The following is a 144,179-nucleotide window of genomic DNA, read 5'->3' on the forward strand; positions in this document are numbered from 1 at the left end:
TTTCTATTTTCCCCTGGATGAGTGTTCATATACACCAGCATAGTTTATATTACAACTTTGGAGCTGACAAATTTTAAATACTGCAACCTCAGTCTTTGTTCTTTTCTGAAGGGGTTATTCAGTGACTAACTGAACAGGTTCACTGTGATATTCAAGAAGCACCACAACTAAGTACGATAAAAATTGAACTCTGGAGGGACACCTGAGTGGCTCATTTGGTTAAGTATGCCTGCCTTCAGCTCAGGTCATGATCCCAGGGCCCTGGAATCGAGCCCCACATCAGGCTCCTTGCTCAATGGGGAGCCCGTTTCTCTCTCTGCCTGCTGCTACCACTGCTTATGCTCTCTTTCTCTCTTTCAATCTGGCAAATACATAAATAAAATCTTAAAACAACAATAACAAAAACACTTAACTCTGGATACCCCTTGTTACTGTTTGATTCTATGAATTTCTTAAGACAGAGATTTCTATGTTGCTAGACAATGCTGTTGAAATTATTCAGACTCTCTCTCTAATCCTCTTAAAGCCTTATACCGGTTTATTTGGGCTGTGTGGTAGATGTGGGAATGGTATGGCTTCTGGAGAATGGATTAATACGAGATCATACAGAGCCAGTAAAGACAAATATAAACCAGGGAAAGAGTAAGCACAAACCAGTTAGACAACTGATTTTACATGTTCTTACTTTCACTTCCTCTGCTTTCTTTACTAGATGCAGGGTAAATATATATATTTACCAAGGATGTTTCAGGAAGAATAAGAGGGAAGAGGCTTAGGGCCAGTGTTTTCAGCTCTGTACTATGACTGATAAAATGATATAATTTATCTAGTAGTAAATTCATTTTTTAAATTCAAAGTTGCTAAATATGTTTGTGCTAAAAGCAAATTAAGTTAATTGGACCCATCCTCTTATGAAAAAAAAAAGTGGATATAATTTTAATAAAATACCTTGATGAATTGTAGACTAATAAGAAATTTAAAAAGTATAGGTCAAAGTTCAGGAAAATATAAAAACATATAGTGGCTTTATGCCAGCTTTGACATAGATATCTCTATTTTAGATTACACTCCAGAGAGGAATAAGTGAGTAGAAGTTTTGGAAGATTTATGAGTCGAAAAAGGGATAAAAATTAGAGTTCAATAACCAAAAGAAAGGCATCTGATAAGTTCCAGTATTTTGGATGCAAAGACCTTTGGTACAGGATTAATGGTAAGCCAGAAATGACTGTCCTTCAGAGGAAGTGAAATCAAGCATCAAATCATTCCCTACACTATTTAAAATATGGCTAAGAAAATAATTGCTTCTTTTCTTCACCATCTAGAAACACACATAAAACATCTATGGAATAATGAGTACACATGAAGTCACAAATTTTCTCCAGTATTTTTCACAATTATCATTATGTAACACACCATTGTATAAGGGAAAAAAAACCTTACTAATGGGACTTTAGTTCTTTGAATTGTAAGACGTAAACTATAAAATACTTATGTTTGTTGTTGAACTAAATAAAATTTGAAAAATTCAGCCAATATTTAGAAACTACAAGGCAGAATCAGAGAATAAATTTTAAACTTAGAACAAAAAGATAATATAATTACAAAATAAATGAAATTAAGAGTAGCAGTCTTAACAAACCTGGATTAACAGCAGATGATATATAACTGAAAAGATAATGAATTAGTTCTAGTTTTTCACCAGTGGAGCTCTAAAAGGATAAAAGGAAGAAAATAACCCACAATCAAAAATGATTGCTGAGGGGAGGGGGACAAGATGGCGGGGTACTAGGAAGAGGCGTCTTTTCAGCTGGTACCCCAAAGTGAGCTGATTACCTACCAAAGAACTCTGATCACCCATGAAATCAGCCTGAGATCAGAATTATACACGTCTGGATCTCTACAGGGGCAGAAGACGCCAGTGAGCAGGTAAAGCGGAATGGGAACAGCGGACTGATATCGGAAGATAAACAAAAGGGGGAGGGAGCCACCAGAGGCGACCGGTGGGAAAGTAATACCCCGATACGAGCGAGAGCGCCCTGCGTCTGGGGACCAGCATTAACTCGGAGACTGGTTGAAAGCACTCCAAAAGAGCAAAGGATCGCGGGGGCGGCTAGGGACAGGGGCTTGAGTCCCCGGTCCCAGACGGCCTCCCCGGCGCGGAGACAGAGAGAGTGCGGCGGAGAAACCGGCTCCTGGTCCCTAAGCCGCCAGCGTGCCCCAGAGCGCGGGGTTCCGGCTCCTGTGAGGGGATGGGAGCCGGTCTGCAGAACGCGCGCTAGCCCTACCACAAAGCTTGAGATGCGCGTGCACGTCGCTCCAGCTCTCCTGGGTTTCTAAGGCCCTGGGGCGCTTCTTGACCCGGGCCATTGTTTCAAAGTCTAAGCCTCGCGCCCGCGAAACTCTTCCCCGGACAGAGGCGCGCAAAAGCCCAGCCTGCGGCTTACGGACCAGCGCCCAGTTCTCAGTGCCCCAGACGCGCGCCCGACCCACAGCCGCCTCTGAAAAGAGGTGCGCGCAAGCCGGGCACTCCCAGCCCCGGCCAGCGGCAAAATTTCAGTGTGCGATCGCTGCTTGGAACCTCTCTGGCGGTCAGGAGCTCCCAGACAGCCGCCACTGCCTTGGCTTTGGGGACGAGCAAAAGATCCTGCGCCCCCAGGGTCTTTAACTTGGAACCTGCACTGCCAGCGTCCAAGGGGGAATTTATTCAGCTTCTGCACCCAGACTGAGGCTTCTGAGACGGAGATCAGGAAGTGCTCCAGGGTGCACCTTGACTGCACCAGAGTTGATACATCCAGCTACATCTGTTCAGTCTTCTCCCACCAAAATGACTAGGAGGAGGAATGCCCAACAGAAGAAAAATACAGAGGATGGACCTTCCGCAACAGAGCTAACGGCTATCAACATAGACAATATGTCGGAAAGAGAATTCAGGCTAACAATTATCCAGGCAATAGCTAGGTTGGAGAAAGCCATGGATGACCAAACAGAATTGATTAGAGCCGAACTGAAAGCGACCAGACAGGATGTTCACAATGTTAGGGCGGAGCTTAAAGCTACCAGGGAGGAGGTCCACAATGCTCTCAATGAGTTCCAATCCAATCTAAACTCTCTCAAAGCTAGGGTAACTGAGACAGAAGATAGAATTAGTGATCTGGAAGACAAACAGATAGAGAGAAAGGATCAGGAGGAAGCCTGGAACAAACAGCTTAGATCCCACGAAAGCAGAATTAGGGAAATAAGTGATGCCATGAAGCGTTCCAACGTCAGAATTATTGGAATTCCCGAAGGGGAGGAGAAAGAAAGAAGTCTAGAAGATGTCGTGGAACAAGTCCTTCATGAAAACTTTCCGAATCTCGCGAATGAAACCAGCGTTCATGTACTAGAGGCTGAACGGTCTCCACCCAAGATTATACACTCCAAAAAAACATCACGACACCTGATAGTCAAATTGAGAAATTATAATTGTAGGTATAATCTCTTGAAAGCTGCCAGGGCAAAGAGGCTCCTTACTTACAGAGGGAAGCCCATCAGAATAACGTCAGACCTGTCCACAGAGACCTGGCAAGCCAGAAGAGGCTGGCAAGATATATTCAGGGCACTAAATGAGAAGAACATGCAGCCAAGAATACTTTATCCAGCAAGACTGACATTCAAAATGGATGGAGAGATAAAGAGTTTCCAAGACCGGCAAGACTTAAAAGACTATGCAACCACCAAGCCGATACTGCAGGAAATATTAAGGGGGGTTCTATAAAAGAGGAAAAATCCCAAGAATAGCATTGAACAGAAATATAGAGACAGTCTACAGGAAGAAAGACTTCAAAGGTAACTCGATGTCAATAAAAACGTATCTATCAATAATCACTCTCAATGTGAATGGCCTAAATGCACCCATAAAACGGCACAGGCTTGCAGATTGGATAAAACGACAGGACCCATCCATATGCTGTCTACAAGAGACCCATTTTGAACCTAAAGATACACGCAGACTGAAAGTGAAGGGGTGGAGAAGCATCTTTCATGCCAATGGGACTCAAAAGAAGGCTGGGGTAGCGATTCTCATATCAGATAAATTAGACTTCAAACTAAAGACTGTAGTCAGAGATACAGAAGGACACTACATAATCCTTAAAGGGACTATCCACCAAGATGATCTAACAATTGTAAATATCTATGCTCCCAATATGGGAGCAGCCAATTACTTAAGAAAACTGTTAATCAAGATAAAGAGTCATATTGATATGAATACACTAATCGTAGGTGATCTTAACACGCCTCTTTCAGAATTAGACAGATCATCGAAGCAGAAAATCAATAAAGAAACAAGAGCATTGAATGACACATTGGACCAGATGGACCTCATAGATATATACAGAACATTCCACCCTAAAACAGCAGAATACTCATTCTTCTCAAGTGCACACGGAACCTTCTCCAGAATAGACCACATACTGGGTCACAAATCAGGACTCAGCCGATACCAAAAAACTGAGATTATTCCCTGCATATTCTCAGATCACAATGCTTTGAAACTGGAGCTCAATCACAAGGAAAAGTTCCAAAGGAACTCAAACACCTGGAAGCTAAAGACCACCTTGCTTAAGAATGCTTGGATCAACCAGGAGATCAAAGAAGAACTGAAACAATTCATGGAAACCAATGAGAATGAAGACACTTCGGTCCAAAACCTATGGGATACAGCAAAGGCGGTCCTAAGGGGAAAATATATAGCCATCCAAGCCTTGCTCAAAAAAATTGAAAAATCCAGAACACACCAGCTGTCTCTACACCTTAAAGAACTGGAGGATCAACAACAAATCAAACCAACTCCACACATAAGAAGGGAAATCATCAAGATTAGAGCTGAGATCAATGAGGGAGAAACCAGAGATACAGTAGAACGTATCAATGAAACTAGAAGCTGGTTTTTTGAAAGAATCAATAAGATCGATAAGCCACTGGCTACACTAATCCAAAAGAAAAGAGAGAAATCCCAAATTCATAAAATTATGAATGAAAGGGGAGAGATCACAACGAACACCAAGGAAGTAGAAACAATCATCAGAAGTTACTACGAACAGTTATATGCCAATAAGCTTAGCAACCTAGATGAAATGGATGCATTCCTGGAAAAATATAAACTACCAAAATTGAACCAGGAAGAAATCGACAACCTGAATAGACCGATATCTAATAACGAGATTGAAGCAGTGATCAAAAATCTCCCAAAAAACAAGAGCCCAGGACCTGACGGATTCCCTGGGGAATTCTACCAAACCTTCCAAGAAGAAATAACACCTATTCTCCTAAAGCTCTTTCAAAAAATTGAAGCAGAAGGAAAACTTCCAGACTCTTTCTATGAAGCCAGCATTACCCTGATCCCCAAACCAGGCAAGGACCATACCAAAAAGGAGAATTTCAGACCAATATCACTGATGAATATGGATGCTAAGATTCTCAACAAGATCCTAGCCAACAGGATCCAACAACACATTAAAAAGATTATCCACCATGATCAGGTGGGATTCATCCCTGGGCTACAAGGATGGTTCAACATTCGTAAATCAATCAATGTGATACAACAAATTAATATGAGAAGAGAGAAGAACCACATGGTCCTCTCAATTGATGCAGAAAAAGCATTTGACAAAATCCAACATCCGTTCCTGATTAAAACGCTTCAAAGTATAGGGATAGAGGGAACATTCCTGAACCTCATCAAATCTATCTATGAAAGACCCACAGCAAATATCATCCTCAATGGGAAAAAGCTTGCAGCCTTCCCGTTGAGATCAGGAACAAGACAAGGATGCCCACTTTCACCACTCTTGTTCAACATAGTATTAGAAGTCCTAGCAACAGCAATCAGACAACAGAGAGAAATAAAAGGTATCCAAATTGGTAATGAAGAAGTCAAACTCTCTCTCTTCGCAGATGACATGATTCTTTATATGGAAAACCCAAAAGACTCCACCCCCAAACTACTAGAACTCATACAGCAATTCAGCAGCGTGGCAGGATACAAAGTCAATGTGCAGAAATCAGTGGCTTTCTTATACACTAACAAGGAAAATACAGAAAGGGAAATTAGAGAATCGATTCCATTTACTATAGCACCAAGAACCATAAGATACCTGGGAATAAACCTAACTAAAGAGGTAAAGGATCTATACTTGAGGAACTATAGAACACTCATGAAAGAAATTGAAGAAGACACAAAAAGATGGAAGACCATTCCATGCTCTTGGATCGGAAGAATAAACATTGTTAAAATGTCTATACTGCCTAGAGCAATCTATACTTTTAATGCCATTCCGATCAAAATTCCACCGGCATTCTTCAAAGAGCTGGAGCAAATAATCCAAAAATTTGTATGGAATCAGAAGAGACCCCGAATCGCTAAGGAAACGTTGAAAAACAAAAATAAAGCTGGCGGCATCACCTTACCTGATTTCAAGCTTTATTACAAAGCTGTGATCACCAAGACAGCATGGTACTGGCATAAAAACAGACACATAGACCAGTGGAACAGAGTAGAGAGCCCTGATATGGACCCTCAACTCTATGGTCAATTAATCTTCGACAAAACAGGAAAAAATATACAGTGGAAAAAAGACAGTCTCTTCAATAAATGGTGCTGGGAAAGCTGGACAGCTATATGTAGAAGAATGAAACTCGACCATTCTCTTACACCGTACACAAAGATCAACTCAAAATGGATAAAAGACCTCAACGTGAGACAGGAATCTATCAGAATCTTAGAGGAGAACATAGGCAGTAATCTCTTCGATATCAGCCACAGCAACTTCTTTCAAGATACGTCTCCAAAGGCAAAGGAAACAAAAGCGAAAATAGACTTCTGGGACTTCATCAAAATCAAAAGCTTCTGCACAGCAAAGGAAACAGTCAAAAAAACAAAGAGGCAACCCACGGAATGGGAGAAGATATTTGCAAATGACAGTACAGACAAAAGGTTGATATCCAGGATCTATAATGAACTCCTCAAACTCAACCCACACGAAACAGACAAACACATCAAAAAATGGGCAGAAGATATGAACAGACACTTCTCCAATCAAGAAATACAAATGGCTATCAGACACATGAAAAAATGCTCATCATCATTAGCCCTCAGGGAGATTCAAATTAAAACCACATTGAGATATCACCTTACACCAGTTAGAATGGCCAAAATTAACAAAACAGGAAACAACATGTGTTGGAGAGGATGTGGAGAAAGGGGAACCCTCTTACACTGTTGGTGGGAATGCAAGTTGGTGCAGCCTCTTTGGAGAACAGTGTGGAGATTCCTCAAGAAATTAAAAATAGAGCTTCCCTACGACCCTGCAATTGCACTCCTGGGTATTTACCCCAAAGATACAGATGTCGTGAAAAGAAGGGCCATCTGTACCCCAATGTTTATAGCAGCAATGGCCACAGTCGCCAAACTATGGAAAGAACCAAGATGCCCTTCAACGGATGAATGGATAAGGAAGATGTGGTCCATATACACTATGGAGTATTATGCCTCCATCAGAAAGGACGAATATCCAACTTTTGTAGCAACATGGACGGGACTGGAAGAGATTATGCTGAGTGAAATCAGTCAAGCAGAGAGAGTCAATTATCATATGGTTTCACTCATTTGTGGAGCATAACCAATAGCATGGAGGACAAGGGGCGTTAGAGAGTAGTAGGGAATTTGGGTAAATTGGAAGGGGAGGTGAACCATGAGAGACTATGGACTCTGAAAAACAGTCTGAGGGGTTTGAAGTGGCGGGGGGGTGGGAGGTTGGGGTACCAGGTGGTGGGTATAATAGAGGGTACAGCTTGCATGGAGCACTGGGTGTGGTGAAAAAATAATGAATACTGTTTTTCTGAAAATAAATAAATTGGGGAAAAAAAAAAAAAAGAAACTTGGAAAAATGTACAGAAAGAAGAGTGTTGAGGAAGGAATAAATGAAAACAAAATAAAAAAAAAAAAAAAATAAAAAAAAAAAAAAAAAAAAAAATGATTGCTGAGGGGCGCCTGGGTGGCTCAGTGGGTTAAAGCCTCTGCCTTTGGCTCGGGTCGTGATCCCAGGGTCTTGGGATCAAGCCCCATGTCGGGCTCTCTTCTCAGCGGGGAGGCTGCTTCCCCCCAACTCTCTCTGCCTGTCTCTCTGCCTAGTTGTGGTCTCTGTCTGTCAAATAAATAAATTAAAAAAATTTAAAAAAATGATTGCTGAGAATTTTAAAAGATAAAGTCTTTCTGCTGTCATTTTTTAGGCACTATGAATTTACAGAAAGAATACTAGAAAGATAATAACTCAGAATCTTATGACAAGACTGTTGACATACATAGTCTAATAACGAAATCTCAAAACAGTGAGAATAACAGATTACTTCCATGTAGATACGTCTAACATGTGACTTTTCAATAGAAACAGTGAGAGCCAAATGACCATGGGATACTTTTTAAAATGCTAAAAGAAAGACTGTCAATCTAGAATTCTGTATCTAGGGAATAAACATGAAATAGAGTTTCAAACACACACTGAGATAACATGACTGAATTGAGAAAGCATTGGAAGGCTTTCTTTAGGCAGAGAGAAAATGATCACAGATGGAAACTCAGAGATACAGACTGAGGAGTAAAACTTTAAATCTGTAAGTAAATATAAATGAATATTTACTACTCAATACATTAATAATGTGAGAAAGAGTATTATACATAGATAAAATTTAATATGCAAAATTATGAAAGACAGTTATACTAGCAGATAACAGCTGCAGAATCTGATCAGGTTATGTAAATTTTTGACAAATTAGATTTTAAGAGAAAAAAATATGATTTGTCTGAATATATGTATTCAGTAGTGTGAATATATGCACATACAGGAGTAATTGGCTATTTTAACACATCTTTCTCAAAATGAATAGAACAAACAATAAAAAAATCTATAAGGATATACTTGATTTGAAAAGCAATATTAACAAAATCATCATAATTGAGACTTAGGGAATACTATATCCAAAACCTGCAGATTACACTTTATCTTCAACCACACAAGAAACATTTATACAGATTAACCCTATGCTGAGACATAAAACAAGTTTCAAAAAAAAAAGAAAGAAAGAAATCCAAAGGACTGGGGTACCTGTACCCCAATGGTGGATCCATTGGTTAAATGTCTGACTCTTGTTTTTGGCTCAGGTCATGATCTCAGTGTTGTGAGATCCAGTCCTGCATCGGGCTCCATGCTGTTCATGGAGCCTACTTAAGATTCTCTTTTTCTAGGGCACTCTTCTAACACTTTTGGAATGCAAGCTGGTACAGCCACTCTGGAAAACAGCTGAAGGTTCCTCAAAAGGTTGAAAATAGAGCTACCCTATGATCCAACAATCACACTATTGGGCATTTACCCTAAAGATACAAATGTAGTGATCCATAGGGGCACGTGCACCTGAATGTTTATAGCAGCAATATCCACAATAACCAAACTATGGAAAGAACCTAGATGTCCATCAACAGATGAATGGATAAAGAAGAACCTAGATGTCCATCAACAGATGAATGGATAAAGAATGGATAAAGAAGATGAAGTATATATATACAATGGAATACTACACTGCCATCAAAAGAAATGAAATCATGTCATTTGTAATGACGTGGATGGAACTAGAGGGTATTATGCTGAGAGAAATAAGTCAATCAGAGAAAAACAATTATCATATGATCTCCCTGATATGAGGAAGTTGAGGGACAAGGTGGGAGGTTTGGGGGGTAGGGAAGGAAAAAATGAAACAAGATGGGATAGGGAAGGAGACAAACCATAAGAGACTCTTAATCTCACAAAACAAACAGGATTACTGGAGGGTCAGAGGGTAGGGATAGGGTAGCTGGGTTATGGACATTGGGGAGGGTATATACTATGGTGAGTGCTATGATATGTGTAAGCTTGATGATTCATAGACCTGTACCCCTGGGGCATATAATACTTTATAAGTTAATTATTAAAAAAAAAAAAAAAGATTCTCTCTTTCCCTCTGCCCATCTTCCCCAGCTTGACTCTCAATCCCTCTCTTATACACACACACACGCACACACACACACACACACACACAAGGAAATAGAAAGAAAAAAAAATCCAATGACTGAAGTCATGTAAAGAACATTTTCTGACCACAATAGAATTAAGATAGAAAGAATTAACTAAAAAGAAAAATAGAAGTTTCCAATACCTTTAAAAAATAACAAGAATACACATAAATATCACAAAGATAAAAGAAGAAATCACAGTGGAAATTTAAAAATACAGTGAACTGAATGAGAAGGAAAATAGTTCACATTTGTGGAATTTAAAGACTGTTTCAGATGGGAATTCTTGGGCTTAATCGAATATATTAGAAAAGTGTAAGATGAAAATCAATGAGAAGATCATCCCTTTAAAGAAGTTTTTAAGTTGAAAGAAACAAATTCAGAAGAAAAAGAAAACATGTAAAAATGTATGAATTGCAAGAACAAACAAGTAAAAATATGAAAAATATTGAAATAAAAATTCAGTGATTAAAGTACTTAAAATAGCTGGTAAAAAGCTGGCAAACTCATCAAGTAAAAACTTAATGCAAGTACACAACCTACATTAAATATTTTTTTAAAAAAGTGATATTATCAGCAATCTTAAGGCCAACAAAAGTGCATATTATAATATTTTTTAAAATTACCTTGAAGCCTTAAATGAAGTGAAAAATTCTTAGTGGAATAAACTACCCAAAGCTAACACAAGAAAACACTGAATTATCCTATAAAGTGAATCAATCAATTAGTTGTAAAATACTTTCCCACAGGAAAAAACAGCAGTTCCTTATGGCTTTGTTGTTGAAGTTGCATTTAAGAAGAAACATTTAAGAATAAAAAGAGAGTTAAGAGAGATGTCTCCCTTTCTCTTTGCCTTAAACATCAACTTTCTGTTGACTTCAGATGAACTAAAACATGTATTCTCCCTGAGTCTACTTCCTGAAATCTACTCTTGATGAAGATGTTGGGAAGATTGTTGAAATGACAATAAAGGATTTAGAATATTACATGAACTTAGTTGATAGAGTAGCAACAGGGTTTGAAAGGATTGACTCCCAATTCTGAAAGAAGTTCTGTGGACGGGACTGGAAGAGATTATGCTGAGTGAAATAAGTCAAGCAGAGAGAGTCAATTATCATATGGTTTCACTTATTTGTGGAGCATAACAAATAGCATGGAGGACAAGGGGTGTTAGAGAGGAGAAGGGAGTTGGGGTAAATTGGGGGGGAGGTGAATCACGAGAGACTATGGACTCTGAAAAACAATCTGAGGGGTTTGAAGTGGCGGGGGTGTGGGAGGTTGGGGTACCAGGTGGTGGGTATTATAGAGGGCACGGATTGCATGGAGCACTGGGTGTGGTGAAAAAATAATGAATACTGTTTTTCTGAAAATAAATTGAAAAAAATTTAAAAAAAAGAAGTTCTGTGGAATAAAACACTATCAAATGGCATCGAATGCTATAGAGAAATAATTTATGAAAGGAAGGGTAAATAGATGTAGCAGACTTCATTGTTGCCTTTAGGAAATTGCCACAGCAATTTCAACCTTCAGCAAGCACCATCCTGAACACCCAGCAACATAGAGACAAGACCATCCACCAGCAAAAAGATTACAATTTATGACAGTTCAGATAATAATCAGCATTTTTAACCAGAAAGCATTTTTTAATTAAGTACACACATTTTTTTTTTTAGACATAATGCTACTGCACACTTAATAGACTGGAGCATAGTATAAACAACATTTATAGGCACTGGGAAACCAAAAAATTTCTTTGACTTGCTTTGCTATGATATTTGCTTTACATCAGTGATCCAGAGCCAAACTCAAAATATCTCTGAAGTATGCGTATGTTTTTTATATTAGCTGTTGTTTTAGCTCCATATCCTAATGTAGAACTCTCTTTCATGCTACTATTCCCTTTGGAGATAAATGTCATTTTTTTTTATAAATGTCATTTTTTAAAAGATTTATTTATTTATTTTAGAGAAAGAGCATATGCATGTTGTGGGAGGGGCAGAGGGAGAGGGAAAGAAGCACACTCCCCATTGAGCTCTTTAGTCCCACGAGCCAATTTACAAAAACACCTGCAATTACATTCTGATTGTTAATGGCCCATAGTTACAGCTCGTATAATGTTTCTTTAAAAAAAAAATTATTCCCCCCAAAACTGATTTATAAGTCTATACTTGTACAATCCTTGAAGTTACACTGCATGTTTCATTCTTATCTGAGTGAATGCATAGAAAATTTTTGGCTAGCACTCTGTTTATTCTCTTACTTGCTGTTTGGTGTCAACTTTTCTTTTTATGAGTAGAATTGAGCTTCCCTGTGCTGAACATTCCTTTTCTAATATTTGTTTGACCAAGGGACCAGGTTTTCATTAGAAATTGGCTTACAATTACAAGATCACATATAACTTAGGATATTTAATTTCTAAGGCCTACTTTAGTCGCCCTAATTAGCAATGAATTCTGATGTGATGACAAGAAAATATTGGTTAAAAACTGTTTTATTTAGATGTCTATGCAAATATTATTGATTTTGGCAGTGCAAAATTATCCCTAAGAATGTTAAGGAATACAATATTTTCTAAATCCTACACTGCAAAAGCAAACAACAAAAATAGAAAAAGATAATGAACAGGAGGGCTCTTTAATGGATGTCTAAACTCAGTCATAATACATGAGAATTAAATAAAAGAATATACAGTTTCACACCTTAATTCAGTCTTTCTGACTGTGTTTGTACAACATGACTGCAAACAATACTAACCATGGTGGTGGTGTACAAATGTGCACATGCATATGTGAGTGAGTGTGTGTGTATTTATAACCTATTAATAATGAACAAATTGTTGATTTTGTTTATGCTCCTTGAGGTCAGTGTGCATGATTTTTCTATTTTTGTGTAGAAGAATTGCTCTTCAACTCTGTATAGTGCTTCCTTTTCTATTTTTACTCTTAAAAAATTGTTTCGTAAGATTGTTTTTGTAGTCCTTGAAGTTATTATGCACAGTTCATTGCTAACTGAGTGAGTACATGAGGAAATTTCTGACTACATTTAAAAAGCATATGTGTCGGGGTGCCTGGGTGGTTCAGTGGGTTGAGGCTCTGCCTTCAGCTCAGGTCATGGTCTCAGGTTCCTGGGATTGGGTCCCCCATTGGGCTCTTTACTCAGCAAGGAGCCTGCTTCCCCCTCTCTCTATGCCTGCCTCCCTGCCTACTTGTGATCTCTCTCTCTGTGTCAAATAAATAAATAAAATCTTAAAAAAAAAGTGTATGTGTCATAATAGAGCTTGGTCAAGAATAATTACTAAAGAAATTATTTATGGATAGTGTAAATTTTATATTTAAAACTTGTATTTAACTGTTATGTATAATTTGGGAGACTTGAAATATGGGATTTTTTTCTCCACTTGTTCCAAAGAGTGTGTGGCATTTTACCAAGTGATGGTCCCTGTACTTCCTACTGTGTTTACTAGTAAAAATATGAGCAGACTCTTTTTTTTTTTAAAGATTTTATTTGTTTATTTGACAGAGATCACAAGTAGGCAGAGGCAGGCAGAGAGAGAGGAGGAAGCAGGCTCTCTGCTGAGTAGAGAGCCTGATGTGGGGCTCGATCGCAGGACCCTGGAATTATGACCTGAGCCGAAGGCAGAGGCTTTAACCTGCTGAGCCACCCAGGTGCCCCATACCAACAGAATATTGAAATATGTTCTGGAGATATGGCAATATTGAAGTTGTCAAGGAAGATCTGTCACAAAGTGTTTTTGTATAATTTTCCTTTATTACTATAATTATTTTTCTTTAAAAGGCAATTTGAGAAGATTTCCCTAATTGATACTACTAAATACTGATAGTGAACATACTTAATAAGTGGTTACTTAGTGTTTGTTATTTAGATTACATAAACAACTATTTCATTATCTTTTAGAATCCCTTATTAAAAAATGTTCTAGGAGGGGTGCCTGGGGGGCTAAATTGGTTAATTTGTTAATTTTTTTTTTAACAAAATATGGAAACATAATTCTTGTTTCAAGAAACAATTTATTTACTGACTAGCCCAAAAGTTTGTCTCAATTATTTTCTATTTAAGTATAAAAGAAAGGACTAAACATAGCAAGCAATTTTTTCAGTTAAGAAGTAATGTATGTTAACTATTTAATTGATAACTTTTTTCTCTTGAAATGATAAATTGCTTTCTGTATTATCTTATAAATTAAAAATGTTATAGAAATTTTATTTTTGAATTTTGTCACTGATCTGTTAGAACTTAAATAATACACTATAACTTGTTTCCTTATAGCGTGGCTTCTCACTTTATTCACTTTTTCCAAATTAAATAATAAATTCTTCAAAACACATTCAAATACATTAGAATGCTATTATGCTATTTAAGCTATTTAGCATGCATTTATTCTTTTGCATAATGAAGATAAATGTGTGTTTGACTTGGATTTCAACTTCAAATTGTGTGTCTGTATTAGAATTGATCCCAAGATATGAATTTTTCTTTTTTTCAACTAAGAATTCTGTTAGATTTAATAGACATTTGCTGGGTATTAAGATGAAATTATTACTTAAACCATTTGATCTGCCAGGTGTTAACAGGCAAATACTAAACATACTTGTGTGCCTTCCAATTCCCCTTTGTTTATTTTCTTCATCTCTATCAGCTGTAGATATAATTAAGGGAAAGTTTTGCAAAATTATTTTTTCACACAATTATAGTGAGTTTTAGCAAATTGTTCTCTAAATAGATATATATGGACACACATATTTATATAAATATTTATACATATATGTATACACTTATATACATACATATTGTCTGAATTTGGATAATTATATTTTGCTGTCAGTTTTCAATATAAATGAGTGTTTTTTAATTGCTTAAATGCTACTGAAACTAGCCATTCATATATTTGTTTAATATATTACATCTTCAATTGCAATGAGGAATTATTTCTTATGAGAAATGAGAAACTGCTGGAAAACAACACTGTTCTTTCCTGTTAATACATATCATGCCATAAAATTTTAATAAAGTCTAGCTAGTTTTTTAGTCATTAATAATGTTTTGATATAAACAAGCTAAATACTAACTCTAACAACATGTTACTTAGGCCAACAACCAAACCACAGCTCTCTTTTAACATGGATTGGTTTTGTACACATGCATATACCATGATGAAATAAAGAGGAATTTTTCCCACAATGTTAAAGAAGAGATTCTTTTATTTATTTAATTTAATTTTTAAAGATTGAGGTATAACTGACATATAACATTATATAGTTTTAGGCATACAACATAAGGATTTGACATATGTACATACTGCAAAATGATAACCACAAAAAGTTTAGTTAACATCCATCACCTTACATAGTTAAAATTGTTTTTCTTGTGATGAATAATTTTATGATCTACTCTCTTAGCAACTTTTAATATGCAGTATGGTATTGTTAACTATGGTCAGTATTCTATGCATTACATCCCCATGAGTATTTTATAACGAAGTTTGTACCTTTTGATTCCCTTTACTCATTTCTTCTATCTCCTTACCTCTGCCTCTGTTTTCTATATTTGAGATTAGTTCTGATTTTCATTTATGTTTTTGGTTTTTAGATTCCACATATGAATGAGATCATGTGGTATTTGTCTTTCTACCACATAACTTTCTCTACACCTCTGGGATTCCAATTACACATATGTCAGTCCATTGGAAATTGCACCACAGTCCTTGACTGCTATGCTTTGTTTAGGTCTTATTTTTTTCTCCCCTCAAATTCTTTATTTTTTTATCTTTTATTTTTTTTCAGTTATTCTCAGTTTGGAAAATTTCTGTTGACTATCTTCAAGTTTACTGATTATTTCTTCACTTACGTCCTATCTACCGATGAAACTAACAAAGGCATTCATCTTGTTACCACATTTTTCATTTTTTATAGACTTGAAAAGTTATATATAAGAAGACTATATGGAATTCACATTTAGCTATAATATGCTTTCTTTATTTAACAAAATATGAAAACACAATTCTTGTTTCAAGAAACAGAATTATCCTTAAGAAAAATAGTAGCTTATCAAGAATTCCAGGTAGAATAAAAACTTGGCTGAAAGCTTGAAAATGAAGAGCAAAATATTTTCAGGTTTAGTAGTGTTAAGGAAAGAAATACCTTCATGGCCTGGGACCTTAAGCAAGAAGTTGTTACTCTTCTTATGAATACATTCAACAAAAGCTGAAGCTGAGTAGAGTTGTAGGTTGAAAGTCAAGGCAGCATTGGAAACAATGCTTGTTATTCTCATAGTCTTTTAGAACTGAAGAGAGAACTGTTTCCTAGAACTCTTTCAAAAATTCACAAGCCAAAAAGAAAAAGATAAACACTGTGTGGTCTCTCTTACACATAGAGTAAAAAAAAAAAAAAAAAAAAAAAAAAAAAGCAATCATAATCAAAGTCACAGAAACAGAGATGAAGAATGCGATTGCCAGGGACTGGAGGTTGGGGGAAATAAAGAGAAATTGGTAAAAGGGTACAAACTCTTAGCTATAGGAAAAATAAAACATAGTTGAAATTTGCAGAGTAGAACTTTAACACTCTGATACATACAGAAAATTGGATCAGCACAATATACTGTACTTTTTGAATATTTTACAATTTTATATTGATTATACCTCAGCCGAGCAGAATTTAAAAAAAATAAATTAAAGCAAACAAAACAAGAAGCAAAGCTCATTAAGGCCAGACACAAGAACAAGGGAGGGCTAGAGATAGTTTGAATCTTACTGAAACTGAAACATTGCCTTGACCTGGCACAGTATGTGACTGTTAGAGCTAATCAGATCTTCACTGATCTAATTGAGATTTTCCTGTGATACTTCTTAAGGAAACAGATACTAACAAGCCTATAAGAACTTTATCTGAAAAGGGGAAATGTGAATGCTTCTTAATTGTTTTATGAATTTAGCATTTAAAACCTGAGAACATTGTATGAAAGTAAAATTACAAGTCTGTTTTTCATGAAAATGGTATGCACAATCCTTTAAAAATACAAATAAAATTTAGTAATACATGATAAAAGTAACAAAATGTGATTTATTCCATAAATAAAAGATTGATTTAATATTTGAAGGTAAAAGAAAATCCAATGCACACACAAACAGAAGAGGGAAAAAAATTATTTCAAATAGGTGGAAAGAAATTATTTAAAAAATTAATAGTGAATATGGGAACTCAATAAATTATAAATAGCTGGCAATTGTCTCCAATCTAATAATGGATAGAAAAAAGAATTTAAACCTATTATACTTCATACTGAAATACTATCTGGGGTTAAAAAATGTTAATATGTCCATAAATACTGGTTATATTCAACATTGACCAAAAGGATTCAAAGGGAAGAAGAAATAAAATTTTCATCACTCATAGATAACATAATCCTCCAAGAGATATAGAAAACTACTACATTTAACAAGTAAATTTGATAAGGCTATAAAGTCAAAATACCTCTCTATATGCTGGCTAGTGGGAAAATAGTTTAAATACTAGGTTTATTAAATATGAAAAGAAAACGCTAAAAGAAGGTGTGAAAAGCTTCTACTTTGGAAGACATAAGATACTGTTGAAAAAATTGTAGATCTGAATAAATGGAGGAATGTACCATATATATGGATTTGAATACTCTGTATTGTGAAAATGTTAGTCAACCTCAATAGACATGAATTTCATGAAAGTATAGTTAAAAATCCTAACTTTTTTTTGAGAAGTTGAGAACCTGATTTTGAATCATGCAAAAATGAAAAGAACTCAGGATAATGAAGACAATTTTGAAAGGCAAAGCTGAAAAAGTAATATTAACACATTTTTAATATTTTGCAAGTATAGCAGTTAAGGAAATGTATTGGGACAAAAATGACAAAAAGAACAAATTATAGAGTTCAGAATTAATCTCTAAGATTTGTACATTTACCAGATATATGACTTTTTTTAAAAGATTTTATTTATTTTTTAAAGATTTTTTTAAAGATTTTATTTTTTTTAAAGATTTTTAAAGATTTTTTTTTAAAGATTTTTATTTATTTATTTGACACAGAGAGGAAGAGAGATCACAAGTAGGCGGGGGAGCAGGCAGAGAGAGATGGAGAAGCAGGCTCCCCGCTGAGCAGTCCCGATGCAGGGCTAAATCCCAGGACCCTGAGATCATGACCTAGGCAGAAGACAGAGGCTTAACCAACTGAGCCACCCAGGCACCCAGGTATATGGTCTTTTCAATAAATAGTGCTGGATGTATCAGCTATCTATGAAAAAATAATAATTTTGAGAATTACTTCACATCATACATACATAGTTATACTGAAAATAAAAGAAAAAAGAAAAACAATTTCAGGTACTTAATTAGGATGGAAAAAACAAAACTTTAGTAGAAAACAATATCTTTATCACTTAGAACTGACAAAAGTTTCTTATATAAAACAAACAATAAAATAATAAATCAAACTGCACTTGCTTATATGTTTCATATAATTTAATTTACACATAAAATATATATTTAAATATATAAATATTAATTTTAATAAAATAAATTTAAAAAATTAAATATATTTAAATGTATTATTCAAAATCAACATCTAGAGACTACAAAGGAGAAGTTTCAGAATTGAAGAATATATTTGCTCTAGGTATCTAGCAAAGAACTCAGGTCCAGTACGTGTATTTAAAAATCCCAAAAATCAATAAGAAAAAGATTTAAGAAATAGAACATTGGAGTAAAAAGACTTGAGCCATGAAACAAGATGGGATAGGGAGGGAGACAAACCATAAGTGACTCTTAATCTCACGAAACAAACTGTGGGTTGCTGGGGGGAGGGGGGTTGGGAGAAGGGGGGTGGGGTTATGGACATTGGGGAGGGTATGGGCTTTTGGGTAAATTGGAAGGGGAGGTGAACCATGAGTGACTATGGACTCTGAAAAACAATCTGAGGGGTTTGAAGTGGCGGGGGGGTGGGAGGTTGGGGTACCAGGTGGTAGGTATTATAGAGGGCCCAGCTTGCATGGAGCACTGGGTGTGGTGAAAAAATAATGAATACTGTTTTTCTGAAAATAAATAAATTGGGAAAAAAAAAAAAGACTTGAGCAATCACTTCACAAAAAATAATATCCAAATGGCCAATAAAAAGACATGAATTATACTCCAAAAAGTCCAATATAAATGCATAGATAGATTAACCAAAAGACATTTACTAAAATGCTTTTAGTGGGGTGCCTGGATGGCTCAGTTGGTTAAGAGTCTGGCTCAGATCATGATCTCAGGGTCCTGGGACAGAGCTAGGCTTCAGGCTCCCTGCTCAGTGAAGAGTTTGCTTCTCCCTTGGTTCTCCCCACAGCATGTGCCTTTTCTTTCTCTCTCTTCCAATTAAATAAGTGAATATATTTAAAAATAAAATAAAATAAATAAAATGTTTTTAGAGAAATTAAAAATATAAATCATAAATATCCTAAATGTCCATCAGGAGTACAATGGATGATAAAATGGTCTTGTAATCACACATGATATATACTACAATGACATTGATAATGAACAGCAAACAACCATACAGAATAATATAGATAATTAGAGACAAACCTGGATGCCCACAGAGCCTCATTCCCATTCTTTTGTTGTTGTCATTGCTTAGTGTAGAAATGCCAGCTGAACAAATGTCAGCATTTTTGTCTGGTGTAGCTCTTTCTTGGACCTTGGTATGGAGTCCTTGATACTCCGTATACACACTCCCTAATGCTTCTGAGCAAGAGATCCAGTGATACATTTCTTGTTACGTAGAAAACTAGGTGCTACCCAAAGTCTTTTTTGGCCACTAATTCACAAATGTACTCCAATGTTTGTGTGGGGCTCGCTCTCCTTCTTGGAATATTTCCCACCTCAAAACTCTCTTAGTTGGAATCTGGACTGCTGTGCATATGGACCATCTTTACCCAACTAGTTTTGTGGAATAATTAGAGTTGGGGAATTATGGGCATTCTGCTTCTTGTCTGCTTTTTAATCTACCCTCTCCTGCCCCACTAAATCCGTTAGATCTTCAATGTGTGGTACTAGCAATGTGCACCCATGACCTCATTGTGTGTCAAAGCTCACAAACATAATACTGAGCACAAGAAGCTAGGTACATAAGAGTATGCCTCCTTTTATATAAAATCAGGTAAAACATCTATATTTTTGTGGTGCCTGGATGGCTCAGTCAGTTAAACAACCAATCCTTGGCTTCGGCTCAGGTCATGATCTCAGGGATCCACACTCAGTGCAGAGTCTGCTTGTCCCTCTCCCTCTCCCTATTCCCCCCTGCCTCATGCTCTGTGTGTATCTCTCTTTCTCTCTCTCTCTCTCAAATAAATAAATAACATCTTTAAAAAACAATCTATGCTTTTATAAGCATCACAGTGTTTTTTTTTTTTTTTAAAGATGTTATTTATTTATTTGACAGAGAGAGATCACAAGTAGGCAGAGAGGCAGGAAGAGAGAGAGAGGAGGAAGCAGGCTCCCTGCTGAGCAGAGAGCCGATGCGGGACTCGATCCCAGGACCCTGAGATCATGACCCGAGCCTAAGGCAGCAGCTTAACCCACTGAGCCACCCAGGCATCATAGTGTTTTGCTGAGGCCTAATGATAGAATTAGATGAAATAGGGCCCTTGTGGTACTGATAGTGGCCTATTTTTATCAGGATTTTATTTACTTGGATTTATTCAGTTTATGAAAATTCATTGAACTTCAAATTAATGATGCTTATGTGCATTTTATGAAAGTGTATGCCAATATTTTTAAAAAGAAATACAAATGCATCATAATCAGAAACACTCAGTTCATTGATTTATTCATAATATATAGCATTTTTACTTTTCACACTAAGTGTAGTTATGACAAAGTTAAGAAACTTCAGATAAAAGTAATTAATTTCTAGATAATGTTTACACAAGCAATATGCCTTTTTAATTAGTTACTTTAAAATGTGTTATATTTTCAGTAATAATTTTTCAAGACAAATGTGTTATTTTGTCTTGAGACTGAACATCTTTTAAGATAAGGAGAGCTGTGTTCATGCCTAGTAAAGCTTCAGGAGGAGGAGATGACTAGCTATTAGAAGGGTAGTCCAAGTTAACAGGAATTTGAAACTGCTCTGAAGATTTATAAACTTAATTCTTACTAAATATTTTAGTATCTGTCAGTTGGGAAAGTGGGTAGAGTTCATAAGTTATGTATAGAAGAATCAAGACTCTTTCAAATAGAGACCTCTAATAGAGAATTGCACAGTTGGGTAACATTTGCATATTATTTTGGAGTGTCTCTAAGATGCATACTGAGGTTGAAAGCACCAGCTTTGTCATCACATAAAGGAAAATTTGTGATTTGTTGGTTGCTTATTGTGCCACCATATGCTATTCCCCCCCCCTTTTTTTTGCCATTAGTTTATCTCATTTCAGAAGTAATAGTTTTTGCTTCATAATACTGTTGGGGACTAAATGAACTATTATTTATAAAACATGAGTTATTTCAAGTGCTTCAAAATGATAATTGTTTATCAAAGGAATCAGAAAACTTGAGAGTTTTGGACATCATATGCTGAAACTATTATAGCATGATATTAAAATATTTATTATTAAATAATCTTTATGATAGTTTGAGATGCTGTCTGTATCAGCAACTGGAAATGACTCCACTAATTATAATAGCAATATATATGTGAAAGAGAACTATGTATTAACTATAATAGACAATGATTTAAATGTAAAAATGAATTGTGGTTTTATAGAAATATACTACTCATAACTTTTTGAGGGGAATAGAAATATTTAGTTATAATTTATTCATTTAAAAATGATTCAGTTTGGACACTAAGTAGACATCTGATTCTTTTCTACATTAAAAGTATTGACAAATGGGTGCACCTGGGTGGCTCAGTCAGTTACGTGACTGCCTTTGAGTCAGGCCATGATCCCAGGCTCCTGGGATCAAGCCGCACATTGAGCTCCCTGCTCAGCAGAGAACCTGCTTCTCCCTCTCCCTCTGCCTGCTGCTCTGCCCACTTTGTGCTCTCTTATCTCTTTCAAACAAATAAAATCTTTAAAAAAAATTGACAAATAGATTGGATTAGTTGGTTGTAATATAATTTTCTTTCCTTAGGCATACCTCATTTGCCTTGGACAAATTCAGAACATATTTTAAAACAAAAGTTTGAGATTATATTCTTACTAAGCATTGGAAGATTAAAACAATGAAAATAGTGGATTAACCTAAAAAACCTAAGCATTTAACTGAAATTAAGTATACAAATTAACTAATTTATGAAGAGTTTATTCTATCTCAGCTTCTATCTGAAATCTGAAGTTATCTGATATAAGAAGTAAGAGTTATTACCATGTTTGCAAAAGTTCATTCAAGCATGGCCAAGATGAAAAAGAAATAAGCAAGATTTAGGAAACCAAAGAAAGATATTTAACTATTTACAAAAATAAGTGCTTCCTAGTTATAAGTTTTTCACTTATAAAATTGATTTATAAACTTTAGGACAGTTAACATTTTTATAATTCCTGTTAATATTACATTTAGAGAGTATAACTCAACATATTGTGTTTAATTTATTTTAACAATAAATGCATAGCAGCAAGATTATAAATTTGATTATTAGGAATTAATCATTGAAGTGATATAAGATGAAGGGTTTTTTTTTTTAGATGAAGTTTTAATATGACTGAAGAATCAGTTATTTGGGCATATAAATTGTCCAGAGTGTCTTGTTTACTTTGCAGTGACCACTAAGATAATATTTATGTATATTTAAGAATTGAATTCTTAATTACCAAGAAGCTTTGTTTAGTAACTACAGCCCTAATTTATTCATTGAAATCTACACATTGGTTTACTAGCAAATATTGTGAAAATTATAGGTTTTAAAATATACAGATAATCACTAATATATTTGTTTATATGGATTTTATCTCAAGATATTACTCCCCTCTTTTATTTTTTGGTCTGCCAAATTTCAATAACATAATTAATTTTAAAAAGATTTTATTATAAATGGAAAATAAAATTTCTGGAGGAATAGAGGAAGGACAACCATTGAAGGGGATTCTTAGTTTTAGAAAATTGTCTCTCCTCTGGAGTTTTAAATGTTTGACCTTCATGGCATGATACAATTCCCATCTGTTTATCCAAATGTTTACTTGAAAGTGGGGATTTGAAGTGAATGCTTTTCTGTAGGTATTTAGATCAGCTAGGAGATTTTATCATGTAATTTGATATTCTAAGGAAGATTCCTGTCAGAATTAAAGGGCATTTTTAGTTATATGAAAAATTTTAATGTTAAAAATAGTTTGACCTTAGTATTTAGAGGGAGAATATTAAACTAAGGAACCTAAGTGTTATTTTATGAATTATTGCAATATTTGGATTACATTAAAATAAATATTTGAATTATGATTTCCTTAGTTATAAATTTTCAGAAAATAAGGGAAATTCTATGATGTTTCATTTTAGTTGATAAATCTGAAATTGTTTATATATGGCTAATTTGTATCATTTTGACTTTTAATAAAGATATTAAATATATATAATGAAAAATACATATTTTTTCAAACATAATTATCTATTTTTTAAACACTAACACCAGTCTTTAATAAGGATAGCTGTATACAAAAGTGTTCAGAAAATATGCCTGACAGTAATCTGTCTTCTTTTTATTCAAATATTGGATTGATTTAGCTTCACAAATTATCTTAGAAAATATCTACTTCAACCATATGAGTTTAAAGGTAAGGGAATTATATAATAAAAAAAGATAAATATAATAACTGATTGTTAACTTGTATTTGGAATCTAAACTTTTTACTGGAGATTTCTGAAATTTCAGCTTAGAGCAAATTGAAACAAACTCAAATTGGCAAATGCCTCTTGATAATGGAAAAAGTAAAAACAAAAATTAGGGAAGGAAATAGATTACTCATCTATGCATTTATGTCATGAATTATTAAGTAATATGGGGCACAAGTATGAATATACCTTATTTCAGAGAGTCAAGGACTTAAAATTCTGGTAAAATTGTCCAAATATGTGCAAAAGTAATTCTAATATAAATAATCTTTCAATTAAAAACATTTATTGAGTCATAATTTTGTGCCCAAAACTATGCTAGGCATGGAACAATGTGTATTATTAAAAAGTTATTGTGTTATTATTACTATATTATGTTGTTATATAATTATATTATTTATTATAATTATGTTATATTAATTCTATTTTTATAAGTGTATTTGTTAAAATTTATTAAGTGATAAAAATAGTAAGTATTGATTCATAGTAAATATTATGATCCTAATAGCATTTTCACAGAAAAGTTAGAATTTGAGCTGGACTTAAACAAATGTGAAACATGTGAAGAAGGTAATAAATGAAATGTGAACTAAACCTTAGAAAAACAACAAACATATATAGTAGTATGGAAAAAGTCCAATCTTGTTTGAGAAATAAGTAGAAGGTAGGGTATGTGTATAGGATAGGAGTTGAAGAGAAGGCAAAATACATGTGGTGATGAGATCACAGAAATGTTGACTGTGAAGCTAAGAGGCCTGGAATATTGTCTACATTTGATAAAAATTCAATAAACAGTTTTGACTGAGTGGCGCATCTGTATAACTCATGTCACAGTAGAGAGCAGGGATAAGTAAAATTGAGGATTATTATAAGATCATTTAGAAATGCAAAGAAATAGTTAGCAGGTTCCTAATCTCTGTTGACAGTAATGAAAATGAAAGTTATATTTTGGGCTAAACAGATACTGTGGAGGAACAGTAAACAATTCAGTGACTAAATATAAGAGAGTGGACAGAGGTTAAGGTCGTATTCCAATAGCTATCCTAATGGTAGTATTACCAATAACAGTTAAAAAAAATGAAGAGCCTAGGAGAGGAAAACACTTGTCTGGAGGAATAAATAGAGAATGCTTAGAAATAGATAAACATATCAAAAGTAAAATGGCAGATAGTTATATATAACTGAAACTCTCAGTGTTCTTTATAAGGAAATGGAATACTCTATATTTAAGTATTTCTATTATTTTGCTTTGGCTGCTGCAACAAAATAATGCAGATGGGGGTGGCTTGAACAAATGAAATTCATTTTCTTATGGTTCTAGATGCTAGAAGTCCCACATCAGAGTCCTAGTGATTCTGTTTCTTGTGAAAGCTCTCTTCCTAACTTGTAAATTGCTGCTTTCTTGTTAGGTCAACATATGGCCTTTATGATGTGTGTGCCAGGAGAGAGGAGAGGGATCTGGTGTCTCTTCTTTACCTTATAATGAAATCAGTGCTTTCAGATTAGGTCTCCACTATTATGACTTCAATTAACCTTACTTATCTCCTGAAAGCCCTAACTCCAAACATAGTTATGTTGAGAGTTAAGGCTTCAACATCTCTGTTTAGAGATGGTGCAAAATTTAGTCCATAATAGTATGAAACAATCGAAATAGAATCATTTATAGAATTTTTATTAGTGGAGAAGAAGAAAAATCCATAGGAAGGTGTGTTTGGAGAGTATGAGGTTGAAATACCTCATTAGAAGAGTCTAGGAAAAGAGAGGAGATAAATAAAATTTTAGAATAACATAAAAATCAAGAAATAAGATTCCTAAGGAAGCAGGGAGTGATTCATGATGTAAAATGCCAAAAGTGATAAAACATGCTGAAGATTGTGCAGAAGTAATTAAATGTGGCAATTATTTGACTGGGTGGTGGTCGATCATTTCAAAGGAAGAGGGGGACCTAGATTAGAAAGTGAAACTTTTTAAGAGGTCTTTAAAAATAATTTTTGCCTAATTAGGACAAGGAACACATAAAGTAAGCTTTTAAGAAAGGAGTGAATGAGAATATATTGAGGTCTAAGAAATGTGAGATGTCTAGCCATATATTAATGAGTAAAATGGAAAAGCCTATGGAAGAAGAATGACTCAGGCAAATGTATTTACAAAGTAATTAATTGTTTTTTTAAGTATAGAAACACTACAGAGGGGCACCTGGGTGGCTTAGTGGGTTAAAGCCTCTGCCTTTGGCTCAGGTCATGATCCCAGGCTCCTGGGATCCAGCCCCACATCAGGCTCTCTGCTCAGCAGGAAGCCTGCTTCTCCCTCTCACTCTGCCTACCTCTCTGCCTACTTGTGATCTCTGTCTGTCAAATAAATAAAATCTTAAAAAAAAAAAAGAAAGAAAGAAACATTACAGAAATGTCAAGTGGAAATAGAATACTTAAAATGCAAGGAGAGAACTTCAGTTTTGAGCATGTTACAACATTAAAAAAAACAAACAAACAAACAAAACCTTTCCGTTTCTTCCAGATATTATACAAAAAGCAAAAATTTCACTGGAAAATGAAATCTTAAAATTAGGAAAGAAGTTTTATTTGGACAATACAAAAAATTTTAAAAAACTACTGAATACATGTAAAATTAGAATTGAATCCATTTGGTCAAGTATGGTGACATAGGAGTATGACAAGGAAATGAGAAAGCCTCATTTCCAAGAATTTCTAATCCTCTCTGGACCAAGAGAACTGAACGAATCCTCTCTGGACTAAGAGAACTGAAAATGCCCTCCCCACCACAAATCTGTGCTCCGGTGGTAAGCATTATCAGTCTATAATTGGTAGAAGTACAGCATGGAGAGAAATCCCCTGTGACATAGGCATGTGGGCCTTCTGAAAGCCGAGGGTAGAAAAGCAACATTGAATAAAAATCTGTTAGCACCACAAGTTTTACACTAAGTATGAGAGAGGAGAAACCTTTTTTGTCTGTGGACTGAAGTGACCTGAAGACAATGACAGGAACAATAAAAGAGAAACTCTTTCTAGTCTAGTTATCTAGACTAGATTGATTTAACCTCCCACATGAATTCTTGCAAACTTGCCCATTTCTGGTAATAAATGCAGTTTATCTTTGTCTCCACTGTTCTTCTAAAAACATTGCCCAACATTCAATCAAATCCCATTATTTACATGAAGAGACAAGGAGAAAAAACACTTTTTTAAGAGATAAAGTAGTCGACAGAATCAGATGCAGTGATGGCATCTATATGCATGACAAAAAAATCAATTGCATTATCACACTCCAATTTAAAATATTCTTAATAAAAATGAGATGGAAATAAATCTAACAGTATACATCTAATGTTGAAAACTATAGAATATTGATGATAGAAATTAAGACAGATACAAATAAATGGAGATCTCTACCATACAACAATTAAGGAATAGTCCAATATTTTTATAAATATCAATAATCTCTAAATGGATCTCTAAATTCAATGCTATCTGAATAAATGTTTCAGCACTCTTGTTAAAAAAATTTTGCCTATTCTAAATTTCATATAGAAATATAAAGGACCTAGAATAGGTAGAGATTCTAAATGCAATACAAAGTTGAACTCAGTTACAAGATGAATATGTCCTGAGGACCTAAGGTACAAAGTGATGACTATAGTTAATAATACTGTATTGTGAGCTTGAATTTGTTGGGAGAGTAGATCTTAAGTGTTCTCAAGGAAAAAGAAAGGTAACTGATGTGATGAATGAATGTGTAATTTACTTAATTATGGTACTCATTTCACAGTGCATGCATATATCAAAAATCATGTACATTTTAAATGTGTTATAATTGTATTTATCAACTATACATCAGTAATCTGGAGGGCAAGATAAGTTTATAGATTAATAGAATGGTATAGAGAGTACAGAAATATACCGACCTCATATGACAATGGATTTTCAACAAGGGTACTATTGTACTTCATTGGATGAAGGATAGTCTTTTCAACAAATGATGCATGGAAAATGAGCATCCATATGCAAAAGAAAAAGGTGAAGGAGAAAGAGGAGGAGGAAAAAGGGGAGGCGGTAGAAGAGGAGGAAGGGAAGCAGGGGGAGGAAGAGGAGAGGGAGGAATCGTTAATCTCTTTTAAAGTATCACATAAAAATTTAGCTCAAATGGTAATAAACAAAAGATAATAACTAAAGTTATAAAATTTTTAAGGAAAGAGAGAGAAAAAATCTTGTGACCTTGGGTTAAGTAAAGCAATTTCAGTTGAACACACAAAGAAACATTAAAGGAAAATAAGAAAGGTTTTTTTTTTTTAAGATTTTATTTATTTATTTGACAGAAGGAGATCACAGAGAAGCAGGCAGAGAGAGAGGAGGAAACAGGCTCCCTGCTGAGTAGAGAGCCCAACACGGGGCTTGATCCCAGGACCCTGAGATCATGACTTAAGCCTAAGGCAGAGGCTTTAATCCACTTAGCCACCCAGGTGCCCGGAAAATAAGAAAGATTAATTGGACTTTATAAAAATTAAGAATGTGTGCTCTGTGAAAGACATTTTTAAGGAATGAACAGACAAGCTGAAGACTAACCATATATATGTATATATGCTTAGTATTAATGGCATTCAGAATAATGCAAATTAAAATAAGCACAATAAAATACCATTTACTCTAATTGGAATAAAAATTAAAATAAAATAAAGAAACTTTTCAAAAATTAAGAAGACTGAGCATATCAAGTGTTGACCAGAGTGTGTAGCAACTGGAACATTCATATACTGCTGCTGGGAATATAAAATTGTACAACCCCTTTGGAAAATAGTTGGTCAATTTCATAAAAGTTTAAATGTACAATTTTTTCCACAACTGTGTACTTACCCTAGAGAAATTAAACTTTGTGATTATATAAACTCACATAGAAAAAGTGTTCATTAACTTGTATATGCATTAACAAAAAGCAGAAATAGTCTAAATGTACATCAAGATGTGAGTGGACAAGAAATACTTTATACTCTTAGGTAGAATATTACCCTGCAGTAGAAAGGAATGAAGTATTGGTATACGCAATAACATGGATGAATATTACAAGATTTATGGTTGGTAAAGGAAACTACAGAAAAAGAGCACAAACTGGACCATTTCATTTCCATGTCATCATAGAAAATGCAAATGCATCAGTTCTGATAGAAAACAAATCAGTTTTTGCCTGGGGATGAGGAAATGAGAATACAGAGAGGCAGAGGAAAAGGGTTACAAAGGACGTGAAGAGAAGTTTTTTAAGAGATGTAATATTCTTTATCTTGATTACAGTGCTGGTTTCATGAGTGTAAACATAGGTCAAAATCGATCATATTATACACTTCATGTATTTCCAGTCAATTGTCATTTAAAAAACCACATAAAATTGTTTTAAAAAGAGTTATAATTAATAAAATCTGTCCTGAGATATATTAAATGTTCAATTTACATATTACCCTGGCACAAAGTATTTCAGGAGATATTTTCCAGAATAATTCATTGAATCACACCTAGTAAGTTTATGTGAAGAAAAGAAGGAATCCTTAAGTTAACGGTGTCACTCAAAGGGAAGATATTAGCAGCAGTCTATGTGAGACAAACATGGAGCAGTGCATATAAATTTCTAAGTGAAAGAACAATTTTCTATCTTTTTTAATAACCAGTATATTTTTATATTTTACATGTAACTATAAGGTCACTCAAATTTCGAAATTATAGGCAAAGATTTTTTTATTTAAGAACTCAGGGATTATTTCCTTGAAATTATTTCCAATTTCTCTTAAGAATACTAGAATGAATTCATTTATCTAAGAGATGATTTATTAAACCATTGCAAAAGCCTTATTATAAGCATTCATATATTTAAGTGTACAAGTAAAAATCAGATGGTGGGATTTAGGTGACAGACCAAAATATAAATATATGCCTTATCTATATAACTAACAAGAAATGCAAATATTATGTGAAAAATGTGAAAAGAAGTTAGGAAATCAGGTAAGTTTGCTGATTGCCACTTCTGTTCCAAGTTAAGTCATTGATTATATACAAAGTTATTTGGGGATAAGTGTATTTTTAGTACAAACTAAATACTAAGAAATATATATGTATGTGCATATTTGTATAAGTACTATATAAATATAATATTAATATTATTGGCTTTCAGGATAATGCATATTAAAGGCACAATAAAATATTATTTCACTCTTTTTAGAATGAAAACTAAAATTAAGAAAATTTTCTAAAATTAAAAAGGCTGACCATATCAAGTATTGGCTGGAAGTGCTGCACCCAAATGTTTATATATTGCTGTTGATATAAAATTATGCAATGCCTTTGGAAATAGGGGTCTCATATATATATATATATATATATATATATAGAGAGAGAGAGAGAGAGAGAACATATTTCATATTTATATATACTTTTAAATATTGAGTTTTTTATATTTTGTATTTTTATATACATTACATGTATATATATATTCATATTATTCACATGTAAACAGGTATGGAAATGGGGGGGAAGAATGAGGGGAAGAAGAGGTAATCCACTAATTTAATCATAGCTCATAGCTTAATAACAGAAAATACTATCAAAAGAAATATCAGACTAAGGATATTACAAGAGTTATAATCTAAAAAAATGACCGGGATGCCTGGGTGGCTCAGTTGGTTGGGCAGCTGCCTTCGGCTCAGGTCATGATCCCAGCGTCCTGGGATAGAGTCCCACATCGGGCTCCTTGCTCTGCAGGGAACCTGCTTCTCCCTCTGACTCTGCCTGCCACTCTGTCTGCCTGTGCTTGCTCTCGCTCGCTCGCTCTCTGACAAATAAAAAAAAAAAAATCTTTAAAAAAATGACCACTACATCAATAATGCAACTATTCCTAAATATCAGAAAATTCACATATACACACAAACAAGAGAAAATTGATCTCATAGTGAAATACCATTTAAAATTTCATAAATAAATAGAAAATAATGTTAATTCCTACTGAAAAGTAAATAGATGTCACAGAAAATCCAAAATTTATTCTGCATTCCAGAGACAGACCTTAAAATAAGAGATTTTTAAAGATCGACAATTAAAGTGAAGGACAAACATATGGCAAGTAAATGCTAATTAAAAGAAAGCAGGTGTTGTTAACATGACATCAGACATTTTAGAATTCTCATCTTAAAAATATTAAATACAACAGAGAATCTTTATAATGCTAAAAGTTACATTTTATAATGAAGATGAATTGGGAATATCTAATAAAATATACATAAAAGTACAGATGCAAATTATTTTTAAGAAGTTATAAACAAGGAGGATAAGGGAGACAGAATACTCAGCAAGAAAAGAATTAGTTATAAGATAAAATAAAATGAAGTAAACTAAACTAAACTAAACTAAACTAAAATAAAGAATATACAATACTATACCATTTGGCCAAATCAAGTAAAAGGAGTGAAAGATAATTGTTAATTCTTCTATAGTAGCCTCCTGTAAAGTTTCACAGAAACCTGCAATGTGCCTGTGCTTAGGTGTTCAGTCCTAGTCTTCTAATAGGCTAATACTTCAACCACTTGAGATTGCAAGGACAGTGACAAGTCTTTTTCTCAAACATAAATATTGTCATGGTTAACCCTTCCAATTGTCACCATTTCATATAGTGGTAAGGCATGGATTCCCAGATAATCTTGCCAAGAGTGAGTTCAGTATCTCCACAGCCATGAAATCTGAACACCAACACACACACACACACACACATCAAACAAACAAAACAAAACAAAAGCTTATGCTATATCATATTGCTATTGAGTGGCGACCCTTATTCATGCAAGACAAAAACTGATGTGTCCCAAGTACAATTTCAAAATTTCACAGTCGAGAGTCAGGTTCTGTTTCTGGAGTCTGAAAGCTAGTCCTCTTAGATCCTTGTGTGATGTCTTACAATGAATGGTGGATCTGCAAACTTTTTGTTTTCTTCTGTGACCACTGTTTCAGTGTTCCATGTATATGCTATTTGTTGTTCCTTTGTTTCCATTACAGAGTGAATGTTCAATAATAATTTTTAAAGTGATATGGTACAAATAATCTTATAATCTTAAAACAAACTGATCCATTTTATGCAAACTAGTATGAAATCCCACTTAAATTTATTGAATATGTTTCTAAAAAATTTCTGAAAAATGATATGAAGAGAGATTAAAATTTTAGAGAATTTTCGTTGTTGTTGTTGTTGGGATTAAGAAGGGTGTCAAAGAGTTTCTAAACCTTCCTGCAAAAGAGAAATAGTATCATATGTTGTTATAAGGTAATTCCACCCAAGTTTTTTAAAGGAAATGGTGCCAGTGATCTTTAAATACTTGCAAAAGTATTGAAGACATTAATATAGAACTTGACAATATATAAATCAAGCTGAGAATTCTTCACTCAAATCTTTCATAAATACTGTAGTAAACATCCTAAATATAATATTAATGAACATAAATTAGGAGTGTATTTAAACAGTTAGACATTAGAGATGGTTAGGTTTTATTTAAGGAATATAAGGATGTTTCTGTATTAGGAAAGCTGCCAATACAGGCTGTCCTTAAAAAATTATAGGAAAAGCGAAAATGAAGTTTTGGGAATTCATCAAGATCAAAAGTTTCTGCACAGCAAAGGAAACAGTCAACAAAACAAAGAGGCAGCCCACGGGATGGGAGAAGATATTTGTATATGACCTACAGACAAGGGGCTGGTATCCAAGATCTATACAGAACTCAAATCCAACACACACAAAGCAGATAATCACGTCAAAAAATGGGCAGAAGACATGAATAGATACTTCTCCAAAGAAGACGTACAGAGACTAACAGACACATGAAAAAATGGTCATCATCATTAGCCATCAGGGAGATTCAAATCAAAACCACATTGGGATACCACCTTACACCAATTAGAATGGCCAAAATTAACAAGACAGGAAACAACTTGTGTTGGAGAGGATGTGGAGAAAGGGGAACCCTTTTATACTGTTGGTGGGAATGCAAGTTGGTGTAGCCACTTTGGAAAACAGTGTGGAGATTCTTTAAAAAATTAAAAATAGAGCTACCCTATGTCCCTGCAATTGCACTACTGGGTATTTACCCCAAAGATACAGATGTAGTGAAAAGAAGGGTCATCCGTACCTCAATGTTCATAACAGCAATGGCCACAGTCGCAAAAGATGCCCTTCAACAAATGAATGGGTAAAGAAGATATGATTCATATAGGCAATGGAATATTACACCTCCATCAAAAAGGATGGATAACCAACTTTTTTATCAACATGGACAAGACTGGAGGAGATTATGCTGAGTGAAATAAGTCAAACAGAGGGAGTCAATTGTCATATGATTTCACTTACTTGTGGAGCATAGAGAATAACATGAAGAACATTGGGAGATGGGGAGGAGAAGTGAGTTGGGGAAAGTCAGATGGGGAGACAAACCATGAAAGACTCTGGACTCTGAGAAACAAACAGGGTTTTGGAGGGGAGGGGAGTGGGAGGATGGGTAAGCCTGGTGGTGGGTATTAAAGAGGGCATGTGTTGCATGGAGCACTGGGTGAGGTGCATAAACAATGAATTTTGGAACACAGACACACACAAATAATTTTAAAAATTACAGGAAAAAAGTAGTATGATTATTCCTATATGTACTTTAAAACATTTGGAAAAAATAGGTCTTGTTGATTTTTAAATATAAGTATTAACAAAATAGATGGTTACATCTTTTAAATGATCAGATATATCCATCTCAGACCAAAAGACAGCCTCCTGCTTAATATGTAGAAGTCTCTATTATATAGAGAGAACTCCCAAAAGCATAAAGAAAATAAAGGAACAGGAGCTAAAGAATAAATAACTCACAGTATGGGATGAATAGACAGTAATAATCAATGCAAGGTATAGATAATTTGAAATCACAAATAGATACGTTAAATGGAGTGAACGAGAGTGAAATGAGATAAAAAGATGGATACATGATACTTAAAATTGTATCCATTCATCATCACCCTTTTCAAAACTTCATTCCCCCCCAAACGTAGTGTACTTTTTCCCTAGCCTTTATCACCTTTTGGTATATTACATAATATAAATTTTATAATATTCTCAGTCTGCTTTTTCAATTAGCATGTAAGACCCATGATGACAGAGCTTTTTGACTGCGTGGTTCACTAATGCAGTCCAGTTGCTCAGTAAATATTTGTAGATGACTGAATAGTAATTAGGATGTAAGAAAAAATCTCCTGATAGTAAGGGAGGCCATTTTTATGAAGGCAAATGAACTTCTAGTGTGTTGCATCTATGAGGATTTTTTTATGATTATTTTTAAAGAGTCTATGTTTATTTCTTTAAAAAATTAGGATTCATTCTATAATGCAAATGTATGACCTAACAACAACTTTACCTTCAGATTTTCTTATATGAGTCTCTGAAAAGCATTTTGAAAATGTATTAATTTTTTAATATTGTTAAATAGAAAAAATATTTGTTATATATTCTGTCTTGTGCAAGTTGAATTGTCTCATACAGAGAAAAAACTAAAGCATCATTCTTGCTGGTTCAAAACCTTCACATTATATCTATTCTGTATTTCTTCACTTCTCTCTCTTTTTTTGTAAAGATTTTATTTATTTGAGAGAGAGAGAAGAGCATGAGGAGTAGAGGGAGAGAGAATCTGAATCAGACTTTGCACTTAGCTAAAAGCCCCATGCAGGGCTCCATCCCACTACTGTGAGATCATGACCTGAGCTGAAACCAAGAATAGGTCAGACACTTGACTGACTGAGCTACCCAGGCACCCTTCCTCTACTTAAAATGAATTTAAAATGTTACAATATTCATCTTCAAATAGATCTTTTGTTTCTCCTTTTTTGTCTCTATTACTGGAATAATTAATACATTTTAGTATTTCACATTTTGGTTCATGTAAATAATTTTCTGTCCATTTCCTTTGCATGGCTTACTTTTTCTAAAACAGCACTGCATTTTTGCTAACAAAAATAATACTTTGTTCTGCTATCAATTAAGGTATTCAAAAAAAATTTTAAATATCCCTCTTCTAGATGAGATTCACAGAGAAGTGCCCATATTTTATCCTTTATGCTAATGCTTACAGTAAAAGTTATGTTTTCTTCAGTTGGAATAGTATATTCTATTCATTTATTTACAAGGTGATGATTTTTCTTTTTCTGCATCCTCCAAGCAATTTATAAAAAAGAGATTTCTCTTTGTGATAATTTCAGTATTCCCCAAAATACTGCATACCACCAGTCTCTATGTCATATATCAGCTTCAAAGTAGAGTATTTTCATTTAAAAATTATTTATTCAAAATTAAATGTATTGAATAAAAATTTAAAAAATAATTATTTCATGATGAATAAGAAATATGTTAATTTTTTTCTTGGAGTGAAAAAAAAGGCACACATATATTAGATCTTTCTTTATTAGCTTACCAGAAAGTGGTCATTCCCTAAAAACCATTAAGTTTACATTTTATTTTGATTTTGCATAGAGAATGATGAAATTAAGGAGGTAATAAGATGAGGTTCATTTTTTAAAATTTTTTAAAGGTTTTGGGGACCCCTAGGTGGCTCATTGGGTTAAGCTTCTGCCTTCAGCTCAGGTCATGATCCCAGGATCCTGGGATTGAGCTCTGCATTGGGCTCTCTGCTCAGCAGGGAGCCTGCTTCTCCCTCTCTCTCTGCCTGCTCTCTGCCTACTTGTGATCTCTCTCTCTGTCAAATAAATGAAATCTTTAAAAATTTTTTAAAAAGATTTTATTTATTTATTTGTGTGAGAGTGCAAGAGAGAGTACAAGTGGAGGGTAGAGGCAGAGGGAGAAGGAGAAGCAATATCCCCAATGAGTAGGGAGCCCCATATGGGGCTCTATTCCAGGACCCTGAGATCATGACCTGAGCCAAAAGCAGATGCTTAACAGACTGAGCCACCCAGGTATCCTGGGGTTAATTTTTTAAATGACTCTTTTAGATAAGTCAAAAGCCTGTAACACTAATAACATTCAAGAATCAATGAACTAAAATGCAGTTTTGATACAGTTGTAGAGAATGGATCCGCTTGAGTTTCTTCATTCTGTATTTCCTTATAAATCTCAACATAAGACCTTGATATCATTTTACAAAATGGGAAGCACCCACACATTAGATAACATATGAAACTCAGTATTTTAAAATTACAATATGGAATGAACACTCTTTAACCAAACCCTCATTTGACACAAAACTTAGGAAATACAGTTTTTTGTTTTGAATGGCAAATATAAATCAAATGTTAGTCGTTTGAGCCTGTACCCTGGTCCAAGATTTAATCTTGATTTTATAATTTAAATAAAATCAGTTGGGGGACATTTTTAAAATCAGTATGTCAGTTCATCCTCTGTGTCTTTAAATTTAAGTTTACATATCAAATATTATTGGAATATACAGTTTACATTGAGGAATAAGTACATTTGGTACTACTCATTGCCTTCTTTGTTTCTACTAAATACTTAATTCATTGTTTTCCAGGATGTATTCACTTTCTAAGAAATACTAGCATAAACATAGTGAGGATAACCAAAACAAATCTGAAGCTAAATGAATAATAACCAAAGATTACATCACACTTGAGATCACTTTGTTTCCATCCTGATTTGTAACCAGTCCAGGCATAGCTTATGAATAGATGGTTCACCATACTCTCACCTATGGCATTTTGCATTTATTCTTCAGCACACAGATAACCTTAGCTTTGTAAAATATATCATCATCATCTTCATCATTACCATCCTGTAAACGTGTTAACATCAATGGGAACCTGGAAAATAAAACAGAACCTGAATGGAACACTGTCTTTATAATGAAAGATTGCTTTCACTGCTATCTTGACTCTTGAAATTATTAAAAACAAAATAAAACAGAAAAAACCTCTATTTGACTATTAGAGTTATACTAAGAAATCCAGAATGTGGGCGCCTGGGTGGCTCAGTGGATTAAGCCGCTGCCTTCGGCTCAGGTCATGATCTCAGGGTCCTGGGATCGAGTCCCACATCGGGCTCTCTGCTCAGCAGGGAGCCTGCTTCCTCCTCCTCTCTCTCTCTCTCTGCCTGCCTCTCTGCCTACTTGTGATCTCTCTCTGTCAAATAAATAAATAAAATCTTTAAAAAAAAAAAAAAGAAATCCAGAATGTAATGTAACACTAGCCTACAAGCTTTAAAGTTAATAAATTTGAGTATAGGCTATGAGATCCCAAGAAAAATTAGCATAAATAAGATACAAACTTGTCTCTTTTAATTATGGTTTAGATTGGTCATGTTTAAGTCCCTTAGATCTTTCTTTTTTTTTTAAGATTTTATTTATTTATTTGACAGATAGAGATCACAAGTAGGCAGAGAGGGAGGCTAAGAGAGAGAGATGAGGGGAAGCAGGCTCCCCATGGAGCAGAGAGCCCAATGTGGGCTTGATCCCAGGACCCTGGGATCACGACCTGAGCCAAAGGCAGAGGCTTTAACCCACTGAGCCACCCAGGTCTCCCCCTTAGATCTTTCAACATTTCTGATTCTTTCTTCCTTCATTTTTCTGTTATTCCTTCCTTCCTTCCTTTCCTCCCTTTCTCTTCCTCCCTTCTTTCCTCTTCTTTCTTTCCCTCCTTATTTCTTCCTTCTCCTAAACCTAAAATAAAAGAGGTAGGACTCTAAATATCATAACCTATATAATTTAATATATAACAAAGTTTTCAAAGAGGTAAAGCAAAATGTTATAGAAGTCTGAAGAGAGATTATCCATGGAAGAGATAACTAGGTAGGGATAGGAGGGAATATTCTGGTATGCTGGAAGTATCTCCTGTCCTACTTCTACGCATAATGTGAAGATAGATATGAAAAAAGTACAAAATTAAACAGAAGTGTGTTGAAATGAGCAAAAAATGGAAGAATTTGTCAATAGCAAACCTACTAATTAGTAAAGACTGTTCTTCAGTTAGAGGAAGAGTAATACCAAATTTAAGTACAGAGATGTGGAAAGTAATGAGAGTGTAATAAAAATGATAAATGAATATTGATTTAATAAAGAGATGTCAATAATTTCTTGTGACATAACAATTATTACATAGTGCAGAAGATCATAGGGAAAGGGAGGGAAAACTGAATGGGAAGAAATCAGAGAGGAAGACAAACCTGGAGAGACCGTCGACTCTGGGAAACAAACTCAGAGTTCCTGCGGGGGAGGTGGGTGGTGATATTGGGGTTACAGGGGGATGAGCATTGAAGAGGACATGTGATGTGATGAGCCCTGGATGGTATATACAACTGATGAGTTGTTGAGCTACATCTGAAACTAATGATGTACTAAATGTTGGCTAATTGATTTCAAATTTTAAAAATAATAATAAATAAAAACAAGACCTAAGCTAAAAAAGGTATTATAAAATTCATGGATACTATAAATTTAGAAATATGTTCAAGTGTATTGTGCAAATATTGGTAAAAATATCAATATATATCAAGCATTATGGTCAAGGGTACAAATAGAAATTTTCAGGATTTCCAGTAAGAAAATAGTAAAAATATGTATAACTATTATGGTTATAAATAAGGAAATGGAATAATAATATATATCATGTACATAGCAAATGGTAAACAAATAGTAAGATATTAGATTTTAAGTCCAAATATATCAGCAATCACATTAAATATGAATGATATAAATACTCCAATTAAAAATAGAAGGTCAAATTGCATTGAAAAACTAATGTTGTTTGCAAGGAAAAAAATGCCTTATATATAAGGATGTAGAAAGTACAGGTAAATCAGTCATAGAGATCTTGGTTTTTAACCTAGAAATGTTAGTGCATTTCTTTCTTTTTTTTTTTTTTTTTTTTTTTGCTGAGAAATAGTTTCAGTTTCCGTATCATATTAAGTCTATCTCAAAACCAGAAGATGAAAATTTCAATTTCAGTGATAGCAGTAATAGATTCTTAATCCATCCTTTGGTGGAATTTAACTTTTGAAAAGTATTTCTTTACACAGAATTGCAGCAATTGGATTTCTTTTTTTTTTTAATAAGCTCCATGATATCCCATTGAGTGTTTTCTCTCATGAATGAAGAAAATCATCCAGCATTATGTTATCTGCACTATAGTTTGACTTCCTAAGATATCCTCATATTTTATTTTCACATTTAAAAAATAACAAGTCAAACTGTGGAAAGAACCAAGATGCCCTTCAATGGACGAATGGATAAGGAAGATGTGGTCCATATACATTATGGAGTATTATGCCTCCATCAGAAAGGATGAATACCCTTTGTAGCAACATGGACAGGACTAGAAGATATTATGCTGAGTGAAATAAGTCAAGCAGAGAGAGTCAATTATCATATGGTTTCACTTATTTGTGGAGTATAACAAATAGCATGGAGGACATAGGGAGTTAGAGAGGAGAAAGGAGTTGGGGGAAGTTGGAAGGGGAGGTGAACCATGAGAGACTATGGACTCTAAAAAACAATCTTAGGGGTTTGAAGTGGCGGGGGGGGTGGGAAGTTGGGGTACCAGGTGGTGGGTATTATAGAGGGCACGGATTGCATGGAGCACTGGGTGTGGTGAAAAATAATGAATACTGTTATGCCGAAAATAAATAAAGAATAAAAAAAATAACAAGTCACTTCTGGCTCAAAGTGATAGGATTAGGCTTTTTGAGGCAAGATTTAATTCTTAAATTCAAGCCAATTTAATTCTGAGTAATATATCTTAACAAGTCAGTTCAAATCAGAAAATGATATCTACAGGTTTTGTCACACTTTGGAGGAAATAAGAATTATTTCTAAACTAGATGCTATTTGGGAAACTGCTCAGTGTATTAAAAAACAAAAACAAAACTTTGATGTTATGATTACTTTCCAAGTACACCCCCCCAACACACACACCTTAAAGTGACAAAAGCTAGGACAAAACGTCCTGCTTTTCTGAATTAGATTAAAACTCTTAATGTCCAATCAATATAATTCAACAGACTGGAGAAAATAAAAGGAGATTATGGTTACTTATGGCCACATTTTCCTCCCCCCAAATACCATACATGATCACAAAACCAGTACATTTTATAATAGCTGAAATATATTGAGTTTTTTTGGAAGGATATTCAACTATGAATGTCTAATTCCAAAATGTGTGCTTGTTCCCACCTACTGCCATTCCCCCTTCACTTCCCCTAATACAGATTTTTTGCAGAAGGGCAAAAGAAGTAAATTTGATTCATCAGAAAAAGTGTCTCTCATTCTTTTTTTTTTTTTTTAAGATTTATTTATTTATTTGACAGACAGAAATCACAAGGAGGCAGAGAGGCAGACAGAGAGAGAGGTGGAAGCAGGCTCCCTGCTGAGCCGAGAGCCCGATGTGGGGCTCCATCCCAGGACCCTGGGATCATGACCCAAGCCGAAGGCAGAGGCTTTGACTCACTGAGCCACCCAGGCACCCCATTGTGTCTCTCATTCTTAATAGAGTATTTTTAGATACATTATAAGTCTTGTTGCGTAAAAAGTAAAAAGTGAAAAGTAAAAGATTTAGGCAGGTATATATTTAAATCTCAGAGATGCCATTTATACATTCTGAAAGTTAGGAAATTTTCAAGACTCTGATTTCCTCATCTGAATTATGGTTATGTTAATTTATTCCCCACATGGCATTTGTGAAAATTAAACTATAGGGCATCTATGAAGAATCCTGAATGGGAAGTTCCATAGTGAACATTACTTCCCTTACCTGCTTCTCTTACAGTTTTTTTCTCCTTTTACCCAAACACGGGTCTCTCACAGAAGTTCTTTACATTTAAAAAAAAGAAAAACAAAAATATTTTTCTTGTCTTTTATTTGAAATTTGAATTACTGCTATTCTTTCATGATTTCTTCTCTAGATTTACAATCACATGGGTACCTGTGACTCAGTATTTTTACCTTGCTTCTCTCTCAGAACTATCGTTTGAGACTAAGCCTATACACAAATTTCTTAACATGAAGTAATTATATAATTTTATCATCTGATTACTCCTTTAATATACACTGTATTAATTATTTATCAAAATAAAAAAAATGAACCTGTGGACTTTTGATAGGATATACCTAATTTCCAAATTCATTATTGTTAAAACAAAATGGACAGTGATGACAATGAAAGGAGATAATAACTTCATAGTTTTTTCAGGTTCTTGGAACTGTTATTAAGGAAATTTCTGTTATTTCTATATTCCACAGAAGAAAAGGAAAATGGCCAACATAAAAAAAATCTTGAAATCTACATTGCATAGTTTATATTATGATAAAATAATCATCTGAACTCAGTCTACCAGTTTTCATTCTAGTGTTTAATGAAAAATACAAATCCTCTGGCCTCTACCATTTTAATCATACCCATATTCCTTGAGTTCAGTTATCTCTTTTTCTCTGAAAGTGTATAACAATAATGGAACACCATCTTTTTTAAGGAAGTTAGTAAATTACTGGAAAAGTAGAACATTGTGAACTTAAAATGTTTTTAAGTGCAAGATTGAGTCAGAAAACAATAGATCCCTGATGAATTCCATTTCTAAAGTTTCTTTTAAATTACTCATATTATTAAGTTATGCCTGCTTAGTACTTTGGAAAAAGAGAGATTTTTGGCCTACAAAAATCTAAAGTTTTGGAAAACAAAATGTAATCATCCCTCTAGGTCTTCAGCAATTACTTTTATCCGAGGCACACATTATGTCTCTGTAATACAAGTATTCATTTTCTTGATTCAAAACCTCCTTGATTGCAAGTGCCAGAGTTTTGTTTGTGGTGGTTCAATAGTTGGAGCTGGCATGTCAGTATCAATCTGATTGTCCTTCTAAGTAATAGTTTGTTACTTACTAAATTGCTAGAACTTCTGCTTTTTATTTTAGAGCAATAAAATAATACATGCTGAGACTACTGGTTTTTGAATTCCTATGTTGGAAATCCTAATGTGATCCATTTGTGTATTTTTTATTATTCTTTTTAATTCTGTAAGACATGAGACATAGTAGCCCTTACGTAGACTAAGATTTGAATGAGTTAGCTTGTCAAATAGCAGAAAAGTATACATTATTATTTGTACAATAAAAGAATAACATGATTAAAATAGTGAAATAATTCAGTTTTGAAATAATCCTTTACTGATAAAATAATTATGTTAGGTCGAGATATTATCTTTAATAAATATTACCACAGAAATAGTAAGTCTGGAAATTTTCAAAGCAAAAATAGATCTGGGATATATAAATTAGGGTAATCACTGATGCAGATGATTGTTTGCTTTGGTGTATTTTCATTTGGAAAAAGTGTATAGTTTTTGTTGTAGAACAATTGAAAAAGCTACTGTACCAATTCTGTTTAAACAATTGAACTGCTAGTTGAAGCAAACATTTGTACATACAAAGAAAATTGAAAATTGTTGATGGCTCAAGAGGGTAATGCTTGACTTGTGTTTTGTAGACACAGGCAGACAAATGACAAAACATGACATATAGAGTTTCTTTATAAGAATATTACCAAAATACATGGGTGCCTGGGTGGCTCAGTGGGTTAAAGCCTCTGCCTTAGGCTCAGGTCATGATCCCAGGGTCTTGAGATCAAGCCCTGCATTGGGCTTTCTGCTCAGCAGGGAGCCTGCTTCCCTTTCTCTCTCTCTGCCAGCCTCCCTGCCTGCTTGTGATCTCTGTCTGTCAAATAAATACATAAAATCTTAAAAAAAAGAATATTACCAAAATATGAAATTTTCTTTTTTTAGCTGTACTGGTAATTATTTTTCATTCACATACTCTAACCTTCAGCAAAACATAAATACTAGACTTGCTGCTTTAAAATATATCCCTGATGTATTTTAAGTTATTAGTGAAAACTCCTACTAGGCTAACAGTATGCCACATATTATAATATATTATGATATATTATACATTACCCAGTAATGTAATGATCTTTTTAATACTAGCCATGCTGCTACTGTAATTTGTATCTTATCCATTTTCTCTGTGGTCTTATTCAATATACATGTCATAATGAGTAACAAGCAAAAGGAATAAAAAGTATGTTTTGAATTCAGTATTTTAAACACTATGGCTTTTATGGAACAGATCTGTTTGCTGGAATGCAGCAGGAAAAGAAGGAATAGAACACCCAATTTATGCCTGAGTTTTCTCACTACTCAATTTTTGCATTCTTATGCAAAAAGTATGTACCAGTGGATATAGGAAATTTGGTAGTGTACATAATATACTCCATCTCAGATGGTATAGAATCTACAGACTAGTAGAAAAACAAAATAGTAGATGGATATTTACACAAACTGATTGCTATTGTACTCATCACTATGGAAGGGAAGTAGAGTATGCTTCCTGGGCATATAACAGTGGAACTCAAAACAGAAAATTCTTTTGGTCTCAGATACCACTATTTCAATGGGTATAACTTGTGATAGACTCAATAGGTGAAAGTAAGTCTTCATGGATAACTGCTTAGCTGAAGCTGTGCTCCTAAGTTTGGTTGGTTGTTCCAGAATAGCTTAAACTGTGTGAAATTGGAAAGTTTCGTTCAAAGAACAGATCATATGGCAAGACATAACCTTTTAAAGTTCCTGTTCTACTCCTGTAATCAGCTCTGTGTGTATACCTCATTTGTCCACTCTAAAAGTTGGTATATCACAGTAAAGGTCTTAATTCCACTCAGACTTGCCTTAAGAGGCAGGGACGTAGCACTGAATCAACCAATCTTACCTTTTAAATCTCAAAAAATAAACAGCAACATTAAAAAGTATCCTCTTTTTTTGTTTTCTACAGATTTTGTGACAATTTCTCTACAGCTATTAATGTTTTGTCAAATATTAAAATACGGAGACATACAGCATATTTTTTTCGTTATCTGTCCAAATAGATGAGCTAAGCAGAAACAGAACCATAATAATAACATATCTTATTTTGTGAGAATCTCTACACTTTGTGATTATAAATCATTTTGGCAGGCATTAACTGGCAATAAAGTGAAGCCTCAAATCAGTTACAAACCATGAAGTAATAATTTTATCCTACCTTGATGTGCAAAAATATAAATTCATTAATTTACTCATTTATTAATTCTTCGGTCAATGTTTATTTATTGAAATCTACATGCAACAGTTTTGTCTTCTGAATACAATGGCAGTAAGTATTACTTATGTTACTTCATATGCAATAAAACAATTCTAAAAACCTTAAGGAAAGAATATATTTCAAAAGGCAAATAATGGTTTACATAATTAGTTACTATAGGGGCATTCAGATATCTTTGATGCATCTTTTGTCAATACCTTTTTCTATAATTTTGCTTCATTTTCTTAAATGCATTTCTTCAGATGGGGATTCACATGGCTGGCAGTACACTGCTTAATGTTAAAATGTGTCTATAAGTAGAAGTTAATTGTCCAAATTACAGAATGGGCTGTGACTAGCATATTATTGATACGAAGTATCAATAACAGCTCATATTATTATGTAGCTCAGACATATGATAGAATATGATGATATGATAGAATTTCTTTATGAAATACTAGAAAAATATGAAAATTTCATTTTCTATAATGAAATACTTTCTAAAACTTTTCTAAAATATTTTCATATTTTTAAATTTCACTGTACTGATCATTTTGCATGCAAAATATCCCTTGTTGACATAACTTCTGCAAAATAGGAGCCAATTTTGCCACAAATTTTACTATTTCAAATGACCTTAAGCAATTCTAAAGCAGATAGGATCCTGGATTAAGAAAAGCTTAATAGACTCACTAAGCTGTGCCAAGATATAACTGGCTGATTGAAAGACTAATGAGCTCCTTATCACCAATGCTCCTCAGTCATAGATTGTATGATTACTTGGTGGGGATGTTCTAGACATAATGCAGATATCAATTGGTGAAATTCACATAACTTTTGATTGTCAGAGTGACAAAATTTAACTATCTCTTAGAGATTATGTGAAAGCTCTCTGAAAATAGGTACATTGGTTTATAATTGTTGGTGAATTTTGTTATCATTCTTATGATATATAGCTATAGATAGTATTGGGTTTTATGTTGACTTTAGATACTTATTTGTAAATTCCAAGATATGTATATTTCTTTTAGCAATAGCTACTTCCCATATAGAAAAAGCTCCATCTAGATCAGAGCAGAACCAGCAGTGTAAACTTTTGCCTTCTGAATCTAGAACATTTTATTCTACAAGACATTCTGAAACTTAAATGAGTACACCAAACATGCAAGGTATTAAGCTTAAAACTACTTGCCAGGTCTATTGCCATTAAAAAATTAGGATATGACCCTTGAAGAAGTATTTTTATTAGTTTATGTGTACTTCCTTTATTACTTAAGTCAAAAAGGGCTAAAAAAGTAAAACCATCTAATGTGTTGGCGTTTTTCTACTCCTTTTAGGTAACAAATTCCAAGTCATGTGAAAATGGAAAATAAAAAGAAAATTAACCAGATTTTTACTAAACCTCAATATAATCTGATTTATGTTTTGTTTTTGATAAATGAAAAATGCATAATAAGATTATTTTATTCCAAATACATATTTTTTTAGAATTTTAGCCCAACGGGAGCACTACTGGGGCTAAAATTAGTATAAATACTGGTGATTTTGAGAGCAAAGAGTAGTATTGTAGGGAAAAGGAAAATTCATTTTTATGCATTGAAATGAACAATAAAATCACAAATGTAGACAGAAAGATAATTGAGGATACATGCTGGGTAAGAACACAGGAAAAAGACCTGGGTGGCTCAGTGGGTTAAGCCGCTGCCTTCGGCTCAGGTCATGATCTCAGAGTCCTGGGATCGAGTGCCCACATCGGGCTCTCTGCTCAGCAGGGAGCCTGCTTCCCTCTCTCTCTCTCTGCCTGCCTCTCTGCCTACTTGTGATTTCTCTCTGTCAAATAAATAAAAATAAAATCTTTAAAAAAAAAAAAAAAAAAAAGACCTTAAATTTGGCCAAATAAAATGTAAGGGGGAAACTGACACCATAAAATCAAAGAAGAAAAAAAATCAAAAGGCAGAAATACTTCAAAGTGTGTACTTTTTTTTGTTTTTTTGTTTTTTTTTTTTTCAGGGAAAGGGGAACAGAATCATCTACAGGTATTGGTTGTTTATGCTGCCAGAGGAAGAGGATCAACAAAAATGAATGGAAGATCAATGTGGTCAGAAGAGATGTCTTAAATTCTCAGTTATATTTTTAGAGATTTAAAATAATAATTGTAAAATAAATGTTTACCTTAACTTTCATTTTTTTAAAAAGATTTTATTTATTTATTTGACAGAGATCACAAATTGACAGAGAGGTAGGCAGAGAGAAAGGAAGGGAAGCAGGCTTCCTGCCTAGCAGAGAGCCCGATGTGGAGCTTAATCCCAGAACCCTGGGATCATGATCTGAGCCGAAGGCAGAGGCTTTAACCCACTGAGCCACCCAGGTGCCTCCCTTAACTTTTATTTTAAACTATTGTCAGGGATCATTGTTTTCAAGTAGATATAAGTTCTTAATAATAATATTATCTTGTGTATTTTATAAGATAGGTGAAGTATTGTAATAACTTCTGACAAAATAACTTCTTTTAACCTTTTTGTAGTATATGTCTGCTGGTAATGAATTCTCTCAATTTTCATTTTTCTGGAACAGTTTTTATTTCTCATTCATGTTTAAAATATCTTTTCTCACAGGTTAGCAGTATACATTCGTGTGTGTGTGTGTGTGTGTGTTTCATTTTATATATTTCAATATTATAACTTCTTGTATTTTTTAAGAGAAACCTGCTATATTTCTTATCTTTGTTTCCCCATGTATAATGTTTCTTGTTTATTGAATACAATAATGATACTTAATGTATCTTGGATTTTTAGCTGTTTGAATATAATGTATCTTGTGATTTTGGAGGATATTTATTTTGCTTGGAGTCTCTAAGTTTCTTGGATTGTCTTTTGAGGATTTTTATTTTTATTTTATTTTTTTTATTAAGATTTTAAAAATTTTAATTATTGTATAATTAACATAGTGTTATATTAGTTTCAGGTGTACAATATAGTGATTCAACAGTTCTGTACATCATTATTCAGTGCTCATCATGATCAGTGTAGTCTTAATCCCTTCACCTATTTCACCCATCCCCCACCTCCCTTCTAATAAGCTTTATTTTAAATGAGTACCCTCAGTTAAAGTTATTTTTTTTTCAAAAAGAACATATTTTTACTTGAAGCATACTTCAGAATACATGGTTCTAAAAGACATATATATATAAAACATTCCATCCAAGAAATATATAATACACATTTTCTTCAAGTGTACACAGAAGAATCCCCTAGTTAAATCACATAAAAAGAAACGTAACAAGTACTATAAATATAAGGTGACTGAAATCATACTAAGTATATTGTCTAAATACAAAGGTACAAAACCAAAAGTCAATAATAAAACAAAGCTGTAAAACGTACAATGTAAATGTTAAATATTTAATATGTAAGTACTAAACAATACACTACTGCACAAACAATACGCCAAATAAGAAATCAAATGGCAAATCAAAATATGTCTCAAAACAACAAAAAAAGAAAACAATATTCCAAAACCTAAGGAATGAGGCAAAAGCAGATGTTAACAGTGAGATTTGTGCTATAAATGCTTGTATTAAAAAAAAAAAGAAGTTCATGTGCACCTGGGTGGCTTAGTGGGTTAAGCCTCTGCCTTTGTCTCAGGTCATGGTCTCAGGGTCCTGGCATCAAGTCCCGCATTAGGCTCTCTGCTTGGCAAGGAGCCTGCTTCCTCCTCTCTCTCTCTCTCTTTCTCTCTCTCTCTCTCTCTGCCTGCCTCTCTACCTACCTGTGATCTCTGTCTGTCAAATAAATAAATAAAATATTAAAAAAAAAAATAGTTCAGGATCTCCTGGGTGGTTCAGTTGGTTAAGCATCAGCCCTCACCGTGAAAGTCATGATTCCAGGTTCCTGGGTTCAAGCCCCACACTGGCTTTTTGCTCAGCAGTGAGTCTGCTTCTCTCTCTCCCTCTGTGATCTCTCTCACTTTCACTCTCAAATAAATAAATAGATAAATAAAATCTTTTAAAAAAAAAAAGTTCAAGTGGACAACTTAACATTATACCACAAGGAACTAGAAAAAGAAGAAACTTAGCTTAAATTTAGTAGATAAATTAAATAACAAAGAAAAATCAGGAATAAAATAGAGACTAGAATAAACAAAAGACAAGTTTTAAAAAATGACAACGCTTTAACTTCATTAAGAAAAAAAAAAAGAGAAGACTCAAAAACTAAAATGAGAAACAGAAAACAATGCACCAGATAACCACAGAAATACCTTATGTAATAACAGATTACTATAAATAATTATATACTAACAAATCAGATTACTTAGACAAAAAAACAGATAATTCCTAAAAACACACAAGTTACCATGATTGAATTATGAATCGTGAGAATTTTTATTCTTGGAAAATCATAGCTGTTATTTCTTTCCGTATTTCTACTGCCTTGTTTATAGTCTCGTCTTGGGATTCCAATTACATGTATGTTAGACCATCTGATTTTGTCACACATCTCTTGGAAGCTCTACATTTTTTTTTTATTCTAATTAATTTTTGTGTTCCAATTTGAGTAGTTGTTACTGTCCTGTTATTGTTCCTCCCCCCTTTTTTCCCCATAACTGCATCAAGTCTACCAATGAAACTATTGAAAAAATTTTTCATCTATGTTACTAAGATTTGTTTTGTTTTGCTTTGTTTTGTTTGGCATGTCTTCTTGACTCTTTTATGTAGTTTCTCTTTTCTGAAGTTTCCCCATATTTTGTGTTTTGTAAAGGATGTCCACTAGAGCTTTATATCTATAAATACCATAGATATTTAATAGATATAAATATCTATGATATTTAAAATATCTTAGATATTTTAAATTCCCTGATAAACCCAATATCTGGGTAACTTCAGAGTTTAGTTTTGTTAATCTTGCTTCTTTGTGTATTATAGCTTTTTATTGATTTTGATCATTTGTGTAGAACAAGAAAGACAGAATGGAGTAGTATTTGTGTTATTTAGTGGTTACTTTTCTAAATGCTAGGTCACTAGTGTGGGATTGTGAGTCAGTCCAGTCCAGAGTGGATCTGTGTTTAGATTTTAATGTTGCAATGTCCTTCAGTGGAGCACTGGCTGCAGATTACTCTAATATTACCTGGGGCTTAGGGTTCACATTGATTTTCCAGAGAGTTTTAATCACTACTCCTCCTGAAACTAAGTTTTAGGACCTCTTTGTAAACCTGTACCCCAGAAAGGGTTTTTGTGTATACTGTTGCCCTGTCCTCTGGTGATAGGCTGTTGATTCTAGTTCTCTGATGCTCACAAGTGCTGTGTTGTGGCTAAAAGCATTTTCTTTTCTTTTGATCTGGTTTGCCTTAGGCAGGTTCTGTAACCTCAAGTCTCTGATTATAACTTTCTCTCAGTGATAGGAGTTATCTTATGGCTTAGACCCCGGACAGTTTTCTGCCCCATCCTCAAAGGTAGTGAGATATTTTTTGCTCCTTTTTTGTTCTTCTTACACAACAGGTCTTCAGTTATGTCATCAAGGTAACAGAGTTTGTTGTTCTTCCCTGCTGGCTTAAGATGTGTTGCTCAGAGGCAAAAAGCCCAGGTAGAACCATATACCCTTCATTCATCTGCAACACTCCCCTCTCTTGGCTAGTATCTCTAGCAGAAGTTTCCTCTGGTCTCCCTTCCTTCTCCCCATTTTTTCTCATGAGTACCTGGTGAGGTCTATGGAGTCTGAAGCCTGCAAGCCTACCTCATGCATGCAGCTCTGGTTCTGTATTTATGTGCAAGCCCACTTTCAGACTTTAGAAATTTCTTTAAACACTTTAACCAGAGCCTTCTTGCCTGATTGAATGAGGCTTCTATGTTCTTACAGTACTCCAGATGATCCGATGCCCATGCTTTATCTTGCCTTGGATTTCTTTAGATTTCATGAGAGTTTGCTGTTTTTTAAAATCAAATCCCTAGCAAGTTCAAAAAGTGATGATTTTGTAGATTATCAAACTTTTTCTCATTAGTAGGATGTAAGAAAATTTCTTTACAGCTTTCTATTTTCTGGGTGATGCCAAGAGGTTTGTTTCTCTAAATATTTTAATATACTTTAAAATTGATAAAGTCTAAAACTTTACTAAGATGCATATAAAACTAAGGTTTCTCATGAGTGATACAAATGTCAGAAGTCAATATAATTGGCTCCTTGTACTATTTGACGGGAAGATAGAAATGAAGATTAGTTTTAGACTTTATCCTAAACCTTTTTATAGTTAGCTGACTTCCTTTCTGAAGATATTTTCCTTGCTCATTAGGGTTGTTGGAAGGTTGTTGGAAGAATTCAGTTCCTTGTAGTTGTAGGACCAAAGTTCCCATTTTCCTGCTGGTTTTAAATTCAAAATCATGCCCATTTTCTAGAACATCTACTTCTCTTGGTTTATGGCATCCTTTTTCTATCTTCAGATCCAGCAAGGCCAGGTCTGTCTACTCCTTATAATGTTACTATCTCTCTGATTCTTCTTCTGTCAGTCTTTACATCTCTCTTTGACCTCAGTCAAGAGTCTGTTTTTAAGGACTCATGTGATTAGATTGTAACTACCTTCCAAATTTAGGAAAATCTCATCATCTTAAGGTCTGTACTAATAATCATATCTGCAGAGTTCCTTTCACTATGTAAGATAACCAAGTAACATGTCAGAGGTTAGGATGAACATCTATGGAGTATCATTATTTTGTTTTTTACTGACTTTCCTCACTTTTAAAACTTTGCTTCTTCAGAAACACATGTTAGGTATATATTGGATCTTCATTTCTATATACTAGCTCCTTAAATTATTTTTTATATTTTAAAATTTATATCTTTTGGCAATATTCCTGCAACCACAAGATGCTCTCTAATTCCTAAAGATCCTTGGCATATTGTTTTCACCAAGTCATCAACACCTGCATAAAAAAAAACACACTTTTTCACTTATTTGGAGATTATTTTCAAGTCCAATTTTACACCCAAAGGACTCAATTCAATCCCTACCTCATCCAAAGGGTCTGTCTTAACACTTTAATACATACTATTATATGTGTCATTGTGGACATTGTGTTGTACCATGTTTAACTGATTTATTGTCTTATTTTTACATATTCATCCTAGTGCAATGTAAGTTTTGAAAGCCAAGACCACTGTCCTATACATATCAATGTTTAGAACAATGTTAGGGTCATCATGGCACTGAATGACTGCTTAATGTTTCAGTGAATGAATCAATCAATAATCTCACTTAGTGGTTTTAATGGAATAACATGATAGAAAAAAATTAAGATATAGCTAAAGTAGTCTTGAATTAAGTTGAGTTTTTAGCTACTATGTTTCAAAGTTTGGACTTTTCCTTGGCACCAATGTTTTGAAAACAGGAAGCATCTGTCATATGACATGATGATTTTACTTAATAAATAACTTTTCAGGAAACAATCTGAATAACTTCCATTAGTACCTAATAGAAATATAGAATCTTATTGAAGATGATTGTAAATATTTTTGCTTTTGTAAACCTTTGTAAAGAATTCAGGAATAAACCACAAAAAGCTAGATTTCTATCAAAATTAATAGTATTGTGGAAAATAAAATATTTTAGTTAGATATAAAAATAACCAGATGAGGTATATTTATACATATATTTCAAGTATATTAGTAATACTCATCCTTAATTTAGCAGCTCATAACTTCCTATATGACATATACATGACAACTGATTTGGATTTTTTTTTGATGTGATATATATATTTTTTAATTTAATTTAATTTAATTTCTTTTCAGTGTTCCAAAATTCATTGTTTATGCATAACACCCAGTGCTCCATGCAATACATGCCCTCCATAATTCCCACCACTGGGCTCACCCAACCCCAAACCCCCTCCCCTCCAAACCCCCAGTTTGTTTCTCAAAGTCCACAATTTCTCATGTTTTTTCTCCCCCTCCAATTTCCCCCAACTCACTTCTCCCATTTCCCAATGTCCTCCGTATTATTCCTTATGCTCCACAAGTAAGTGAAACCATATGATAGTCGACTCTCTCTGTTTGACTTCTTTCACTCAGCATAATCTCCTCAGTCCTGACCATGTTCATACAAAAGTTGTTCTGACAGAGGCATACTACTGCATTGTATATATGGACCATATCTTCTTTAATCATTCATCTGTTGTAGGGCATCTTGGTTCTTTCCACAGTTTGGTGACTGATGACAACTGATTTGTACAGAAAATTGGACTAGAAATTTTTTCATTCTATCATTGTTCCACCAAGTATATAGTTGACTAGTCTAGTCAGCTGCCCAGTCTCAGTTACTGCATCCATGCTTTAAAAGGCTTCTATGAATAACATCTATACTCTGTCATACTAGACCATTTTAATACCTGTGTGGAGTGATTTTTTTTTACCATCTTTTATTCAAATGACACTTTGATGTATTAAATGAGGAACAAGAGTATAATTCATCCTTAAAGTAATATGTCAAATTATGACATTTCTAATGAATAAAGGAGAAACATTCTCTGCCTCATATTCTGTTGGTTGAGATTATATATGACTATATAAATAATAAGGATAAATATACATATATAATTTATCTAGACCATATGCTTATTTATACACTAAAACATTCCAGTATTATGAAATTACAGCTAACACAAAAGTATAAAATATGGTGATCATTCACGTTAGGGGATACAGAAATTATTTAGCCCTCACAGTTTAGCATGCATTTTAACATTTTATAAAAAAGTATATTAGTCAATGAGTAGGAAACTGTCTAACCATCAGTTAAGGAGATTTTAATCTGCATACATGCGTTATTGTTATTTTTAATATAAACAGAGTAAATTTCTGTTATAATTTGTTTACATTGACCAAAATCATGATTTTCTGCAATTTATGTTTATTTAATTTTAAATTATAAGTACTATTTTGAATTACATGTTATTTTCTAATCTGAGCTTTTATGGCATGATCTGAAACTTAAGTAATTATTCATTATGAACTTTCTCATGAAATTATATTCATTCTTGATTTGTCTTTCCACTAGTTTCTTTCTGTCTAGAAATACTGAAAATCATGGTCTCTATATACTAAAATAAAGCCAAATAATATAGGCCCTGAGTTAACTTAATGACCATGTGGAATATTTTACTTGAAATACGTCTAAATTGAATGAATTTAGTTCAGTGTGTTTCTCTTCATGAAGATGATTTTAAATTAAATCCTGCAAGAAAGTACTCTATTGTGGATGGGAAATACAAAGTGTCAAGAGGGTCTTTCATTCTACTTCTATTATGTAATAAAAACGAACTCAGGTTTTCAGCACTTGCAAGTGATTTACTTCCATCTAAATCAGTGCTTTTATGCTGGTCAAAATGATGGTTCATTTTTCATTTGTCATTAGACAACTAAAGTCTGCCTAATATTGTATCCCCTATGTATATGTATCCCCATACACATTATTTATTCTAGATAAGCTTGTCACTAACAGGGAGGATAGGGAGAGGGTGGTTGGGTTATGGACATTGGGAATGGTATGTGGTGAGTGCTGTGAAGTGTGTAAGCCTGACGATTCATAGACCTGTACCCCTGGGGCTAATAATAAATTATATATATATATACACACACATATATATGTATTTATATTTATATTTAAAAAAGAATTTTAACTTATAATTGAAAATATTAAGTGCATAAATAAATGTATCAACCTTGAAAAAAAAAAAAAAGATTGTCACTAACACACACTAAGTCATTAACAGGTAGCCAAGAGGATGACTATGCAGTGGAGCTGCCTTGTTGAAGACTCATCTCAATCCTACAGCAGCCCTCTAAAGGACCTCTCAGAAGCTTAGGCATCAGATCCTGCAATTCCAAAGAAAAACAAACAACCCAGGCCTCGTATGAATATTTATATGTGTGATCTATTTTAAATCTCATTTTAACTTAGAGAGTAGAAGGAAATAATTCAGAAAAATAAAATTAGAAGAAGAATGTGGGCCCCAACAGAGCAGTCTTATCAAAGGCTGATTTAAAGTCTGGATGTCAGTTTTATTCAGTTGGTCACAGGCGAAAGTTTCAGACTGGTCATGGAATTATATTTGCCATATTTAAGGTGGTTGGTTTGAGTATAATGTGGTTTGGAAAGGCAGTCATTTATTCATGGCTCTTTGGGAGAAGTATTCTGAGAGGCAGGAAGTCATACAGGGGCAGGCCAAGAATTAGGGTTTTTTTAAGTTTTTCTGTCTTTTAATTCATCTTTTGAGAAAAGCAGATTTGGTTACTTCTTAATGACTTGTGTACAATGTAAGTAAATAGAGATTACTCCTGAAAAACAGATCATTGAGTAGACCAGGAATACATGCTTAAGCACATTCTCCCAAAAACTATGCTTCTTATAGGAACATGTGCAAAAGAAAGAAACAAAGTTAACCATATTTTGGTATAGTATAGTATAGTAATTGAGACCAAGAGAATAGTGAAAGCAATAGTCAAGTTTACAAAAATAAAACTTTAAAAACTCTGACAAAAAGCAAAAGTAAGCATCAACAAGATTTGTGTACAATATTTTGTCATCCCTAATGCTATTTAACATTGTTCTTCAAAGAATGATAAAATAATTAAGCGAAAATAAAAAAAAATAGTGCAGCTGCTGATGGACAGGTTTATTATTTATAACAATGTTTGTATGAAATAGTCATGACTGAGATGGACTAGCAAAAAACATACTGCACATGGATGAAAGGTCATAGCTCTGAGTGCTTTAAGAGTAGGACATAGGCCTGGTCCTGGGGAGTCCCTCATATTTCCTCTTGGATGCTCTAAAAACTAATTTGACATCTACAGATTTGTGAGTTTCTTCTCAATTAATTTGTTTTCTTTCCTTTTTTCTTCTTTAATGGGAAAAACCCAATTTACTTTTATTTCTGAAATTTCTTTAAAACTTTTTTTTGAATGTTTATCTGAAAATGTTAAAACACTGTAACTTTTTGTTTATTAACATCGTTTTTTACAGGATTAGTATGTATATTGTCAAAGTATTCTTTACAAAAAGTTAAGAACATGACCCTCAAGTCTATCTTGTGTCAAACACTCCTTTATTTATTTAATGAAGAAATCAGTAAGATAATAGAGCTGGTTCCAAGGAGACTACAGACTGTTTTATATAGCCAGTGAAAGAAAAAAAAATAATAAAGCTAAAATAAGATTGCTAAATTAGATACTAATTGTCTAATTTCCTATAGGACAATAAAATCACAACCTTTGGTATTATCTTTTACATTTCAAGTCTTTTAGAATTTAAATTTTAATATCCAAGGATGACCTTGAAAGACACCAAGTAATCTTTGTGCTATATTTCTATATTTTAAATAATTAATCTTAATGGTATATTTAACCTCCATAGTTCCAACTATGATGTTTGTAAGTCTTCCTGATTTCTGAGGTTTAAGAAGAAATGGCATACCCTTGCACTGTATATATTTTAGAAATCCTGCATTTTCTTCAATCATAGTAAGGTACTAGATATCTACCTTTCTGTTTCTATAGCTTTTATTCCCTATCAATATCTCGGTTCCTTACACCAGATACTCACTAAGTAATATATCTACTCTTAAAACAGCAGAGTAATATATCTAAGTAATGGTTATCTAAGTAATAACTAAGTAATATATCTACTCTTGAAACAGAACAAAGGTATTCACACTTGTATTGCACCTTAGTGTTTTTAATGAGAAATTCTGAAGTTTTCAGTTTTATTAAAAAGTGTAAGTAAGGATGTGCTAGAAATAACTTGTTTCAGTGTTAGTAATACCTGACATCCTAGAAATCTTTGTTTATTTTTGTCTGCAAAATTTGTTTACTGGCCATGGCCCTATCTCTTGCTCAGATCTTGGGGGCATCTCTCTGAAAACCTGATACAGTTGATTTTTGTTTGTTTGTTTTTCAGCTTAAAAAGGTTTTTCTATCTGCTATGTAGGTCAAATATTAGACCAAATATTTGAAAAAGACAGAGGAGACAGATATTAGCCACTAATGTTGGAAATGGTACAATCCATAAATAAGAAAACTACTACTACATTAAACTCTATAGGGAACTTCATATTATTTTGAAATTGTTAAAAATATTAAATAAATGCCCAGCATTCAACTGCTATATTTATTTCACAGGAATAAACCAAGTATTCAGGTTTGGATTTTGGTTGGATTGAGACATACTCTTTTAGTGACAGTTTTTCTCTAACTTTTGTTCTTAGTGAAGTTTTTAAGTGGGTTAAGACAGTTAAGGGTCCTGGTGGAAGTGCAATGATCCTAGACCCTTCGGTCAGAATGCCTGGGTTTGAATCCAGCCTCTGAAACAGGGGCAACAATTGTAACTCTCTTGATGTGGTTGTTAGGATTATATAAGTTTACTCATTGAGCACTTAAGAAAGGTGACTAATAGAGAAAATATAATTATTTTTGTTATTATTATTAAACACAACAGTGACATGATAAAAATGCTCCATTCCTGTTCTAAGAAGATTATATAAACTCAGTTTAAGCAATTATAATATCCAAACTCAGAAATGAAAATTGTGTCACTTATTTACATAGACCGTATCAATGGCAACAGGTGATACTCCGTTTAGTGAAGGGAGAGAAAGGAAAAAACATGTTCTTGAAAATGTAAACATGCGACGGATTGAAGAGAAGGCCTTATGGATATGGAAGGAAGGGATGTAAAGGCATGGCAGGAAAGTGTGGAGATCTGAATCACAAAACTTCCAACTACTGACTTAGAAAAGAAGACTGTCCTAAGGAAAAATAATGTTAAGTCCTTGTTGTAAGAGAATTCTGCCTAAAAATTTTAAGTTTAAAATGTTCTGCACAGATTTGTATATATATTTTTTTACTATTCCTGCTATTATTTTGAGCAGTTGGCTCAAAGATATAGAAAGAAAAAAATTATTCTTGAAGGCAACAAGACTATTTGCCAAAATATTTACTGTTAAACCTGTCTTACTAATTAAATATCTTCACTTTAAGGAAAAGAGTATTATAACGTGGCATCAATGAAGGTATGTTTTTTCTCCATAATTGTTTTAAATGAGATAATGTCTTCAAACTCTCCCATCTCCCTGAGTTGTGTTCAATGGGAATATTTGATAGTATTTGACGATTAAGAAATTGTAATGAAGAAAAAAGCATTACCCTTTTCCCTTATACTTTAAGGTGGCCATCGTTTGGGGAGGAAAAATAAAAAGCTATAGTCTAAAAATCCACTCTATGGAAAACAATGTCATTGAATCATTATCACAGTTTTTTTCACTGTGCTAAATGAGCTGAACCTTTTTGAACAAAAATGTCTGTGTTCTTTAATAGGGCATAACTAGGAAGCTTCAGCCACTGCTTGTTGCCTCTGCAGTGAGATGTCCTCATTGTGTTTTTTCATGTCATTATCAGATACTTGGATTTGCTGTCACTTTAGAATCCAGAGGAGCCAGTTGGAACTAATTTGCCGTATCAGTTTAATGGACTTAACTGCCTTATTAAATATAATGTGCCAAAATGGAAACTCCTCAGTTCATGTGTTCTTTCTATCTGAATTTCTACAATATTTGAATTACTTCATTGTTGAGTCTTTATAAAAAGCATGTCATAAGAAAATTGTAAAGTCCTACATGAACAGTTGGCATAGGGTTTAATTGCACACTTGTTTAACAATCAGCTCTGGGTGTTTAAAATATCCTATTTAAGTCTCATCTTCATGATACAAATATAGTAACAGATTTTTGCCAGTTGAACCAAAGAATCATCAAGTTCCCTTTTGTTTTATTTTGTTTTGTTTTAGTGTTTATTTAATTGCTTGGCTAATTAAGGCAAAAATTGATAATCTTTTCATTGCCTTTGTAAAATAGCCTTGAATACAATATAAAGGAGAGAATAAAAATATGTATTTAATATGTTTGACTAGAACTGAGCAAACAGTTGGCAACTGACCCCTGGAAACTTACCATCATGCTAAAAACTATGTGAAAATACCATCCCTCACTGTAGAGAATACCATGGTGAAATTATATGGTCTACTAAATACACTTTTGTATATGTTATATTATTTGATTCTCATATGATCCTTATAAAGTAGGATAGCAAACATCTCTTTACAGAAAGCTGAGGCTCAGACTGGTTGTATCTTGACATTTACAATGCATCAGAATGATCTAGAGAGTCTTATAAAAATGCCAGTGCTTGTCCACTCTTAAGATCAACTGAACAAGAATTTCTGTGGTAAAGTCCTATGTTTGCACACTTAAGTAATTTCCCTAATCAATCCTTGAGGAAGATTTTCAACCTCTCTTTATATTTTGTGTATATTAGGTTGAGTCTGAGCACTCTGATAAAGTGCTCAGAGCAATGTGGGGCACCTGGGATTTGGTAGTGGATGAGTGAGGGAAATCAGACTCATCTTTTATGATGAATGCTTCAATAGTACTCACTGGGACTTTTTATTAAAAAGTCCTCAGGAAAATTGCTCCTGCATCCCGAAGTCTCTTTCTCTGTGGTTCAGTGAGAAAGTGTAGAACTTCTGAAATACTTACTTTATGTAAACAATTCCAAACATGTTATAGTCAGAAGATAGCCTCAAAGAATGACAATATCCCTGGTCCTAGCAGACTTTAAATACTGGTGATGAGAATCAAGGTGGAAAATTCTTCCCCATGGCTTTTAAGGATATGGTTTCTTTTTACTTCTTGATGGTATATTCTTATTTGCTTGGAGACTGAGATAATTTAGGTAATCTCTAAGGAAACTTTGAGTAATGTGACAATACTATGAGGTGATATATATAAAACTTGCATTAAGCTTAAGTCTAGGTAAAATGTGTTTTGAAAAGAACATTTTACATTTATTTTTATGAACTATAATGTAAAACTACACTAATCTCTGATGTCCTAGAGACAGTGTGTCCTGTTTTCCTTCTTACTTGTTTAGCCTTAAGGCCTCAGAATTGTAATAACTCAAAGCTTTATTGTAGAAACCCCATCACCACTTTTCCAGTGTATCTGCTTGAGATATTGCACCTTGTATAAAGATTCCACTTTAGGGGTCTGATTTCAAGTTCTGATAAGTGAGCACAGAGCATTACTTCTGCAGTAGGAGATTTACAAGATGGCAGGTAATGCAGGCCTGGCTATCTGAATTCAAAATCGAAAACACCTTGATAATAGCCATCTTAATCACCTCACTTTGATGCACAGCATTTTATTTCTCTTTATTTTTTTCCTTTGTATATGAGACCACTCTATATTATCCCATCACAGATTTAAGTGGGTATTTTAATGTTTTCTCTCAACTATGCCTTAGGCTAGAGAAGATTGTTTTATTTTAGATAGGAAGTAATAATTTGATGCTACACTGATCAGAATCTGTGCAGTTAGACTTCGCAGTTTTCATAATCTGTGTTGATTCAGAGTGCACTCACAAGACATTTTACAAACATAAACAAATTTACAACAATGGAGTTTTGGCATGGAGAGTGTGTTCCCTCTGAAAATATAAAGTAAATGTTCATGAGTACTGAGTGTATACTTTTCTAGGAGAACACAGAAAGATACTATTATTTCATAGAAGAAACCAGAGAATTGTAAACTCCAGAGACACAGGAATTTTATCTGGTAACACTTGTAGCCTTACCCCATAGAAAATAATAAATATTGATGAAAAAATAATTGAATGATTGTGACCTTGGGGATACTATATAGTTCTTCTTCAAATGAGTATTAAATGAGTTTTAAGAATTAGAATAGACCCATGAATAACACTCAAAATTAGTTATTATGTATATTATTATGAGAGAAATAGTAGTTTTATCATAGAAAAACAGAATAAGCTAGCTACTATTTGTAAGTACCTGTGCTTTCAAGATAAAAGAGCATTTTATTTCTTTTTTAAGATTATTTTAGTAAATGAATCACTAAAATGAATTTTAGTGAAATGATGAGTCTAGATCTCCGATATTTAAAAAAAATAAAAATAAAAAAATATATCTAGTTTTCCAAATTGCAAATTATACTTTCAGATATCAATATGTTAAAACTTTATAAAGAATGAGAAATATTCTATCTCATAGGCAGACAACCAACAACAACAACAACAAATAAGACTGAAAGCATGCTTCTGACCATAGGGTACTATTTTGTTGTTGTTTCATTGTTATTCTGCAGGTGGGCAAGGAAGGACATTTTGTATTCTGGGAATGCTTAGTACCTTCTCCTTTTTTACCTTGTCTCCTAACTTTATGTTGTACTATGTAAAATGGATTTTTTAAAATATGTTTTCATGTTGAAAATGAATATCTCAGTGGACATTATGAGCGCATATATTTGGAAAAAATGTAAAATTATATCCACATAAGGGCAGATATCTTGCATGTATGATAACAAATGCATGTAATTTGGATGAACTAAAAATGTGTTAAGAGCCACAGTGCAAGATAAATTTAGATACACTCTTCCAGTGTATCTGTGACACTGCAATGAGTGAATGTTCTCCTCAGTGTGGAAAGTATACTGCTGGTTAAATCAGTCAATGATATACTAAGTTTGAGTTCTCCCAGGCCCCTACATCTGGTTCTTGCTGAGGGGCATGTAATGGCCAACTGAGGGTGTTATTTTTCAAATTGTGTTATTTGCTTTCTGATTTTTATCTGCTTTGCTTTAAATTTGGAATTAGAATTTAAAGAATAACTTTTTGTTAAGGTTGATGGATTTAAGTCCAAGATTTAAGAACCCTGAGAGAGATCGGTGAAGATCTAGAATCCTATTTATGTAGACTATCACATTGACACCTGGGTTTAGCAAAAGCTTTTTTAGTTATAAGAATCATTGCAAGGGAGCCTGGGTGGCTCAGTGGGTTAAGCCTCTGCCTTTGGCTCAGGTCATGATCTCAGGGTCCTGGGATCAAGTCCCACGTCGGGCTATTTGCTCAGTGGGAAGCCTGCTTCCTTCTCTCTCTCTGCCTGACTCTGCCTACTTGTGATCTCTGTCTGTCAAATAAATAAATAAAATCTTTTAAAAAAAAAAGAATCATTGCGAAGTCAGTGTCAGTGTATGTTAACAATTTTAGACCCACAAAAAGTGAGGTATGAGTTGTTCTTTTGCATTAAAAATTGTTTTATGTTTATATGTATTATCTTAACACTTACAGAAACCATTGTAGGAAAAAGATGGAAGCTCCCTGGGATCCATTGCTATAATTTTCAGACAGAAAGAAGTGTAGTTATAGCAACTAATTGCTTAATATTCTATATTTATAGGGCCTAAAATCAGCAATCCCTTTAAAGGATAAAACAGTTTGCTAGGATATGGTAAAGTAGAAGTATACTGAATAAACATTTGGACCCAAAGCCAAATGCCCATGAGATAAATTTTGTATTCATCTGAAGATTAAATTCATCATCATGGAGAGATACTTATACAAATGTGAAATTTTATTTTAAACATATATTGAAATAATTAAAACTTTGGTAGAAATGCCTGAATTTTTGACATTATACTGCAGGAACAATAATTTCTCATAAATACTAAGTGATAGATTAATCATGCTTTTAATATAGATTATCATTATGGTGCAGTATATTTCCAGTTGTAAGTAAATTCTTGTATTCATCTGTGACCTGTATAAGAGCAAGATTGTTTTTGATAATTTGGCAAGGGAAAAAAAAAAAAAAAACAAGAACTTTATTTTTCTTATAAAATTAATGACCTAAATGAAATTAAGTAGCTAAATACTAATTGTGGAGCTTAAGGATTATTTTGTTTAGTGTGATGAATGCTAATTCAATAGACAATTCAATATAGATTAAAATTGTTATATATATATAAAATCTCTATCATTAGACTATGCATTAGTTTATACTTTTATTAGCATTTCTTATAATAAATATAAGTCTACTAAAATTATCTAACATACTCAATCTAAATACTTGAATTAATAAATGTGTATCTCCATATTTAATTGTTAGTGATATTATGTAAAATTAAGACAATTTAATTTTACCACTTACCTTGAGACAATGTAGGAAAGCTGGTGTTACTGATAGAAGAGATATCAGCTTCCAAGGAGGAGTGATTATAAGGAATTTAGGGCTCAAGAAACATAACTCTAGGTGAAACTGAGAACCTCCTAAAATGTATTTAACACATTCTTTCCCTTGTACCATTCATATCCACTCATACTCTACCATTACATCCATCCCCCATGTTACAGTTTGAAGTGCGCACATGCACGTGTAAGTGTGTGTGTGTGTGTGTGTGTGTGCAAAATCCATCACTTTTTTCTGTAAGATGAGAGTGACTAGTTTGATCATTCTAAATCTTCTTCAAGATTGTGAAACACAGTATGTCCTAAAATGCATAGGGTGCAAAGTTTGATAAAACTAGTTACTCTTAATCTCACGAAACAAACTGTGGGTTGCTGGGGGGAGGGGGTTGGGAGAAGGGGGGTAGGGTTATGGACATTGGGGAGGGTATGTGCTTTTGGGTAAATTGGAAGGGGAGATGAACCATGAGAGACTATGGACTCTGAAAAACAATCTGAGGGGTTTGAAGTGGCGGGGGGGGGGGTGTGGGAGGTTGGGGTACCAGGTGGTGGGTATTATAGAGGGCACAGCTTGCATGGAGCACTGGGTGTGGTGAAAAAATAATGAATATTGTTTTTCTGAAAATAAATAAATTGGGAAAAAAAACTTATATAATATTAGCTATAAAAAAAATAAAAAATAAATACATTCCCTCAAAAAAAAAAAAAAAACTAGTTACTGTTGAAGTTGTTCCAGAGACTTTAATGAATATTCATCCATTTTTTTATTGACCAATCACACTAAATTTCTTTCATCCATGGTAAGCACTTAAAGTCTTTAAAAATCTTGTATTTATTGGATTGTAATTGTTGCAATCATTTCTTGATAGGTATCACTATGCAAGTAGATACTAAGAATCAGCTCTGTGAAATTTCTGAGATCTATTCCTCTTTGTCCCCATCAAACCTCCTGTGGTAATAACACTAATGTTTCCTGGAAATTAGGATCATTACCTAAGTAGAGTAACTATTTTACATGCTTGGATTTTTTTTTTTTTTTCTGGCCTGAACAGACCAAAGTGGACAGATGACAGTCAAACTTTACCATTTCCACTGAAGGAAATAATCTCTTAGAACCAGGGTTTCTAATCAGAAAGAAACTAGGATAGTTTGGACTAGACCTTTTGTTTTCAAATGGTTCACTGAAAGAGATGATGAGAGGTTCCTCTCTTGCTTTCACTTACTGCTTCCTGAACCCATGTATTCTAGTTAGTAGAGACAACTGTATCATTTATCACATCCTGGAGGACATTGCTCCAGTCTTGCATATTAGTAACATTGAACCAGAATCTAAACCGAATCTTGAACAGATCACTCGAAAATTTTGTCAGGATAGCTTCTGATAAGTGGGGTGACATATGGCAAAATTTATACTTCTCGGGGTCCTTAGCCAGCTGTGTTAAGCTTTTGGCAATAGAATAGATCCTTTCCCTCAAACAGTATTACGGAGGATAATGAATGTACAGAAAAGTTCTTTGTAAGTCTTCAGATGATTGTGTTGGCTAAGGCACGTTGGATATGAAAGCGCATTCATATATGAAATATGTACATTCATTCAGATGGAAAAGATCAAGTATAATTGCCTTTCCACAAGATAATCAGCTAGTATATCCAAGCAATGGCAGTGGCTTCTGGAAAGTTTCACATAGCAGCTGCATAGGTAGAGAATCTTCGGAGAAGTAGTCAAGTATTTGGGTATGTGCATAGCCTTCATTCTTATTATTACAGATTTCCTCTTGATGGGATTACAAAGCATTGAGATTGACCAGAGATAAATTGGGTGATATTCATCTAGCCACTTAGTTGTTGAGAGGCATCCTTTTGATGTATCATTTCCAGTAAAAAGTAACATGAGCCACAAATGTTCTAAGTATTTGGGGCCCAATGGATCATATACATACCTAATCCCCTGAACTCCTTCAAGTCTTTTTACTTCAGGACCCAGAAAACTTGCCCCAACATTTGCCATTTCCCAGGAATCCGTGAATATCCCACTGGAGGGAAATTCCCCCTTTGTATGGAATAGATAACCAAGTGTATTGCATATTATTCTGCTCACTGGGAGGATTACTCTTTATCAATTGGGAGAAGAGTTGTAATGACCTTCTATGCATTTTTCATTAATGTCTTAGTAGACTAGTATTTCCTTCTTTAAGAAATAAGTTCCAGCTCTATTAGAGTCCTTTCTGAAGTTTCTAAACCTCTAGTAATAGTTGGAAATATTCTTTATTCAGATATCTGGATCCCTTTTTCCAAGACCTTGAATTACCAGTAATGCCCTGGCATCAATAGGTTTCTTGGAGATCTGAATCTAAGCTCTATAGGGATACTACTTTGGTACTGATTAGTACTATCATTTTCAACACCTCACCTTTCTATCCTCAGCAGTAAGTGTGGTAGTTAGTGCCATTTCTATTTCTGTATAACCTCACTGTTTTGTTTTGCCTTTTCAGTCTTCTAATACTGGTTTAACATGTTTAAAATTTCTTTCTATACATTTTTCTAGGTTACAAACACTGGTCTGAATAATATTCTGACAGGACCAATAAATTAATTTTAGGAGTAAACTCAGAAAATAAGCACTCAATAAGGAATTTTGAAATGGATTTAAACATCATGCCAGTGGAAATGGAATGCTAGCAATCCTCAGCATGCAGAGGCATCACCATTAATCAAATTATCACCTGTGGATGACTGTGATTAAGTGCTTATAATGCAGATGCCTTGGGGGACCAACTTGCTGCTCATTCAACTGTTACAGAAATAATGATAATTAAAAGGATTATGAGATGGGATGGCTTTTTCTGAATGCCCTGGAATTCTTACATAATGAAGACAAGCTCAGGTTTTTAGTTTCTCATCTCAGGTGTCATATGAAACTAGAGATCTTCTAAGGTGGCCTTAAAAGCATCTTTTATTTACTATAGGTCCATTGGACATTGGACACTAAGTATAACTGTACTGTTTGCAGACTTACAATGTCAATTGAATTAGTATCCTCACAAAATTTATCATGTGAAATTCAGGATATTTTTCGGAAACAATGAGGCTTTGAGATTAGGAATGGATATTCTTGTAGACCCAGATAAAGATAGAACAGGGCTTGTACTTTCTTATTTGGTGTTACTGAGACCTAAATCTAATCACAGATCTGAAGACAGTGTGGGTGATGGAGGAGATATGTCTTAGGGAGACAATCATGATTTTGAAAGTAACTTACTCCATGTCAGTATGTCTGTTTTCCTCTGAAAAAGATGAAAAAGGTGCTTTTGCTAATTCTGGAATTTCAGGAGCTTCTCAGACTTAGTCAAGCAATAGTCCCCATCCTGAGACCTTTTCTGAAGTAAAGATCTATTAATAAAATATATAAAGATTGTGTGTGCAGTGCACCTTATAGATTTGCTATGCAGATAATCAGATGCTGAAGGAGATTGTCAGGATAGTGTTTTCTGTCTCTGCTAGGAAGAAGACTAACTTTGAAGTTGCCATAGAGGTCCCATTTGTTTGTTTAGAGCATGCTTTACATTGATTAAATGTCATTTTCTTATATTAAAAACCATGTGAAAGCCATATGATACTATATGATAATATTATCTACATACTTATTAAATCCCACAGCTACTTGAACGATCTCTCTGCAGTCTCTTTGCACTTCAATCAGTTTAGCCATAGCTTAATAAATTATGCCATCAGGGGCTAAAAATTATTGCAGGTGACCATTACCATCATCTAATTAATAGAACTACTACTAATATCTATTGTTTTAGCTAGGTTCACTAGAAATAGAGCCTGATGTAAGACATAAGGCTAATGCTTAAGGAGATGCAATCCCAAAGCAGTAAGAATTGTAGAAAAGCCAAGTGGTACATAAAGTACAGAATTATATAATGTACATTGCCAAAGTAGTCGCTGTTTCATGAGACATGAGAAGATATGACCCCATTGGCTGATCATATGAGATGCCTCTAGACAGATTGTATAGGAAAGTTACATTTCAGAATTATCTACTGGAGCAAGAAAAGGAAAGGAATTATTTTGTCAGTACACTCTTATTTACTCTTTCCCATTAATCATAACTGGTTTCCTAGAAAGCCAGTTCTTGTGCACTTACAGATTGTAGTCCATTTTGGGAAGTTGCTGGGGAAGCCAAATTTGATAAATTATAGTATGATGCTACATCTAAATATAAGATGGGAAGAGTTAAAGTTTCTTGGGTCCATTTGGGTCAGCCTCAGGCACAATGTGTATTATGAAGACCATACAAGAGCCATATCAATGGAATTAGTGACAACCATTCTTGCTAAATGAGGTTTCTGTCATATTGCTGCAGTGAGAGAGGTGGTCACCAGGTGCCTAGGAAAACAAGTAAGTTTGAGAGAATCTATATAATACATAGAGTGTATCTGATAACAAGTCTTATGGCATTTTTGCTATAAGTTGAAGTAAATGTCTTTCTCAAAAATTAAGCCATACTCTTATGTCTTATCTAAGAAGATACCTTCACCATGACTATAGAAGTTTTGAATATGTGGTGCAAAAGTTATGACATTATTAGTACTAACTCTTGGAAAGTAAAATTTAAAGTGTTGAAACCACATGATATTATCCTATGAGTCATTAGGGGAAGTCAATAATTTTTCATATGGAGAGCAAGGTGATTGCTGTATAACATGAAATTAACTCAAAGATAAGTTCTAAAATACTACAAAATAACCAAAAAATATGTAATGCTACAAAATAACCAAAAACTTAATCCATCCTGGCCTATGGATACTTAAATAATTATAATCTACCTTTACAAAAGATGAAGTGGTATCAATGGCAGATTTTTGTGGGATGATTTCAGATGACTACCCTGTATAGTCCACTGAAAAATAATCCACTGGAGATAACAGTGCAGTGGCTCCATCACTTAGATATCAAAAAAACAAATCAAAGCTATATGATAAAGGAACCTTGAGAATTATTTGATAATACCATCAATTATTAGTTATTAGTTGTAATAACTAAAGGGAAATAATTTGAGCAGTGGTTTGATAATATTATTAAAATATTCTAGATAATGTGGGCCACAGAGGCAGAAAAAAAGAGGAGAAAAGGGCAACAATTTGGGGCCAATATTATGAATGATGTGAATTCTCAAGAGTTTCCATTAATCTGTCTCTGATAATGAATGACTTAGAAAACTTTTATACATGTTACCAGCCTAAAAAGTTGACCAGATTCATATGACAGATATTTCTTCTTTAGGAAGTAAGAGAGAAAAAAACCCGGGTTTCTGTGGACTATAGAATTTTTGCAGCAAACCATAAAATGACTTTTAACTGAGAATAACATGAAATTAAGCTAGTTGTTTCAGGGATAACTGTAATAAATGTTAGATTCATTGAAAGATAAAACAGAACCTGAAATTCCAACCCTCACTAATTTTATTTCAGGAAGAGGGGCTAGATTTGATAAGCGGGTGTTTAGGTGGTCAATTAAAACAACAGCATAAACTTAAAGTTACAACGGAGACTTTATTCTCTTACCATGACTGTATAAGCAGGAGGGAAAAAATAACAACAATGAAAAACAAAAAACAGTCTCTGTTCCTCAAGGTTTCATTTTCCCCCACAGAATGGCACCAGGTGGGATTTGGGTAGATGCAGTACAGATGAGGCTTTTCATCTCTGTGCCAAGGAGCCCTAAAGAAAGGGCTTCTATCCTTTCTTTTATGGATCCATGGGCTATGTGAGATGGAGAAAGGCCAGGAATGGAAAAGTACTGAGTCAAATTAGAGAACAATGCTTTAGCTAAGGCCTTCATAAGGAGGCCTCTAAATGATGGTACTTGAGATAGGAATGCAGATATGTGTATGAGAATGGCTCCTGCAAAGGCAGAAGAATGAGTTCTTCACTAACTCTCTCCATAAACTGCAGTGCACTGGCTATACATCAAGTCTGGCATGGGGAAGGCAGCTTGCTACCATCAGACTTGCCAAGCATAACCTTATTAGTGCTTAGGGTCAGTCTTTAAATATCACACACAGGAGTTTGGGCCTTCTTAGAACTCATTGGGTATAAGTGGACTACCTCTCCCTCCCTTTCTAGGGTAAATCCTCAATAATCTTGGTCGTAGATGTAATATTGATCATATCTCATTTCTGGTCAAAACATCTTCCAAAGCACACTTGAAGATAAATTTGCTTTCGGAATATGAACCAGGCTCCCATTACCAAACGAAGACCACCATGATACTCGTATTTTGTTAGGGCCCAGAATATGGGAGAAAATTCAGGAAAAATTTTATTTTTTATATTACAGTAAAGCTATGAAAAGTACTTGCTTGCTTTAATTATGGTTAGATATGTTATTTGGTGACCTATTGACAACAGAATTAATTTGATCCTCTAGGATTTAGGTTCAAGAGATGAGAATTGAACTACTCTGACCTTACTGAATAAAAAGCTAAATAAATAAAGAAACACTAACTGCTATTTTTAGAGGAGGTAGAAGCTGTAATTGGTAGAGTTAAAAATAACAGTGCTAATACAAGATTGTTTCCTCATAAAGGCAAAGTGGTAAGCCTCAAAGTAGAATTCAAATTTCAATTATTTTTCCAGCCAGCTGAACTGATGTGTTTCAGTGAATGACTTTTACATATTCTTCAATTACTTAGGTCATCTAGGGGTTTTATGCTGAATTAAAAATGTATGGTGAGAGAATACTTCAAGATACCTGAGTAAGGATATCTGAAAATTTACACATCTGTGAAAGCAGTGAAAGCCCTGGAAAAAATTAAAAAACAAACAAACAAACAAACAAAACAAAACAACTTTTTCAGAACTCTGAAAGTTAATCAGAGTATAGACTTTACAGAATTAGTTCAGGAAAGTTTCTAAACAAAACAACAGAAGCAACAACAATAATAAAAACAAACAGCAATACAAAAGCAACCCTGGGATGCTTGGTTCTGATTTAAAGAATTGTCACTTTATATTATTTAAATGTCCATTTTTCAACAATACATTATGAAACACACAAGTAAGCACTGAAGTATGGCAAATAAATAGGAAAAAGGTGTCTGTAGAAACTGTCACAGAGGAAGCCCAGATATTATACCTACTGTGCAAATTATAGTCTTTTTATACTACATAAAGTCTAATCCACCCTCATAAATATGTACAAACTGTAAAGAATATTATGTCCAAAAATTAAAGGAAAATCTGACATTGATGACCCATCAAATAGAGAATATCAATACAGAGATAGGTTTTTTTAAAAAGAAAAGAATTCTTGAGGTAGAAATTATAGTAGTGAAATGGAAAATTCTCTAGAAGTGTTCAACTCCAGATTTGAGCAGCAGAAAAATTAATTAACAAACTCATAGATAGATCAATTGGGATTATGCCTTCGAAGTAACAGAAATAATAAAGTGAAGAAAAATAAATGACCTTCAGAGACCTGTGGGACACTATTAACCATACTAACATACTTATAATAGAAATACCAGAAGGAGAAGTGAGAATCAGAAAGAATATTTGAAGAAATAATGACTAAACTCCCCTAAATTGATTAACAGCTTAATTAACTCCAAATTGGATAAAAATCAAAGAGACCCATGCTGAGATGAGTCATGATCAAACTGTCAAAAGCCAGAGGCCAAGAGAAAACCTAGAAAGGAGCAAACAAAAAATGATGCATCATATACAAGTGATCTTCAGTTACATAAACAGCTGATTTCTCATCAGAAATGACAGAGAGCATAGGTCGGTGGAATGACCTATTCAAAGTTCTGAAAGAAAAGATGGTTAACCAAGAATTCAATACCCAGAAAAATAGTCTTTAAAAAATGAAGACATTAATACTATTCACACATTAAGCAAAACTGAGATAATACTAGTTTACTTTAGTAATAAAAAGTCTATTTCAACTGAGAAGAAAGAAGTCAAGGCAGTTAAATTGAAACAATGTAAGAAATGACACTAGGAAAGATAACTACAGAGATAAATACAAAAGAGAATATAAATGTATTTTTCTTTTGCTATCTAATTAAAAAAAAAACTACATAAAGCAAATATAAACCTGTGTTGATGGACTCGCACTATATAAAAACATAATTTGTATGCATATTTGGGTGCATTTGACTCATTTTTGCCCCCAAATCTAGAAATAAGTAAACAGTCCTAAAATAAAAGCAAGTAGAAGACCAGCTTGTGTTTCCTACCCAAATCCTGATTATCAGATCCCTAATAATATAAGGAAGGACCAGTGCAAATTTGGAGAAGAAAAGGAAACATGACATCTGCATATGCTCCATCTTACATTATTTTGAAAGCTCTATCTTGTAAGAGAGCAATTTAATACAAACTAAGTTATAGATTTCTCTTAAATTCTGAAGTGTTTTGATGATTTCCCTCAGCTACGTAGAAGTACTTAGAATTTTAAACCAATTTATCAGTGGTAATATATGACTCTAATTGAATATTCCAAGATTGTTCTATCTAAACTTACCTCTACTGAGAAGGGGAAAAATGTCAGCTACGTAAGAATTACTTTAGATTCAAAGATGCCCCCATATATCTCTCAGTCTTTTGAAATCCTGAGATAGAGCTAAACATAATTGCCTAGAACCAGAGTAAAGATGCTTTTTGGCAAAATAGAAAAACAAAACAAAACAAAACACCTACTTTGCTTTCATAACTTGGTAGATAAATCACATTTTCTTCAATATTTTGGCTTTTATTTATATAATTTTACACCTTTACATGTCCATGGAAATTATACAAGGTCAGTACAGACTCTAGGCTGTATTATATCATTAGAATGTATATAAAAGAGTAACTCAGTTTAAATTAATCTTGTAAAATTAGATAGAACATCTTTGTTGTAACAGTCTTTAGCATAGAATCTAGTAGAATGAAATATTTTAGGAATGACTGGTGCATTACAAAACTTTTGAGAAGTACACATTTGTTATATAAATGTCAAGAATGATTCACCAAACTTCATGTAAAATGAAAGGTGAATATAATTTTTTTCTCTCTCAAGGGTATAATTTTGGTCAGCTGATGGATGACTGGACTCATTACATATTGAAAATATAGTCCTCTCTAGACTCCCACTTATCGATCTTATTGTATATATTATAGGCATTTGGTTTCTTAGGAAGAGTTCTCCAAAATATTGGCAAAATATCTTGAATTCTTTCAAATGATTATGAACTATTTTGCATTTTTTGTAATGGTAGCATGATTTGCTTTAAGAATTTTTTCTAGAAGTGGAGCTGAGGATTATTAATAATTTCTCATTGTTTATTAACATATAATTCAGTAGCATACAATTTCCAGATACCCTTAAATCTCAACCTAAAAATTCAGTATTATCTGATCACAACATGTTCAGACATTCTCTTTACAAATTTTTTAAAAGATCTTATTTATTTATTTGACAGACAGAGATCACAAGCAGGCAGAGAGGCAGGCAGGGAGAGAGAGGGGGATGCAGGCTTTCTGCTGAGCAGAGAGCCCCATGCAGGGCTCCATTCCAGGACCCTGGGATCATGACCTGAGCCAAAGGCAGAGGCTTTAACCCAATGAGCCACCCAGGCACCCCTTCTCTTTAAAATTTAACTTATTCTTTTTATGACACTGGATCTGTTAATGCTTGCATTTGCTTTTCATAATGTCTAGACAGTAGTTAGCTATTCAGCTAAATAATTTTCTTTTATTCCAGGTTCATTAAGTAATAGTTATATGAGTATTAATTATGCTCCATATGATAAAGCACAAAGTTCTAATTACATGGTTATTTCCTTCATTGGTGATTTTACTGGACAGAACAGTATTATCTAAAAAAGTCCACATTGATATTTGTTTTCTTTATAAGGATTAGATAAAAGAATAAGAAAAGCTCACGATACAGCACTGTTGTTACTGTGGGATTTGACTGCAGTAACATAATTTTCATTGTTGGTTCAATTAGATCTAGTTCAACATGCCTATAAGCCATCTCTTCAATTGGTGTTATTTGCATGTACTTTCCTAAGAGTTAAAAGGGAGCAATTATTCTAAGCTCTTTTAATAAATAACCTCATTTTTTAAAAGTTTTTTGAGCTCCTACAATGAAAACTGTTCTAAGAATTTTGATGATTTTACATTTGCCACTTTTATTTTCAAAAATCAGTCTGTTTATATTAAAGATGACTTTAATTGGTATAGTATTGTAGAATTCACATTGTACTTTTGTATGGGTTTTATAATTATAAGCTTCAAAAAACAACTGCAAATATGTCAGGGAAATATTATGATTTCTGTTATACACATGTAGAAAATATAATCCATCTTAATAAAGCAAGCACATTCAGGCACTAATAGTAAATGCTTAAACTATACTAGTGTCTCGTTTCCTTACATCTTTGAGTATGAACAGATATTTATGCTATGTGATAATTACTCATATTGACAGAACACATTTGAATAACATTTAGATAATAGTAAAATAATTAAAATAATAATTCTAACAATATTAAAAGTAAAAGTAGCAATAAATAATTTGTATTCTGTATTTATTATGTATCAGCAATTTGCTATTCCTATTACCTTTATACTCCTTACAGATACTCTCCACATAAGGTAAGTATGTCTTCATTTATAGGAAAGAAACAGCAGTTCTGGTAGTTACTTATACTTCTCAAGATTATGAAATATCTTTAATGGTTAGATTAAACAATAAAATAGTCCAACTTTAAAGACCATAAGAGAGTTACACTCTCTGACCTAACTAGGTCTAGACAACCATCCAAAAATGAAGGCTGAGCCATTAATTTGCAAGAGGAGCCCACATCATGAAAGCAGATTATCTTCTTCCCAGATTCCTGACACTTTGTCTTCCCATTAAATTTCTGCCACCCATTTCTCTAACATCTACCCAGTAAAGAAGTCAGGCTTTCAATGAAACAGAACCTAAGTTAGAAGCCAATCTTCTAATCATGTTTCTCAATCAGTCTCTCTCTCCACTCCACTCCTTTCCCCTGCATCTCTAAGTAAGCTAAAATACTAAAAGGGTATATGTATGAACTGATTTCGAGTTCCTGATAATCCAGGTGAAGTTTAGAGTTTAGAGTAAAGTGTCTATCCACAAAATAATGGCCCAAATTGTTTCTTTATTCTTTTTTTATAATTGATTTATTTATTTTGAGACAGAGAGAGAGCACAGGTGCACATGAGGGGAGGGGGATGGGCAGAGAGAAAGAGGGAAAGAATCCCAAGCAGGATTCCAGAGAGCAGGGCTTGATCTGACCACCCTGAGACCATGACCTGAGCCCATATCAAGTCAAAGTCTAGTCACCCAGGTGGCCCATATATATTTTTATGTTCTAACAACAGCAATAGCATATGTACTAATATGCATCAGAAACATTTAGAAAATATATTTGTTAACAATTAGGTGACTATTTTACAAAATATTATTATTTCTACAGTGTTTTAATTCTTCTAAAAATATTTACTAATGTTGTCCTTTTAACTCTGTTAACATTTCAGTGATAGTTTTACCTGAATCAAGAGGTTAATCAAATAAGATAAATTATATTTACATGAAATATTTTATTTCCTTTATCTGTAGATGCTAGATAAAAGGGCATGTGTATGATTTGTGGAGAATATTCTTTTTTTTAATTTTTTATTTTTTATAAACATATATTTTTATCCCCTGGGGTACAGGTCTGTGAATAGCCAGGTTTACACACTTCACAGCACTCACCAAAGTACCTACCCTCCCCAATGTCCATAACCCCACCCCCCTTCGCTCAACCCCCCTCCCCCAGCAACCCTCAGTTTGTTTGTGAGATTAAGAGTCACTTATGGTTTGTCTCCCTCCCAGTCCCATCTTGTTTCATTTATTCTTCTCCTACCCACTTAAGCCCCATGTTGCATCACCACTTCCTCATATCAGGGAGATCGTATGGTAGTTGTCTTTCTCTGCTTGAGTTATTTAGCTAAGCATGATATGCTCTAGTTCCATCCATGTTGTCGCAAATGGCAAGATTTCGTTTCTTTTGATGGCTGCATAGTATTCCATTGTGTATATATATACCACATCTTCTTGATCCATTTATCTGTTGATGGACATCTAGGTTCTTTCCATAGGTTGGCTATTGTGGACATTGCTTCTATAAACATTCGGGTGCACGTGCCCCTTCAGATCACTATGCTTGTATCTTTAGGGTAAATACCCAGTAGTGCAATTGCTGGGTCATAGGGCAGTTCTATTTTCAACATTTTGAGGAACCTCCATGCTGTTTTCCAGAGTGGTTGCACCAGCTTGCATTCCCACCAACAGTGTAGGAGGGTTCCCCTTTCTCCGCATCCTCACCAGCATCTGTCATTTCCTGACTTGTTGATTTTAGCCATTCTGACTGGTGTGAGGTGATATCTCATTGTGGTTTTGATTTGTATTTCCCTGATGCTGAGTGATATGGAGCACTTTTTCATGTGTCTGTTGGCCATCTGGATGTCTTCTTTGCAGAAATTTCTGTTCATGTCCTCTGCCCATTTCTTTCTTTTTTTTTTTTTTTAAAGATTTTATTTATTTATTTGACAGAGAGAGATCACAAGTAAGCAGAGAAGTAGGCAGAGAGAGAGAGAGGAAAGCAGGCTCTCCGCCCAGTGGAGAGCCTGATGTGGGACTCGATCCCAGGACCCTGGGATCATGACCTGAGCCGAAGGCAGCGGCTTAACCCACTGAGCCACCCAGGCACCCCCTCTGCCCATTTCTTGATTGGATTATTTGTTCTTTGGGTGTTGAATTTGCTAAGTTCTTTATAGATTTTGGACACTAGTCCTTTATCTGATATGTCGTTTGCAAATATCTTCTCCCACTCTGTCAGTTGTCTTTTGATTTTGTTCACTGTTTCCTTTGCTGTGCAAAAGCTTTTGATCTTGATGAAATCCCAATAGTTCATTTTTGCCCTTGTTTCCCTTGCCTTTGGCGATGTTCCTAGGAAGATGTTGCTGCAGCTGAGGTCGAAGAGGTTGTGGCCTGTATTCTCCTCAAGGATTTTCATGGATTCCTTTCTCACTTTGAGGTCCTTCATCCATTTTGAGTCTATTATTGTGTGTGGTGTAAGGAAATGGTCCAATTTCATTTTTCTGCACGTGGCTGTCCAATTTTCCCAACACCATTTATTGAAGAGGCTGTCTTTTTTCCATTGGACATTCTTTCCTGCTTTGTCGAAGATTAGTTGACCATAGAGTTGAGGGTCTATTTCTGGGCTCTCTATTCTGTTCCATTGATCTATGTGTCTGTTTTTGTGCCAGTACCATGCTGTCTTGATGATGACAGCTTTGTAATAGAGCTTGAAGTCCGGAATTGTGATGCCACCAACTTTGGCTTTCTTTTTCAATATCCCTTTGGCTATTCGAGGTCTTTTCTGGTTCCATATAAATTTTAGGATTATTTGTTCCATTTCTTTGAAAAAGATGGATGGTACTTTGATAGGAATTGCATTAAATGTGTAGATTGCTTTAGGTAGCATAGACATTTTCACAATATTTATTCTTCCAATCCAGGAGCATGGAACATTTTTCATTTTTCCTCTTTGTGTCTTCCTCAATTTCTTTCATGAGTACTTTATAGTTTTCTGAGTATAGATTCTTAGCCTCTTTGGTTAGGTTTATTCCTAGGTATCTTATGGTTTGGGGTGCAATTGTAAATGGGATGGACTCCTTAATTTCTCTTTCTTCTGTCTTGTTGTTGGTGTAGAGAAATGCAACTGATTTCTGTGCATTGATTTTATATCCTGACACTTTACTGAATTCCTGTACAAGTTCTAGCAGTTTTGGAGTGGAGTCTTTTGGGTTTTCCACATAGAGTATCATATCATCTGCAAAGAGTGATAATTTGACTTCTTCTTTGCCGATTGGGGTGCCTTTAATTTCCTTTTGTTGTCTGATTGCTGAGGCTAGGACTTCTAGTACTATGTTGAATAGCAGGGGTGATAATGGACATGCCTGCCGTGTTTCTGACCTTAGCGGAAAAGCTTTCAGTTTTTCTTCATTGAGAATGATATTTGCGGTGAGTTTTTCATAGATGGCTTTGATGATATTGAGGTATGCACCCTCTATCCCTAAACTTTGAAGAATTTTGATCAGGAAGGGATGCTGTACTTTGTCAAATGCTTTTTCAGCATCTATTAGAGTATCATATGGTTCTTGTTCTTTCTTTTATTGATGTGTTGTATCACATTGACTGATTTGCGGATGTTGAACCAACCTTGCAGCCCTGGAATAAATCCCACTTGGTCGTGGTGAATAATCCTTTTAATGTACTGTTGAATCCTATTGGCTAGTATTTTGGTGAGAATTTTCGCATCTGTGTTCATCAAGGATATTGGTCTATAGCTCTCTTTTTTGATGGGATCCTTGTCTGGTTTTGGGATCAAGGTGATGTTGGCCTCATAAAATGAGTTTGGAAGTTTTCCTCCATTTCTATTTTTTGGAACAGTTTCAGGAGAATAGGTATTAATTCTTCTTTAAATGTTTGGTAGAATTCCCCTGGGAAGCTCTCTGGCCCTGGGCTTTTGTTTGTTTGGAGATTTTTGATGACTGTTTCAATCTCCTACTGGTTATGGGTCTGTTCAGGTTTTCTATTACTTCCTGGTTCAGTTGTGGTAGTTTATTTTTTTTTAAAGATTTTATTTATTTATTTGACAGAGAGAGATCACAAGTAGGCAGAGAGGCAGGCAGAGAGAGAGGAAGGGAAGCAGGCCCCCTGCTGAGCAGAGAGCCCAATGCAGGATTCGATCCCAGGACCCTGAGATCATGACCTGAGCCGAAGGCAGCGGCTTAACCCACTGAGCCACCCAGGCACCCCACAATTGTGGTAGTTTATATGTCTCCAGGGATGCATCCATTTCTTCCAGATTGTTAAATTTGTTGTCATAGAGTTGTTCATAATATGTTCTTATAATTGTTTGTATTTATTTGGTGTTGGTTGTGATCTCTCGTCTTTCATTCATGATTTTATTTATTTGGGTCCTTTCTCTTCTTTTTGATAAGTCTGGCCAGGGGTTTATCAATCTTATTAATTCTTTCAAAGAACCAGCTCCTAGTTTCGTTGATTTGCTCTATTGTTTTTTTGGTTTCTATTTCATTGATTTCTGCTCTGATCTTTATGATTTCTCTTCTCCTGCTGGGCTTAGGGTTTCTTTCTTGTTCTTTCTCTAGCTCCTTTAGGTGTAGGGTTAGGTTGTGTACCTGAGACCTTTCTTGTTTCTTGAGAAAGGCTTATACCGCTATATATTTTCCTCTCAGGACTGCTTTTGTTGTGTCCCACAGATTTTGAGCCATTGTATTTTCATTATCATTTGTTTCCATGATTTTTTTCAATTCTTCTTTAATTTCCCGGTTGACCCATTCATTCTTTAGAAGGATGCTGTTTAGTTTCCATGTATTTGGTTCTTTCCAAACTTCCTCTTGTGGTTGAGTTTGTGGAGAATATTCTTATTTACTACTTTATTCTTATTAGCCTCTACTAATTATTTTAAGATCTCATATTTGGGTCCTTTTTTTAATTATTACATCAAGAGAATATCTTTGTTTTCAAAGCCCATGACTCTGCTTGATCTGATAAGCTCCATTTGGTCATGGGAGATCCACTTTTCTGATTCCAACATTGTTAATCATTTTATTACCAATAATGCTTTTACTGTTACTTTAAAATATGTATGCATGCATGCATAAATAAATATGTATATGTATATACACACATATATACATATATATATGCACACACACATTTACAAACCCATATACTGAGAAAAGGAGAAAACTTTCTGTAAACCTAGCAGTTAACCTCTTTAACTCTCAATTTCTAAGCACATGAAACAAGAATAAACATAACTCATATAATTTAGGGATTGAATAAGATTGTCCATATAAAGCACTCAAGTTAGTGCCTATTATTTGGTCAGGATTCACTTAATGTTATCATTGTTGTCATTAGTATGCCAACCTCAAGCTTAAATTTCTCTTTGTTTTCTCGTTAAGTAAACTCAAATATAGAGTGTATGCAATTTTTTTTCAAATTGCCTAACTGCCAATATCATGTAACTAAATTTGAACAACAGCAACAAAAATAATCTGAGGTTTTATTCCTGGGCATTGATTCAGTAGGATTGTGTTTGGTCCCAAAATTTGTGTATTTAAAAACATGATCTTTGGTTTATTTTCAAGTTGCTGGGCCTTTGGAGGTGCTCCACTGTGTAAAGCTATCTTTGTTTATGATTGTTTATTTGGATTTTCTTGTTACAGGCTGTAAGCTTATTTACTTAAAAAATAGACTGTTTAATTTATCAATATTGATAGAAGGCCAAGGTCTGGCTTTCATTGATCAATATGTATGATAATTATATGTGTATGACAAGTGTTAAGTTTTCTATATCATTCAATTAAATGATTGTTTTAAGTAAGATAAAGTTGAATTTGTATTACTTTATGCTATTAAGAGATTATATTTAAGAAGAAAAATCAATTAATTTTGATTCACTATAATAACTGAATTATTTGGTTTTATACTTTCATGTTTCTGGTTTTAACATTACCTTCCATCCAATGCAACTTCAGTTTGTAGTTCTGCTTCTTCTTTAAGTTTTTTGTTTTGGAAATACTTATATTACAATTTGCATTTAAATTCCCTTTAATTTGGGAATGACATTTATTCTTCATATATAATAGGGAAAACTAGCATGATTTTAAGTATCTTTCCACAACACTTTTGCTATTTACCAGATGAAAACATCCTCCCTTTTTGCTCAAGAATTACATATCCTGAAGAATAAAGAATTGATATTTATCAAAGCTATCTTACTTGATTATTTTTATATTTATTTTTTAAAACATTAGCTATATACATTGGAGCCACATTAACAAGTATGTGTTTCCCAGCACATCATCTGGCCATGCAAACAGAATCTCCTGTAATTAATACAAATTTTTATTTTAATCTCACACCTAGACAGAGACATACAATTAAAAATAAAATAGGAAGTTACCAAAAACCATAGGAAAAAATATATGTGAAATATAATTCCTATATATTATAATATATATAATTTTGTATGTTTATATTTTATTTGCCTTCTTGGATTATTTTTCATTTTTCTGCCTCCTAAGAGCTCAAACTCTTCATTTTGTGATCTATATTGTACTAAGTCATTTCTATCTCATAATATGAAGGTTGAGCACATAGTTCAGGCTGAACCAGTCCATAAATTCCTTCTTCTAGGTAATGCTAGAAATGGTCATAAAAAATATTATTTTCTTAATAACCATACATATGAATGCTATAGTCCTGAAAAATAAAGAGCCAAGTTTAGTAGAATACCAACCAAAGAAGGCAGTATAAACAAAAGAATAAAAATCTGACCTTGGTGACAGTTTGTAGCTACTTGAACAAGTTCTGCCGAAGATGAGAAATTTGACAAGGACTTTCAGTAATGAAGGCACATAATATCAATTCATCATAATGTCAGTCTTTAAAGTAAAACAATCAATTATTTTACCCATAAAATGGTTTATTTAGAAATAGCAGAGTAATTGTAATTTGGGACAAGCAAACTATAGCAAAAGCCATAGACAAGTCCAGAGAATAAAGGAAAAGGATACTCTTACAGAAGGAAAGAGGAAGGTGGAAGGGGCTGTTATAGAAAAAAGCCCTTTGGAGTGAATTGGCGCTTCAAAATGTATTAGCTTTTTATTGACTGTTGGCCAGATCTCTCATCAGCTAGGCTGTTGGTATTTGACAAAATACAACATTCTTTCACGATGAAAATCCTCAACACATTGGGTAGAGAAGGAATATACCTCAACATAATAAAGGCCATATACAACAAATATACAAGTAACATCATATTCAAGAATGAAAAACAGAAAGATTTTTTTCTAAGATGAGGAACAAAACAAAGGCAACCATTCTTACCACTCTTATCCAACATAGTGCTGGAAGTCCTAACCAGAGCATTTGGCAAGACAAATTAGTTATCCAAATGAGAAAGGAAGAAGTAAAATTGTCATTATTTGCAGGTGATATGATCTTATATTTGGAAAATCCTAAAGAGTAAACATAAAAAGTAGGAACTGATCAACAATTTCAGTAAATTTTCAGGATATAGAATCAACATATAGATCAGCTGCATTTCTGTACACTAACAATGAAACATCTGAAAAAGAAATAAAGAAAACTGTTCCCCTTGTAATAACATCAAAAACAAAATACTTCAGGATAAATTTAACCAAGGAAGTGCAAGATTTGGGCAAAAGAAAACTATAAGACTTTGATGAAAGCAATTGAAGAAAACACAAATAGAAAGACATTCCATATTTATGGATTGAAGGAATTATATCTTAAAATGTCATACCACCCAAAGATATCGGTACAATGCAATGCTTGTCAAAATTCCAGTGTTTTCCCAGAAATGGACAAACAAAAATCCTAAAATTTATGTGGAACTATAAAGTCCTCAAATAGCTAAAGCAGTCCTGAGGAAGAGAAACAAAACCAGAGACATCATAGTTCCTGATTTCAAACTATACTGCAAAGCTATAGTAGTTAAAAGAGTATGATACTGACATAAAAATAAACATATAGTTGAAAGGAACAGAATAGAAAGCCCAGACATAACACCCACATATATGTTGAACTAATATTTGACATGTGAACCAAAAACACTCAATGGTAAGAGTATAGCCTCTCCTACAAATGATGCTGAGAAAGTTGGTAAACATGTGCAGAGAAAGGAAATCAGACACTTATCCTATACCACTCACAAACATTAACTTGAAATGGGTCAAAGATTTACACAAAAACTTGATACTGTAAAATTCCTAGAAATAAAACATATGCAGAAGTTCCTTGACATTGGAATGGGCAATTTCTTTTTTATATGACAGTAAAAGCTCAGGTGACAAAAGGAAAAAAATACAAGTGGGACTATATCAAACTAAGAATTTTCTACACAACAAAGAAACTGTTGACAAAATGAAAAAAATTGCAGAATGGAGAAAATATTTGCAAACCATATATCTGATAAGGGGTTGATATCCAAAATATAAAAAGAACTCGTGCAGCTTAATATAAAAAAGACAAACAATATGGTTTAAAAATGGGCTAAAGAATTAAATAGACATTTCTCTTAAGTAGATAATCAGATGGGCAAAAGGTACAAGAAAGGATGCTTGGCACCACTAATCATCAAAGAAATGCAAATGCAAGCCAAAATGAGATATCATGTCTTACCTGTTAGAATGGTTCTTATCAGAAAGACAAGAGATAAGTGTCAGTGAGGATGTGGAGATAAGGGAAGAAGGTTTTTCTTATCAAAAGTTGAGAAGGCTTTGGATGAGTTGCATTTGGAGATCTCCGTATCTGGCATGATGACATATCAAACTATAGCAAATATATTAAGGAAGAGAAATATTTCAGCTATATCTGTTTCCAAATAATAATAGCAATGATAAAATGCCATTCCTAATCCAGAGTATATAAAGTTTATTAGTTTCGTTTCAATCTAGAATAACTAATATTCAATGAGTTAATATTCCAGGGAAATAAAAATGAGAATTTCTAAATAGTGAAATATAAGTCCTACTCCAACGAGTGATATTTAGATTCCAGAAATTGTCCTAACTCCTACCTGGAAATACTTAGAGGAGGATGTAGCTCTTTACATAGTTGTTTAATTCAAAATAGTTCAGCATCTGAGGCCAAGGAAACTGCAATATCTTGGAATCTAGGGTAAAAATCTATAATAACATCTGCTTATCTGGTCATATATTTGTGGGATGGGAGATAGCTGGGCAAAAAGGGTCATCCATGAGCAACTGCCCTGAAACTTGAACTGTGAACTAACTTTTATTTAATGTATGAATGCCTACCAGGTACAGTCTTTTTGATTGAGGCATTGGACATTGTTTAACTAGGCTAAATGTATAATTGATCCTATAAAAAGTATGCTTATAAGTGTAGAAGGGGTGCTAATCAGATGGACAATAGAAGAACTGATATAAGGCAGGACTGTTACCAGCAAGTTTGAAAGTTGCTGGTAAGCAAATGATAAGATACCACAATTTTTCTTTTACTATGTATGTTTTTTAACTGAGACTGCCAGCTCACTGAAAAGGAGACACTTTTTTTCAAAGCATTTTATAGCTCCTTAGTTACAAGCTCAGAGAATATGAATTCAATAAATATTTGCTGAATGAATTGATGAATAAAGGAATGAATATTCTTACTTTGTCTCTAAACCTTCCTTTCTTCAAAATTACTATACAAAAAATATATAAAGGAAATGAGAAGCTCTACAAAGAACCTAGAACACAATAATTATAGCTCAAAATAAACTAGAGGAAAAATAGAAAATGCTTTGTAATTTACACCTACATTAACTGTGAATGTTAACAGATTAGGTATTCCATTTTAATTCACATAAATAAAAAATGAGTTAAATCGGGAAGCCTGGGTGGCTCAGTTGGTTAAGCAGCTGCCTTCGGCTCAGGTCATGATCCCAGGGTCCTGGGATCGAGTCCCACATCGGGCTCCTTGCTCGGCAGGGAGCCTGCTTCTCCCTCTGCCTCTGCCTGCCTCTCTGTCTGCCTGTGCTCGCTCACTCTCTCTCCCTCTGTCTCTGACAAATAAATTAAAAAAATGATTTAAATTATTAATAATGCTAAGATGAACTAAAAAGAAAGAATACTGATTTTTAGCTAACTATACATTTTGACATAAAAAGTAGTAAAATTTCTAATTTCAATCTTCATATTTTATAAAAATGAAACTTTAAACTAATGTCATAATAGTTATTAATTCTTTTGGAATTAATTATGCAATTAATCATGGTAATATGACTCTCATTAGTACCACATTTGTTTTAATTTTGCATATATTATCACATTTGTTAAATTACCTTAAATATTTAATTAATTGATGTGATTATATAACTTTTGCCCTTTATATAAGGCAAAGTAAAAAGGGATTATTTGTAGGTCTTTAGTTGCAACTAAATGAAGATTCTAAGGAAAATCATAGAATATGAGAAATAATGAATCTAAATAAGACACAGATCAATTATGATGAAAAGTGAAAATTCATTTTTATAATGCTTCTGAAAGAAATAATTTGTTATTAATATAGTAATGTTTTTAAAAAATATTTTTCTTTTTTTAGAATAAGGATAAGATAATATTGTATAGGATAATATTGTTCTTTAAGGATAAGAATATAACAAAAATAACATCTGCTTGCATACAACTTAATAGAATATATATGGGGGAAACAGGGAAAGCTTGGCTTGATAATTCCATTGCTTCATTTACATGTGTTGTGAGACTAAAATAAATACAGGGAAGAACATAAGGAGGAAAGAGGTTAAATTAGAATGAGCAATCATGACAGATCAGTTTTGAAGTAGAAATAAGAAGAAGAAATTAGAGATGAAAAGTGCATAATGATGAATGTAAGGAAAAATCATTGGGGACAATGGAACAAGTTTGAGGTATCTAAGAAAAGACTAAAACTTAAAAATCCATTTGTGATTTCTGAATTATTGTTACAGAGATTTTTTAAAATTATTTTTATTAACATATAATGTATTATTTGCCCCAGGATACAGGTCTGTGAATTATCAGGCTTACACATTTCACAGCACTCACCATAGCCCATACCTTCCCCAGTGTTCATAACCCAACCACCCTGTCCATTTCCCCCGCCCCACAACAACCCTCACTTTGTTTTGTGAGATTAAGAGTCTCTTATGGTTTGTCTCTCTCCTGATCCCATCTTATTTCTTTTTTTTTCCTTCTCTACTCCCAAAACCCCTCAACCTACCTCTTAAATTCCTCATATCAGAGAGATCATATGATAATTGTCTTTCTCTGATTGACTTATTTCACTCAGCATAATACTCTCTAGTTCCACCCACGTTGTTGCAAATGGCAAGATATCAATTTATTTTGATGGCTACATAGTATTCCATTGTGTGTGTGTGTGTGTGTGTGTGTGTGTATACACACCACATCTTCTTTATCCATTCATCTGTTGATGGACGTCTAGATTCTTTCCATAGTTTGGCTACTGTGAACATTGCTGCTATAAACATTCAGATGTGCACACCCCTTTGGATCACTACAGTTGTATCATTAGGGGAAATACCTAGTAGTGCAATTCCTGGGTCATTGGGTAGCTCTATTTTCAATTTTTTGAGGAATCTCCGTGCTATTTTCCAGAGTGGCTGCTCCAGCTTGCATTCCTACCATCAGTGTAGGAGGGTTCCACTTTCTATGCATCCTTGCCAACATCTGTCGTTTCCTGACTTGTTAATTATAGCCATTCTGACTGGTGTGAGGTGGTATCTCATTGTGCTTTTTTTTTTTTAAGATTTTTTATTTACTTATTTGACAGACAGAGATCACAAGTAGGAGAGGTGCAGGCAGAGAGAGAGAGAGAGAGAGAGAGAGGAGGAAGCAGGCTCCCCGCTAAAGCAGAGAGCCCGATGTGGACCTGGGATCATGACCTGAGTTGAAGGTAGAGGCTTTAACCCACTGAGCCACCCAGGTGCCCCTCTCATTGTGGTTTTGATTTGTATTTCCCTGATAGTGATATTGAGAACTTTTTCATGTGTTTGTTGGCTATTTGGATGTCCTTTTTGCAGAAATGTCTGTTCATGTCTTCTCCTCATTTCTTGATTGTATTATTTGTTCTTTGGGTGTTGAGATTGATAAGTTCTTAATAGATTTTGGATACTAGCCCTTTATCTGATATATCATATGTAAATATCTCCTCCCATTCTGCCAGTTGTCTTTTGGTTTTGTTAACTGTTTCCTTTGCTGTGCAAAAGCTTTTGATCTTAATGAAATCCCAATAGTTCATTTTTCCTTGCTTTCCTTGCCATTGGCAATGTTTCTAGGAAGAAGTTGCTGTTGCTGAGGTCAAAGAGATTGCTGCCTGATTTCTCCTCAAGGATTTGGATGGATTCCAGTCACACATTAAGGTCTTTCATCCATTCTGAGTCTATTTTTGTGTTTGGTGTAAGTAAATGGTCCAGTTTTATTTTTCTGCATCTGGCTGTCCAATTTTCCCAACACCATTTGTTGAAGAGACGTTTTTTGTTTTTGTTTTTGTTTTTTGTTTTTCCTTTTTTCATTCGACATTCTTTCCTGGTTTGTCAAAGATCAGTTGACCATAGCATTGAGGGTCCATTTCTGGGCTCTCTATTCCATTGATCTGTGTTCCATTGATCTATGTGTCTGTTTTTGTGCCAGTACCATACTGTCTTGATAGTGACAGCTTTGTAATAGAGTTCAAAGTCTGGAATTGTGATGCCGCCAACTTTGGCTTTCTTTTTCAATATTCCTCTGGCTATATGAGGTCTTTTCTGGTTCCATATAAATTTTAGAATTATTTATTCCATTTCTTTGGAAAAAATGGATGGGATTTTGATAGGGATTGCATTAAATATGTAGATTGCTTTAGGTAGCGTAGACATTTTCACAATATTTGTTCTTCCAATCCATGAGCATGGAACCTTTTTCCATTTCTTTGTGTCTTCCTCAATTTCTTTCATGAGTACTTTATAGTTCTCTGAGTACAGGTTCTTTTCCTCTTTGGTTAGGTTTATTCCTAATGGTTTCGGGTGCAACTGTAAATGGGATTGACTCCTTAATTTCTCTTTCTTTTGTATTGCTGTTCGTATATAGAAATGCAGCTGATTTCTGTGCATTGATTTTATATCCTGACACTTTACTAAAGTCTTTTATGAGTTCTAGCAGTTTTGGAATGGAGTCTTTTGGGTTTTCCACACAAAGTATCATATTATATGCAAAGAGTGAAAGTTTGCCTTCTTTGCTGATTTGGATGTCTTTTATTTCTTTTTGTTGTCTGATTGCTGATGCTAGGTTTTCTAGTACTATGTTGAATAGCAGTGGTGATAGTGGACATCCCTGCCATGTTCCTGACCTTAGCAGAAAAGCTCTCAGTTTTTCCCCAGTGAGAATAATATTCACTGTGGGTTTTTCATAGATGACTTTTATGGTAGTGATGTATGTACCCTCTATCCTTACACTTTGAGAAGTTTTGATCAAGAAAGAATGCTGTACTTTGTCAAATGTCTTTTTAGCATTTATTGAGAGTATCATATGGTTCTTGTTCCTTCTCTTATTAATGTATTGTATCACATTGATTGATTTATGGATGTTGAACCGTCCTTGCAGCACAGGAATAAATCCCACTTGGTTGTGGTGAATAATCCTTTTAATGTACTGTTGGATCCTATTGGCTAGTATTTTGGTGAGAATTTTTGCATCTGTGTTCATCAAGGGTATTGGTCTGTAATTTTTCTTTTTGATGTGGTCTTTGTCTGGTTTTGGGATCAAGGTAATGCTGGCCTCATAAAATGAAGTTGGGAAGTTTTCCTTCCATTTCTATTTTCTGGAACAGTTTCAGGAGAATAGATATTAATTCTTCTTTAATGTTTGGTAGAATTCCCCTGGGAAGCCATCTGGCCCTGGGCTCTTATTTCTTGGGAGATTTTTGATGACTGCTTCAATCTCCTTACTGGTTATGAGTCTGTTCAGGTTTTCTATTTCTTCCTGGTTCAGTTTTGGTAGTTTATACATCTCTAGAAATGCATCCATTTCTTCCAGATTGTCAAATTTACTGATGTATAGTTGCTCATAATATTTTCTTATAATTGTATTTCTTTGGTGTTGGTTGTGATCTTCCTCCTTCATTCATGATTTTATTAATTTTGGTCCTTTACTTTTTTGATAAGTCTGGCCAGGGGTTTATCAATCTTATTAATTCTTTCAGAGAACCAGCTTCTAGTTTCATTGATTTATTCTATTGTTTGTTTGTTTTGCTTTCTATTTCATTGATTTCTCTGATCTTTATGATTTCTCTTCTCCTGCTGGATTTAGGCTTTTTTTTGTTATTCTTTCTCCAGCTCCTTTAGGCATAGGGTTAGGTTGTGTACTTGAGTTCTTTCTTGTTTCTTGAGAAAGGGTTGTATCGCTATATACTTTCCTCTCATGACCACCTTTGCTGTGTCTCAAAGATTTTAAAAGAGTTGTGTTTTCATTTTCAGTTGTTCCCATGATTTTTTTTTTTTCAATTGTTCTTTCATTTCCTGGTTGACCCATTCATTCTTTAGTAGGATGCCCTTTAGCCTCCATGTATGTGAGTTCTTTCCAACTTTCCTTTCATGATTGAGTTCTAGCTTCAGAGCACTGCAGTATGAAAATATGTTGGGAATGATCCCAAACTTTTGGTACTGGTTGCGACCTGACTCGTGACCCAGAATGTGATCTTTCTGGAGAATGTTCCATGTGCACTTGAGAAGAATGTGTATTCTGTTGCTTTGGGATGGAGTGTTCTGAATATATCTGTGATGTCCATCTGGCCCAGTGTGTCATTTAAAACCTTTATTTCCTTGTTAATCTTTTGCTTAGATGATCTGTCCATTTCTGTGAGGGAGTTGTTAATGTCCCCTACTATTACTGTATTATTGTCAATATGTTTCTTTTATTTTGTTATTAATTGGTTTATAAAATTGGCTGCTTCCATGTTAGGGGCATAGATATTTAAAATTGTTAATCTTCTTGTTGAACAGACCCTTTAAGTACGATATAGTGTCCTTCCTCATCTCTTATTATAGATTTGGCTCAAAATCTAATTTATCTGATATAAGGATTGTCCCTGCAGCTTTCTTTTGTTGTTCATTAGCATGGTAAATTGTTTTTCACCCCCTCACTTTAAATATGGAGGTGTCTTTGGGTCTAAAATGAGTTTCTTATAGACAGCATTGGATGGGTCTCATTTTTTTTTTTTTTAATTTAAATTCACTCGTTAGCCTATGACTCTTGATTGGTGTATGTAGCCCATTTAGATTCAGGGTAACTACTGAAAGATATGAACTTCATGCCATTGTATTTCTGTAAGGTGTCTGTTACTGTATATTGTCTCTTTCCTTTCTGGTCTATTACTTCTAGACTTTCTCTTTGCTTAGAGGACCCTTTTCAACATTTCCTATAGGGGTGGTATGGTGTTTTTAAATTATTTTTTGTTTGTTCTAGAAGCTTTTTTGCCTCTCCTTCTATTTTCAATGACATCCTAGCTGGATATAGTATTCTTGGTTGCATATTTTTCTCGTTAGTGCTCTGAATATATTATGACAGTCATTTCTGCCTTGCCAGGTCTCCATGGATAAGTCTGCTGTCAATTAAATATTTCTACCATTTTATGTTACAGACCTCTTGTCCCAAATGCTTTCAGGATTTTCTCTTTACCACTAAGGCTTGTAAGTATTACTATTAGATGACAGGGACCTATTTTTATTGATTTTGAGGGGGATTCTCTGTGCCTCCTGGATTTTGATGCTTGTTTCCTTTGCCATATAGGGAAATTCTCTATTATAATTTGCTCCAATATACTTTCTGCCCCTCTCTTTCTTCTTATTCTGGGATCCCAATTATTCTAATATTGTTTCATCTTATGGTATGACTTATTTCTGGAATTCTCCCCTCGTGGTCCAGTAATTGTTTGTCTTTTTTTATGCTCAGCTTTTTTACTCGCCATCATTTGGTCCTCTATATCACTAATTCTCTCTTCTGTTTCATTTATCTTAGCATTGAGTCTCCATTTTTGATTGTACCTCGTTAATAGCTTTTTTTACTTAAACTTCATTAGATTTTATTTCTTTTATTTCTCCAGAAAGGATTATCTAAAATTTTCCATTCTTTTTTCAAGCCCAGCTAGCACCTTAATTGTCATTCTGAACTCTAGTTCTGACATAATACCAATGTCTGTATTGATTAGGTCCCTAGCTGTTGGTACTGCCTCTTTTGTTTGTTTGTTTGTTTGTGTTGTGGTTTTTTTTTTTGCCTTTTCATTTTTATCCAGATAAGAATATATGAATGAGAGGGTAAAATACTAAAAGGGTGGCAAGGACCCCATAAAAACATATGCTAACCAAATCAGAAAATACCCAAAGAGGGGGGTAAATAAAAAAAAACTTTATATATATATATATATATATATATGTTAATATATTAGACTGGTGAATAGAACAGAGCCAGCCACTTGATTTTGGGTGTATTCCAGTCTCTTAGAAGAAATTACCTCCCATAATTTTAAAGAAAAAAAAAACTTATATGTATAAAAACTAAGGGTAACGGGACGCCTGGGTGGCTCAGTTGGTTGGACGACTGCCTTCGGCTCAGGGCGTGATCCTGGAGTCCCGGGATCGAGTCCCACATCGGGCTCCCAGCTCCATGGGGAGTCTGCTTCGCTCTCTGACCTTCTCCTCGCTCATGCTCTCTCTCACTGTCTCTCTCTCTCGAATAAATAAATAAAAAAAATCTTTAAAAAAAAAAACAAACTAAGGGTAAACAGGATGAAGAAATGGAATAGAATGTAAAGATGAAAATTTAAAAAAATCTAAAAAATAAATTGATAAGATAAGTAGGTTCGAAAAAGAAAAAAGAAAGCGAGGAGAGAATATAGCTGGAACTACATTTAGGGTTTACTTTGATCTATTAGAAGATATTACATCCCAAAATTTTAAAGGAAAAAAAATCTATATGTATAAAAAAAACAAAATAATAAGGTTAAGTACAATGAAGGGATAAAATATGACTATAACAATGAACATTTCAAAAGATTTTTTAAAAAGTTATTGATAAAATAAAATACTTAAAAAGTGTTAAAAGAGGAAAGAGGAAAAGTAAAAAAAAATAGAATAAGAAAATAATAAATTTTTTAAAAATTTAACTTTGCAAGACTAAAGGATCATTGGGGGAAAAAAACATGAATTCTATGTGTTGATTTCCCCTAGCTCTGGAGTTCTGCAGTTCTCGTTGATTAGTGAACTTGCTCTTGGCTAAATATTTATGCTGATCTTCTGGGGGAGGGGCCTTTTGCAGTGATTCTCACATGTCTTTGCTTGAGGCAGAATTTCACGACCTTTGCCAGGGGCCAGGCTAAGTAATCTGCTCGGGTTTGCACTCTGGAGTTTTTGTTCCCTGAACGCTTTCCATAGAGCTCTGGAGGACAGGAATGAAAACGGCAGTCTCCCAATCTCCCACCCAGAGATGGCTGAGAGCTTGGGGCCCCATTCCTCAGTGCAGTCTCAGAGAAAAGCAGTCAATCTCCCTGTCTCCTCAGTCTTCAGTGGCACTCTGTGCTCACTGGGCCTGTAACCAAGTGTTTCTATCTCTGATGCACAGCCCCATTTAGAGTCTCCAAACCCACCAGATTATTGCCATGTGCTCCCATGCCACTCCTCCCAGAGGAGGAAGGTGAGTCTCTCCAGATCTGCTGCTTGTTGGTTCCCTGACTGAAGAGCAGTGGCCTGACTATGCCTTGGATCATGGTTTAAGGTAACCCTGAGCTGAGAGCCCCCACCTTGGTTCTGTCCCTGTAGCTGGCTCTGCTGCAGTTTAACACATCTGGTCTTTCTGTTACCTCACAGGTCCTGAGACCACACTGTCTCCACAAGAGCTCCACCTCTGCTTAGCCTCTGGAGCGACGTCCTTCAGTGGAGCAGACTTCTAAAAGTTCTGTTTTTGTGATATGCTGATCCACCGCTTGCCAGGAGCCAGCCCCTCCCCCTGAGGTCTATCTTCCCCTTGCTTCGGATTCACTGCTCCACACGTCCTACCTTCCAGAAAGTGGTCAATTTTTTGTTCCTAGAATTGCTGCTCTTCTTTTCTTCTATCTCTTGTTCAGTTTGTAGGTGTTCAGAATGGTTTGTTAACTATCTAGCTGAACTCCTGGGACCTAATACTATTTCAGTTTCCTTCTCCTCTGCCATCTTGCTTCCTCTCCCTGTTTAAAGAGTTTTAATTAAAATTGTTTAGCATCAGAGTTAGAAAAATGGGTCATTTTTTTATGTTTTTTCCAGTGGAGAACAAGTTGCTATTCATTTTCAGTTCAGTTTTAATTGAAAAGGAGAGGTAGCAATAAGAGGTGAGAGAATATTTTCATCCTAGAAAATAAATGAGAGAGAAGACTGGATTAGGAAAATATCCCTATATTAAAGAGTACAGGCTTTTGAAGATTTAGAAAAGATAGTGTCAAGTAATACTAATTCAGACAAAACTAACTATAGTCTTGTTGCATTGCATTGTTTCTCAGCCTTTTGCCTAAGATCAAGTGTATAGTCCTGTTGAGTGATGGCATTATGTATGTCATATTTGTTTTATAAAATGTATTTGACTTAGTACAATCAATTAATTCATTATGCCCATTTGAGAAAGGAGTCATTTGGGCTGAATAATCTGTGATGGGAATATTCATAGCAGTAGAATGGTCAAAGATTAATTGATTTTAATCTGAAGTCTGTCTCTGGAGATGAGCCACAGTCCTGACCTGTTTGACTGATTTATCAATTTCTTGGACAAGGGCATAAATAGCTTACTTCTGCAGTGTGAAGGATATGAGAAAGAGAATGTGTGAAGACCTTTGAGGCAAAAATACAATGTAAACTATGGGGACGGTTGTGGATGGTGTTTTTTGTTTATATACTTTAAAAGATAACAAGAAATTTAATATACTGTAATTTTCAATGTGTATAAGTTGTGGGTAAAAAATTACACCCCAAAAAGTACTGCATGAAGAGAGTTATTGATTTCAGGAGATAAACCCAAGACCATGAGAGAATTCATATGATATCTATATTATAATATTTGGATGTTACAGTTTAATAAGGACCTGATGAAGTACAAGATACAGAGAACAGCTTTTGATAGAGATCTAGAGACTACAGCATAGGGATGACTGGAAGAAATGAGTATATGTAACTTTACAAAATAAACTTAAAATGTAAAATAATAGTTACATTCCAACAGTCCAAATATGAAGGAGGCTTATATTCATTGTATGTATTCTGATTGTAATAAGAAGTAGTCATTGAAAATTAGTGAGACACATTCCAAACATAGTATAAAGAACAACTAGGATTACTTCTGAATAGCATGAACTTCCTTATGACATGAAAAAGTTACTCCTTATGGAAGCTTTCACACAAAGTTTTGATGTTTACTTGCCAAAGATTCATAGGGAAGATTCTTTGTTGGTTGTCTTATTTCTTTATAATTTATCTTTGCCTAATTAGACAGCAGTAGGTGAAAATTATGAAATAGTATGTGATTTCTTAAGATTTTTAGGAGTGAGAATTCTATAGATGAAACATTTTGAAGGAAGAAGGAAGCTATGACCTCTTCTCAGACCCATGCCATGGGCTTCTCACTTCTTAACTCCACGTTTCTCTGCCAACACAGTGGCCTGACTCACATTAGGAATTAGGAATTAGGAATTTCCATGCCCATCCATGTTCAGCTTGTATGGAGAGACAAATACCAGAGATACTTTTCATATTTTTTTTCTCAAATTACTGAGTAACCTCTGGTCCCAGTCTAAGAAACATGGTTAAGAGAGTTATTACATGTACCTAATTTATTTAGGTTTATCAATTTAACTTGGTTCTTTGGAAATACATTCTAGGATAATATTCTAATTGATTAAAAAGTAGGACTATTTCCAAAGATTTCACATTATTTTTATATAGATGCATTTTTCAAATATTCCTTTCTCTCTCTCTTTTAAGTGGGCTCCACACCCAATGTGCAGCACAACACAGGGCTTGAACTCATGACCATGACATTGAGACTTGAGCTGAGAGCAAAAGTTGGATGCTTAACTGACTGAACCACTCAAGTGCCCCATTTTCTCTTTTTTTTTATTGAGGTATACTTGACATATAACATTATATTAGTTTCAGGTATACAACATAATGATAACATATTTGTAGACAATACAAAATGATTAAGTGGTGATTATTTTTAGTATGTCTTTTGACGTGAGAAATAGGTAATATAATATACCATTCTGCCTATGATAAAAATAAGAATAGCAATGTTTTTTATAGTAATACCCAAATAAGTATTTTGTCTCTGGTTGCATGTTGTCAGAGTTTTGTTGTATATTTTAATTATGGATATGTAAGTAAGTGCTCTACTTTTAGGAAAGCAATTTTTATTAAATCAGTCATTAGGGAAAGGTCACATATCTACAGTTACTTTATTTATTTGTGTATTTATATGTTTATTTAATTATCAAATATTTATTATGTCTTCTATTTGCCAAAAATAGTTTCAAATGTTCTAAAATTTTTGATGTATAAATGTAGATTTTTTTTCTTTAGTATTATCATCTGAAAAGAAGATACCACAGATGCATTAGTCTGTAAATAAATATAACAAATTCCTCCCTCTGCCACTTCTCCTCTCCCTTGCCTTTTGGCCCATTGATTAACTAAAATATCTACACCAATGTTTGATGGACGTATGCATGCAAATGTGAGTTGAACAATTCCAGGTTTACAAATTCCTGACCTGTGAAGAAATTTGTAAACTCTTTGAACAAGATTGTTTCAAAGAGTTCTGTATGACTATATACTTTAGGATTTATGTTGCCAGCAGTAAATACTTTGGTAAAATGTGCCATTTGAATAATTATATTGAGCAACTACTAAGATTTTGGGTTTTAAGCATCAATGTGAATGATACAGGGTTTACATTTTTTAAAATACTTGTATACAGGGACGATTTTATTTCTGAGATGCATCTGTGTGTTAATCAGGGTGCTCCAGAGAAACAGAACTGGTAGAACATACAGACATACAGAAAGAGATTCATTATGAGGGATTGGATCGCATGATTATGGAGACTGAGAATCCCATGATCTGTCATCTGTGCCAAGGTAGAGGCACAGAAGAGCCAATGGTGTGTTTCCAGTACAAAGGCCTGAGAACCAGGAGAAACGGTGATGAGACTAATGTAAGCAAAATAATTTTTTTTCACAGAATAATGACATAGTGTATTTTGATATCCTCTTTTTTATTTTAATTTACTTAGACTTAAAGCAGAAACAAGAGTACTTGTGCATTTAAACTATTCCCATTTCTATTATAAAGAATCTGATTCCAGAAAGATTTTGCTTGTGATAGAGGAAGTTGAAAAGGGGGAAATCATAGCTCTAGCTGTCTGTGGTGCAGAAGTATAAACTCATCAATCAAAAGGCTGATATCTTAGGAACTCATACAAAGTCAGCAAGCCGTGGGCACCTGGGTGGTTCAGTCAGTTAAACATCTAACTCTTGATTTTGGCTCAGGTCATGATCTCAGTGTTGTGGGATTGAGCCCTGTGTCAGGATCCTGTTTGGGATTCTCTCTGCTTCTCCACCTCTCAGTCCCTCTTCTCTTAAAAAAAAAAAAAAAAATTAACTGGCATGATACTACTTTGTTATCTATCCTCATATTCAAGTTTAATACATGAATTTACATAATGGTATATGATTTCATAGATCTAATTTAAAATGAACATATACATTTTAAAAAATACTTAACCCTAAATTACATTGTATTTTTGATTTAGGATTTGATAAATATAAATCTGAGAACATTGCATTTATTACCTTAAGCAGTATTGCTTATTGTCCTGCCAGTTGGCAAACTCATTGTACTGGAGAACGAAGTTGCAAGTGAGATTCATTATCTTGTATTCATTATGAGAGAACAATTGTTATTGTGTTTGGTAAAAGGAATGCAGACTTAGCACAGATTACCCATTTGTATTCAACAGGACCATTTGCTAAAATCACTGCTTCTCTGTTCACTGTTGCTTTTATTGAGACCATCAGGATTTACTTTTTCTAAAGTGCCACTGTTGTGTCTATAAAGTTGATTTGGTTATATGTAGTTGTTCTGCCAGTGCATGCTGAAGAAAATTTAATGCCTAACCAGAAACCTTTTCTTTGTATAGTTTAGGTTTATTACCAAGCCTGTTTGTATACAAGTGGTGGGTATTTCGGGATGATTGTGTGGATTCTGGAATGGTAGAATTGTTGCTCTTGGAAAACAGTCTTCAAGTAGGGTTTATATTCAGACATTTTTCATAATTTTTTGGATATTTAGTCAATTATTATGCATTTTAAATATTAGAACTTTTTATATTAATAGGAATATGCAGGCTATTGAGATTGTAGAAAACCAGATGCAGACATTCATGCTGATGTTTAGGAAGGGTGCTTGGAATATTCTAATAAAACCTTTAGGACTGTTAGGAAAGTTAAATAGTATATACTAAAATTGAAAGCCATTATTAAAAGTACTGGAAAAGTAAGTAAATTAAGAATTTTAGATGTTCATGTTTCTTCAATTTCTCTTAGAGTTACCATTATCCTCCCAGAAAGCCAATGAGAGATATCAATTACTCTGTACTCCTGTCTCCTCTTCTTCCTTTCTCCACCATGTTCAATACATTGCCAGCCCTTTGTGTCTTAATGTAAAATATTTGTCAAGCATCTTCTTTCATTTTGTTCTGAACATCACTGTTCTAAGACATATTCTTAGTCTTTAACATGGCAATTACATCTTTCCAACAGTTTTCCTTTCTTCCAAACCTGTCCTCAGTCCATTCTTCATTGTGACACAATAGTTTTGTTTTAGAATAAGAAATTATCGCGACACTACCCAGTTGGGGGAAAAAAAATGCCTGTCTTTAGTGATTTCAAAATAAAATACAAAGTTCTTAGTATAACCTGCAGCATTATAACTGATATAACTAAAGACTGCTTCCCAGCCTGCCTCTCATTCCATCCCTTGAGAAACTTATACTCCGATCACATCTTCCTCTTCTCTTATGATTATTTCAGGCTGAAATAGCCTTTGTCTAGGCTACAGCTGTGAATCTTACTCAACTCAGTGACATGCAGATCAAATACTCCACCTCTCAGATCTTCAGAGTAGCTGTCAACTTCCCCTTCCATTAGTAAATTGATACTATTTTTATTCTGTCATATATGTATAGTTATTTGGTTATTTTAAAACAGTGGCCATCTCACTGATTTGCCCAATACTTCTATAACAGTAGAAAAACATTTAAATTTTGTTGAATAACTATTTGACAATAATAATAATTATTATAAAATAATTTTAGTAACAACTGATATTTGTGTAATGGTGAGTACTTCATAGAAGATACTCTACTCACTTTAATATGTTAGTTTATTCAGTCATTACAACCACAGTAGGACTTACTACTGTCCATGTTTTTCAGGAGTAAAAAACTGGAAACAAAGTTTCTGCATGAAACAAAGATCTGCATGTCACTGAGCTGAGTAAGATTTAAAGCTGTACCCTAGATAAAGGCTATTCCACATTGCAATAATCATAAGAGAAGAGGAAGATGTAACTTCGCCGAAGTCTCAAAGTGCCAGAAAGATATTTGAACCTTGACAGTTACACTCTAGAACCATATTGTTAATTACTGTGTTTACTCCTCAATAGGTAATTTTAAAAAATTCTTATTTTTCTAGAAACATCCATCAATTTGTTTTTAATACTGGGGCTAACGTTTTATTTTATAGTTTGTATTTTTTAAATGAAGTATGAGCTTATTTTAAGTTGACCAGACTTATTGAAGAACATTTTCTATTCTTGTTGTAAATGCTGTTTAGAATACAAATTCTTGAGTCTGTCTACAATTTCCAACAGTTTTTTAATGCTACATTGGATTTTTTGTTTTTGAATTCCTGATGCTCCAGTATTTTTTAACTACTTTAGTTGGTTAAGATCTAAAGAAGTGAACTATACTGCCATTTGCTTTGGGATGGATCTTATAGCAATCAAACACTTATGAGTTTCAGAACAGAATTGCTAACATTTAAATAAAGGGAATCACCCATATGTCAGGAGCTCAACAAAACTGGAATAGAGAGCTGAGCTGCCAGGTGCAGAGGAGCTGATTAAAGCAACAAGCTAAAATTAAAAGAGATAAACTTTTAATCATGAGGGTGATGGTATAAGCGAGTCTAAAACCTGAGAAAGCACTGAATCTCCCTTGTTTAATTTTTCTGCACAGAATGGAAAACAGTGGAAGGTAAGGTGAGCCATCTCAGATGTGGCAGTCATTTCATGGTTAAAGGGAGTCTTGAAGAAAAAGGTCAGTCATTTTATGGAATCTAAGTCAGGGGGAGGAGAGTAGAGAGGTTAAGAGTTTAAAAGTACTGGTTATTGAGTGAGAGTAGAAAAGCACCTTCAAGTTTTCCTCTTCCTCTGTGCACAAGAAGTACTTGAGGAAAGGTACTTTAAAAAGACCTCTGCACAAGACCTCAGGATGAGAGAGAGAGAGAGAGAGAAAGACCCAGGAAATGATGGCACCAGAGCTAGGAGTGAGGGAAAGAGCATGACTGGCCAGGAGTCCCTGAGTCCTGACTCTAACTCCCTTCAGAGACTGAAGTGCAGTGGCTGTTCATTGAGTCTGGTGTGGGTGGAGGACAGCCCTTAAGGTCTGCAAGGCAAAGCCTTTCTAACTGTCTGTGTTTGGGCTTGAAAATCACATAAGGGTTTTTAGACAGAAGCTGGGTTCCTCACTGAAATAATGACAGTAATAATAGCATAAACTTATGACTGGCTCATAATAAGCCAGGTGTTGCCCAAGGCACTTTATTTATATTAAGTCCTTTAGTCCTTTTTTACAGCTCTACAAGTGTATTAGTATCAATTCACTATTACTAATGAGGAAACTGAGAAACTGAAGAAATGCAACTTGCTCAAGATCACACGGCCAGCAAATGGAGGCATTTCAAAGATCATATTTGAAGCGTTTATATAAAGTTTTCTCTAATAGTAACCACTCAACAGAGTTTCTTGAATAAAGAGAAACCTGAATGAAGGGAAGAAATTTTACAAATAAACCAGTGAGTCTTCAGTGCATTATATTTCTTCTAGTCCAATTGTATTACGTAGACATAGATATACAAGAGCAAGACAAGTATATCAAAAAGTATATGTTAAATTTGGAAATATGAATTCACAGTTTTATATTTTGTATAAGTTTCTTTAGGAAGAGTGGTTGCTGATATAATTTTCTAAATAACACCCGAACAGTTTCCTTGGTGAAACTGTTTCTGTCATATTGAGGATTCTCCTTGGTATTTAGGTAGAGGTGAGGATCCCTTGAATGTGGCATTTTTGAATAAACTATGAGAAAGAAGACCAGAAGTCTGGTTGAGCTGAATGGCAGGCATCAAAAACAATGACAGCAAAGAGTTTTGCTCAGAATAACTGATACTGTAAGAGTATAGCACATGTATTTGTCAGTTGTTGTGTAAAACAAAGTATAAACCAAAGAGTGATATTAAAAGGAAGAACTAATATTACCAGTTTGAAAGCCAGGCAGACTAGGACAGCAACATAGCAAATAAAGGAACGCATAAGAAAAAGTCTCCTTAAACTTGTGAATCATAATCTAAAAAGATAATAGCACAAATCTAGAGCTTGAAGGGTTTAAGCATCAGAGGCATAGCATCTAGCTAGCAGGTATGGGGATGACCAGAAAGAATGGCCTTGATAGTAACTATATCAGGCTCTTCAAAGATAGGAAAGAGCTCTGTATATATTTCTTACGCAGGAGAAAAACTAGTGGAGGACTCTAATAATTTTCTCATAACATAGTGAAATTACTTATGGCATCATATAAGGTGATACTCCTTTCCTCACAAATAATAACACTGGGATCTTTATCAGGGTTAATGTGTGTTTCTGTGTGAACTAGATTTTTACTGCCTTAAGATAATTATAATCTGCATTTCCCAGGTGAGAAAGTCAAATCAGAAAAATAATTAATAATTACGTGTGTGTGTGTGTGTGTGTAAAATGTAATGGTTGATACATGGGTGGTTGATAGTAAAATCAAACTCAAGATTCTAAACACTATAGGTCAGTATTGTATTGTGTTGGGGTTTAAGAGAAGAAAGTAATATTTAGTAACTATCTCTTATGGACCAGTCATTATGACAGTTGCTTGGTATATGTGAAATCATTTAATTATCCCTCAAAACAATAAAATCTAAAAAACAATATTACTTAAGACTAGGTGTTCTCTTTGTCCCTGTGTTACAAAATTAAAAATTAACTTGGCTGCCTGCTTCAATAAATATGTGCTTGTGAAAGATAAGACTGCAAACAAATTTAAAAAAAAAAATAAGTACCAAGATTAACCTCTTTCTCTTCAAGATGCTTGCCATGCTACGAGTACCAATATAAAATTATTGTCATAAATTGTGACCAACTTCATCTAGTCCCCTTCCTTGTAAGGACCTTGTAAGGTCCTTCTTAAAAGTACCAACTCCAGGTTCTAAAATTCTTTAAAAAGATCATCCTCTAATTTCCCACATAGAGATGCTTCTAAATTTTCTGTCAAAATGGAACTCACCACACTGAAATAGGTCCAATAAATTATTTTGCTCATTCAACAGATTTTAAGGATGGTGTTTGAGGAACCTAGTATCACGTCCATTACATAATTTTATTTAGTTTATTCTAATGGGAGAAATTATGTTTCAAAACACTTTTTAAATTACTTGCTTAAGGTCACAAATATTTCAAGTTGAGAAACCTGCATAAAACCACGGTCTTTTATTTTCCAATGGCCATCATCTTTGCATAACTTGAAATTGACTTCATGAAGCCAGTTTCATATTAGCTTATTCCTGGAACAAGTTGCACGGTTTTTCCATTAGATATAAGCTTGGGTAATATACGTTTTTAAATGGCCTTTGGATAGGTTGAACTATTAAGCTGATTATTCAGATGTGATATTTGAACAAGTTACCTGAACAAAAAAATATTCAAAATAAAGATAGGTATATTAAAAAAGAATAATGATTTCAATGCTTGGTATCTATAGAAGATAATTTCTGGCTTTATTTTGTGTCGGGTAACATTCTATTTTAAAAACATATTTTATATTCTGAAAATTAGTGTCATTTTTGATATTAACTGACCTCAGTTTTAAGTTGAGAACTCAGAATAACCTTTTAACTGAAGCTTAGAGCATTCATACCGAGACTCTGAATAACTTCAATTTGTCTTTGAACACAACCTTTGCAGAATGAACACAAAAATGCTCCTAGGCTCCCTTCCTATCCCTTTATCATGGATGAATGACTTAAAGATCACATCATCACAAGCTTCAGAAGAAGCCTTTAATTTTTAACCACTAAAAATCTGCTCAGATTTATATGAAGTCTGCAGAATTCCTAAGGATTTTAGGGAAAAAATATATTATTTAAAAATTAATTTTGCCAAAAATGTAAAAGAGAGATGGAGCACATTCAAATGGGCCACATAGGATTCTTATCCTTATATCCATGAAAATGTAAACTGTTTTTCTTTCATTTTCAGATTTTAGTAAACTGAAATGACTATTTGCTGTAATAGAATTACTATCATTAAATATATTAATGGCAAATTATATAGAACTGACTAATAATGTATTCAGCATTCTTTATCTATAACTATTGCAATTTCTCTGAGAGAAATTTACTGTGATTTTATATACATATCCATTATAATCTCCATAAATATAGTAATTCTGGCATTTTTGTGAGTCTATTTTGTTATTGTTTACTCATACAGTTAAGAGCTTTGCTCTTATACTGAATGTGAAAGAGTAATTATTTAGATTTTATTTATTGAATGAACTACATAGAAAATAAAATATAAAATTTATTTATATCAGCTGAATAAAATATTTGAGAAACAGTGATTAAGTGTAGGCCCTTTGCCTTTTATTTTCCTTTAAGAATCAAGAAAATTTGTCATTTTGCTAGATTTTCATGAAACTCATAATTTAATATGGAACTTTCAATTGAGGGTCAGAATGAAAATATAAGTACTGTTTTCCTCAGTATTATTAATGTTTTAACATATTTTCCAGTTGAATTGAAACACCAGAGTAAATCAAATCAAAACAAACATACAATGATCAATTTTAATGTTTTGCAAGAAAAATAAGAGATATATGCAGGAGGAAAAATAGAAGAGATAAAAATATGCAAGGGATGTTATGATTGTTGAATTCTAAGGAAAATGATAGAGTAGATCCAAATGTTAAAGGAAAAAACTTCAATAGATATTGTGAATCTTGTCTGTTAATGTGGATTATAGGTCTGATTTCCTTCTTTCTGAATGTAATTTGCCTAAAAGAATAAAACATTTTTAGATGTCTGGTACAGCACTGTGCTATTATTCATATCAATTTAATTTCTTTTTATTCCATAAATCTGTTACTTAGATATGCTGAATGTTTTTATTGTGATTAAGATAACTGACTCATTGGAAGTAGTAGTTTCACAACATCATGCAGTAGCTGAAAGTTTAAAAAAGAAAACATTTAAAATTTTCTTGGTTTCTATCATAAAGTATAATAAGTACTGAGAAATATGAATATGCATCTCCAAGAAAAATTATCAGAAAGTTCCCCACTTTCTACAGAATGATAAGGAATTAATAAATACTTGCATAATTTTTTGATAAGATAAATGAGTACCAAAAAACTTTAGTCATGTGAAACTGCCAAAATCTGAATATTTTAATTTTCAAATGACTTATTGTTGTCTTCCTTAAGCCAACTTGAAATCTATATTAACATTCATCCTCATGTTAAAAAGACTGACACATACACAAAGTTGCTATTTTTTTTATTGTTTTTTAAGTTTGACAAATTTATTTATTGAGACAAGAACATGTGTTTGTTATATCATTAATGTGCTTTCTTTTCAAAGGTGTTATAACCATTAATACCCATGCTTAATGAATGAAAAAACTTTTTCTTACCTGTGTTAAAGTAATGTTGACTCACTTTTTAAAAAATATAAATTGTTTTATTGTCACTGTTAAAGTACTGTTGTAGGAAAAAATATGTATGTCTTTATATGTGCATGTGTGTATACATGTATAAATGCACATGTATTTGTATGTATGTACATATAAATATGAATGAATATATGACTGAATGGTATATACACACATTGATTTACGCACCAGCTAGAATAACACCTGCATTTCAAATTATTTCTTCCAGTGTTAAGTAAAAATAATTTCATATTATAAATATTGTTCTATCCTTAAGAATATTCAATATCTTATTTGGAAAATGTAATTGTTAAGGTGATTTGTTTATTCAACATTATAAATGAAACCAATAATATCCCATTGAAATTCATATATTTTTTGTATCTTTTTGTATCTTTTACTTATGATAATCTTTCAAGATCAGTTTATTTTTTATTAAAATATTTAGAAAATTCATAAAAAGTACATAGCTAAAATATATTTTTGTCATCTTGAAGACAGTTAACAGATTAGTAAAATATGATGAATTTTTGCTTTCCATTACTTTTACTATTCAAATTTTAGTAAAGGTTGCAAATACCTACCTGATATATGCAATTGAAAGTGTATATGCATATGTTATATATCATATATGTGCATATATACACCACACATATTTGTGTATGACAAAAAAAGGAAACTGTCTACTTTTTAGTATCTATTGAATATATTTTGAATGACCATCTCATAATTTTAAAATAACATATTTTATAGGGTAGAAATAATAAGATAGCATCTCTAAGTTATTTTATTCAGTTGATATTTGAATAAGCATTTATTTTTTTAACCTTTATTTTTTAATTAATTAAAAAAATTTTTTTTATAAACATATAATGTATTTTTGTCCCGAGGGGTACAGGTCGGTGAATCTCCAGGTTTACACACTTCAGAGCACTCACCATAGCACATACCCTTCCCAATGTCCATAACCCCACCCTCCTCAACCTGCCCCCCTCCCCACAGTAACCCTCAGTCTGTTTTGTGAGAGTAAGAGTCCCTTATGGTTTGTCTCTCTCCCGAACCCAACTTGTTTCATTTATTCTTTTCCTGCCCCCCAAACCCCCCACGTTGCATCTCCACTTCCTCATATAAGGGAGATCATATGATAGTTGTCTTTCTCCAATGGACTTATTTTGTTAAGCATAATACCCTCTAGTTCCATCCATGTCATTGCAAATGGCAAGAGTTCATTTATTTTGATTGCTGCATAGTATTCCATTGTGTATATATACCACATCTTCTTTATCCATTCATCTGTTGATGGACATCTAGGTTCTTTCATAGTTTGGCTATTGTGGACATTGCTGTTATAAACATTCAGGTGCACATGCCCCTACGGATCACTACGTTTGTATCTTTAGGGTAAATACCCAGTAGTGCAATTTCTGAGTCATAGGGTAGCTCTATTTTTAACTTTTTGAGGAAACTCCATGCTGTTTTCCAAGGTGGTTGCACCAGCTTACATTCCCACCAACAATGTAGGAGGGTTCCCCTTTCTCCGCATCCTCGCCAGCATCTGTCATTTCCTGACTTGTTAATTTTAGCCATTCTGACTGGTGTGAGGTGGTATCTCATTGTGGTTTTGATTTGTATTTCCCTGAGGCCGAGTGATATGGAGCACTTTTTCATGTGTCTGTTGGCCATCTGGATGTCTTCTTTGCAGAAATTTCTGTTCATGTCCTCTGCCCATTTCTTGATTGGATTATTTGTTCTTTGGGTGTTGAGTTTGCTAAGCTCTTTATAGATTTTGGATACTAGCCCTTTATCTGATATGTCTTTTGCAAATATCTTCTCCCATTCTGTCAGTTGTCTTTTGGTTTTGTTAACTGTTTCCTTTGCTGTGCAAAAGCTTTTGATCTTGATGAAATCCCAATAGTTCATTTTTGCCCTTGCTTCCCTTGCTTTTGGCGATGTTCCCAGGAAGATGTTGCTGTGGCTGAGGTCAAAGAGGTTGTTGCCTGTGTTCTCCTCAAGGATTTTGATGGACTCCTTTCTCACATGGAGGTCCTTCATTGATTTTGAGTCTATTTTTGTGTGTGGTGTAAGGAATTGTCCAGTTTCATTTTTCTGCATGTGGCTGTCCAATTTTCCCAACACCGTTTGTTGAAAAGACTGTCTTTTTTCCATTGGATATTCTTTCCTGCTTTGTTGAAGATTAGTTGACCATAGAGTTGAGGGTCTATTTCTGAGCTCTCTATTCTGTTCCATTGATCTATGTGTCTGTTTTTGTGACAGTACCATCCTGTGTTGATGGTGACAGCTTTGTAATAGAGCTCAAAGTCTGGAATTGTGATGCTGTCAACTTTGGCTTTCTTTTTCAATATTCCTTTGGCTATTCGAGGTCTTTTCTGGTTCATATAAATTTTAGGATTATTTGTTTTATTTCTTTGAAAAAAATGGATGGTATTTTGATAGGGATTGCATTAAATGTGTAGATTGCTTTAGGTACTGTAGACATTTTCACAATATTTATTCTTCCAATCCAGGAGCATGGAACATTTTTCCATTTCCTTGTGTCTTCCTCAATTTCTTTCATGAGTACTTTATAGTTTTCTGTAGATTCTTTGCATCTTTGGTTAGGTTTATTCCTAGGTATCTTATGTTTTGGGGCGCAACTTTCAATGGGATTGACTCCTTAATTTCTCTTTCTTCTGTCTTGTTGTTGGTGTAGAGAAATGCAACTGACTTCTGTGCATTGATTTTATATCCTGACATTTTACTGAATTCCTGTACAAGTTCTAGCAGTTTTGGAGTGGAGCCTTTTGGGTTTTCCACATATAATATCATATCATCTGCAAAAAGTGATAGTTTGTCTTCTTTGCCGATTTGGATGCCTTTAATTTCTTTTTGTTGTCTGATTGTTGAGGCTAGGACTATGTTGAATAGCAGTGGTGATAATGGACATACCTGCCATGTTCCTGACCTTAGCAGAAAGACTTTCAGTTTTTCTCCATTGAGAATGATATTTGTGGTGGGTTGTACATAGATGGCTTTGATGATATTGAGGCTTGTGCCCTCTATCCCTACACTTTGAAGAGTTTTGATCAGAAAGGGATGCTGTAATTTGCCAAATGCTTTTTCAGCATCTATTGAGAGTATCATATGGTTCTTGTTCTTTCTTTCTTTTATTAATGTGTTGTATCATATTGATTGATTTGTGGATGTTGAACCAAACTTGCAGCCCTGGAATAAATCCCACTTGGTCATGGTGAATAATCTTTTTAATGTACTGTTGGATCCTATTGGCTATATTTTGGTGAGAATTTTTGCATCTGTGTTCATCAAGGGTATTGGTCTGTAATTCTCTTTTTTGATGGGATCCTTGTCTGGTTTTGGGATCAAGGTGATGCTGGCCTCATAAAATGAGTTTGGAAGTTTTCCTTCCATTTCTATTTTTTGGAACAGTTTCAGGAGAATAGGTATTAATTCTTCTTTAATGTTTGGTAGAATTCCCCTGGGAAGCTCTCTGGCCCTGGGCTTTTGTTTGTTTGGAGATTTTTGATGACTGTTTCAATCTCCTTACTGGTTATGGGTCTGTTCAGGTTTTCTATTTCTTCCTGGTTCAATTGTGGTAGTTTATATGTCTCCAGGAATGCATCCATTTCTTCCAGATTGTTGAATTTGTTGTCATAGAGTTGTTCATAATATGTTCTTATAATTGTTTGTATTTATTTGGTGTTGGTTGTGATCTCTCATCTTTCATTCATGATTTTATTTATTTGGGTCCTTTCTCTTTTCTTTTTGGTAAGTCTGGCCAGGGGTTTATCAATCTTATTAATTCTTTCAAAGAACCAGCTCCTAGTTTTATTGATTTGTTCTGTTGGTTTTTTTGGTTTCTATTTCATTGATTTCTGCTCTGATCTTTATGATTTCTTTTCCACTGCTGGGTTTAGGCTTTCTTTGTTGTTCTTTTTCTAACTCCTTTAGGTGTAGGGTTAGGTTGTGTATTTGAGACCTTTCTTGTTTATTGAGAAAGTCCTGTACTGCTGTATATTTTCCTCTCAGGACTGCCTTTGCTGTGTCCCACAGATTTTGAACCACTGTGTTTTCATTATCATTTGTTTCCATGAATTTTTAAAAAATTCTTCCTTAATTTCTTGGTTGACCCATTCATTCTTTAGAAGGATGCTGTTTAGTCTCCATGTATTTGGGTTCTTTCTAAATTTCCTCTTGTGATTGAGTTCTAGCTTCAGAGAATTATGGTCTGAAAATATGCAGGGAATGATCCCAATCTTTTGATACCGGTTGAGACCTGATTTGTGACCCAGGATGTGATCTATTCTGGAGAATGTTCCATGTGCACTAGAGAAGAATGTGTATTCTGTTGCTTTGGGATGAAATGTTTTGAATATATCTGTGATGTCCATCTGGTCCAGTGTGTCATTTAAGGCCTTTATTTCCTTGTTGATCTTTTAGTTGGATGATCTGTCCATTTCAGTGAGGGGAGTGTTAAAGTCCCCTACTATTATTGTATTATTGTTGATGTGTTTCTTTGATTTTGTTATTAATTGGTTTATATAGTTGGCTGCTCCCATGTTAGGGGCATAGATATTTAAAATTGTTAGATCTTCTTGTTGTACGGACCCTTTGATTATGATACAGTGTCCTTCCTCATCTCTTGTTATAGTCTTTGGCTTAAAGTCTAATTGATCTGATATAAGGATTGCCACCCCAGCCTTCTTCAGATGTCCATTAGCATGGTAAATTTTTTTCCACCTCCTCACTTTAAATCTGGAGGTGTCTTCGGGCTTAAAATGAGTTTCTTGTAGGCAACATATAGATTTTTTTTTTTAATCCATTCTGATAACCTGTGTCTTTTGATTGGAGCATTTAGCCCATTAACATTCAGGGTAACTATTGAGAGATATGAATTTAGTGCCATTGTATTTCCTGTAAGGTGACTGTTACTGTATATTGTCTCTGTTCCTTTCTGATCTACCACTTGTAGGCTCTCTCTTTGCTTAGAGGACCACTTTCAATATTTCCTGTAGAGCTGGTTTGGTGTTTGCTAATTCTTTCAGTTTTTGTTTGTCCTGGAAGCTTTTAATCTCTCCTTCTATTTTTAATGATAGCCTAGCTGGATATAGTATTCTTGGCTGCATGTTTTTCTCATTTAGTGCTCTGAATATATCATTCCAGCTCTTTCTGGCCTGCCAGATCTCTGTGGATAAGTCTGCAGCCAATCTAATATTTTTACCATTGTATGTTACAGACTTCTTTTCCCGGGCTGCTTTCAGGATTTTCTCTTTGTCACTAAGACTTGTGAATTTTACTATTAGGTGACAGGGTGTGGACCTATTCTTATTGATTTTGAGGGGCATTCTCTGCACCTTCTGGATTTTGATGCTTGTTCCCTTAGGGAACTTCTCTCCAATAATTCTCTCCAATATACCTTCTGCTCCCCTCTCTCTTTCTTATTCTTCTGGAATTCCAATTATTCTAATGTTGTTTCATCTTATGGTGTCACTTATCTCTTGAATTCTCCCCTTGTGGTCCAGTATTCATTTGTCTCTCTTTTGCTCAGCTTCTTTATTCTCTGTCATTTGGTCTTCTCTATCACTAATTCTTTCTTCTGCCTCATTTATCCTAGCAGTAAGAGCCTCCATTTTTGATTGCACCTCATTAATATCTTTTTTATTTCACTTGGTTAGATTTTAGTTCTTTCATTTCTCTAGAAAGGGCCTTTATCTCTCCAGAGAGGGTTTCTTTAATATCTTCCATGCCTTTTTCGAGCCCGACTAGAACCTTGAGAATTGTCATTCTGAACTCTAGATCTGACATATTACCAATGTCTTTGGTAATTTTTGACAATTTTTGACAATCTTTGACATATTACCAATTAGCCTTTGGTATTGCCTCTTGTTCTTTTTTTTTGTGGTGAGTTTTTCCACCTTGTCATTTTGTCCAGATAAGAATATATGAAGGAGCAAATAAAATACTAAAAGGGTGGCAAAATCCCCAGGAAAATGTGCTGTAGCCAAATCAGAAGAGACCCCAAATCATTGGGGAGGCAAAACAGGATAAAAAGAAGTTCAGAAAAAAAAAAATTAAAAAAAAATTTTTAAATATATAAAAAAGAAAAACTATATATATATTAGACTGGTGACTAGAACAGCATCACCCACTTAATTTTGGGAGTATTTTGTTCTCTTAGAAGAAACTACCCCCCAAAATTTTAAAGAATGAAAAACATATATAAGGGTAAACACAATGAAGGGATGGAATATGCCTATAAAGATGAAAAAAATTTTTTTTAATTTCTAAAAAAGGAGTTGATAAAGTAAGTTGGTTGGGAGAATAAAGAAAAAGAAAGTGGAGAGATTTTGCTCAGACTGGAGACTAGAACAAGCCCAGAGCTAGATTTAGGGCATATTTTGATCTATTAGAAGAAGTTGTACCCCGAATTTTTTAGAAGAAAATACCCTATGTGTATACAAAAATTAAAGTTAGATATAATGAAGGATAAAATATGACTATAATAATGAAGGTTCAAAAAATTATTATTATTTTTATGAAAGGTATTGTTAAGATAAACTAGTTAAAAAACTTTAAAAGAGGAAAGGGTAAAAGTTAATAAAAAATTTAGAAGAAGAAAAAAATTTAAAAAATTAACTGAAAGACTAAGGAATCATGGGGAGAAAGCCATGAATTCCATGCTTTGCTTTCTCCTCCTCTGGAATTCCACTGTTCTCCTTGGTATGTGAACTTGGTCTTGGCTGGATTTCTTGTTGATCTTCTGGGGGAGGAGCCTGTTGTAGTGATTCTCAAGTGTCTTTGCCCCAGGCGGAATTGCACCACCCTTAGGAGGGGCCGGGCAAAGTAATCAGCTTGGGTTTGCTTTCAGGAGCTGTTATTCACTGAATGCTTTCCGTAGAGTTCCAGAGGACAGGAATGAAAATGGCGGCCTCTCAATCTCCAGCCCAGAGGAGCTGAGAGCTCGGGGCCCCACTCCTCAGTGTGCCCTCAGAGACAAGCGTTCAATCACTCCCGTGTCCCTGGCCTCCAGCTGCACTCCGAGCTCACCGAGCCTGCGACTGGTTCAGGGTAACCCCAAGCTGAGAGCTCACTCCTTGGCTCTGTCTCTGTAGCCGGATTCCCCGCTCTGATAGCTGTGAGCTCTGCCATACTCAGTCACCCCCAGACCTTCTGTGACCCCACGGGACCTGGGGTTACACTAACCCCGCATGGGCTTCACCCCAGTTTAGCCTCTGGAGCAATGTCCCTCAACAGAGCAGACTTTTAAAAGTCCTGATTTTGTGCTCCGTTGCTCCACTGCTTGCCAGAAGCTGGCCCTTCCCTCTGTGCTCTATCTTCCCATCACTTTGGATTCACTTCTCTGCTGGTCCTACCTTTCAGAAAGCAGTCCATTTTCTATTTCTAGAATTGTTGCTGTTCTTCTCTTCAGTCTCCTGTTGGATTTGTAGGTGTTCGCAATGGATTGATAAGGTATCTAGCTGATCTCCTGTTACCTGATGTAGTCTCAGCCTGTTACTTCTCCGCCATCTTGACTCCCGCCTTGAATAAGCATTTAAATAAGAAAAAAAAGTACTTTGTAATTTTAAAGCTGCCTTTAATAAATGTCAGTTAAAAAGAGTGATGAAAATTATAACAAACATGAATAATATAAAATGATAAAAACAATATAAAATATTAAATTATATGGGATACAGACAAGGTCATGCTCTGTGCTAAAATCACCATCTTTTTGTTGATAAATAAAACTTGGTGTTTTTAGTTCCTTTATTTTTTTGCACTAGCTTTCATTATATTTACACAATTGGGATATTATATGTGTACTATTTTTTAGTTAATAATATTTCTTCTGTTTTATTTTCCACTATTGAAGTTTTTTAAGAAACTTTCAATAGATGACATAGTGCCTAATTCCTTAGGTTACTTTTAAGATATCATTGGATAAGAAAATCCACAGTGATTACAATACTTGGGATGCTTTCAGCTTTCATTAAATATTTGTTATTTATTAATTTTAAATAAAAGACACATGTTAAACTTAGCTGCTGATTAAATATCTCTTATTTATTTTTATTTATTTCTATATTTTATTCTATTTTTTGTTTCAAATTTTTATTTCAATTCTAGTTATTTAACATACAGACTAGAAACCCCTGGGAAGCTCAGTTGGTTTAAGTGTCTGCCTTTGGCTCAGGTCCTGATCCCAGGGTCTTGGGATAGAGCCCCATGTCAGTCCCCCATTCAGTGGGGAGTCTTCCCCTCTCCCTGCTCATGCTCTCTGGCTTGCTCTCTCTCATTGCTTTCTCAAATAAATGAATAAAATCTTTAAAGAAAGACATATGGTGTAATATTGGTTTCAGAGTAGAGTTTAGTGATTCATCACTTATCTATATAACACCCAGTGCTCAACACAAGTTCCCTCCTTAGTATGTATCATCCATTGAGCCCAAACTGTCCATCTCCCCTCCATCAACTCTGTTTGTTCTCTATAGTTGAGAGTCTCTTATGGTTTGCTTCCCTCTTTTTTTCCTTGCCTCTATGATCATCTGTTTTAATTCTTAAATTCCACATATGATTGAAATTATATAGTATTTGTTTTCTTCTGACTGACTTGTTTTACTTAGCATAATACACTCTAGCTCCAACCACATCACTGCAAATGGCAAGATTTCATTCTTTTTAATGGCTGAGTAGTATTGTGTATCTTCTTTATCCATTCATCAGTTGATGGACATTTGGGCTCTTTGGCCATTGTTGATAATGCTGCTGTAAACATCAGGATGCATGTACCCCTTCAAATCAGTATTTTTGTATCTTTTTTTTAGAAAAGATTTTATTTATTTGAGAGAGATTGAGCACAAGTGGTGGTGGGGGAAGGCAGAGGGAGAAGCTGATAACAAACTGAGCAAAAAAATAAAGTATATTCACATCAAAAAATTTATTCAGTGGATACTTAAAAAGAGACATTTTCCTTTTTATTTTAACATACACAAATCTGTGTGTAAGTATATGCATATACAGGATATATAAGATATGCATACACACATTTAATTCCATATATCATGTGGGTATTTGCAACTCCTCTCCCATTCAGTAGGTAGTCATTTAGTTTAGTTGATTGTTCCTTTTCTGTGCAGAGGTTTTGTCTTGATGAAGTCCCAGTAGTTAATGTTTGCTTTTGTTTCCCTTGCCTCTGGAAATGTGTCTAGTAAAAAGTTACTAAGGCCATGTCAAAGAGGTTGCTACTTGTATTCTCCTTTAGGATTTTGATGGTTTCTTGTCTCACATTTAGGTCTTTCATCAATTTTGAATTTATTTTTGTGTGTGGTGTAAAAAAGTGGTCAAGTTTCATTCTTCTGAATGTTGTTGAAGAGTTTCTTAACACCATTGCTGAAGAGACTGTCTTTTTTCCATTGGTTATTCTTTCCTGCTTTGTCAAAGATTAGTTGACTATACAGTTGTGGGTCCATTTCTCCATTTTCTATTCTGTGCCATAGATCTATGTGTCTGTATTTGTGCCAGTACCATAATATCTTGTTGACTACAAGCTTGTAGTTTAGCTTGAAGTCTAGAATCATGATGCCTCCAGCTTGCTTTCCTCTTTCAGGATTGCTTTGACTATTCAGGGTCCATTGTGTCTCCCTATAAATTTTAGAATTCTTTGTTCTAGCTCTGTGAATAATACTGGTAGTATTTTGATACGGATTACTTTAATGTGTAGATTGATTTCAGTAGTATAGACATTTTAACAATATTTGGTCTTCCAATCCAAGGGCTGGAATGTTTTTTCAATTCTTTTTGTCATCTTGAGTTTCTTTCATAAATATTTTATAGTTTTTTTTTTTAAAGATTTTATTTATTTATTTGACATAGGGAGAGAAGCGAGAGCAAGCACAGGCAGACGGAGTGGCAGGCAGAGGCAGAGGGAGAAGCAGGCTCCCTGCCAAGCAAGGAGCCTGATGTGGGACTCGATCCCAGGACGCTGGGATCATGACCTGAGCCGAAGGCAGCCGCTTAACCAACTGAGCCACCCAGGCATCCCAATATTTTATAGTTTTCAAAGTACCTATCTTTTACCTCTTTGGTTAGTTTTATTCCTAAGTATCTTACGGTTTTTGGTGCAATTGTAAATGAGATTGATTTCTTAATTTCTCTTTCTTTTGCTTCATTATTAGTGTACAGAAATGCAACAGATTTCCCTACATTGATTTTGTATCCTTTGACTTTGCTGAATTCATGTATCAGTTCTAGCAATTTTTTGGTGGAGTCTTTCCACTTTTCTACACAGAATATCATATCGTGAGTAAATAGTGAAAATTTGACTTCTTCCTTGCTGGTTCAGATACCTTTTATTTCTTTTTGTTGTCTTATTGCTGAGGCTAGAACTTTCAATACTATGTTAAATAACAATTGTGAGAGTGGATATCCCTTTTTTGTTTCTGACCATAGAGGGAAAGTTGTCAGTTTTTCCCACACTAAAAATGATACTAGCTGTGTGATCTTTTATATGCAGTCTTTATGATTTTGAGGATTGTTCTCTGTATCCCTACTTTGTTACGAGCTTTTTTTTTTTTTTTTTAAGATTTTATTTATTTATTTGACAGACAGAGATCACAAGTAGGCAGAGAGCCTGATGCGGGTCTATCCCAGGACCCTGGAATCATGACCTGAGCAGAAAGCAGAGGCTTTAACCCACTGAGCCATCCAGGCACCCCCTGTTGGGAGATTTTTGATACTGATTCAGTTTATTTGGTGATTATGGGTCCATTCAAATTTTCTATTTCTTCCTGTTTCAGTTTTGGTAGTTTATGTGTTTTCAGGAATTCATCCATTGCTTTCATATTACCCATTTCTTTGGCATATGATTTTTCATGATATTCTCTTATAATTGTTTGTGTTTTTGTAGTGTTGGTTGTGATCTCTCCTCTTTCACTCATGATTTTATTTATTTGGGTCGTCTCTCTTCTCTTTTTGATAAATTCAGCTAGGGGTTTACCAATTTTATTAATTCTTTCAAAGAATAATAAATGCTTAGTTTCATTGATCTACCTTATTTTTTTCTGTATCACTTATTTCTGCTCTAATATTTATTAGTTCCCTTCTTCTGCTGGGTTTAGGCTTCATTTGCCCTCCCTTTTCTAGCTCCCTTATGTATTTGAGACTTTTCTTGCTTCTTAAGGTAGGCCCATCTTGCACTATATTCCTACCTTATGACTGCCTTTGCTATTGTTTCTGGACAATTGTGCTTTCATTTTCATTTGCTTCCCTGTAGTTTCTAATTTCTTTAATTTCCTAACTAACCCATTTATTCTTTTGTAGGATGTTCTTTAACCTTCATGTTTTTGTGTTCTTTCCAAATTTTGTCCTGTGGTTGACTTCAAGTTTCATAGCATTGTGGTTTAAAGATACACATAGTCTGATCTCAATCTTTTGGTACTTGTTGAGGCCTGGTTTGTGGCCCAGTATGTGACCTTTTCCAGGTGCATTCAAAAAGAATGCATATTGTGCTACTTTAGGATGAAATGTTCAGAATATACCTGTTAAGTACATATGGTCCAGTGTTATCATTCAAAGCCACCCTTTCTTTGTTAATTTTCTACTTAGATAATCTCTCTCTTGCTGTGAGTGGGGTGTTAAAGTCTCCAACTATTATTGTATTATTAATGAATGTCATTATGTTTGCTATTAATTGATTTCTATATTTGGGTCTTCCCAAGTTGGGGGCATAAATATTTATAATTGTTAGATCTTCTTGTTGGATAGACTCCTTTATTATGATATAGTGCCTGCCTTCATCTCTTGTTAGAGTCTTTGGTTTAAAATCTTTGATATAAGAATGGATTTCTTTTGATATTCATTAGTATGATAGATGGTTCTCCATTCCCTCACTTTCAATCTGGAGGTGACATAGGTCTAGAATAGTCTCTTTAAGCAACATATTGATATGTTTTGTTTTTATCCACTCTGCTAATCTGTGTCTTTTGATTGGGGCATTTAGTCATTTACATTCAGAGTGATTATTGAAAGAGATGAATTTAGTGCCATTATACTGCCTGTAAAGTCTTTGTTTATGGAGATTTTCTCTGTTTCTTTCCAGTCTTTGTTGCTTTTCATCTTTCTTTCCCACTCAAAGGGTCCCTTTTAATATTTCTTGCAGTGCTGACTTAGCGGTCAAACCTCCTTCAGTTTTTGTTTGGGAAATTCTTTACCTCTCCTTTTATTTTGAATGACAGCTTTGCTGGATAAAGTATTCTTGGCTACATATTTTACCCATTCAGCACAATGAATATATCATGCCATTTAATTTGGGCCTGCCAAGTTTTTGTGAAGATATCTGCTTAACCTGATTTGTCTTCCCTCATATGTTAGGGATTTCTTGTCTGTTGCTCCTTTCAGGATTATTTTCTTATCTCTGTACTTTGCAAATTTACTATGACATATCTTGGTTTTGACTGGCTTTTGTTGATTTTGATGACAGTTCTCTGTGCCTCCTGCATTTGGGTGTCTGTTTCTTTTCCCATATTAGGGAGGTTTTCAGCTATAATTTCTCAAATAAATGTTCTGCCCCTTTTCTGCTCTATTCATTGTCTTCTTTAATTTTTCTTAAATTTTATTTATTTGACTGAGAGAGAGAGGGAACATAAGCAGGGGGAGTGGGAGAGGGAGAAGCAGGCTTCCTGCTGGGCAGTGAGGTTGATGCAGGGCTTGATCCCAGGTCCCTGGGCTCATAACCTGAACCAACAGCAGCCACTTGATGACTGAGGCACCCAGGTGCCCCTCTTCTTTTCCTTCTGATACAAATGTTATTAGGCTTTATAGAGTCGCTGAGTTCTCTAAGTCGACATTTATGATCCAATAATTTTCTTTTCCTATTCTTTTTAGCTTCATTATTTTCCATAACTTTATCTTCTATGTCATTCATTCATTCCTCTACTTCTGTCCTTGTAGTCTGTCACAAACGGCGTGACAAATCGACCAGGAACGTGAGTGTAAGAGGATGAAGAAAAGAACTTGAGAAGCAAAGAGAAGGGGGCAGGAGGAGCACTGAAGAGGATGTCCAACAGTGCTAAGTTTATTCAAAGCATTAAGGCCATATATATAGTGATAATAGGAGAAGCAATACACCTGTGTCTAGTTAAACAACCACGAGTTCCCATAATAAGTTTCACATTTAACTATAAACAGACCTCGTGACACCAAATGGCTGATGCCAGTACAATTGTTCTGTATTGATACAGCAAACCTGAAAGTAATTTATGGGCTGTACTAGGGCAGCAAGGACCAGCAATGAACTTATGACCCCAACTGAATTGTTCTCATTTGTTTACCAAGTGTGTGGGAAGTCACATAGGCGAGCGCACAACACATAACACAGACCATTTCTCAGTGCTACTCAACTTTTCCCATCCTAAACCTTTTGTTAGGTTATTCATACTTTAAAGGAGGCACAAATCAGGGCCTGGTTTGGTCCTCATCTCAAGCCTTATTGCGGTCTCCCACAGTAGTCATTACATTCAATCAGTTTTGCATCTTAGTTATAACATTTTTTATTTTGGCCTGCAAGGTTTCTAGGTCTTTTGTCTCAGCAGTTAGGGTCTCTTTGGTTTCTTCAATGCTTTTCTCAAGCCCAGCTCAATCCTTATGATTGTTGTTTTAGATTCTAGTTTAGACATATTGCTTATATCTATTTTAACTTCCTGGTCATGACCTCTTCTTGTACTTTCTTTTGGGGTGAATTCTTTCATCTTGACACTTTGTCTAGGTCTTTGTCTTTTGTGTATCAGGAAAGCCTATGCCTTGTCCTAGTTCCACTAGAGCTAAAGCTTTGCAGCACGCTATGATCAATGGCCCTCATAGTTGGGGGTGGGGGTGCTGTGCTGGTCTTCTATGGAAGGGGCCTTCTGCTGCTCTGATTCTCAATCACACATGCTCTACTAAAAAATCCACCTATGGAGTGCAAGGACCATAACTTGGTGTAAGTGGTTTGAGCCTCTAATGTGCACACTGTGTTGTTTACCAAAGTCTATCCATGCTGACAGGAGGCGTGAAAAATTGTGATGACCTCCTTTTTTCCTGGACAGGGAAGTTTGTGCCTGCTGCTGTTCGGGAAGCTCATAGAAGAGCTTGTGTCCCAGCCTTCTGTCAAATCCCTGTCTTCAGCCTGCACCCATGCTGTCTGCCCATCCAGGAATGGTATAGTGCTCTTGTGTTTTATCTCAGGTATGCATCTGGGTTCCACAACTCCAAATTTTAGGAAGATGGTACAGTGCAGACCCATGCTGATCCTCTGGGGAGGGTCCCACAGCTCTGTGGCCGGTACCAGTTTGTACCAGAAAAACAACTGTTTGAATGTGCAGGGACTTTGAGTTTATTGTAAAGCACTACAAAAAATTGGCTTCCAGGTTAGCTGCCCTCAACAGGCATCTCTGCTCATCTGCTAATTAATGGGACAGCTGAATGGTGTCCACTGGCTCTTTTGTCTCCTGAGAGGCAGTACTACCTCTCCTAAATGCATTGTAAGAAGGGGAAATGTCTCTCCTATTAAGACCCAGAGCACACTGTCCACTCCTTCTCCATGGGAGCACTGCTATGCTCACCAGTCTTGACCCTGGCAATGGTGCAGACTTCTAAAACTACAGACTTTTATCTCCTCTGCTTGTAAAAATCTGCAATAATCAGTCTCTCCTTTTTTTTTTTCCCAGCTGATGGCTTTGGGAAAGTGTGTTTCTTGTGCAGTCCCCTGCATACAGCTTTATAGTCCTCTCTCTCACTTTCTCTTTCTCTCTTCTGTCTCCATGACCAGGGCTTCCTGCCCTATTTTATCCCCTAAATCACATCACCACACCTCCTACTTTCCACAGTGTGGCCTCTTTTCTCCCTCTTAGTTATGCAATTTGATCTCTCAGTCCTCAGATCAATTTCCTGGGTGTTCAGAATGATTTGGTAATTACCTCGCTGTGTTCAAAGGACAAAGCAAGCATAAGGTCCTCCTGCTACTCTGCCATCTTAACTCCTTCTCTTGATTCAATATCCTGTAAACCAACTGTGATATATTCTAAATCCTTCTGTAACTATGAATATTTTGTCTTTATGAATTAAAACAAATTTGAATGAAATGGCAACTAATTGGTATCTTAAATGTTTATCATCTGAGTTGTGTAGATAATATACTGCAGTGTATATATATGTGTGTATACACACAAATATATATATGTATTTACAAATGTTATATGTATATATATACATACATATATTAAGTCATATATATAGAATATTAGGAGTCCATCTGGGGCTTGCTTCTTTGAAAGTAATTAGAATTTTATGTTTATAAAGTAGAGTTTATAGAGTTTTAAAGTTTCTATTTTAAAATGTAAAATGTATTTATATTTTATAATATATATATAATATGATATATATAATATATATAATACAATAAATTGAGATACAGAGTCTTAAAATATATATATATATATATATATATATAATTACTAATAACATTTATATTTATATTCAAAATCATTGAGGATTTTTTGGCATCAGCTTCTTGTTAAAAATTGCCTCTGCATGGAAAATTTGGTGTTCAGACTAGGGATTTTTTGTTGATGATGACCCCGCTGCCACTGCCAGTGATGATGACCATGATGATGACTAGCTTTATCTTTTTTTTTTTTTTTTTTTTTGCTTCAGTGAATTTTCCAGAAATGGCAATTATCACTAACTTGGAACTTTGTCTTTTAATATTCCTTTCTATTATTTTATCATTATTTTATTTCTACTCCCTCTGATACCAGGAAAGCTTATGTTTGTCTATATATTGCTGATTTGATTTTACACTAAAACCTCCTCTTCAATAAAGATTTAAAATGTTAATAATGTTACTAAAAATTATAATTCTTCTTTATATGATGAAAATTACCATCATCTTAGTCTTCTATTTTCTTATACCCTTTTAATTTTTAAAAAAAAAAATTTGCCATAGTAAGCTCAGAGATATTTTTGTAAATGTATACCTCACTGATATATGCATAAAAAGAGCTTGTGCATGAACCTACTTTCCTTAGTTAGCCAAGAAAATAGTCAAGTAGGTATATGTAATAAAATAATAAAAACTGTATTTCTCAGTTACCAGAATATTGTGTAGGCACTCAGTAGTTTAGACAAGCTAAAGAGATTTCTCTTTGTCTTCTGTTTGTTGACGATAAGTAAAATTTTAACTCCCAGTCACATTCATATGCTCTTATGAGGCAATCCAGATTTCATAGCCAGGACTAGACATATTTCCTGCAGGCATCTCTGTGTGTATGTTGAATGATCAGTTGTAACCTCTAATCAGACTGACCAGTGACTAATTATTATTGGATATATGTGAGTGACAGCTTTATATTTCTAGAAATATTTAGAAGCATTTGGAAAATATATTGCAAGAAATTACCAAAATATGTGGCAATTACCCCAAATGCATTATTTTATGATACCTGTGGGGGTTTTTCCTGTAATTTTGAAGATGGTTGCTTGACATATGAGAATAGGTGATCTATAATCTTCTCCTTGACTTATATGATTGATATATTGAATTCTTATTGTAGCCTTTACTCTTTGCATTAAATAAAGTGAATTTTGACTTTTAAAGTGACAAGTGGCTGGTAGTTTTACCTTTTTAGTTTTGGAAATCTATGAAAAGATTCTTTTGTGTTACAAAAAGAAGAAATTTGTCATATGCTTAGTCTAGGACTAAATCTCTTAGCAAATAGTGAGGATTTAGTAGAAGAAGCCAATGCTTTTGAAATATGGAAATTCATTTTTTTTTCTTTATTAAAGACTTTATTTATTTATTTAACAGGAAGAGAGGCAGCGAGAGAGGAAAAACAAGAAGGGGAATGTGAGAGGGAGAAGCAGGTTTCCACTGAGCAGGGAGACAGATGCAAAGCTTGCTTAATGACTGAACCACCCAGTCTTCCCTGAAATATGGGACTTCTAAGGTTACAGAATTATCTGTTACATCCTGATAAAACTTGAAATATTAATATAATTTTCTCTGTTATATGCTTTCTTTCTTCTATAGTCCTTAGTCTTTAATATATTCCATTTTTTCTTTTTATCCACTCTCAGCCTTACTTTTTTCATCAGCCCAGTGCTGCGATTTTATATATTCTTTTTCTTTCATACTTCTCTTATCTTGAAGAAAGAACAATGTATAATCAGGGATTCTCAACAGAAAAAATACTTGGCTATCCATTATTGTGCTAACAGATTAGTGTGCTAATAGAATATCATCCTCAGATACACTTCTGAAAGACAAATTCAAACACCTAGCTGAGAGTCCCCTTCTCAGTGCTTAGTAACATGCAGCCAATACTGGTATAATTGAAATGCAGGTTTGTTTTCTACCCTGACATATATCTCTGCCATGCTGAGTAATGGGGTATTGATAAAACTATAACCCCTAGAATGTATTCCTTTCAGGATATTCATCTTTTTGTTTTCGGCCCAGGGTATTGTTTGGGACTACAATTTCCAGGTTATAATAATTCTAGTTCCTTATCACATACTTAAACTACATAAATATCACTTTATACTCTTCTGCGAGGTATCTTTAGAAGAGTGTAGGATGAGAGACATTTGAGATTATGAGGATATGTTTCTTTTTTTTTTTTTAAAGACTTTTATTTATTTATTTGACAGAGAGAGATCACAAGTAGGCAGAGAGGCAGGCAGAGAGAGAGGAAGGGAAGCAGGCTCCCCATGGAGCAGAGAGCCCGATGTAGGGCTCGATTCCAGGACCCCGGGATCATGACCTGAGCCGAAGGCAGAGGCTTAACCCACTGAGCTACTCAGGCGCCCCGAGGATATGTTTCTTAATAATTATTTTAGTGAATGGCTGAGAGGTTGTATGAGGAAATTTTTGATGCTAATGTAAGCAGTAATTCTTCATGCTTTCCTTGTTAAATTCATGTTACTGTGTGTATAACACACAAAACTTTAGAGAGAGGTTTACCAATCTAGATAATTCTAATTAATATAGAAAACATGAGCGATTTAAAATAATGTTTTTTAATATTAGAAATTTTCTTAACGATTATTTACTTGAATGACAAATAAATTCCATGTCCAGCCAGCAGTGTGAAAATATACAACTCTATAAAATATCTTACTGTTTTTAAAAAAGGTTTTGAGTACTAATATGAAGAAATCAAAAGTTCTAAGAGAGGAATAACTGTAAATGTTAACACAGGGTAAGAAGGTGAATGATTAATGATAAAAAAAAAAGGTGAAGAATTGGGAGCAAACAAGAAAATCTTAGAAAATTATAAGCAAAGAAGCAGCAGTTGTCTTTTCTATATAATCTTGGAGCATCCTGCCACGTGTGTATAATGGGAAAATTTAAGTTGTATCAATGCCAAGTTATTCCCTATTTGAACTGTTCTACTACCTATTTTTTAGAATGATACCTAACCATATATTTATCTTTAAAAGCTTTTTTTCCCCTTTTAGTCCCATTTAGACATATAGCTATTTAGCCACCTATTTAATTTTATTTGGTTTTCACTTTTGTCTTTAATTTGAAATTTTATATATATTTTATCTCTATTTTATTTGTGTGTAGAAAATACTTTAAACACTTTAAAAAATCACTAATATGTAAAATACTAATTCAGATAATATAATAAATTCTATACATTACAGAGTTTTTGAATTTATAGATAATTAGTGATAGTACATTTTGCAATTCTAAATATTATTGCTGAATTAATAGTTTTTCTGGTCATATAAAAGAATGGCTTGAATAAAGCTACAATCTATGATATAAAATGATCTCACACTATATAAAAATATCAAGTATATTAAGTGTAATTTTTAAAAAGATTTTATTTATTTATTTGACAGAGAGAGAGATCACAAATAGAGAGGCAGGCAGGGGGAGAGGGGGAGGCAGGTTTCCTGCTGAGCAGAGAGCTGGATGTAGGCTTGATCCAAAGACCCTGAGATCCTGACCTGAGCTGAAGGCAGAGGCTTAACCCATTGAGTCACCCAGACACCCCTTATTATGTGAAACTTTTATTGATATGTTGAGACAAGAGGAAAGAAAAGTAATGAAGATTTTCATTAGGAGTTTTGTTTCTCAGACAAAACTCATTCCTCTTTCTGTTGTGGAACAGAAATATAAAATATTTATGTATACATTTAGGTGTCTTCCCAAGTATTCTTAATAAAAATCACAAAAGAAGATTAAAAACATTCATAGTATTAATATTCTACTCAAAATTTAATTGACAAAATTAACTTCTATTTATATGCCTTTAATTTTAATAATTATAAAAAACATGTGAAATGATCTTGTTTTGAGTTCTTTATCCTAATGTTAATTTTCTGTGCAGTGGTGGTATATAATCAGTCAACAATATTTTGGAAAGTGATAAAAGGGATATCAGTTCTTTCCCAGTTGGGTTTTCTCCTCCCTCACCCCGCCATTGGAGGGTTCAGATGGTATATTCTCCAATATTAGTGGAAAGACCTACTGGAGAAGAGAGATTCAAATTTGTGTTGGTTATTATTGCTCTGCTTTCTTAAATAAAAGCTTGCTGTGATCCTTTGATGAAGTAAGATTTCTATTTAGCCAAAGGAAAAGGAAAAAAAAAAAGTTTGGAGTCAGGGTGAGAAGAAGATTAAAACTGGAAGCTTCAAGGTCATTTTCTCCCATGTACTTGTGGAAAGATTGACTGGTCCAGCATATTGTGTGTGCTTATTGATTATTATTTCATCTGGAGCTTATTTTCAGTTGATTTGTTCCAACTTTTTCTTCACTTTTCTTTTAAATTGTCTATGTTAGCTGTTGTCTTTCACATTTGCTTGTTGAAGCTTTCTGCTTGTTTATTTTTTATAGCTTCTTGAGATGTTTCTTATGTCCTGGATTTTCCTGCTTTTGGATTTATGTAGACTCTTAACATAGTGAGTTTTCTGGGAAGACTTACTTGTGCTTGTCTTTACTGAAGCACATACATTTTTTCTGTGTATCTAGGGAGCAATTGTAACACTTCAGTATTTGCTGAGCATCGTAAGTAAAGCATTCCTCTTTACTCTTTTTACAACATTTAAGATGACAGCTAGTAAGGAATATGACATAAAGTATTCTTTTTTTAGAATTATGTTAGTTAAAATAACCTGTTACAAGTCAATGGGTACTCAGAATTCCTATTTATATAGTGCTTCTATTTCCAAACAGTTGTTACAGGCATTATTTTATTTCCTCATCATAATAACCATGTTAAGATGGTGGTGTTAGAAATGATCACATTATGCTTATAAGACAGGGAAACCCAGTCAGAACACAATAGAAAGGTTTTCTGAGACTAGCTGAGCAACTTAATGACAAGGATTTGATAACAATATACATCTCTGCTTCCTAAAAACTCTGATGTGGTTGCAGATGCTCTTAGAGACTCAGTAGCAATAACCAATTAAAGAATACTAAGTTTTAAAAATGTTCTAAAAGTATATATGATTTTAATCCCATTTAGAAGGTAGTTGAGAGTTGCTCTTTTTGAAAGAAAATTCCTCCTTAAGCTTGCGCGTGACAGTATTGTAGCCAATGAGGTTTATCCAAGGTGCGATTATCGCTAATTGAAAGAAAATTCCTCTTTAAAGAAAACATTGACTAGAAATAGTAGAAATCACTTAAGAAGTATATAATTTTTGTGCCAAAGTTTTCCAGCTATTTGTGTAAAATGACCAAACATTAAATGGATCACTAAATGTAATTACTGATGAATGAATAGATAGCTAGGTCTAGTGAAAGTTTTTAATTAAGTATTTAATATACATTTGCTGAAAACTCAACAAACCTATACAATATATTTGTCATGGTATTAATGTCTTTAAAATTCATTTTATCTATTAAGTTTATTCTCCCCACCCCCATGGATTGTTTATTTCTCAGTTAAGTAACTTTTTTTGGAGCATTGTTGACACACAATTTTATATTATCTTCAGGTGTGCAACCTAGTGATTCAACATCTCTATCCATTATGTGATGCTAACCACAAGTATAGCTATCCCCTGTCACCAGACAATGTTATTACGATACTATTGACTATAATCCCTGTGCTTTCCTGTTATTCCCATGACTATTCTTTCCATAACTGGAAGCCTATTTTTCCCACTCCCCTTCACTGTTTTTTTCCCATCCCCTACCTCTCCCATCTGGCAACCATAACTTTGATTAATCTTATTTAAATAAATTAATAGGAATTTGGACAAAGCATATTAACAGACAGCTAGCAATGTTTAAATTTCCCATTTGGTTCTATTATATGGAATCTTTTTCTCTGTTGGAGTTTCCTGTCTTTTCATCCATTAAACATGCTTTCCTTACCTTTCTACCTTTCTGAATTCTAATAGTTGCTTTGTACTCATTTTCTGATCATTTCAATATCTATGTCATCTTGGGAACAACCTTTGCCATTTCCCTAGAGCACATTTCACTGTTTGCTTTTTGCGTGTTTATGTGTGTGTGTGTTGCATAATTTTGGTCTGAAGACTGAATATCATTGATTTGTATGTTAGACCCTTGATTCTGATACAGTCCTCTGAAGAATTATTTTCTTAGTATCTTCAAGTAGTATTTTTTAATGCCATATAACATTATATTACCTTAAGGTATATAGCATAATGATTTGTATATATTGAGAAATGATCTCCACAATAAGTCTAGTTAACACCCATTCTCGTACATTGTTATAATTTTTTTTTCTTGTGATGAGAACTTCTAAGATTTACTTCCTTAGCAATTTTCAAACATGCAATACAGTATTATTAACTAAATTATTAACTATAACTATTAGACAGTCATTATGTTGTACATTGCATCCCATAATCTGTTTATTTGATAACTGGAAGTTTATACCTATTGACTTCCTTCACCCACATTGCCCACCCCATCCCCCTTACCTTGACAACCATCAATCTCTTCTCTGTACCTGTGAGGTCATTATTTTGTTTTGTTTTGTTTTGTTTGTTGCTGGGGTATTCATTTTAGACTCCATCCATGAGATTCTACAGTACTTGTCTTTCTTTGTCTGACTTATTTTTCTTAGCATAATGCCCTCAAGGTCTGTTCCTGTTGTTGCACGTGGTAAAATTTTATTCTTCTTTGTGGCTGAATAATTCATGCTAAATGCATGAATGAATAAAGAAAACGTGGTGTATACACATACCATTGATCCATCAATGGATACTATACAGAAATTGTTTCCATATTTTGGCTATTGTACACAATGCCAATTATGTAAACAACAATGTAAAAATTTTGTTAGTTTGTTTTACAGAGTAGTTAACTTGGTTGGAATAAAATTACATACCTATGTCTTCATGGTGGTTGGCAGGTCAAATGTCAGTTACCGTTATTGTTTTGCTTTTGTTTTCCTTGGCTGCAAGTTGTTTTGAACTGGACCCACTCATAGAGTTAGGATTCAGCTGGAAACTTTGTCTTGATTAGAATTTGATGTTCATTTTTTTTTTAACTTAAACATTTTATTTATTTATTTGACAGACAGAGATCACAAGTAGCCAGAGAGGCAGGCAGAGAGGCAGGCAGAGAGAGAGTGGGTAGCAGGCTCCCTGCTGAGCAGAGAGTCCGATGCGGGGCTCGATCCCAGGACCCTGAGATCATGACCTGAGCTGAAGGCAGAGGCTTAAACCTACTGAGCCACCCAGGCGCCCCAGAATTTGGTGTTCTTATATGTCTCCCTACTTTTCAGCATCCTACCTCATTTTTCAATAGTTACACTTCCCCATTCTCTGTTTTCTATTTCTTCAGACTAGAAACACTACAGTTTTGTATTAGAAATCTAGTCATTGCATGACATCCTGTGACCATAGATTTCCCTCAGCTAAAGCCATAAAAATGGGAAACTTCCTCTAGGCTGGTCCTTTCTTTCAGTTCTCTGCTTGCTGACAAAATAAATAACTGTGGTTTTGTTTGTTTGTTTTCGTTCTTTCTTTCTTTTTCTTCTTTTTTTTTTTTTTTTACCTTGCATGCTCTTCAAGTATTCTTCCACCCCCAGAGCTTATCTTTCTCATTAGTGGGGAGCTCAGCCTGTTAGCTTATGCAGCCATATTAGAAGTAAAATTATTTACATTTTAATTTTATATTTTCATTACCAAACAAATACATTTCCCTTCTTTTAGACTGAAGGCTATATACTTAAAACTATGATTATTATCTATGGTGCAATAGAATATCATTGGTTAACCCACTTTCCAAACTAAATTCAGGAATTATTTGAAAATGTTAAATCTGTGGTAAAGTTATTATTCATAAGGAATCCTGCTTTTTTTTTGTTTTTGTTTTTGTTTTGAGTTTTAAAGATAGATTTACTTATTTATTTATTTGAAAGGAGAGCATGAGTGAGAAAACAAGCAGGGAGAACAGGAGAGGGAGAAGCAGTTTCCCTACTGAGCAGGGAACCCAACATGGGACTCGATTCCAGGACCCTAGGATCATGTGAGCTAAAGGCAGACGCTTAAACAACTGAGACACTCATGAACCCCTAAAAGTCTTTTTGATTGAAGCTTTTTAGTAGAAATCAAATATACGTCTTAGATAGAGGGAATACATTTAGAGATCTTTAAAAAAATAACATGATAAAAATGAGAGGCAAAAATTGCAGTGGTATATTGGCCATAGTGATTACTGCCCTTTTCTTGGTAACTATTTCAATTTTCCTTGGAGATCTATCCTTTTTTCATATAGCCTATGTGGTTTAGGAGAATGAAATTCTTCCTATGATCTAGGTCTAAGCTAGTCATCCTAATGTAATTTCACCAGGAATACTTATTAAATCTGTAAAGGGTACATGACCTAAGACAATCTGATAGAATTGTAAGAGATATATGCTGGAAAACTCTAGGGTTATATGATTACTACTTTCCTGGTCAAATGGTGTGCATCCAGACGTACAGTGGGTATTGCTACAGCTGTTTGTTCACTATCAGAAACTATAACCATAGGATGAATCAGGGAACCCAGATGGCAGAGTAGAAGGGAGAAAGAAGCTGGATTCTCAGAGGTCTCATTGAACTCTTGACTCAAATATACATGGCACATTAGCATGTCCCTCCAGACCATTCTTTGTATATCGGGTACTGTCTCTTTTATTGTTTCATACAATTTTTTTTTGTTGTTGTTGCTGTTGTAAATCACAATGTAATGTATTTTCATGGACACAAGCTTTCTTAGAAGATGAAGACAGTAATACTATCCTCTGTTATACTATATTTCTGTGTACTCACATGTTTTTCTGAAATATACAATTACCTTGATCATAAAAAGAAAAATTATTTTATATTTGCTTATGTATTTGTTTCTCTCCCCTAATATAATTTTCATTTTTTATTTCTGTATTACCCCAGCTAATTACATTCCCTATACATAGAGAGTGCCAATAAATATTCATCAAATGAACACATAAATTGAGAAAGGACAAGAATCAGAGAAAACAGCAATTAGAATGTATGTTTTCTAGATGTGGTAAACTTGAATTCTTGTTCACAAAGAGTCAGTTCCCCCTTTGTGGGAGGATTACACACCAATGCCCTTTGAACTCACTCTTGGCTATGTGACTTGCTTTGGCCCACAAAGCATGTGAAGCATCATCTCTCAGTTCTAGGCAGAACTTTTCAGAGCCCAAGTTTGCTTTGTTGTGATGGTTTTTCCTGGCCTCTGTGATGATGATCACATGTGCAGATGGGGTCACTCTCCACCTGAGTCACTGAGTGATAAACATGAGCAGAGGCCCCCGTGCCAAATTATCATGGACATGTAACATAAAAATAAACTTAGTTGCATTAACCAATTACATTTTGGGCTGTTTGCTAACATAGTAATGTCTAGGCTATCATGACAGAAACATGATAAAGCACCAAAAAACTGTCTGTTGAAACTCTGATGAAGGGTTATTTGAACACTAAGATATAGCTATTGGACAGTGACCATGTTTATGCATAGTGCCCATTTTTATTAATCAAATGTTTAAAATGTGTACTGTTGTCCCATACAAAGTGATAAGAGAAAATAACATGTTTTTATTTATTCATAGATTGTGACCACTCAAATTTTTTTTCTGATAATTGTTTAATTTATTCATGATGATTATGCTATAGCAGGGATTTTCAGAAATATACTTTGTAAAATAGAAAGAAAATTTTATATTGCAATTTGTAATGAAATTACATGTTTCAGAGAGCCAAGCTTTCTCATATATCTGATATTGAGGCTTCATTTCCACTTTTTAAAATTATTTGTTGTGATCTGGACACAGACTGAGGTTATAGAATCTTGACAATCTTATCATTGTGTGTGTGTGTGTGTTTCTTGCCAGATCTTTGCTTTACCTGTTAATGTTTAAGACACACAGAGAATTAGCATCTGCAGAACTGTGATAATAAAACCCTCCTTTAAAGTCATTAACTGGGGCACCGAGGTGGCTCAGTGGATTAAAGCCTCTGCCTTCGGCTCAGGTCATGATCCCAGTGTTCTGAGATGAAACCTGGCATCAGACTCTCTGCCTGGTCATGAGCCTGCTTCCCCATCCCCCCCTCTCTCTCTGCCTGACTCTCTGCCTGCTTGTGATCTCTGTTTGTCAAATAAATAAGTAAAACCTTAAAAAAAATAAAGTCATTAACCATTGGGTTTTGTTTTGATGCCATCAAATTTACTTATAAAATTTTATTTACCATATATAAATGTCTGTTTTATCAGTTGCTGAAATGAATAAGCACACAACACACGTATACATACACACACGCTTCTGAAAGTTGACCAGCCATATGAGGTATTTTAAATGTATCTTCTCAGAAGCCATGCTGCCTCTATTCAAAGCAGGTAATTTAAAATATGTGAGAAATTAAAGGGAAAGATAATTAAGATAAAAACACCTCTACTTGCAAACACAGACTATATTATAGTATATGTGAATATAATCAGTTTCACATAAGGGCCAGTATTTCAGAGATACAAGTTTAACAAGCAAACTATCATTAATATCTGAGGAATTACCTGGGATCCTGTGGAAACACATGCTGAGTAACTGGGCATACCTGTTGTTGTCAAGGTAACAAGGACTCTAAAATTCTTACTAACAGATTCCTCTTAGATTACACCACACATAGTATACCTGCTACCACCCACAACTGATGTGAATGTCTTGTTATGCACAAGAGGGATAATCAGTAAAATAGGTTTCTTGAAATAGAACTAATTAAGAACTCTGTAAGGTTGTACAATTTTTTTTAATAAACATATAATGTATTTTTATCCCCAGGGGTACAGGTCTGTGAATCGCCAGGTTTACACACTTCACAGCACTCACCACAGCACATATCCTCCCCAATGTCCATAACCCCAAGGGTTGTACAATTTTATTAAGTGTTCTGTGGTCTCATGTGAAGCTACAGGTCCATAGTAAAAATTGAGTAAAAGTTTGATCATGGTTGTTAGTTAAATCGGTGCTCAATATGTATTTTTCTAGGGTATCTTCAGTTCCTTCTAACCTAAAACATATCATATAGCTTTTTCTTTAATGTATTTATTTTTTCTGGAGTTAAAATTTTCTTTTCATGCACTTTTTTGTTAATAAAATTTATATTTTTATTTTAGCTATTTCACCAGATGTACCATACACCTATCAACAGTTTCAAAATGTTCAAATGTGGGGGTGCCTGGGTGGCTCAGTGAGTTAAAGCCTCTGCTTTTGACTCAGGTCATGATCCCAGGGTCCTGGGATCAAGCCCCACATCGGGCTCTCTGCTCAGCGGGGAACCTGCTTCCTCCTCTCTCTCTGCCTGCCTCTCTGCCTACTTGTGATCTCTGCCTGTCAAATAAATAAATAAATAAATAATCTTTTAAAATAATGTTCAAATGTGTAATCCACATTTATTCTTTCAGCTCCCTTCTCAGAATCCTGTTATATTTTGGTTCAACTTTTACTCTGACCCTATGCACTGCTAATGTCATGAGATTGTCTGCCTTTTTAAAGATTTTTATGTATGTATATATTTGAGAGAGAGAGAGAGAGAGAGAGAATGAGAACATAAGCAAAGAAAGGGGCAGAGAGTGAAGAAGAGAATCTCAAGCTGACTCCGAGCTAAGTGTGGAGCTGAGGCCGGGCTGGATATCAGAACCCCAAGATCATGACTTGAGCTGAAATCAAGAGTTAAATGCTTTAGGCCTGAGCCACCAGGCTCCCCTAGACTGTTGTTTTATTTGGGAATTTCAACCCACACTCTCCTTTCTTGCAATTCTTGTTTACTAGATAGTTTACAGTACTTTGTTAGAATTAATTCATTGTTTGGTACAACACAGTTTCAATTAGATTCCAAAAAAGAGGGTAAGGGAAGTCAATTTTCTAGCACTTTCTTGAATAAAAAGGCTTTGTTTTATATATGCATCTTGTTAATGGTTTGATAGATATAATGGAATAGGAACAGTGGCCCCCAAAAGATACATTTTTGTCCTAATTCCCATAACTAGTGAATGTTTTATTTTTCCTTATTTATTTATTTTTTAGAAAAATTGTCTTTGCAGATGTAACTAAGGATCTAGAGATGAGACTGTTTGGGACTTAATATGGCCCCTAAATTCAATGACAAATGTCCTGTGGAGACTTAAATCTCAGACGCTTGCGGGAGAAGGCCATGTGAAGATGGGAGCAGAGCCTAGAGCCATGCAGCGACAAGCCTAGAATGCCTGCAGCCACTATGGATTAGAAGAGTCAAGGATTCTACCCGAGAGCCATAGGAGGGAGTGTGTCCTTGACAGCTTGACTGCACATTGCTGGCCTCCATAAATTGTGAAAGAATATGTTTCCATTGTTTTAAACAACTTAATTTGTAGAGATTTATTATGCAACCTAGGAAACTAACAAAGGTGGAAAATTTTATGTAGAAAACGTCTTACTTATGATTATACTTCAAATTTTTTTCTTTTCATTGTGCTAGCATTCATCATTGTGTTTGGAAAACTCAAGCCAAATCCGATTTTCAACAATTTGTTTGTAACAAATTTTGATATGATTTTCTTTAAAAGCTTTAAGATATTTGCTAAGTCCCTCAAATTTAGAAATTTCATACTGATAACTTGGAATTGCTATTATTATCATTATCATTATGGTACATTGAGATTGCTACTCAGTGGAACCTTTTAACTAAGAGACGTGTTCTGTTCTAGAAAATTTTTTGTTTGTTTTAATACAGTAGTTTCTTTTTTCCTTTTCCTCTTTCCTATGATTGTTATTTGATTCTTAGATGTGATTCCTAATTGTCTCTTTGTTTTTCTCTCTTTTATTTACCTTTTTTGCTCATTGTTATGTTTTATTTTAAATCCTAGGACATTCTGAGTTTTATCCATCATATTTGATATTTTTAAATTCTTACTATTCTGTTTTTATATTTTAAGAGCCCTTTCTTGTTCTGTATTTATAATAGCTCACAGTTATTTGTCCTAAATGAATATTTTCTTGCATTTCTGAAATATAAAATGGATTTTATTAGTTTGTTTCTCCTATTTTCCTCTATTTGTGTTCATCAAAGTTCTACTATTATTTATTTTGGTCTCTCTTTACTATTGAAAGAGTCCCCCTTATGTCCTCTATTGATTTTATATATATCAGTATCTAGAGGTCTTCCCTGGGGCAGCTGAGTTTTTCCCAGGAATAAACTTTCCAGTGTTTCCAATGTTTCCAATGTTGCAAGTATTAGTCTGAGTTGCAGGCATTTTGTAAGCCAAGCTAAAAGGGGAAGCTTGGTTTTCCTTTTCTCAGGGTGATTTTTTTTCCAGTTTTAAAATTTTATGCCTCACACCCACATTTTGCTTCCCCTAGAGAAATCAAGTTGAAGGTGTTCCAGAAAATATGTCTATCCCTGAAGAAAGCTGGGGAAATTGCAGGATGAAAGTTGAAGGAGAAGAAACTCATAATTCTAACCAACAGGAATGTTGATTTTCTTATTTTCTTCATCCTACTGACATGCCACGAACTTTGGAGCCTCTGAACATTTATGCTGGTCAAGCTGCTTTACTTTTCTTCTGGTATCTGTTCTATAAGAACCAAGGCTTACTCTATATTATTATTTGGTTCATATTCTTCTCTGGTAAGTTATCAACATTATTCTGTCCTGTCAAGGGCAACTTGTATCTCATTCATTGTGGAATCCTCAGTGCCCAGAACACTTTTTGAAGCATAGCAGATGATGTATTAGGGCATGACAAACTGTTGTAATCCACAAAATATTGTAATCCACAAGCATTTATTTATTTTTAATGAGGTATAATGAAAATATAACATTATATTAGTAATTTGGTATTTCTGTACACTGGGAAAAGATCACCACAGTAATTCTAGTTTCCATCTGTCAGCATACATAGTTATACATTTATTTTCTTGTGATGAAAACTTTTAACATTTACTTTCTTAGTAACTTTTAAATATGCAATAGACTATTGTTAACTATAGTTACCATACTATGCATTAAATCTTCATGATTTATGTATTTTATAACTCCCAGTTTGATATAACTTCCAGTCTTTTGATTCCCTTCTTCTGTTTCACATACCCTATGTCTCTCTCCTCTGGCAGCCACCAATCTATTCTCTCTATCCATGTGCTCAGGTTTTTTGGTTTGTTTTGTTGTGTTGTGTTTTGATTTATTTATTTTTGTATTATTCCACACATAAGTGAAATCATATGGTATTTATCTTAGTCTTAATGACTTATTTCACTCAGCAAAATGCTCTCAAATATCCACCCATGTTGTTGCAAATGACAAATGTCCATTCTTTTTATGGATGAGTAGTGGTCCTTATATTTGTGTGTGTGCATGTGTGTGTGTGTGCATGCACATGTGTGTGTGTGTGCATGCACATGTGTGTGTGTGTGTGTGTGTATGCATGTGTGTGTGTCAGTTTATCTACTTATCCATCAATGGGATTTTAGATTGTTTCCATATCTTGGCTATTGTATATGATGCTGCAATGAATATGAGGGTGCATGTATATCTTTTCCAGTTAGTGTTTCTAATTTCTTCAGCTAAATATCCAAAAATGGAATTGCTGGATTATAAGATAGTCTAGTTTTAATTTTTTGAGGGAATTCCATATGGTTTTCCATAGTGGCTGTACCAATTTACATTCCCACTAGTAGTACATAAAGGTTCCCTTTTCTCCACATTCTCACCAACACTTACTACTTCTTGTCTTATTGATTTTAGCCATTCTCACAGGTGTGAGGAGGTATCTCATTGTGGTCTTAATTTGCAGTTCTCTGATGATTAGTGATTTTGAGCATCTATTCATACATCTGTTTGCCATCTGTAGGTCTTCTTTGGAGAAAGTTTATTCGGATCTTCTGCACATTTTTTTATCATATATATATGTGTATATATTGCTATTCAGTTGTATGAGTTTTTAAAATATATTTTGGATATTAATTTACTCATTGGATATATGATTTACAAATATTTTCTTCTACTCAGTAGGATGCCTTTTTATTTTATTGATGATTTCCTTTGTTGTACAGAAGCTTTTTAACTTGATGTAGTTCACTTGTTTATCTTTGCTTTTGTTGCCTTTGCTTTTGGAATCAAATCTAAAAAATCATTGCCAAAACTATTGTCAAGGAGCATGTGTTTAAACTAAAAAAAAAAAAAAAAAACCATAAAAAAACAGGTATAATGGTGACAAAAATGACAGGGTTTACTATGAATTAACTCATTACTTACTCTTGATTTAATAATAGATGCTTCTGTGAGGGACATGATGTCAAATAAAAGAAAATACAGCATAATAATTGAATGAATAAATTTATCTAATTTCTTCTAAAAGGTAGAAGCATATTCCATAATTAAGATTCAAGATAAACAAATAGATTTAAAATTTGGGAAATGATAGAATGCCATTTTATTATGCAATTCTAAGTTCAATTTCTAAATAGTCTCTCTCTGCATAGGATAAGAAGAAAGAGAAATTCAACCAAGTCTTAACTGAAATGGTTAAATCTAACTAAAATTTATTTGAAATAAATATAAATTGTTAGGATCAATAATAAAAGGCAACTTACCAGTTTGTTGGTAAATTAGCGGATATTTGATATGAAAAATAAAGGTTAAAGAAATTATGGGAAACAATAAATTCAACACAAAAAGGTGTTGTGATTAAACTTGCTTCTATGAGTCTGGATGGATATCATGAATATTTCTGTAAGAAGGAAATAATCAATAATTTTTTTTGAAAGGGGACATAGAATTAGAAAGAAACCTTATTTTTTAAAGAAAATGGGGGATCTCAGAAAAGTCATAATTAAATGAAAAACTTATATTACCCAAAAAACAAGCACAAAGATAGCAAGAGAAAAAAATATCCGGGGATTCTGATGTTAAAGCAATCATAATTTAAAAATCCACAATTTTAAAATAATTTTAGACTATCTTTACCACAGAATAATTGGAGAGAAGGCAATAATGTCAAGGATATGGAATATATCTACTTAGAAATAGCAAATAAAATATTTCATAGAGTGTCATGGAGTAGTGATAAAAAATTCAAATTGACTTGGATAAAAGCAAAGCCTTGTGGATATAAAACTGACTGAAGTATAACAAACAAAATGTCAATGTATTTAATGGAGTGCCACAGGGATCAGTGTGAAGGCTGATCTTATTTAACAACTTAATTAATGATCTGGAAGATGGAGAAAACAGTATGTTAATGAAATTTGTAGCAGATATCAAACTGGAAGTTTTGCCAACACCAATTAACACAGCAGAATTATTTTAAAAGGGAAGTTGGAGAGGTTAGAATTATCAAGAAGAAAAAATAAATCATATGCTTAATTTGTTAGGAATAGAATAACTGAAAAACTTTGGGGGAGAAAAAAACTGAATAATGCTCAGATCTAAAATGTGGAAGGAAAACAAAAATGTAAGAATTTTATAAAGTATCGTAAGTATTATACAGAATTTGGACATTTCTGGGAGTGCAAATACTCTAAAATGTGTAAAACTTTTTTTTCAAATGCAAGGTTGACCTGCATGCGTATCTCTATATTAAAGTATAGAAAACAATGTGACTAAAGTAAATATAACTGTAGAAATAATGCTGAAATTTTATGGAATTTATATCTGATAGGAAACAGTAAACTGGGAAAAACCAGATTAACAAGGAACTCAGGTTTTTTTGGACATTTCAATAGAATTTAAATTTGCAAAATAAATATATTTGCATAAATGAATGGCTTGATGTACACATTGGTAAAGTTGACTTGATAGGGATTCCAAAAGTTAAATTTGTCTGAGTGGAGTTTTAAACATCTAAGTTTGCATAATTTAGTGAGGTATTTAGCAAGATTAAATACTCTTTAAATTGAGAGAGTTGTATTTGGAAATGGAAGTTTGTTTACCTTCACAAAGCATCCTCCTCCTCCTCTGTAAATGTGATAAATATTCAGCATAGCAAGATTATTGTAGAAATTAGGATAAATATATTTTTAAAGAAACAAACAAGCTTGTCATATTGTAGGTGCTCATAAAGTGTTAGTTCATTAAGTTTGGAATTTATCCTCTGCACCTGTGTCAATGAACCTGAAGGATTGTAAACTGATACAAAATCACTTGAGCAAGCTTGGTATAAATTAGCTTAAACTTAAATAAATTTTGACATATTAGTTGTGGATGTGATATAGGGAAGCTTTCAACTCTGTGGCCAGAAGCTAACTTTTTCCTACACGTTTTTTTTAAAAGATTTTATTTATTTATTTGACAGAGAGAGAGAGGGAACACAAGCAGGGGGAGAGGGAGAGGGAGAAGCAGGCTTCCCACTCAGCAGGGAGCCCAATTTGGGGCTCCATTCCAGGACCCTGGTATCATGACCTAGGCTGAAGGCAGATGCTTAACGACTGAGCCACCCAGGTGCCCTTTTTCTACACATTAATAAAGATATGTTTGCTATTTGTGGGGGACAGAACACAGCGATGTAAGGCACACAATAAAAAGTAGGATGATAGCTCTCCTTTAAGTTGAAAACACCCATGGAGACAATTCTACGTATTCGTCAACTACAATCATGTTTCAGAATGATATAACTGGACGAAATTTATCTAAAGAATATTTCACTTGTGTAGAATAAAAATGAACATATATCTCTTTATTCAATGAGCAATTATTGAGTGGCCACTACAAGTCAGGCACTGCTTATGGCACTGGAGATGGTAAGGAGAAAAAGCAGTTGAAGGGAATAAGCAATGACAGTTGTGTTCCATTGAGGCAATAACTGACAGATGGCTGACGGGCGAGGACCACCGCCTGGAAGAAATTCCAGCAGCTGAGAAGATCAGTCCTTTGTCCAGAAGGGAGAGCTGATTGGTGCAACACAGCAACCAGCACACCTAAATTCAGTGCAGGATAGGTAATGCTCTACCATTTCTTCTGGGTGTGGTAAGAGGAGGGAGAGGGAAAGGAAGACTGTTGGAGTACTTATGGTATGTGATATGCTATAAGTAAATCGCACAACTATTTAGCTTCTCCCTGAATTCCTCTTGGTTTTGAGGTTTGCATAATTGAGGAGTATCATCACCGATAAATGTGCTGTTGATCAGCCTGTTATTCGTTTATTGGGGAAAATATTAGGCAACAACTAAAAACACAACTTTAGCTAAGACTACAATTGCATATTTATATTTTCACCAAAATTAATTTTCTTAACATTGACTTTGAGTTTAGTATTAACACAACTCTGTGCCAGAAATTATATAGTTACAGATTTTTATTACATGTTTATTTCACATTTTATCTGACTCATTAAAAACTACCTATTCATAGGTGCGTCTATCTGTTCATAACCATAAGTATTCTTTGCAATGCCAGAAAATGTAAACTATCTCTGTAAGGTTGATAACTTGGTTAATGTATTTCAGATTCTAATTTATGGTAAGATTATGGCCTAACCCACTTCATACTTGCAGGTCAGAATTTAACTTAACAAAAGGCAAAGGAAATGATGGATAATATGGGCATTGTATTATTCAGGGAATTGCAACATATGTTAGATTATGTATTTGTATATGATTGTGTTTGTATTGTATGTGTTTCCTAAAGAACTAGAACACAAGATTTAAAGAGGTAGATAGCACTGCTTAATTGTTCTGAAATACAGAAAAAGTATATTTATTAATTTCCTCTTTCCTCTTCAAGGAGAAGAGCATTTAAAATTAAAATTGCCTTCTGAATTGTTGAAAATATTCCAGAAAAAAAAACCATCAGATTTAGTTAGTTTCAAATTATCTATGGAAGGTGTTAATATAAAGTAAAATGAAATTTTCATTTGCAGTGAAGTACTCATCTATCAAAGTGAATTAACTTTTCAGCTAAACAAGTACCCTTTAATCAGTGCTGTCTTCTGAACATCTGTCCAAGTTGGCTTGTTATACATTAGAGTTTTACCCTTGTCTACAATTGAGATTATAAACTCATAAGTGATCCTGTGGCTATGTTTCAGGAGCTCCTTTTTCTGGGCTCAGCCTTTCATATTCCCTTCACTTTAATCCCACTTACTTGAGCTTGATTTTTTATTCCTGGCTGGTATATACAAAGTAGATTTTCCTGTTTGTTTCGGGCCCTTTGGATTAACATGACTGTGAATGTTTTGCCTTCTCTTAGTTTACCCCAGGTGCAAATCCTTCCTCCATGCCCACAGTTTGCATGTGTTTTTGGACATTAATACTCATTTGTTACACAGTTATTTATTACTAGCAGTAACAATATGTAGACAGAATTATTTTCCCCAGGTTATGGGAATGATAATATAACAGTAAACTTCCTGATAGTGAATTCTTCCCAGTGAGTTTTAAATCAATGGGTCCTGACCCTAGATAGTAAAACTGAAAGTAACAATATTTTTAAATTTTGTTTTTCTTCCATACTCACTTTTCCAAGATGATTCTGTGTGCTATTATCTATAATTGAAAATAAAAATATTGGCAAAATACTTTGTGTGTTGACACTTGCTTTTGGTTAGGAAACTTTTAATAATAGGATTAATAGGAATTAATTGATAGGACTCCTGTTACAGTCAAAATCATGATCAAGGCTTTTAAAAGTTCATTTCTCTAATTTTCCTTTGTGGGAACAGTGCAATCATACAGAAAAAATGTTAGCAAAGACATCTGTGAGGTTAGAAAAAGTAACTCATCTAAACTGGGAAGTACTCAGGAAAATACCACTTCAACTGAAAGAAGGTCTAGACCAAAGACCTCCTAGAATAAACCCAGATGTTACTATTTATCAATTGAAAAGTTTTGTTCAGGTTTTTTCACTGAGATTTAAACAAGTAAGCTACCTCTCTGAGTTACTTCTAAGTTAGGTTAACTTCTCTGTAAAATGGGAATAATATTTAGGTTATTGCTATTAAATGTTAAAAATAATATAAAGTAGATGATCTTGTCAGTTGATTCATAAAGGAGGTGAGATAATTTTAATATCCCTTTTGCATGATAACTGAATAATTCCTACTGAATATGATATACAATGCTGAAGTATTAAAATTTAGAAAGGTAAAATCACTCATTACAGAGAAAGGCACTGAGAATTGGGGGAAAATTTGATTAAATGATAGAGTAAAAGTAGTAACATGAGTGGGAACCATGGGGAGCATGTAATGGCTAGAAAAGGAGAGGAAACGGGAAGTCAAAGAAAATGGGAAAACTCAGACACAAAACAATAAATTTCTTAGGCAATTCTAAATGAAGACACAGCTTTTCCTTAGCATTCTGACCTGTAAGTTTCTCAGTAATATATTTTGATAGAAAATTAGAGAAAAATCATATTTTCTAAAAAGTAAATTTTGTTACTGCTTTCTAAATAAAAAAAAAACAAAAACTAGAAATCCAGTTACATATTAACACAGATAAATATGGCTTTCTTTTTTTTTAACAATCCGCATTTATCTTGTATTACCTGTCAAATGTGTTCCTTCATCATAGACCCCTTCTGTAGTACCAAGTGATGTTTCATGTGGGAGGTAATGCCTGTAGATGCTCTAGTTGTCAAGGCTACTTTCAAAAGGAGTTTTCAGGGTGTTATTTGTTAACATTAACTTATGTTGTGATGTTGTCTGCACGTTGACCTCACAGCCTGCTTCATATGCATGACACTTTGGTCTGTCTTCAGAATTTGTTGTTTAAGAATGCCCTTGCCTCATGTCCTTTCACTTAATACAGTACTGAAATGGTAGATGCATTATTCTTGTGGATAGGTTTCTAGACCAATGAATTTGGATGCTCATTTTAAATTACAGTTCAATCCTCATCGACACTTACACATTCTCTAGAGTAAATACTGTGGTTAATGTGTGTGCTAATTTGAATTCTTGGAACTACTTCATTTTTTTTGTTTCTTTCACTGGATACATTGCTGCCCCAAACAAAATTGCTTGCTCAGAAGTAGAAGTCGCTATATCTATAAAATGGTTGGTACAACGTTGGTTATCCCATTGATGTGTGCTGAACCAAATCACAGCAATTTGTTGAAGTTTCTTTCACATTTTTTTTCAAAGATTTTATTTATTTATTTGACAGATGGAGATCACAAGTAGGCAGAGAAGCAGGTGGAGAGAGAGGAAGAAGCGGGCTCCCTGCTGAGCAGAGAGCCCAATGTGGGGCTCCATCCCAGGACCCTGAGATCATGACCTGAACCAAAGGCAGAGGCTTAACCCACTGAGCCACCCAGGCACCCCTCTTTCACTTTTTAAATAATTTCTTATTAATGTTTTAGACTACTGTCAGGTTTTTTAAATTTTCATTTTATTCTAATATCTTGTTTTAAAATTTTACCATGGAACATTTTGGTTTTCTTTAATGATAAAGTGTTTTTCCATTTGTTCTAGTTGTTCATGTTCTACTTACCTTCTTTCTAAATATGACTAATACCTGCAGGTAATGTAATGAGTATGAATGAATGAGTGAATAATTAAATTAATTACATGAATTATTGAATAAATATATCTAGGCCTAGGTTATTCATCATAAAATTGCTAAATCAGTAGTTACCCCTTTGGGTAGATAAGCTCCGTAAGAGTTATTGTAAGGACTTGAGTCAATAACTCATTTTGTGTTATGGTATTCCCATCACTTTAATAAACAATATTCTGAAATAATGAGTAAAAACAGCTTTAGAGGAAGCTTTGAGCTATAGCCAACTTTTGTTCTCCCCATATGAAGTTCAGCAGGCATTCTTTTGCCCCTGAAATCAGATGGGAATCTTGACCCTCTTAAGGAGTAACGCAGCTGGAATTCATGTAGAAGTTAATGTAGGGCATCATCAATTTAATTAGTTTAACCACTTGAGTCCTGCTGAATAAGCCTAGTACATGGGGTTAATCACTTAACAGTGGGAAAGTGTAAGACACATGTGCAGGTATAGCACTAACAGCCAGTAGATGGTTGTCTGAGTTATGCGCTCTGCCCTGCCCACTGGGTGGCAGAGCCAGTGAAGCATTCAGCCATTGAATTTCCTGGCTGCTTAAATGACTCATAGTACTCAGGACAAATTAGCCTCAAGGTGGATTTCTTCTGCTACTTTTCCTTCAATGAATGTCTTTATTATTATTATTATTACTGTTATTTTATTTTAAGATTTTAAAAATTTATTTGACAGAGAGGCATGGCAAGAGAGGGAACTTAAGCAGGGGGTGTAGAAGAGGGAGAAGCAGGCTTCCCACTGAGCAGGGAGCCCAATGCAGGACTGGAACCCAATGTGGGGCTTGATTCCAGGACCCTGGGATCCTGGCCTGAGCTGAAGGCAGAGGCTTAATGGCTGAGCCACCCAGGTGCCCCTGAATGTCTTTTTTTGTTTGTTTGTTTTTAATGGATTTTCTTCCAGATCTCTAAAGGCACCCCTTTTTCTTTTTTCATTGTCCCTATAAGAAAATAGCAGATGATCCTTTTTGACCCCTTAGAGGAATGTTAAATAGAACCTTTTCACTGGTATTTAATTCCTAGTTGTCACCAAATGCAAATATAAGAATGAATCTTAAGTACTGGTATATTACTGAATTTTCAAAACATTTGTTCAACTTCTTTCTCGTAATAATACCAATTTTAGAAAATTGTCAGATTCTTTATGTTCTCTAAAGCATTTCATTAAGAATTGTATGGTTAATTAGGGCAGTCACTGAATAGTGGCTAAAAGCAACTCACACTCACAAGAATCAGAAATATAAAGCTGACCATCTTCAGAATAGTTATCTGATATAAATACTAATACTGTCAAACATTGTGATTAATTAAAAAAGGATTGGTTTCTATTAATCACAGGAATTCTTTATCCTAGAATTGTTAAACTTGTTCCAACTATATGTCCTTTATAAAAGCTGAAGTGTAATTAAGTAGTGTTATTAGTTACAGGTGTACAGTATGAATAATAAATTCTACACATTTCTTGGTGCTCATCAAAATAATTATACTCTTAATTCCCTTTATGTTTATCATTTTTAATGAATATATAAGAATTTGCATACTTGAGAACTTGAGGGAAATCATGAACCCTTACTTTTCACTAAAGTAGACATTGTGAATCTTGGCTATGACAAAAGAATTTTGCCTATGGATAATTTTGTCAAGGGTCGATAATTAATTTGAGATAAAGTTGTGATAAGTCTTAGAACCAAGGAAGCTTTCTGCCTATCACAGGGGGGGAGAATATTAACTATAACCAGGTAGATTTTATGTCTTGATTTTGTCAGTCTTCCTAATTTTTCTTTATTGTACAAAGAGATTAAAGAATTCATAGTTAAGTGATAGAATTTCTCACTTCAAATTGAGATGCCTTCAGGTTGATTTTCCAATATCCATTTATCTACCTGTCAACTCCAGACATTAAATGTGATCATCAATACTTACTCTTCTTTCCCCTTCTAGTCACTTATATATCATCATATGACTGACTATGAACAATGAAAAGTAAGTAGTAATAAGGTATGTCACTTCTGAGAAGAAGAATTTAATTGCTGATACTCACCCTTCCCCTGCTACTTTAATTGAGAAGGTCATGTATTATCATCGATTTAGTTTTTTGCAGTGTGGTGGAGCCTTCATCAACCTGGATCACCGGCTCACTGCTGATAAAGCTGGTGCCCTGGACATTTTCCAATTCCACAATAGACTTTAAGTTACTAAAAAATAAACTTTTTTTTTTAATACAACTAAGCTTTTGGACTTTTGTACATGAGTTACTACAACATACCCTATCCTATCTGATAAACTACTTATCAACTTCATTTATATGAAGCTTTTGATACTATGGAAGGGGAATGACCTTGTTTTCACAACAATTGGGAATTTTATTAGGAAATTCCACTTCTCCCTTAATTTTATCTGGATCCCTTTTAAACTCAAAGAAATGCAGCTCCTATTTTTTTTCATTATTTAGAGCTGTATAAGCTCTCCATATTTAAGCACGTCAAACATTTTCTAAATGCCACTGCTGATTTTAACTTCCTCTGAACATGAAACTGTAATGCTTGATAAGTTCTTCTTTATAGTTTAACTTGCTTGTACAGGATGATTTTCTTTTTACTCTAAGTCTTACATACTCAGTTGAAAAATAACCAAATTAGGCAAATTCTTCATGACTGCTTACTAGCTGACCTTCATCTTATTCATTCAATATTCACTGATGTTTTATGGAGATTCTGTTGTCTAACAGGATGTGTTTTTTGAGACACTACAGTGAAAAAGATTGAATGTCTCAAATTTCATGTGCTGGTGTGGCATGTTTTGTGTATGGGGCTTTGCCAAACCATTGGAAATTGATTCAAGTGCCCAGAGAAGAAATGCCCACTTTGAGAGCACATTGTGAGGAGGCCATGAGCAACCATTCATTCTTCCTCACTTGCCACTTAAAACAAGAGTTTTTCTATCTACTGCTTCTGTACATGCAGAGCTGAAGCACTGTAGATATGCAGAGCTGAAGTATTGTAGATGCCTCAGCCATCTCTTGAGAAGATTTGGTAATCAGGAATGGCAGACACTGCTTTGGAAGGCTTTCAATACTCATTCATTTTCTACCCATCACCTAGGGAAAAATTAAATTGCATGTTAAGTACTTATTATGCATTCAAGGGGCCTGGATTACTATATTCATTTAGTCATTTGTTGATATTTTCTTCCTTGAGTTTCATTCTTAATAGCAAATTGTTTGTAGTCTTTTCCATTTGTCTGTTTATCATCACTTATTGTATAATTCTTAGCCTTTTATGATTTGAACTTCTCAGTCTCACATAAGGATGAGTTTTGCTCCCAGTAGGAGTTTTGCTGAAACAACTAGATACAGCTAGTATCCTTTGCTATGCTGCTGTTGCTCCCTTACTCTACCTTATCACAGCACTAATGCACACACACACACACACACACAGACTTATTTACTTCATTAAGTCTTTTCATATAAGAACTTACAAAAAAATTTCTTCTTCTTATTCTTTTAAAGATTTTATTTATTTATTTGACAGACAAGTCATAAGTAGGCAGAGAGGCAGGGGGGGTGGGGAGCGGGGGGCGGGGGGAAGCAGGCTGATGCAGGGCTTGATCTCAGGACCCTGAGATCATGACCTGAGCCAAGGCAGAAGCTGTAACCCACTGAGCCACCCAGGTGCCCCTTTTCTTCTCTTTCTAAAGGTTATTTAATTGAATGGAAGGGTAGGGAGGAAAAGAGTTTAGGGAGTGGGACAAGCAGATTCTATGCTGAGTGCTAAGCCAAACGCAGGGTTAGATTTTAGGAATCTAAGCCAAAACCAAGAGTTAGATGCTTAACTGGCTGAGCCACGCAGGCACCCTGAAAAAACATTTTTAATTCTTTTTTTTTTTTTTTTGGTTTGTTTTCAATAATAAGAAGAATGCCTAGACATAACTGTCAGCTTGAGCCATTGCTTTATAAAAGCCCTTATAATGTTAAAGTTAAATGCTATCTGGTGCAATAAATTCCAAAGCCACAGTTAATCCTATGGAAACTCTAACCTAACCAAAACACACCTTTGCCAAGTTCTGTTACACTTTACAATATGCTGAAATTGGGTGTGGAGAGACTACATATTATGATAGTAAAATTTAGAGTTTGCATCCTATCTTTCATATAATTTTGTGACTTTGAGAAAATCTTTTTTTTCAATTTTATATTCTGTAAAATTAGAATAATAGTAATAGCCTATAAATTACATACCAGAGCTCATAATTAGGTGTGAAAATACATGTTAATCTTACTTAACATATTAAGCACATTTTCTTATGTAAACATTTAAAATTTAGAATAATGTATGTTTACACAGAACACTAAGAATTGTTATATAAATATATTATAGTCACTCATATTACTCCTACTAATTCTAACACTTCTACCAAAATTCCTTCTAGCTATGTTTTCTGTCAGTTAAGTATTATATATATATGTCTATGGAAAAGCCTTAAAATATTTGTCATCAAGTGCTCACAGTAAATACCTTTTAAGTACCCATGATACTACTGTATCATTGTTTACAAAATAAAATTACCTTCTCTCAGGTTTAACAACTTCATATGAATATGGATTATTATGTTTAGCTATAATATTGCTTTGCCCTCATTTGTCTGGATTTTCCAGGAGAAAAAACTTGAGCAATTGGTATATAGGTCATTTGAGTTAATATCCCCATGTAACAAAATAGTCGGGACACTCTTACTCATATTTTTTCTGCCTCTGTAAAGGTTTCTAAAAGGAGTAGTTTCTGACATTTGATCTAAGCTATCTCTGACTTTACAATCCCACTTTTCTTCAACCGATTCAAAATCACCCTGTCAAAAGCTTTTGATATATAAGATGATTCTATTAAAACCCACTTCTATGGTGAGACTATCCATCCTAAGCCTCCACTGCCCTTAGAAAAACTCATTCATTCATTCTTCCTCTCTTCAGTAAATATGGAACATCCGCTATATCTTGTGTGCTGATGTAGACATATCAGACACTTTAAAACAAGTAGATCACTATTGTGCACTTTGTATTCTGGGACATTACTATTCAATTACACATTTGGTTGGTAGCTTTTTGCTGTCCTACCTACCAAAGTAATTCAGATGCTGTAATTCTAGTGCCATCACATTTCCTGAACTCCTCACAAGATGGTGATAAAATGTTCCTGTTACTATGGGGCCTCTCTTGAAGCCCTAAGGAGATTCCAAGTTGTTTCCAGTAATTGATTCCCA

Source organism: Neovison vison, chromosome 5, assembly GCF_020171115.1.
Source record: "Neovison vison isolate M4711 chromosome 5, ASM_NN_V1, whole genome shotgun sequence".
NCBI lineage: Eukaryota > Metazoa > Chordata > Mammalia > Carnivora > Mustelidae > Neogale > Neogale vison.